The sequence below is a fragment of the Drepanopeziza brunnea genome, assembly GCF_022702325.1.
Source record: "Drepanopeziza brunnea f. sp. 'multigermtubi' strain 214-2 chromosome Unknown ctg1, whole genome shotgun sequence".
Taxonomy (NCBI): Eukaryota; Fungi; Ascomycota; class Leotiomycetes; order Helotiales; family Drepanopezizaceae; genus Drepanopeziza; species Drepanopeziza brunnea.
Window position 1 is genome coordinate 633,774 of NW_027094064.1, and position 131,916 is coordinate 765,689.

The 131,916-nt window shown below is 46.2% G+C and overlaps 28 protein-coding genes across 29 annotated transcripts; 18 read left to right on the top strand and 10 right to left on the bottom strand.

The window, feature by feature from the left end:
- Positions 1-3,386: 3,386 nt before the first annotated feature.
- Positions 3,387-5,551, top strand: L3040_000135 (uncharacterized protein; the record flags this gene model as incomplete). The annotated part of the gene is made up of 2 exons (XM_007295160.1): positions 3,387-3,816; positions 3,873-5,551. 2 exons carry the CDS (start codon positions 3,387-3,389, stop codon positions 5,549-5,551), a joined length of 2,109 nt encoding a protein of 702 aa, XP_007295222.1.
- Positions 5,552-11,429: 5,878 nt separating this feature from the next.
- On the top strand, positions 11,430-12,339 carry L3040_000136 (uncharacterized protein; the record flags this gene model as incomplete). The annotated part of the gene is made up of 2 exons (XM_066155031.1): positions 11,430-12,167; positions 12,274-12,339. The coding sequence occupies 2 exons, from the start codon at positions 11,430-11,432 to the stop codon at positions 12,337-12,339; spliced, it is 804 nt and encodes a 267-aa protein (XP_066013094.1).
- Positions 12,340-14,950: 2,611 nt separating this feature from the next.
- On the bottom strand, positions 14,951-16,734 carry L3040_000137 (uncharacterized protein; the record flags this gene model as incomplete). The annotated part of the gene is made up of 4 exons (XM_007295162.2): positions 14,951-15,492; positions 15,551-16,353; positions 16,410-16,468; positions 16,561-16,734. 4 exons carry the CDS (start codon positions 16,732-16,734, stop codon positions 14,951-14,953), a joined length of 1,578 nt encoding a protein of 525 aa, XP_007295224.2.
- Positions 16,735-19,102: 2,368 nt separating this feature from the next.
- L3040_000138 (uncharacterized protein) lies at positions 19,103-21,259 on the bottom strand (the record flags this gene model as incomplete). The annotated part of the gene is made up of 4 exons (XM_007295163.1): positions 19,103-19,466; positions 19,514-20,127; positions 20,177-20,601; positions 20,650-21,259. The coding sequence occupies 4 exons, from the start codon at positions 21,257-21,259 to the stop codon at positions 19,103-19,105; spliced, it is 2,013 nt and encodes a 670-aa protein (XP_007295225.1).
- Positions 21,260-22,132: 873 nt separating this feature from the next.
- On the bottom strand, positions 22,133-22,648 carry L3040_000139 (uncharacterized protein; the record flags this gene model as incomplete). Its single annotated transcript, XM_007295164.1, has 4 exons — positions 22,133-22,188; positions 22,251-22,367; positions 22,425-22,549; positions 22,635-22,648. The coding sequence occupies 4 exons, from the start codon at positions 22,646-22,648 to the stop codon at positions 22,133-22,135; spliced, it is 312 nt and encodes a 103-aa protein (XP_007295226.1).
- Positions 22,649-24,382: 1,734 nt separating this feature from the next.
- L3040_000140 (uncharacterized protein) lies at positions 24,383-25,057 on the bottom strand (the record flags this gene model as incomplete). Its single annotated transcript, XM_007295165.2, has 1 exon — positions 24,383-25,057. The coding sequence occupies one exon, from the start codon at positions 25,055-25,057 to the stop codon at positions 24,383-24,385; it is 675 nt and encodes a 224-aa protein (XP_007295227.2).
- Positions 25,058-25,627: 570 nt separating this feature from the next.
- On the top strand, positions 25,628-26,840 carry L3040_000141 (uncharacterized protein; the record flags this gene model as incomplete). The annotated part of the gene is made up of 3 exons (XM_007295166.1): positions 25,628-25,789; positions 25,869-26,267; positions 26,352-26,840. The coding sequence occupies 3 exons, from the start codon at positions 25,628-25,630 to the stop codon at positions 26,838-26,840; spliced, it is 1,050 nt and encodes a 349-aa protein (XP_007295228.1).
- A 1,326-nt stretch (positions 26,841-28,166) lies between these two features.
- On the top strand, positions 28,167-30,830 carry L3040_000142 (uncharacterized protein; the record flags this gene model as incomplete). Of its 2 annotated transcripts, none has more annotated exons than XM_007295167.1 (1): positions 28,167-30,830. In XM_007295167.1, the coding sequence occupies one exon, from the start codon at positions 28,167-28,169 to the stop codon at positions 30,828-30,830; it is 2,664 nt and encodes an 887-aa protein (XP_007295229.1). The 2 variants fall into 2 exon arrangements, with proteins under 2 accessions (XP_007295229.1, XP_066013095.1); XM_066155032.1 differs by having other exon boundaries at positions 29,742-30,830.
- A 1,534-nt stretch (positions 30,831-32,364) lies between these two features.
- On the bottom strand, positions 32,365-32,638 carry L3040_000143 (uncharacterized protein; the record flags this gene model as incomplete). The annotated part of the gene is made up of 2 exons (XM_066155033.1): positions 32,365-32,422; positions 32,481-32,638. 2 exons carry the CDS (start codon positions 32,636-32,638, stop codon positions 32,365-32,367), a joined length of 216 nt encoding a protein of 71 aa, XP_066013096.1.
- A 562-nt stretch (positions 32,639-33,200) lies between these two features.
- L3040_000144 (uncharacterized protein) lies at positions 33,201-33,725 on the bottom strand (the record flags this gene model as incomplete). Its single annotated transcript, XM_007295168.1, has 1 exon — positions 33,201-33,725. One exon carries the CDS (start codon positions 33,723-33,725, stop codon positions 33,201-33,203), a length of 525 nt encoding a protein of 174 aa, XP_007295230.1.
- A 425-nt stretch (positions 33,726-34,150) lies between these two features.
- Positions 34,151-36,103, top strand: L3040_000145 (uncharacterized protein; the record flags this gene model as incomplete). The annotated part of the gene is made up of 5 exons (XM_007295169.1): positions 34,151-34,382; positions 34,874-35,284; positions 35,334-35,694; positions 35,746-36,003; positions 36,055-36,103. The coding sequence occupies 5 exons, from the start codon at positions 34,151-34,153 to the stop codon at positions 36,101-36,103; spliced, it is 1,311 nt and encodes a 436-aa protein (XP_007295231.1).
- Positions 36,104-42,648: 6,545 nt separating this feature from the next.
- L3040_000146 (uncharacterized protein) lies at positions 42,649-45,229 on the top strand (the record flags this gene model as incomplete). The annotated part of the gene is made up of 6 exons (XM_066155034.1): positions 42,649-42,685; positions 42,885-43,005; positions 43,057-43,097; positions 43,157-43,589; positions 43,649-45,146; positions 45,215-45,229. The coding sequence occupies 6 exons, from the start codon at positions 42,649-42,651 to the stop codon at positions 45,227-45,229; spliced, it is 2,145 nt and encodes a 714-aa protein (XP_066013097.1).
- A 1,609-nt stretch (positions 45,230-46,838) lies between these two features.
- L3040_000147 (uncharacterized protein) lies at positions 46,839-47,822 on the top strand (the record flags this gene model as incomplete). Its single annotated transcript, XM_007295171.1, has 1 exon — positions 46,839-47,822. One exon carries the CDS (start codon positions 46,839-46,841, stop codon positions 47,820-47,822), a length of 984 nt encoding a protein of 327 aa, XP_007295233.1.
- Positions 47,823-47,958: 136 nt separating this feature from the next.
- Positions 47,959-48,399, top strand: L3040_000148 (uncharacterized protein; the record flags this gene model as incomplete). The annotated part of the gene is made up of 1 exon (XM_007295172.1): positions 47,959-48,399. The coding sequence occupies one exon, from the start codon at positions 47,959-47,961 to the stop codon at positions 48,397-48,399; it is 441 nt and encodes a 146-aa protein (XP_007295234.1).
- A 1,785-nt stretch (positions 48,400-50,184) lies between these two features.
- Positions 50,185-51,286, bottom strand: L3040_000149 (uncharacterized protein; the record flags this gene model as incomplete). The annotated part of the gene is made up of 2 exons (XM_066155035.1): positions 50,185-51,062; positions 51,214-51,286. 2 exons carry the CDS (start codon positions 51,284-51,286, stop codon positions 50,185-50,187), a joined length of 951 nt encoding a protein of 316 aa, XP_066013098.1.
- Positions 51,287-53,132: 1,846 nt separating this feature from the next.
- Positions 53,133-54,404, bottom strand: L3040_000150 (uncharacterized protein; the record flags this gene model as incomplete). Its single annotated transcript, XM_066155036.1, has 3 exons — positions 53,133-53,305; positions 53,468-53,969; positions 54,069-54,404. The coding sequence occupies 3 exons, from the start codon at positions 54,402-54,404 to the stop codon at positions 53,133-53,135; spliced, it is 1,011 nt and encodes a 336-aa protein (XP_066013099.1).
- A 9,626-nt stretch (positions 54,405-64,030) lies between these two features.
- Positions 64,031-64,741, top strand: L3040_000151 (uncharacterized protein; the record flags this gene model as incomplete). Its single annotated transcript, XM_007295176.1, has 1 exon — positions 64,031-64,741. One exon carries the CDS (start codon positions 64,031-64,033, stop codon positions 64,739-64,741), a length of 711 nt encoding a protein of 236 aa, XP_007295238.1.
- Positions 64,742-65,370: 629 nt separating this feature from the next.
- Positions 65,371-66,483, top strand: L3040_000152 (uncharacterized protein; the record flags this gene model as incomplete). The annotated part of the gene is made up of 3 exons (XM_066155037.1): positions 65,371-65,472; positions 65,553-66,377; positions 66,433-66,483. The coding sequence occupies 3 exons, from the start codon at positions 65,371-65,373 to the stop codon at positions 66,481-66,483; spliced, it is 978 nt and encodes a 325-aa protein (XP_066013100.1).
- Positions 66,484-68,235: 1,752 nt separating this feature from the next.
- On the bottom strand, positions 68,236-70,747 carry L3040_000153 (translation elongation factor EF-1 alpha; the record flags this gene model as incomplete). Its single annotated transcript, XM_007295178.2, has 11 exons — positions 68,236-68,275; positions 68,332-68,384; positions 68,439-68,459; positions 68,523-68,975; positions 69,024-69,565; positions 69,620-69,758; positions 70,036-70,094; positions 70,156-70,223; positions 70,349-70,414; positions 70,514-70,586; positions 70,669-70,747. 11 exons carry the CDS (start codon positions 70,745-70,747, stop codon positions 68,236-68,238), a joined length of 1,593 nt encoding a protein of 530 aa, XP_007295240.2.
- A 4,757-nt stretch (positions 70,748-75,504) lies between these two features.
- On the bottom strand, positions 75,505-77,047 carry L3040_000154 (uncharacterized protein; the record flags this gene model as incomplete). The annotated part of the gene is made up of 7 exons (XM_066155038.1): positions 75,505-75,967; positions 76,046-76,137; positions 76,197-76,484; positions 76,539-76,588; positions 76,735-76,755; positions 76,804-76,840; positions 76,889-77,047. 7 exons carry the CDS (start codon positions 77,045-77,047, stop codon positions 75,505-75,507), a joined length of 1,110 nt encoding a protein of 369 aa, XP_066013101.1.
- Positions 77,048-78,737: 1,690 nt separating this feature from the next.
- L3040_000155 (uncharacterized protein) lies at positions 78,738-79,338 on the top strand (the record flags this gene model as incomplete). Its single annotated transcript, XM_007295180.2, has 2 exons — positions 78,738-78,909; positions 79,001-79,338. 2 exons carry the CDS (start codon positions 78,738-78,740, stop codon positions 79,336-79,338), a joined length of 510 nt encoding a protein of 169 aa, XP_007295242.2.
- A 284-nt stretch (positions 79,339-79,622) lies between these two features.
- L3040_000156 (uncharacterized protein) lies at positions 79,623-80,406 on the top strand (the record flags this gene model as incomplete). The annotated part of the gene is made up of 2 exons (XM_066155039.1): positions 79,623-80,238; positions 80,339-80,406. 2 exons carry the CDS (start codon positions 79,623-79,625, stop codon positions 80,404-80,406), a joined length of 684 nt encoding a protein of 227 aa, XP_066013102.1.
- Positions 80,407-80,872: 466 nt separating this feature from the next.
- Positions 80,873-84,377, top strand: L3040_000157 (uncharacterized protein; the record flags this gene model as incomplete). The annotated part of the gene is made up of 3 exons (XM_066155040.1): positions 80,873-81,087; positions 81,164-84,048; positions 84,103-84,377. 3 exons carry the CDS (start codon positions 80,873-80,875, stop codon positions 84,375-84,377), a joined length of 3,375 nt encoding a protein of 1,124 aa, XP_066013103.1.
- Positions 84,378-86,629: 2,252 nt separating this feature from the next.
- L3040_000158 (uncharacterized protein) lies at positions 86,630-88,895 on the top strand (the record flags this gene model as incomplete). Its single annotated transcript, XM_066155041.1, has 2 exons — positions 86,630-87,758; positions 87,814-88,895. The coding sequence occupies 2 exons, from the start codon at positions 86,630-86,632 to the stop codon at positions 88,893-88,895; spliced, it is 2,211 nt and encodes a 736-aa protein (XP_066013104.1).
- Positions 88,896-94,821: 5,926 nt separating this feature from the next.
- Positions 94,822-95,442, top strand: L3040_000159 (uncharacterized protein; the record flags this gene model as incomplete). The annotated part of the gene is made up of 2 exons (XM_007295183.1): positions 94,822-94,990; positions 95,039-95,442. The coding sequence occupies 2 exons, from the start codon at positions 94,822-94,824 to the stop codon at positions 95,440-95,442; spliced, it is 573 nt and encodes a 190-aa protein (XP_007295245.1).
- A 4,734-nt stretch (positions 95,443-100,176) lies between these two features.
- Positions 100,177-101,177, top strand: L3040_000160 (uncharacterized protein; the record flags this gene model as incomplete). The annotated part of the gene is made up of 2 exons (XM_066155042.1): positions 100,177-100,473; positions 100,590-101,177. The coding sequence occupies 2 exons, from the start codon at positions 100,177-100,179 to the stop codon at positions 101,175-101,177; spliced, it is 885 nt and encodes a 294-aa protein (XP_066013105.1).
- A 1,002-nt stretch (positions 101,178-102,179) lies between these two features.
- Positions 102,180-103,300, top strand: L3040_000161 (uncharacterized protein; the record flags this gene model as incomplete). Its single annotated transcript, XM_007295186.1, has 3 exons — positions 102,180-102,416; positions 102,477-102,958; positions 103,030-103,300. The coding sequence occupies 3 exons, from the start codon at positions 102,180-102,182 to the stop codon at positions 103,298-103,300; spliced, it is 990 nt and encodes a 329-aa protein (XP_007295248.1).
- A 4,939-nt stretch (positions 103,301-108,239) lies between these two features.
- Positions 108,240-110,114, top strand: L3040_000162 (uncharacterized protein; the record flags this gene model as incomplete). Its single annotated transcript, XM_066155044.1, has 3 exons — positions 108,240-108,690; positions 108,751-109,784; positions 109,881-110,114. 3 exons carry the CDS (start codon positions 108,240-108,242, stop codon positions 110,112-110,114), a joined length of 1,719 nt encoding a protein of 572 aa, XP_066013106.1.
- Between the last annotated feature and the right edge of the window lie 21,802 nt (positions 110,115-131,916).

Sequence of the window (131,916 nt, forward strand, 5' to 3'; positions counted from 1 at the left end):
GACGTATGATCGATTCTTGACTCATCGAAGGATGTGCTAGCTAGCTTTCGGGGTCTCGTTGTTGGCCTTGCTTGAGCTTGCGGAGGCAGGGGGGAGAGGAGCGCCAACGAGGTGCCCGGTCCGGTCAGCTCTGGCAGGCAGGAAAGCAGGAAAGCAGGAAAGCAGGAAAGGAGGAGAGAAGAGGCATGTAGGTATCATGGCCTCGATCACCGGGACTCTAGCTGGGGACGGGGGGTAATATATATATATATATATATATATATAGATGTTTTTTTTTTTCTCTCTTTTTTTTTTTCTTCTTCTTTTTCCTTATATATATATATATATTTTTGGAGTGCCGCATCGTCTCGACATCCGTCTGCAGACTGTACCGAGTAGGGATTGCGTGCTGAATGGTATGCATCGTGATGCTGATGTTGCTGTTCACGAAACCAATCATCGTGCGTGAGCATCATCTTGGAGCGGGGGAAAAGGATCTCCAGGCCGGCCATTGGTCGTGCGTGACCAGGGAGGAGCCATACAGGCACTCGCTCAACAATCCGTCAGAATGAGATCAGAGAATGATGGAGGGCTGGCTATCTCCCTACGGTACCGGTACCGTATCTGTCCTGTTGTTGGGGAGTCGATGGTCTCTTTCTTTTGACTTTATTGCCCGCCGTTTCGCATCGTGTCGTACCGTACAGAGTGTCGCATGCAAAGTCTAGAGTAGCAAGGTATCAGGCATCAGTTATCAGTCAGTCTCGTGATTCCCCGGATGAGAAGGCTGACTCGATCCTGCAGAGGGGGCTGGGTTGAGGTCCGGAGCTGTGTGCTTGAAACTGGCGATGACACGGAAGTCTTTGGAGCCCGGCGGCGGATAGATGGTAGGTGGGCACGAAGGTTACAGTAGATAGATGATGCCGTACCGTACAGCGGTGGATCCATCCGCCACGTGACTCACTCAGGAAGGAATCATGTGGAAGTCATTATTACAGTAAAAATGAATGAGCCCATGATCAACCACGTCAAACCGCATCATCGCTTCGGGTCTTGCAACCGGCATTCTGCGGGCTGCTCTTTCGTTTAGCCGTCGGCGATGCGAGCACGTAAGATTAGTTGTTCGGCCTCGACCTCGACCTCGACCTCGACCTCGAGCGCTGCCGTCGTCGCACAGCACGGTACCCGGCCCATACCCGAGCTGCATGAAACGTATGGTACACCAGCATCACGAGAGACAAGAGATGTGGAATAGGGGGAGGGGGTAGGTCGTCGGTATTCCCGTCGCGTCGGCTTGAGGCTTGGAGGCCAGGCAGAACGATGAAATCATTTTACCATCGGATTCGGAGTGGGGAATCGGGGGGGGGGGGGGGAGAAAGAAAGAATTGTATGTAGAGAGGAGTCGATAGAGGCGAGGCAAAATGCGATGTGATGTGGGCGATGATGGTGACGGTGACGGTGACGGCGATGACTGTGGGTATATCGTCAAGTGTGTATGGTCAAGCGTGTAATGGTCAAGTGTGTAATGGTCAAGTGGGTTGATAGGTTACCATGGCGAGAGCGGTGGTGGTTGGGACGTGGCCGGGAGGCGGGGAGGCGGGAGGCGGGACAAGATGGCATCATATCATTCATTCATTCTAGGTACCGGTATTCCATTGCATTCCATTCATGGATTGATTGTCATGGGCCGATAGGGAGGTAGGTATGAAAAGGACAACTTTCCCTTTTGACTGTACCACGCCTCCGCCTCCGCCTCGTCTCGCCTCACCTCGCCTCCCAGCGCGAGATCAGAGGGGCGAACATGAGAGAGTACCGGTCCGGTACGGAGGAGCATTGTCAATACGGTAGAGTGGCGAAGACGCTCAACTTTGTTGACCACCCAGCCAGCATCAGGATTCCGGACTCGACCCAACTCGACCAGACTCGACCGGGCTAGACCGATTGAGGGGAAAGGGGGAAGGGGGGGGGGGGGGGGGGGGGCGGGGCTGTGGGAGTGCCTGGTGGGTCGCCGTCTGGAGCCAGGCCACCATGCTTTAGCCGCTGAGTACCTACTACCGTACCGTCCTAGATTGGAGCCAAGTGGAGCCGAGTGGAGCCAAGTGGAGCCAAATGGAGTGGGGCCTGTGACTCTTGTGGCTAGGCTAGCAGACATGGCCATTTTCTCTTTGCAGCTCACAAAAAGGTGAAGGTGAGCCCTCGCCCTCTCAGGCTTTCTTTTTTTGGATCTGATCTGATCTGTCTACTGTATCAATCCACTGCCATCATGTACCCATACGATTCCAAACAATAGAAGCGGCTATTTTGCCTGCAACTCGACTACCAAACCAAAACCCCAACTCCAACTCCAAATCCACTCCACTCCACTCCACTCCACTCCACTCCACTCCCAAACTTCGACCTCCCCTCTCCCCTCCTCCCCCTTTTCGATCCTCTTCTTTTTGTTGTTGTCTACTGCACGAAAGAGACAAGACAAAAGCTGCGAAGCTGAAGCTGAAGCTGAAGCTGAATCGATTAGTTAAAGTTGAGGTCGAGCTGAACTCGAAGTCGCCCCTCCGCTGCTTTGTCTGTCCCGCCCCTCCGATTCGGAATCTGCGACAGTCATATCGCCGCCACCGCCGCCGTCGCCTCCCTTCCTTCTAATAATTCACCATCAAATCCTCTTCTACCCGCCACTCTTCCTGGCTGGGAAGTTTCTTTGTTTTTTTTTTATTTCACTTCCTTTGATACCCCATGGGCGAAAGTCGGTAGGACCAGTCAGTCACAGTCACTCGCAGCTCGACATCCAGGTACTACTACCACCACCACCACTACCACCATCACCTCTCTGACTCTTCAGTCGCCTGCGTACCTGCCTGCCTGCTTGCTTGCCTGCCTGCCTGCCTGCTCTACTTTATCGGCACCTTTGTCCTCCGCAAACAACTCCCCACTCGGTCTTACCGGTGACCTTCCAATTAATACTTTGACCTCCCCCCCGACCGCCTCAAACAATCCATCCCCAAATTCTGCCAGCAAAGTACCTCCGGCGTCAACTCAGTCGACTCACCCTCACACACCTTCCTCATGGTAGCTAGTATTCCCAACTAGCCCACCGTTTACCTCCATACCCACCACTTTCACCGTCGGAGATTCACAATGCTCCTCGTGGTCCTCGGATTTTCCCCAGTCGCCAGTCTCACATCGTCTACCGGTATCCTCGTTGAAGAGAACCTCGAGCTCTCTTCTCTCTGTTAGCTTCTTCCTCCTCCTCGATCATCTCGCTCTGCAACGGCAGCACGCTGTTGTTTGGGCCTGAATCTTGTCAGAAGGTTTCACGGCTTCCAGTTACATAACGGTTTATCGGTTGGGCTTTGCACAGACGGCGGCTGGAGTCTTTTTCAATAAATCCTCCATCCCCCTCAAACTCCTCAAAAATGTATTGCAGCGAAGATGATTCTCCGCCGTACGTCAACTCATATCAAAACGGCAGATACAGCTCCTCCTCGATAGCCTCCGCCTCTGCCTCTGCCTCTGCCTCCTCCTCCTCCTCTTCTTCTTCCGCCTCGGTGTGGTGGTCCGACGCCTCCTCCCAATCTTCCGACGATTCCTCAGTCACCGGCGCGTCTTCCGACAATGAGATTTCAGAAACATACTGCTGGACGAGCCAGCTCGCACCCTCCCTGACGACCACGAGTGAACAGCCTCCCGTCGCATACTGGCCAAATAAGTTACATGTGGTTGAAGCTGCGCCAGAGCCTCGGCACCCTAGAAGGACGAGCGGTGGAGCAGGTACCCGATCAGGTTGCCCGCCTTCACTAGTCCGCCAATGCGATCGAAAGATCAATTTTGTTGACGGCCTTGTCGGTAAGATATGACGTTCCTCACAAAATAAGCTCTCCTGCTCAATACTCCCTCCCCAGATTCATCGGCCCAGATTGTCGAAGCCATCTGGCCCCTGTCCTCGGTCGTGTGCCGAGGCGAGGTGGGAAGTAAGGGCGTTCTGCCTTTACGGACATTCATTCAAGAGACCCTCCGACGATCACGGACCAGTTACTCGACCTTGCAGGTCGCCTTGTACTACCTGATCTTGATCAAGCCACACGTGCCCAAGCATGATTTTACGATGGAACAGCCCGACGATGCACACTCGGTCAGAGCACTTCAATGTGGACGGCGCATGTTCTTGTCGGCTCTCATCTTAGCTTCCAAATACCTCCAAGATCGCAACTACTCAGCCCGCGCGTGGAGCAAGATTTCCGGACTGAACACCTTGGAGATCAACCAAAACGAGATGGCCTTCCTCTTGGCTGTCAAGTGGGAGCTCCACATCACGGATTCCGTTTTTCGACGATGGACCGAGATTGTTCTTGGCAACAGCCCAACTCAGCCACCCTCCCCAGGCTCGGCACCTTCCCGCCTGGCGGAGCAGGACTGGAAATCGGTTATTCTTAGGCTCACTCCTGAATTGGATAACATCGAGGGTCTGACGCCGCGGACCTCTCCCCAGGTCTACCAAAAACGCATCGGCGTGACCTCTTCGCCACGGTCTTTCGCACCTCTGATTGCCGACCGCAGCACGTTTGGATATGGTAGCAACGAATCAACTCCTACCCAAAAATGCTATGCCCCTAGTGTCCTGGAGCCGTCGCCTTCCACCGTCTACCCAGCCAGCAAACCCGCGCCGGCTCTTGGTCTGCTCCCCACTCCAAGACTGACGCCGCAAAGCACTGGATTCAACACTCCTGCAGTGAGTGCTGCATCTTACATGCTTGGCAAGTCATCCATGGGATATGCAATGGCACAGGCTTCGAACATCGGCGTTGCTCGGGTCGCGGACAGGTGGCAACCACATGTGTCATCCTCCTCGCCTCGACCAAGCACACTTCGTCGATCATCACTAGCCAATTCAGTTTCGTCCATGTCGTCGCCAGAGTCCATGGTCTCGGATTCCTCGTCCCGATCCTCTCGTTCGTCTTCCATCTCCTCTGCCTCGTTTATGATGTGCGCGCCTACCTCGTCTAAACTGGACGTCCAGGCGCGCTGTCGCTACGCGAAGCTCTGCAGTGAGAAGCAGAACAGATCCGGTATCGCCACGGTGCCCGAGTACTGCGACAATGGTCCCACCTCGTCACCAGAGTCATACACCGGACCGGTGAGCAAGGAATTCCTGGACCTCTCTCTGGGCACACCACTGGCTCGGCAAGCTGATTTGGAGGTGTACTCGAAGGATCAAGCTGCACGTGCTCTCCAAGAGCTCCACAACCACCCACGCTCGTCTGCCTCCCCCATCCGAGCCGGTGAGAAGCGCAGTCGTCCACAATCGATCGACAACTCTCTGCAAGAGAACGTCAGAGAGATGTTGAGCGGTCGCTATCAGCCCTCGCAAAGCAACTCTTCTGACAGACATGCCCGTACTCGCTCGATCCATGTCGCAGCCGCCAGCCCGCAAGTCGCTGTCCGATCTACGTACCCTCCGTCCCTCGGACGCAAGAGAATCTGCTGCGCCACCGAAGCAGCTAACGGGCTACAACGACACCCTGGACACCCTGTCTTCGGAGGGCTCGGTGGCCCAGGGATGTGGCAACACATTCTGAATTAATTACCATGCGCCGTCTCCTGACGTATAAATACATCATTCGTTGTCACATTACATTTTCTTCTGATTCAAAATTGCGCTCTCCTCGAAACCCTCCTGTCCCACCCCGAAAACTATCAGGGGGCTCTTGCATACTGGGCACGTGCGACATGTTTTCAAAGGCGCGCAAAACCTGCTCGGCGGACTCCAATTTCCAACTCTGCGTATTCAATTGGGTATAGATGGAGGAGAGCGTCTTCGTCACGTACCTGCTTTCAGTCTTCTGCGTCGCAAAAGATTCCTCTGGTGTCTCGACACCTTGTAAGTTAGTGGGAAAGAGAGAGAAAGCTGTGGCAGCCATGGTGGTGCTTTTGCGTGAACCGCCTACCTCTGGGCATGGGCTAACGACGGGTGATTGGGATTGAATGGGTCCAGGGGAGGACAGGAATCGGGTCTGATCATGGTCATTTTTGCTCGGAGTTTACATGGTGGAATGGCGCGCCGGGGGCTGGGAAATAGTCAATGGACTGAGCTGGACGGGGGTAATATTGCGGCTCGGATGAAGGATGCCACGGCTCAGCCGGCAGATGCGCGTCACTAGTACAAAAGAAAAGCTTTGGTACTTTAATGCAAAGATATCGATAGAATGATTCTTATTATGTCGTGACTGTGATCTTGTCTTGAGGCCAATTCGGGGGGGGGGGAATATGAAAAAGGGATTGAATACTAAAATTACACGTACCTTGGGGTTGTTGTGCTTCTCGAAACAGAGATATAGATTAAACGGTGGGGGGCTTGAGGAGGTGAGGGGGTGAGGGGGTGAAGAGGCGTGCTCTCTCAAGTCGTCAAGAAGACAAACAATCTTGATGTTCAAGAATTTTGGACAGAGATTTTTTTTTTTTTTTTTTTTTTTTTTAGGAAGTTCATTAGGTTGGCGAGTAGGTAAGCATTTAATCCATTTCAGGGGGTAATTTTTTTTTTCCTTCTTTTATATTTATATATATTCTTCCCTTTTTATTTTTTCCCTTTTTTTACAATCCTTTTTCTTATATGTTTTTTTTAATTCTCTTTTTCGTCCTTTTTTATGTTTTTTATTTAAAAAAAAAAATTTTCTTTTTTTTGCATTTTTTTTTTCCAATTTTTTTTTTCTTAGTCTTTTTTTTTTTTTTTTTTTTTTTTTTTTTTTTTTTTTTCTTATATTTTTCTTATATCTTTTTTTTATATCTTTTTTTTTTTTTTTGGAGGAAGGAGGGGGATTAGGGGTGTGGGGGGGGGAATTCCTTTTCCTTTTCCCTCTTCCTTTTCCTCTTCCTGTTCGCTTTCTTCTTCCTCTTTTTTATTTCTTTTCTTTTCTTTTTCTTTTTCTTTTTCTTTCTTTCTTTCTTTTTTTTTTTTTAAAAAAAAAGGGGGGGATCAGGGATCGTCACGTGATATAGCCTTTGGAGAGGTTGGGGAGGGTTGGAGAAGATCTAATGAGAGAGAGAGATATGTGTGTGTGTGTGTGTGTGTGTGTGTGTGTGTGTGTGCGTAGATTCAAAAGGGGGGAAGGAGAAGAAAAGGGAGGAAGGAGAAAGACATTTCTTTTCACGGCAGCGGGGAGAGATTTTTTTTGGGAGGGGGGGGGGTTTGGCGAGTGTGGGTTAGTGAGGGAGGTGAGGGGAAGTGAGATGAGGTAGGGTGGGGTGAGTGTGCCATTGATCGACTTGATTCGATTTGATCGATTCTGTGAATTCTATGAATTCTATGACTTTTCCCCAGAAGAAAGAACTGGAAGGGAAGGAAAGAAGGAAGGGAGGGAGGAAGGAAGGAAGAAAGGAAGAGGAAGTGGAAGTGGAAGTGGGAGTGGGTGATTTTGTTCTGTTTGATTGGATTCCGTGTGAAAGAGGGAGGGAGGTGGGATGGCATGGGATGGCATGGGAGGATGAATGGGTTTCTTTAGGTTGTTTGGTTTCTAAAAGGGTTTTTTGGAGGTGGAGGAGGGAGAAGGAAGGAAGGAAGGAGGGAAGGAAGGAGGGAAGGAAGGAAGGTCAGATGGAGATGATTCTCTGTCCTTTGTGAAGGGAAGTAAAGGGAAGTAGATCAGATTAGATTAAAGTCAAGTAAAGTAAAGCTTGGGATTTGAATCAGCTGGATGGGTGGGGGGGCAAGTAAATATACATATATATCTATATCTATATCTATATTTTTGGGAGTGAGTGATGACTGATTTATTAGATAGGATTGGGATGGGTTAAGGCAACACAGAGGCCGCTTTGAGTATGTGGATCTTCTAAGCGAGGTTTTTTTTATATATATACCTATTTAAAAAAAGCATATATATAAAAGTGGGACTTGACGTCGCAACTTTTATAATCTTACCTACTCACTCGTCTTAGAAGCGATGAACTGATTGTGAAAGCTTGATATTCTGATATCTAACGGTAGCGCCGATTCTTGAAATCAGTTTATAACGCGTTAGTCGCATCTATGTATTGTCTTTTTCGAGATGTAGATTGATTACTAATCTAGAGATTTGAAGTGTCGGAATTCTGGCCGTTCGAACTGAAAGGAGAATAAAATATACATATATATTCTCGAGCAATAATAATAGGAGAATTCAAGATGAGCCACCAGCTAAAGACTACGCTGATTTGTATTTTATTTCAATTTTCTCATTTCTACCTTTCGATTCGTTGTTTTTTGAGTTTACTCACGAATTAATAAATAAATAAACAAACCGGAATTTTCGCGATGCCTGGCGAGTTCTTTTCAAGCTGATTTTGGTGTGTACGACGGAAGACTTATCTTTTTTTTTTTTTTTTTTTTTCGCCCACTTTAGGGAAGGGCCCCAAAAGTTGTGACGTCAAGTCTCACTATTATATGTAATTATTTTTTTTCTTTCTTTTTTGGGGGGCTTGACAAAAGAGCATGTTTATCTATATGAATCTTCTCGAAGCCAGCTAGCTAGCTAGCTAACTAGCTGCTACTCCCCGAGGCTCGAGGATGTCTTTGAGTTTGTTTGTTTGTTTGTTTGTTTGTTTGTTTGTTTGTTTGTTTGTTTGTTTGTTTGTTTGAATTGGGGGTGCGGTTGGTCGTAGGTTTGGGTAGCCATTTTTGTTGTTGTTGTTATTGTTGTTGTTGTTGACTTGACTGCTCGCTGGCGGGTCCGTACTGGTTGTAGATACGAATCCAACCTGCAGCTATATAGCCAGCTGCAGAAGGGAGGGAGGTCTTCAGCGCGATCTCCGGTGCTGTGGTGCTCGAGTTCAGGCGAGCGGGACTGGACTTTTCGTTGCTCACTCACGTCTTGGTGTCTTGGATCCGGGCGTCTATCTATCTATCCGCTTTCTGGCGAGCAGTTGGTGACTTGGCAGGGGGCCAGTCTTGAATCTAAACCGATCAACGTCCTTCCTTCATGTTTACTCCACCGGAATGGATCAAGATGGTGCTTCGATCAAGATGTAGACAACCAGTTTGTATCGTGCAGCAGTAGTTGATGTACCTAGCGGGATATTGAAAACGGCCTTCTTCTTACAGAAGCGTTCATCTCACACACTACTTGACTCTGGCAGTATTGTTTCTCATCCAGTCTGTAGAAAGAGCCACACGACCAAAGGCAAAGAGCCTGAAGCTTGCAGCCCCGCGAGAAAAGGCTGGTTAATTGGTAGGTGTATGCGGGATTTGTCTTTTTGTCTTGGCGAGTTCCATCCGACTTCTCGCTCCCAGAACCTAAGACCACCTCGTCGCTGGGGAGCACACGCAGTTCTCTCTCCTGTTTTTCTATGGCCAGTCGTGCTTGACCAGAGGAGGGAGAGGGGTTCAGAAAAGTCGACTTGCCATGAATCGTAGAGTGTTTATCTCTCTTCCACGTTAGTGGTGGAGGCCAGGACTCTTCGTCGCCTTTCCAGATATTACCGGTAGGTGGGGAATGTATGTCGACCCCCTAACTGAAGAGAAAATCTGTCTCGATCTACCAGGAGGAGAGATCGTGACTTGGGTATACGTAGCTTGAGTGCGACGCAGCTACTTGTAATCTTGTGTTCGGTAGGAGGCATGGGCGCTTGAAGTGTAGATTCTCTTGGGATCTCTGGACGGCTCGGATTGCGCTGAGAGTCGTCGCGGTCGGATCGCGGGATGATCTGGTAGGTTTGATTTGACTTTGACGGTTCTGGCGAAGTGAGGGAGTGCCTATCTATATAGTATTAGTTCTTGAGACGTAACCCTCGTCGGAGGCAGGCTCAAGGGTGTGGACTTTCTCATCGTTACCAAAAGCAAGACTGGATCTGAGTCTCCTATTTCGTTTCGAGAGAGGACTTACCGGAGATGGCAGAGGAGTTTTTTTTGACCGCGAGACGCTCGGTCTAATGTCCTCGAGCTCATGCGGCTGTGCGGATCTGGTGTATGCCGATAAAGACTATGACTTTCTGAAGATATGTGTATACACGAGCGCCTACATGTCATCCTCGAGAGTATGCACAACAGCCTGAAGCTCTATTCCAGACCGGCAGTAGCCCGGCCTCACGCGTGGTGAACGTAAACAAAGAGGGCCTCCCCGGCCCGAAAGAGTCCCGAGTCCCGGCCGGAAGGCGAACGTTCGCTAAAGATTTTACTGCCTACAATATATAAGCGGGGGACGGGACGGTCTACATCGCAAGGCGAAGAACTCAGACTTCTCTGCTCTTGGATTGGTCGGATCGTTCAGTTGGATGGGTTGACGCGCCTCGTCGCGGGCATCTGTTCGAGAGATCGGTTCTTAGCCAACTGCGGTGGGATGGGTTGACGCGTTAATCGTGGGCATCCGCAGAGTACAGCGGACGGTCACAGCAAGTTCTATTTTGTTCTTCTTTTTTTCTACTATTTGGAGATTTCTGCTTGTTTTTTTGGGGGCGTTGGTATTTTTTGGGATTTGTTTTTATTGTGTTGTTTGTTTACCAAGAGAATGTGGAAATTTAAGCGAGACAACCTGCACCCACCTACCACTTCGCCATATCTACCCAAGTATGTATAGTCGCAGGTTATGGGGAAGAAATACGCCTTTATAAGTCCAGTCCTGTATCTACTGCTATGGTGCTGAAGTATACTTCCTATCGTCAAATTGTGTACTGATTATGTGGAGGGGCGCATTGCCAATACTAGATGGACTCCTCACTCCTCCTCCCCCCACGAGCTTTTACGCAAGAATCCCCATCCAATTTTTTCAATGAATTAATTACGTCTATCTCAACTCTCTCCACAGGTAAACGCTAGCCCGAATAGAAACTGGCAATAACAAAATATCCCGAAGTTGATCTCGCGGTACAGCAAAGGCTCGTCGAGTGTTTGGGAGGAGTAAAGATCATGCCAGCGTTAAAGGAGTTGATCTTCGTTGCGGTGGCTCTCCCAACGCGTCGTAACTCTTAATTCTGTTCCAGATAGCTAGGGGGGGGGGGGATGGTTGAGAAGGGGGGTAGCTTTGGATGGGAGATCCATTCGAGGTAAAAATAAATCGCGTATCGATTTTGGCGATTTTGGATGGATAAATTAGCACTTGGTGATTACTAGGATTAATCTCAGTAAAAGTCACACGCACTCCTTGAATCGAATGCTCCTTTGCAAAGGTGAGCTCGAAGCTCCAGGATCTTCGTCTGTTGAGAAATAGAAGAGAAAGTTGGGGCTCACCTTAAGTTGTGGAAAGCGAACTCGTTCAATTCACTAAGCCTCGAAATTCACCGAAAGCCTTGGTCAGGGTTTTCCGGCCGCAGCTTCAGAAGCGCTGAATCACGCGCAGAGCTGACTAGCGCCCTTTATCCCATATAAGAAAGTTTCTCTACTGACAGACGAACAATCTTCACCTTTACACTCTTTCATGATCAACCACATCACCCGAAGCTGCGACACTCTACGAATCCACAACATCGAACCAAATACCACTACACTAGACAATATGCCTCCCTCCCTCAACCTCGCAGCCACTCCTGCGGAGGATTTCCCCATGTTCTCCCGCCTCGCGCCCGAGCTCCGAGTCAAGATCCTTCGTCAAGCCGTCCTCGAAGAGAAGCCTCGAACAATATACCTGTTTCTGATGCCTGGAACTAGCCCAAAGAAACTCTGGAGAGCATACACCTCCTCGAATATTGCTCTGATGTCAGTCAGCCGTGAAGCTCGTTCGGAAGCCATCAATCTATACCAGCAGCCCTTCGGCATTTCAACGGTCCAAGGCCAGTCGACGGCAGAGCGTGGTCCGCTTCATGTGGATTTGGCAAAGGACTTGATCTACCTCAGCGCCCCAGAGAGAATGGAAGGTGATGACCCTATTGTCATCGCTGAAGTATTCGAGAGTGTGTTCGATACCACTTTCACTATCAAGGACTTCTCGATCAACTTGGCCCTCGACTTCTTTCTCGCATTCTTTCTCCACATCGAGGTTATTACCAACTTCCACGAGGATGGGCCGCTAATCGACCTGACGCCATGCAAAATGCACCTGCTCCGAGGGCTTACCATAGTCGCGGACACCCTCTCACTCAAGTACCGGAGCCGGAAGATGGTGATAGGCAACGCTCGGTCTGCCCGAAACGGAGTTGCGGTCTTTGCTGAAAACCTTGAAAAGCTCCTACAGCTGGCCACTCCAATGCTTTCTCAACCAGTGCTCCAGTCTGTGAATTATGCTATCAGAGTGCGAGTAAGTTGTCTGGCGAGCTTTTCTTCTTGCTTTTCACGCTCGTACTTCCCTGGTGCCCCCTTGCGCCCTGTCGACTCTGCATATGCTAACTCCCTTCGTTACGCAGGGTCCGGAGCCACGTTCGCGGCACCACATGATCACGAGACAAGGAGGCAGAGTTAAGGAGCTCTGAAGCTTGAAGAGATTGGGGTCTCGATCCGACACACCGCTATAGTCCTACTCGGTGGGGAGTGGGGGGCTATCGGGAGTCAATCATGATGGAATGGGGCCCGGCCGGGCATGGATACAAAAATCGGGGGTTTGTGAAGACAGTTTTCGGACGGAGCTAGGGCGTGAATTCTTGAAGCCAATCAAGAATACACGAGGGTTTCCACATCATGTTTGTTTGTCTCGCTCAGTGCCGCGGGAGGGGGGGCTCTTTTTATGGAGTAGCAGAACATATTCACAACCAAGAGCTTTCGCATTCTAGCAATCCACAAGTGCTACTTTCTTGAATGATGACTTGCGAATCATCTGCCTGCGAGTTATCAGTGTCACTAAGAGATCTACGACGGCTTACTTCGTCTTTCAGTTTCAAAGTAGTCACTTGAGCATGCATCCTCCGCCACTAACTTGGCGGACAATGCTGTTCAACCAGTACAATTTCTTGGGGATCCTCTGGGGAAGTTGCGTTCTCACTCAGAACAGGAAGTCGCGGCTCCGGACTTTGAGACCTTCTTACGCAACCCTCGTCTTCGGCTCGAGTTACGATTGATGATCAGGTGAGCCATTCAGACAAGGCTTGGTTTCAGGGTTGAGGTGTTGTAGCTCTTCTCATGGCAGCCTCCTCGCTTGAGACTTTCGTCACATCGACCTCCCCCCTCCCCTCTAGATGGCTCATTCATATTCACGCGGTATGCAGACGAAATGCGTTTTCAGGCCGAATAACCCATCTCGAGAACCTCTTCAACGGCGTGGTATTCTGGTCGAAAGCCATAGCCTCCGACAACATCGGCCTGCTATCCAGAAACAAAGAGGCCCAAAGGGGAAGGCGTTCCAGAAGCTCTGCATCCAGCTCATTCGACTGTACCCATGACCCCGGCCAAGAGAAGCCACTCCGTTCCAAATCTTCTGTAGAAATGTCATACCTCGCCGACAGGGAGGTCGGCCTCGAGATCTTCAAGAGGGTCCTCCGCGCTACGCCATCTCCGACAAAGAGACCGTTGGAGGAGGGATCCGTAAGCATGGAGGTCTTCGGAGATGTACGATTTCCAGCTTTGTAAGCACATGGCCGACAGCCAAAATGGGAGGATCTCTCGCCCTGGAAATACGTCAAGAGATGGGTTGTGGTTTCGGACAAGCACTCGAAGGTACAAAAATACGCGAGATGGGAGATTTGGGCCCGGACCACGGTGTGCTAGTGGAGCTCCCAAACCGGACGGACGGACGGGGAGGGCTTAGAGAGATTTGGAGCGCCTAAAGGTCAGGTTTCCAGAAGTCATCGTGCCGGTCGTCGAGCAAATGCGTCGCGCGTCATGGAAAAAAAATTGGCTTGTTGCACACTGCACGCAGCAATCTTTAAATGCCGCCACGGTTGTTTTTAATATTCATTCTCGCGTCTATTTCACTTATTCCACATCGCGTTATTCTATAGCTATCACGACCGCGACTATATCTTAGAAATCAATCAAGCGCGTTATTGAAAAAAGTAATTAGAGACCTTTATTCGAAGCCTAGGAACTTTACTTTTTTTTTTACACATTTGAGATATGTCTCCCATTGACGGTCCACAACTCGCACCTAGTTCAAGCCTATATACTTACTAAGGTCGGACCTAATTTAAGTCTATATATACTTAGTTAGTTTGTATCTAATCTAAGCTTAATTAAGGTACTCATTGAAAAGACGAAGAAGTCTAGTCTACTCGCGCAAGGGCCCCAAAAGTTGCAACGTCAAGGCCCACTATTATACCTAAAGCCCCCCAAAAAAAAAAAAAAAAAAAAAAAAAAACAAAACCTCTTTGCACGTCGCAGCAATCTCCAAATGCCGTCAAGATCAACTCTAACATTCATTACTGCAAAGTTCAAGAAGCGGTCGATCTCAAAGCATAACCCAAGCGTGAATACCTATGCGCCAGAATCAGAGCATCAAGCTCCCCTCTCAGCTTCTCAGCTAATCAAAGAAGTTGAAAGCTAGGAAGGCGCCATCCATCCATCCATCCATCCATCTATCTATCTATCTATCAATCATCCGTCACTCACTCACTCACTTTATCTATCCTATATCCCGATTCCCGCCGCCTCCTGCCCTCCCTCCGTCCTCAGACTTTGCACGCGGACTTAACGTGCTTTGGGATTTACTTTTCTCTTCCATCTCTTCTAGAGCTGGAAGATCGAATCTCTCTTTCCTTCTTTCAAAGTGTTGAGCTCTCACGTGTGACTGACGGCGTGAACTTGTAGATTTTTCATTATGTATGTACATGCAAAAAATGATCCATCTCGCCTAAAAAAAAAACTAAAAAAAAAAAAAAACAAAGCAAGTCCCAGAGACCAGAGATGCAACGCTTGCTTGCTACCAACTTTTTTTTTTCTGCCAAACGCCTTTCGTTATGCCCATTTTTTCCTCTGAAACGCATTCCCCAGACCATCCCGTATAAAACCAGAAAATTTTGTCGCTTTTCATACTTCGTACTTCGTAACAATCGTCATGATCCGTCTAGATGGCGCGTATATATCATCGCTGACCAGCGCCCAAATCCCCCCCCCAACCCCAAAATAAAACATACGCATCAATATCTCACTCACTCACTCATCTCGGGTATATTTCGACTTCTGCCTCCAAACGCCGCCGTAACGCATGACCACGACCGGCAGCGGCACCATGACCACGCATACCGCAGCCAGCAACGTGAATGCGCCTCTCAGCCCCAGCATGTCCGTCAGCACGGGGATGGTCAGCGGCAACAGGGTCCCCATCGTGCAACGTGTGAGCAGAACCATAGTCATCGCAGACGCGGAATACATTCCGAAGGCGTCGACAATGTAGGAAGATGAGGGGGCAGACATTACGATCAGGACGAAGCCGAAGAGCCCGACGCTGAGGAGGAGGGCCCAGGCGGGCCAGCCGGAAGCAGGGACCCAGCCGTAGAGAAAGTTTACCAGGGGAAAGAGGGTGGCGGCAACAATCATGAGGGGGAGGCGGAACTCGGGGGTTGTGTTGGTGGTTGGTGGGGAGTCGGGATCTTTGAGATCTGCGGTATCTTTGGAGGAAGAGCGGATGGAGAGGGCAATGTAGATCCGGTCGAGGAAGAGGTTGCACACTAGTATGCCGCACATTGCTCCCACGCCTGAGAAGTGTTAACGTCAGCTCGCGACTGGGTATTGGGAAGAGGATCAAAGACTCACTAAAGAACATGAATGCAGATCCGGCCGCAGCATCCGAGAACCCGTACATGTCCCGCAGCATCCCCGGCAAAGTCGTGGCCATGATGTAGTAAAAGGTAAAAGTGAAGCCAGCGTAGAAGCTCATAATCTTCAACACGCTCGAGTCCCACATGACAAGTACCGGTCTCAACACGGCTGTCCTCAGCACCGGCCACCACAGTTCTTTCCGTCCGCTCTGGGCGTCAAAAGCGCATTTCAGACTCTGATCTTTCTGCGATATTCGCAAGGCCGCGGCGCGCCGCCGGAGGATCTTTACCTTATAAGTCTCGCGCAGCAGAGTGAAGAACGCGATCTCGCAAAGGATGGCGCACGCAGCACACATCCACAGGATATTCCTCCAGCCCAGCGTCTCGGCCATGGCACCGCCAATCGCCGGACCAAAAGTGCCCCCGATCAACGGTGCGAGCATTACAAGACTCATCCCCGAGCCTCTTTGCTCGGAAGGGTAGATGTCGCCTATGATAGCGGGATTCAGCACATTGCTGGCTACAGCGAAGCCGGTCAGGAAGCGGGAGAAGATGAAGAGCTCGGTCGATTGCGAGAGGGCGCCGAGGATGACGCTGAGGATGAAGACGATGTTGGCGATGTTGAAGACGGGGTAGCGGCCGTAGATTTCGGAGAGGGGGGCCATTAGGAGGGGCCCGGCTGCTTCGCCCAGCTCCCAGACGGTGACGAGGAGGATGGAGGACGTCTTGTCGGTACGGCCCGAGAGATCGTGAACGATCTTGTCTGCTACCGGGACGACGCCGAGGCAGGTGAAGGAGCTGTGTTTGAGATCAGCAACTCAACTCGATTCTGGAATTGGCTGATGGTAGCTTACACCACAAAGGCCATGAGACCCAGCAACGACACAATGCCAAGCTTATACTTCCTCGACCACTAGAGGCATCTCGTCAGTATGTAAAGGGAGGGTCATGTTTTCCTTGTCCTAATCGTCCTAACGAGCAAGCCAACAAAGGGGGTGAACTTACATCCATCGGGTTCTCTGCATCGCCCTGCGGATCGAACACGACCAGTTTCTGACCCGCCACCTCTCCAACCCCAACATGGCAATTCAGCTCCGTCTCACCGAGTGACTTTCTGTGAGCTTTCCTCCCACCCCTTTCCACGTTCGCAAGAAGTGGATGCCTCTCATCCATGTCCATGGTTTTGCCTGCTTGATTGCTTTCTTTTCTCCTGGTTTCTCTCTTCTCTTCACGCTGTAGAAATCTCCCCCTCTCTCCCTCGCACTCGCACTCGCACTCGCACTCGCACTCAACCGACCGAGCGACCGACTAGCAGCTCTGAGTAACAGGAACTCCGACTCGAACACGATACTGACGTATAATACGGGTGGAGAGTGGGGTGGCAACAGCAGTAGCAACAGAAGCAGAGCAGAGGTGAGCTCCCGACCAGCACACAAATGCGAGCGAGATAGAACAGATAGAAGATCTTAATCCAGAGGCAGAAATGGGCGCGGGCGTGCCAGAGCGGACGCAAATACTCGTATATATAGAAGTATACAACTCACAGCCCGTCCGGGGATGGCCCCTACCTACATATACCTACCGTAGCACTAGCCCCCCTCCGAGTCCGAGTCCGCTTAAGCGGCAAAGGTTTCCTCTGCTCTCGTCCCCCTCTCCCTCTCTTTCTCGCTTTCCCGCTCTCTCCTCTTCTTATTAACATCGCTAACCTGTCCACCTCCAGCCAAGGGAAAAGAAAAAAAGAAAAAGAAAAACGACAAGGAGATGCCTTACCCATTCCACCTCTCTTTCCCTCTCCTCTCTCCTCTTGATACAGTAGAGAGAAAAAAAAGTATAAAAAAAAGAAGTCGAGATCCACACGGCGGCTAACCAAGGCTTATACTATATATCAGTGCTTCCTATACCGCCCCCCCCCTCCCCTCCTCGGCCAGCGAATTGACGAATTAGAAGCGCAGTATGAACGAGAGCAAACGACACCCCCGATACCGATACCGAAGGTCCCGATACCGATAAAGTAGCGAATTCCGCAACATACCCATCCCCATCTGATCTTCTTTTCCATTCCATTCTATACCTTTCCATGGTTGTCTTTGTCTTCTTTTGATCTATCCCATTTTTCCATCCCCTCTCCGGCAGCCCAGCCCCAATGCAGAGCAGAGCAGAGATAACAAGTAACGGAATAGAATCGAATAGAACGGAACGAAAACCTACTGTAGCTACCTACCTACCTACCTATACTCCGTAAAGCGGAGTGGACCCTCATCGCATCGCATCGCATCGTATCCCTACTCCCTACGTACAGTAGTGTGAGTTTAACAAGTTGAGTTTATGCGTGATGATGCTACCTACCGTACTGCTGCTGCGGTTGCAGCGTTAACGTTAATGCTTTACTCTCCCCCCCCGCCATGAATACAATCTCGAAAGTATAATCTTACCTACCAGGTCTTAAACCGACGAACTTACAGTACACTATACGTACAGTAAGGATTCATCCAGCCTGGAAAAGTATCTTTTTTTCAGCCAGTATCTACGGTAGTCGGTGCAACGGAAAATCACCGCTCTGCGATATATAGAGCTAAACTGCGTCCGACATTGATTCATGGGGGGGGGGAACCGGGGGGAAGGGGGCGCAGAAAGTAGAGAAAAAAAATAAAAAAATTAACGTGCAAACAAACAAACAAACCAAAAAAAAAGAAAAATTTTCAAAGAAAAAATATATTTGAGTTCAGATTTGCGCAAGGGTCTGAGTACCGAAGTGGATGCGATCCGGGTGTTCGGATCGAGATGGATACGTACGTACCGGTAGTACGTAGAGGAGTTGGTGGTGTTGGTGGTCCGTGGATGGGTGGATCTGCATCCTGCTGCCGGTAAAAAAAAAAAAAAAAAAAAAAAAAAAAAAAAAAAAAAGGGGGACCAGCTGGAAATTGGAGATTGGAAATTGGAAATTGGCCGGCCTTTGTGTCAAGTAATATTTATGGTTGGGATGATGAGAGAAATTTTCGGACTTTTTACTTTTCACGTAGGGCGTATGTAAGGTAGGGGGGAGCCGGCTAACTGTTGTTGTTATTGTTGTTGGAGAAGGGGTGGGGTGGCTTGGGTCTCGGACATAAACAATGGAGGGGTGGGTTTTGGCGGGGCGAGAATACGTAGTATACAGTTCACATGGTGCTGAGATCTTTTACTCGCTGATCTTTGCCTGCAATTGGTACATGACAGTGCACATGAGATGAGGCAAATGCAACCGAATACACAAGAATATCTCTTGCAATACAAAGTAGATTAATTAGGCCGGCTTTCTCAACGCGTCGTCAATGGTATTCATAGCTAATAGTAAAGCTTCACAGGCATAGCATTCCCTCATCTCGAACTCCCAACACGGCATACACGCAAAATGGTTCACGCCTTCCGTAATCCGAGAATCATGATTATTCCTCAGCCAGAACTTTACCCTGCGCACGCGCTCCCCTTGCCCTCAATGCTCCTCTATCGCGCCGTCACAAGTCCCTAGTGCCGAGATAGAAGCGAAGTAGGTGTTAACACCACCCCATCCTCACAACATCGTTCCAAACGTACCATCCGTAGGAATGGCTTTTCTCGGACTGGACTTGCCACCGTCGTCGTTGGCGGGCTTGCGATGTCTGAATGTGAAACCAACGAACAAGCTCTTGCTCATGGGATCTTCTCTGTCGGCCATGTTCTCCAAAGCCTCTTGTTTCTCATGCACCTCCTTGTACTTGGCCATGTCGGCTTCGTTGCTGAAGTCGTCGAAGTAGCCGGCGTCGGTTTCGGAATCAAGTTCGGGAACGAAGGGGGCGCGTTGCGAGCGAAGAGTGGTCCAATCAACTTCGGCGAAGTAATGGTGCTCGTACACCTCCTTGATGGACGAGAAGCGCTTGGACTTGGATGCGATGCAGCTGTTCAGATTAGCGAATGGTACTCCGGTCTCCATGATACCACATACCTGGTGATGAAGTTCCAGGTGCGATTGCTGATGAAGTAGTTTGGATCCTCCCAGACTGGTCGCTTCAGTACTTCTCTCCAGTGCTTCAAGTTCTTCCAGGTCTCTTCGACCGTAGCTCCCGCGAAGGGAGGGAAACCAGTCAGAGCCTCGAAATGCATACACCCAAGACTCCAGTAGTCAACTGAGAATTCGTACTCGTCACCCTTCAGTACTTCGGGAGCCATATAATCAGGAGAGCCAACGATCGACTTTGCATAATTGACATCTCGGTCGCGCATCGATCGGTAACCTTCCCGACGCTCTGCGACAGTTCGCTGTTCCATTGGCTTACCAAAAGGAACATATGTCTCCCCAACCTTCTCAAGCTTGACTCGCATGGACTCGATCTTTCCTGGAGCAAGGAAACCAGCGGCCAGACCGAAATCGGTGAGCTTGACGTGGCCAGTGGAATCGATCAGGAAGTTCTCTGGCTTCAGATCTCGATGGATGTAACCCAGTTGGTGGAGAGCATCTACTGAACAGAACATCTCGGCAATATAAAAACGGGCATGGCGATTTGCCAGGACACCGGTGTTGTTGAGCAATGTTCGGAAATCTCCACCCGGTACATATTCCTAATTACTGGTCAGCCAACCTCGTGTGGTTCGCGAGCCCGAATCTTACCATGGCCAAATAAATACTCTTCTCGTCTTGGAAGGAGTATAGTAGTCGCACCAGCCATTCGCTCTTCGCATTTGTTAGGATATCACGCTCTGTTAGGACGTGTCTGATCTCATCCAACTTGAATAGCAGCTTCTTGCTCATAACCTTCAATGCGCATACTTCTCGTGTATCCTTCTTCTGAGCCAAGAAGACCTGACCATAACCACCTTGACCAACTTGTGTGAGAATCTGGAAATCGCCCTGGCGAAGACGAACGCGACGCTTGCGGAGGTTGGCACGCTCTCTTCCTGCATATTTCTGCCAGACTGGGTTGTACGTCTCTTCGGGGGTCTTGGGAGGTGGGGGGAATTCGGAATGGAAGTGGCTCAGGCGATTTTGGCGGGCACCAACGTAGCTGAGGAGGTCAAAGTAGTAATCTAAGAAGTCTGCGAAGTGTTAGATATCGTTCGGCCCATGTGGTGGGCTGTACTCACAAAGTTGGGTCACATTGGCAAGACGCTTGACATTTGGCTTGTGCAAGATCTCCAACTCCTCTGCCGTCAATCCTCGCTGAGTATTGTACTTTCGCGTGGTCTGGGGTTGTTGATAGAGCTCTTGTCTGGAGATTGCGGCTTGATTGGGGGAGTCGAGACCCGACTTAAATCCCGGAGGCGTGTTTTCCTTGCCTTGCTTACGCAGAGGGCTCCCAGGGGTAACGGCGGCAGATTTTGGTACTATACTATCATCGACACTTCCCGCAGCATTGCCAAAATAGGAGTCTTCCACCGCTAAATTGTTACCCTTTCCTGGTGACAACGGGATTTGTGAGCGGCTGAGACCGAACTGGGGAGGCGCAATCTTCATAGCATTCTCGAAAGCGACCGGCAGATCATTTGCTCCTGGTGGGTTTCGATTCTTGCTTGGGCTGCCTTGAGGCGTAGCGACTGGAGTGGTGAAATTGTTCCGGCCAGGAGTATTTGGGGCGTCACTGAAGGCTTCGTTCTGGCTGGAGCGAGTATGAAGAGGCGGAGCAGGGACTGGCAATATTCCCTCGTGCTTGCCGCCGTGCGGAGAGGGGAACAGGTTTGTGATGAAGTTCGACATGTTAGACTATGGCGTTGTCTCTGCGATTTCCAATGTCGGTCAGAGCCCTGGACTGCGCGACACCGAGGGAGTGTGAGCAGTAGTGGATGCGTGCAAATGGCCTATGTTAGGACGAGTGGACCAAGAGCCTGGGGTTGGTGTGCGAGAGATCCTGCAGCAAAGACTATTACCAAGTACTTGTAAGGGTGTTGATGTTGCTCTGTATGCTCGGGGATTGGGGTTGAAGTGGGGTTAGATTGTGTTTACAAGGGGAACTGGCACGGCAACCTCGACCGTGCTTTAACTACGGAGCGTGCCGCCAGAACTCTAAAACCCCTGGGCCAAGAATATCGGCAGCAAACAGCACTTCTCCTGCTCGATGTCACGTTTGCATACACTTCGTCTTCCTTTTCTATCTACGACTATATTCGCCCCAAGTTGAATCACATTAGTGTCCTGGATCACCTGGAAAGTGCCCCGGTACTAGCCCTGCCCAGAGCCAGAGCCAGAGCCACATCTGCGGCCCTTCTATTCCGTCCACAATCGCGACCCTTCGGCAGAAGACCTGGGGTGGGTAGGGAAGAGGGGTTCTGTGAGAGCAGTTTCTGAGGAACCCGAATTCTACGTATTCCCGAGTAGAGAAAACAATCAAAATCAAGTCTTCAATGGCACATCTAGTTGTTTGAAGGACGTTTGTCATTGGCCCGCAGGCGGTATCATTCCGAAAAACCCATCGCAGAAGCAGTTATTCCTATCGTATCATCATAAAGCACCCGCCCGAGCGTATCCCGGCCAATCCACTCAAATCCCCGCCGTCAAAGAGAACAGAGCAACATGTTTTCCATTAACCATCTGCGAGAACCGACGGAGAGGGGAGTCTCGTGAGGAGGAACTCTACTTCAAGTCGTTCTTCTTGGCGGCCTCATCAGTCTTGCCTGTGAGGGAGTTGACTGGTGCATGTTAGCATCGGAAGACTTGAATTGGAAGGTGACGTTGGGAAGGGGGGACGAACTGGTGTCAGTGACAGTGCCGGTGACCTTGTCGACAATGCTCCCACCCTCCTTTTGGGCGTTGTCACCCTCGCCGCGAACGGTGTCACCAGCTTTTTGGGTGGTCGACTTCTCGCCGCCTGGAGCGTGTCAGTAACCAAAGCAGAGGGGGTGGGAGAAGAGAAGGAGAAACATACTTGGCTGAACAGCAGCGGCAGCCTTATCAGCAGCACCGGTGATGTTCTCGCCGATCTTGTCGGTGGTGGTCTTGGAAGAATCCGGAGTGATCTTCTCGGAAGCTTGGGTAGAGAAGTCCTTGCGACTGCGAGGTGTTAGCAGAGGTTAGCAGAGGAGCAACGGCGAGAAGGGAGCATGTGGAAAGGGCTGCGAAGGGTGGGGTGACATACAGTCCGTCAGACATGATGATGGATGTGAGGTTGGTAGGTAGTGATTGGGAGAGTAGTTTGATTGTTGTTGAGTGAGTTTGAGTGAGGGAAATTGATGTTAGAGGTTGAAGTTGGGGGTTGTTGGATGATGAAGGAGGAAGAAGTTGAAGGGCGGGAGACGGTTCTTAAGTAGTGGTGGGGGGAGGGAGAAGAGCAGGGGTGGAGGGGTGTTCCTGCTTTGTTTGGACGACGAGACTAGCCACGACGTCATGGCTTTTCGGTCATTCACTTGACTTTGACACTTGACACTTGAATTTTGCTACCGCTACCCTGAAGCAAGTGGCCTGTCGTTTTCGGCCCACCTACCTAACCTACGCAGGCAGGCACGATACACAAGGCCAGAGCGACTCCTTTTTTCTTGTCACGTACTCTATATCACGCAATCTACTTTTCCGGCAAGGCTGCCACGAGGCACCGGGGGTAGTGGGGTAAAAGCGAAGGTGAGAAGGTGAGAAGGTGAGAAGGTGAAGGTGCCATCCACGGGCGGGAACGGGGAGAACGTCTCTCTTAGCTGCAGTCTCTCTGTCTGTCTGGCCGACGGTCTGTTTCTTTGTCAACCACAGCCTTTGGGCCTATGGCATTTCTTCCCACTTCGACCCTTTCCCATGCGAGGTGGAGGGGTAATGCCACCCCCTACCCAATGAATACTTCCGGATCCTTCTACTTGGAGTGGGTGGCGTTATTCCAAAGTGACGACAAATAAATCTGTGCAACGTAGAGATTGCCCCCGTGATCCAACCGACCCTCTATGCGCGAGACAGGCCCAGAGACAACATGGCTTCCAGAAAAGCCAGCTTATCAGAGGCAAATCATAGGCGGACGCAAGGCAAGGTGAGACGTTGAGACCCGTGATACTTAACAACTCCAGATTTGATTTGGACGCTCGTCTCCAATCTACCGATACGAAAACGAAAACCAGATGGATGCCCAATAAAGCTCCTCGGGGTTCCAGACTGGGCTTCCGGAAAGGCTGACCTCTCTATGGAGTTGCTTGTTAATGGCCCTCTGGTCTGTCTCCTACAGTCGGCTTCTACCAGGTAACATGTTCATATATCAAAGCCTGTAACTAACCGTTCACCTCTACCAACGGTGCCCGCCTACAGAATCATATTCTCCCTCTGCACTCCCTTCGTTTTCATTCCCTGCGCTTGTTCGTCGGAAGGAAGAGATCGTGAACGCTGAAGAGCCGCATGTAAGTAGCCCAAGACTACGAGCCACTTCATGCTTTGCTGCAAATATTTATGAGCGATATGTTCCTTCTTTAATGCAACAGTCGCGAGAGCGCACCCTCGACTTCATCTTCGTTGTTCAAGACCTCCATGTCTACCAAACGCTACTTCGTCCCCTTTTTCCACCTTCTGTTTTCTTCAAGGAATGCCGAATGTTCAAAATCAAGAAATGTTTGAAATCAAGAAATGTTTAAAATTTAATAAATGTTTGAAACAATAAATGATCAAAATCAATAAATGTTTAAAACCAAGAAATATTTAAACCCAAGAAATGTTTAAAACCAAGAAATTTTTAAAATCATGGAATGTTTAAAGTCAAGAGCTTGCTTGCATATCTGTCAAATGATTGATGACGAACGAGTTCATTCAATTTTCGACGAAAATTCTGCATCGATCAACGAGCTGCACTCCGTGCATTTCCACATCCATCCAAAGGCAAACCAATACCAAAGCAATCTCCTGCTGAAACCTCCAACCCCATCAGCGACGAGGCAGAACGACCGCGAACACCAGCTCCGGCTCTTTCCACCCCGCGTACAGCCCTATTCGTTCCAGATTATTCAGGGTCTTGAAAACAAGCCGCGCATCCTCCACAAGGCCCTTATCGACCTGCTCCAAGCCCTGCCCGAACCTCCCCAGCACCATCTTGTCTACATCCATCACTGGATGCGGTGCCACCAGCGTCAAAACCTCCAGCGCAGCCAGCCCGATCTGCGGGTTCAACATCATAAATCTGGCATCGCTTCTGCTTTCCAAGTGAGCTTCCCCCCTCCTGGGACCCCTCAGCTTCCACACCTCCTTGTCGACCGCCAGTTCCACGATGCCCCAATTCCCCTTGGGGCCTGGGGCGATCCAATCCTTGAAATTCCTCCTCAAGATCTCAGCGTCGTCGATGTACAGTGTCATGTCCACATCTTTCAGGGCGTATCTGGATATCGGTCTCCTGAACAGCCTACGAGCGAGGGGCAGAAAAACAGGGATGTAGTTTTCGTTGTGGATCTGTCGAGACTCGCGGCAGGTGGACCGGAGCTCATCGTTGGAGGAGCCGGCGACGCGGGGGAGGAGAGACGGAAATATGGGGATGGTGTGCACCCAAATTTTAAGGCGGAGTTCGGTGGGGAGCTTGGGGAAGAGATGGAATTCTTCAGATGCCATTGTCAACATTCGTGAAATTTTAAGAGGTTGGAAGTGGAAGGGCTGCGGTCGAGTCCGGGTTGGGGAAGAGGGGTAGATCGAGTCACGTGTATTGTAGATCGGTGCCAGACTTCAAGATGGCTCGCTAATCGTCAGGGGCTAGCTAGGCTTAGCGATATTTGAATGTCAACAATAAACAAGAAGATGTAAGTGTCAAAAGACAGCCATAACGTTCTACTTGTGTTTTTGATATTGACCGAACGATTTGATTATTTAAAGTCATGAAGCGACAAGTCAAGCCGTCTTATGCGGGCTCCGAAAAGCAACGATCGCTTTATGAATCGTGTGGGAGAGATATAAAGAGACGCATCCCGCCAAGTTCTAAAACATTTGATTCCTATTGATACTGATCCGAAGCCAGAATCTCGTCAGTTTTCTAAAAATTAGGTATCTTGTATTTGATCCACACCTGAAAGCCGATGCTGACAAACTTTGGTTCCGGAGCAGTACCCCACTCACCCCACTCCAGAGTCGCTCCGTTACTTAAAGAACGGGAGCCAAAAACACAAGATATCGTACTCGATTACAGTTATGGCTAAAAAACTATACAAGCAATGGACAATTCAGTCCCAAACCGGCGTCGACGGATTACGCCTCAGCAGTACCGAACTACCAGACCTTTTGAACGACCATGATATTCTCGTCAAGATCCATGCCGCATCACTAAACTACCGTGATCTGGTCTTGATAAGAGTAAGCAAATCAAGTATCCGAGCTGCACACTCAATTTCCACTCAGCAAGAGCCAAGGGTGTTGTTGACGTTTCCTACAGGGCGACCTATCTCTTGCCACATCGCCAAACGTTGTACCTGGTTCTGATGGTGCCGGAACAGTGATCTCTATCGGAAAATCCGTCACATCCTTCTCCATCAACGATAAGGTCGTCACGCATCTCGTTCCTCGTATCGCCTCCTCTCGTTTCCCTGGGCCCGTTCACATCATGTCCGGACTGGGACAAGTGCACCATGGGACACTGCGCGAGTACGGGGTATTCCACGAAGAGACACTGATACGCATGCCTAACAACTTGTCTTTCGAAGAGGCGGCAACGTTGACGTGTAGCGGATTGACGGCTTGGAACGCGCTAGTCGGTGATCGTGGAGTGGAGAGTCTGAGGGGAAAGACGGTGTTGACGCAGGGTACAGGGGGCGTCAGTGTTGCTGCTTTGCAGGTAATTCACTTCTCTGTATACCTATGTTTAGCATGTTTCAAAAAAGGCTTGGGAAGGGCGCTGGCGCTGAAGATAATGTGACAGTTTGCCCACGCAGCAGGCGCCACCGTGATCGCCACAACAAGCAGCGATTCCAAAGCCGCTCGTCTGATGGCCCTGGGTGCCACACATACTATCAACTACCGTGCTTCTCCCGAATGGGGCGGAATTACAAGAGAAGTCTCTGCCAAATCCGAAGGTGTTTCAACCATCGTCGATATCGGTGGTCGCTCTACGCTCTCGGAATCCTTCAAAGCCGTGATGGTTGGTGGAACAATCTCCCTTACCGGTGCTCTGGGCACCGCGGGAGAAGAGAAGCCTGATATCATGGATGTTTTGTGGAAGGCATGTAGTCTTCGAGGCATATGGCTGGGTACAAAGGATCAGTTCAATGACTTGGTAGCATTCATTGAGGAGAAGGATGTCAAGCCTGTTGTTGATCAGCGGGTGTTTAGACTGGAGGACCTAAAGGATGCATTGGTGTATTTGGAAGACCAAAGACATTTCTCGAAGGTGGTCATCAAAATTGTTTGAATGTGATTTGCCTCACACGGGATGTTGGATCAGCAACGCGGAACGAGAACAGCCACGTAAACAATGAAGTCTCGGTGAATAGACCTCCCTTGCCTCTCAATGTTCTTCAGTACCCTGCTGGTATATGACTAGGCCTACTTTGTATGATACTGCGAGAAGCTAGAGGGCTCAGAGATTTAGTCCATCAGCGAAGGACTATAGTTGGATGTGAGAGGATTTGATCAAATATTAGCTGCAGTGGCAATATGAGTTCTTTTTCAAAATCGAGATCCAAGTGCTTCGAGTCCTAGATATGTCTTGTCTGAGATATGTTGGAAGATTCAACACGTGCTAGAACATCTTCTGCACAGAATATATCCTCTTTCCAGAAATCGAGGATGATCTCCCCGGCCACGATATCCTTAGTATCTAGAAAAATTTCCCGCCCAAGAAGATCTTCAAACTCCGCGTCGTAAGCCACGAGACTCTCGGAGCTTTTGAATACGAATAGGCCATTGTGGTTGATGTCCGTCATAGTGTACATAGTAGAGCCCAGTCCGAAGCTTTCCATGAATTCATCCTCGTCTTGCAGATCAATGGAGCCGTGATCCGGAAGCCCTGCGCAATCTAGTTCACCACAAGTTCAATCACTGAAATCGCAGGTGCGGACATTTAAACCTTCATCTATAAGAAAATTATTCGGTCGTAAGTCGCAATGATAGACTGGTAGCTTATGGCAGTGCGACAGACCTGCCACGGCATTTTCACATCAGAGAAGCTTCTATCTGATGTTGGTCACATCGCCGTAGCTGTTTAGATATTGCTGCAGGCCCCGATTGCCAGCTTTTTTAGAAAGAAGATCCCTCGTAGGTTGCGGTGGGTTGAGAAGCCCTAAATACCTAGCAATACCAATTCTACGCTAGGCATACAAGAAGATGATGGAAGGCTTGTCTCGCACTACACAGTATTTCAGTGTTCTCCCAGGAATTTGGTAATCTACATTTCATTAGAGAACTTTTTTTCTCGAGCTCCCCAGAGTTACTGGATTCCTAATAATAATTACGCCATGGGAGCTTTGACGGCGACTTTTTGGCCAGGCAGGATGCCACCAAATGTTTGAGGTACTTTCACACGCTAGGAGAGTATTGACTTTCTGGGGATGTGGTGAATCTCGGAAATAAAATTCAGAGGAATATAGAGGAGCTGAGGCATTCAGTCTTTACCAGAATTTATAGGATCTTCATAGCACGTGATTGATATCGGCAATCACCGCCTTGGACAGAATTTCGCTCCAATTCCCATCCATGAGCTCAGCAGAACCAGAACATTGTCGACAGAAACAAAACGATGCCGACGAAAATTCCTGCGTCCGCTGGCCCAAATGACAAGTCTGGAAACAAAAAGCGCAAGGACCCGCCCTCTCTGTCAACAGGAAATCAGAGAACCGGACGCGATTTTAAACGCGTAAAGTTTGACGCGCGAACAATTTTGACACAATCTACAGACAAGGCTCTCCAAAATGGCGAGTTGAACTTGGCGTCTTTCATGAACGCTCGCGAATTTGAAATCAAAGCGCTGCAAAATGGCATACAAAAGTCGAAAAAGAGCGGGACAACCAGGGCATTTCAGCAAGTTCCGCGGGATATGCGAAGGCGGACGGCAAGTCACAATGTCAAGAGGGTACCGAAACGATTGCAAAAGAGAGCTGCGAAGGAGATGAAAAATGACAATACCCCGACTATTACTGCGAATAAGAGAAGGCCTAGGAGTTCCAGAGGAAGGCTCCGGGCGGAAACTGCAAAACGACTGGGCATACTGGCCGCGAAGAAAAGGGCTACCAAAGAGAAGAAGGTTGGTGAGACAGGCATTGAGACTCGAGCTCCGCGACCCAAGATCCGGAAGGATGCTCTGAACGATCCTCCGAAGCCCAAGTCGAAATTCAGGAAGAGGCAGATACACAAGACATGGCTACCGACACATCTATGGCATGCCAAGAGGGCGACGATGACTGGGCCCAAGAACCCCATGTGGAGATTTTCTTTACCGCTTACTTCGACAGCGAAGTCTTACAGACCAACACATCGAGCCAGTGGAGCAGGCGGTGCCGTAGCTTGGGACATGAGCTACATGAGCACAATCGGTCTGGAAGGCCCCGAGGCAAGCTTAGAGAAACTTTTGAAAGCAATTGGCATCACAGAACAAGGATTGTGCGAAGTAAAGGGCACCAAATGGAGGCAAGGTAAGCGAACTTGGAGTGGATGGTTGTGTAGAGAAGTCAAGGAGCAATCGATTCCCATCGGTCCTTCTACCGTGTTATGGTGCCCTGTGCAATCCCCAACAGACAGTGATGATGCTTCCAACGAGCCCAAGAAGCCAACAAAACGGAGAGTGGTCTTAAGGATACATCCTTCTACATTTCTTGAACTATGGACTGAGCTTCTCAGGCTATCAAAGCTCCAACGGCCAGTAGTGCACATTGAGGATCTCAGATTCGAGATTGGCAGCATTGATATAGTCGGACCCTCATCGACTGAAGCGTTGCTCGCAATTTTGCATCCATATGACGAATCAGAAGAGCATGCCAGCACGTTTTTGTCCCTCAAGGGCGTTACGAATCCAGGATCCTTGCCTCCCAACTCAATACTACATTTTTCTATCATGGATCCTCGACTTCGCTATCCCCCAAGACCCGTCAAGCTATCTCAAATTAACAGCGAAGAGGCCAGTTTCAAACTCCTTGAATTGCTCTCTACTTGGCCCGTTGATGGGTCTATCGGAACTTCAGCATTGTTCGAGAGAGATGCCCGATTTAAAGCAACCCGTCTACCATCTCAAAAGGCACTTAATAGGCGAAAGTCCCTTGCACCCCCAGGAGAATTTCCAGCTATAAAACAGACTGATCCGAAAATACCTCTCACGCTCATGGCTTCTAGATCAACATCGTCTAATTCTGCACAAGGTACCTGGACACTGTTAGCTCCTTGGAAGTGCATCCTACCAATCTGGTACGGGTTGATGCACTGTCCACTATCTTCTGGAGGAAACCCGCGCTTTGGTGGCCAGCAAGAACTACGCCAGATTCATTTTGAGCAGGGCGTACCTTACTTTCCCAACGATTTCCCTGGAACTAATGCTGGGTTTCAGTGGGAGGCTGATGAAAGACTACGGAGGAAAGCTGACTGGGACAAGAGGCCCAAAGGTAAAAGAATAGAATGGGACTCGCTAAGCCTCGGGGCTGGAAGGAAGGGGGAAATAGGTAGAGGTTGGGCCTGCGATTTTGAGCGGATCGTGGGAGTGGAGCCATTGCCTGCCAGCGGTGTCTCTACAGACCCATCTCAGGAGTCCCAGAGGCCTTCAGTCCATCTTCCTAAGGCTCACATCCCGACTCAGCACCTTCCTAGCAAAAGTTTCAAATCTCTCGTCTCAGCCTCGGAGTACGAGCTTCCATCGCCAAACACCGTCGCCACAGTCCGCCTCAAGCTCGTAACCCGCGGGCTCGCATCGCCCTGTGCACGCATCTACCGACTCCCTGGCGCAACCGATGCTCCTTCATCTATTACTTCAGACCCATCCATCACCACTTCTTTACCAGCAGCCAGCCGCGAAGAGTGGCTAGCTCTTCTACCCCCTCCAGCCGGCTCAAAGCTCCCCCAAAACCCAAAAGCCAGAGCTGCTCAAAGACCTGGTCGGATCCCGCTGAATACGCCTCTGCCGCAGCGGGTCTTGCTATTGGCACACTCACTGCTTCAAGGCCCAGCACTTCCGTATCCTGCGACGAGGAGAGATGGGGATGACCACCCGCTTGTGCCTGATGAGGAGGATCTTATTGGGTTTGTTACGACGGGTGAATTCAATCTTGCAGAGGGCAAGGGGGTTGCTGTTGGTAGTGTGGTTGTGCAGAGGGTTCTCGAAGGGTTGAAGAGGGATAAGAAGAGTAAGGAGGGGAGACTCTGTATTGTGAGGAATGCAGGGGAGAAAATGGGGAGGCTGGCTAGGTGGGAGCCTGTGTGAAAGGTGCCAAGAGCTTTACTAGAGATCTTGAGATGTCGCAGCAACTCTTGCCTCTCGTTTACCTCAACGACTGTATCCAGATATGTAATTCATGCTACGGCAGTAACACTCTGATTTCTTCAACAAGGTTTTCTAAGCAGGGCGTCTTCTACCTCCTAAAGTCCCCACAACGGGGCTCCTAGAAATCGAGGAAACCCTCAGTCTATTCCACTTCAAGCGCCGGGTAGCATACTCTACCACTTCCCCGTAGGCACTCCATCCCCATCACTTGCAATGATCCCTTGCCCTTTGAGCCGTGGTTAGTGGTATAGTACAGCACACTGAATCCCCCTCAATCTTGCCATTTAGGGGGACCCGTCTTACCCTGCCAAAGTTCATGTCGAGTGATCCTTGGAGAAGCATCTCGAACATAGCCGTCTCTCTCTATGCTTTGAGAGGTTCTCAAGTACATGGATCCCCGCTGAGCAACTGCTACGATCAAAGATTGGGACTGGGACTGAGAATTTGCCAAAGCTCAGTCCCGTTCACATGCCCGCGGCCGGAACCCATGGCTGCCGCCGCATTTGAGATTTCAAGTTCCATGGATCGTTTCTCTAAGGGTCGAAATTCGAAGCCCTGCCCGTTCATAGCGGCATCCACGCCATCTGGGTGAGGTCCACACCAGGACCAAAGTTTTGTCATAATCTCGGGACAAGATATAACCAATGATTTTTTTTTTCAGCGCGATGCGAGCTGGGATTGTCAGATGCTTGTGCTGGGTAAGAAAAAGGTTGCACTGGAAAAAGAGGAGCTGCACGAAAGGTAATTTGACCAATGTGCAATAAACCACCTACAATTATACCTACGCAAGAATATAAAAACACTCTCTAGCGTCAAACAAACCATCGATCTCTGTGCAATCTCTCCTTGGAAGAGGCTCGGGAAGATCAACGCGAAAGCGGTCCGAAGAATTGCAAAAAGCCCCGAAGAGCCCTAGAGTCTCTAGAGCCAACGGAACACATTCACACCTGCTCTTGAAGTTTTGAGAGGTTGACCAAACAAGTTTCAATTTCTTCCCGTCCACAGAACAATTCCCCCGCGTTCATGTCAGCATTTTGCCTGAATTTTTTTTCGCTGATTCGTCACCTGAATTCCCGAAGCACGGTCGATGCTCTCCAATTGGACCTGGAACATATTATGACCATCTTTCGTAAAAGCGACGTTACTGTCTTCCGCACTATGTGAGTGACCGAGGGTTAGACGATGCCCTGACCAGATATGCAGCAAGCAAGTCATGTCCTCCTGGGCTCAGCTTGAAAGATCTCAGCGGCTGTTCGGTCAGTGAGGGAGCGGATTAAGCGGAAAGTGATGACCCTGAAGTCGTTACGGGGCGTACAGAAGTAGCCATTCAAATTCACAAACGATAGTGGCCAGTCAGGTCTATTTCGGGAATTGTCATCCAAAGTGATGGTGATAACGCGAGATGCCGACGGAAGTTCCAACTTCTATCATCCCATGGATTTGACCGTTTCCCAATTGTCGACATTGACCGAGACTAAAGGTCTTTCCGGTAATGACGTCCTGCCTTCTTGAATAACTCGGCTACTTCGTCGCTTTTTGAATGTCAGCATTCCGGTCATATGATCAAAGATGGGAGAAGTTGATACATACAGGGATTTACTGTTCGGATGGATTTGAAGGGCAATCAATTGCGCTGCGCGGTTTTCTGGAGCTGCAGGCCAGAGACGTTCACAGATCGTAAGGCGGACCTCAGGAGGCAGATCTAGCAATGAGGAGCCTTTCAATTTTGGATTTGTGTGAGACGACATTCCGAACTGCGGTGTTCAAGGCGAGGCCCGTGATAGTGAAGATCATGAAGATCGTGAAGATAATTTCGAGGTTAAGTAATGTGGTATGCTTAAGTATCTGCAGCCAACGCGAAATTTTGCAAGGAATCCACTAAACAGCCGTACAAAGGTAATTAGCACGCAGTACAGACGATTGAAAAGGCATGGAACATAAGATACCGGCTAGAACTCTTCCGCTTTCTTCTGCCCAAAGCACAAGCATAAGAGCATCTGGAAGGACAAAGCTACGAGCAGTTGCTAACTATGATACCATGAGCCTTGAAAGCAAGGCGGCCGTGGTTCCAGGATGACTTGCTTTCAGGATAACGACAGGGAAAGAATTCTGATATTTGCGCCGTCAGGAGGTGCGTTTCTATTGCCATGCTTGGAGCCCCTTGGAATCATCCCCGAAAACGGAATGAAAGATAGAGGATACCAATTAGCTCGGATCCGATGTGCCGCCCTTTTCCTCGCAGCATAATCGTCAAATCTGCGAACGTAGAACGTGGTCATTGATCTGGGTATACCTCTCTCTGCAAGTTGCCTACGGATCTGCCTCCATGGCGATTTCCTCTGGGAAGCCCCGATCCTGTTTTCTCTTCTGCCTCTTCGCAGCCACAGGAAACCTTTTGGCCAGTCCACAAGTGCTGCATTTCCGCACAAGGACATCTGCCCAAGGCTTCTTTCCTCCCCTGCTCCTATTCTCGATTTCATTTGTGCAAGTTGACCCGTCAATCAACATTGTGTCGCAGCCCTTGCAGATTGAGTGCTTCATGGCTGGTGAGATTCGTAATAGAGCTTTGTGGGAAACGGCTCGGAACTCGGCGACAAGACGTCTGGATGCACATTGAAAAAGAGGCTTTAGGGACTCTGCTGAGCTTCCATCGGGCTCTGCATAGTCGTTTCCCTTAGTAGTCTGGGATTCGGCGGACTTGCAGTGCTCTTGTTGGGCTGCCATGTATGCTGCCGCTTGATAGAGGTATGACACTCTGCTGTAGATGGCTTTGTTAGGCACCCGACTGGACTTGGCTTTCGCCGTACTAACTTTCGCCGTACTAACTTTCGCCATACTGGCTTTCAGAAAGCTCGAATGAAGGCTCGCCGTAAAAATAGTAGTATCTATTGACTTCGAGCTGAGACTGTGGCTGTTGGAGTTTTTGAACAAGTAGAGTGGGTGGCAGCAGGCATCTGGGGATGCTAGCTTCACGCTAGCTCTTTTTAGGACTAGCGTGCTTAAGCTGCTTGCAGCTTTGAAAGTCGCGACAAGGCAACTCCAACACCTTTCCTCCGTCCCTCAACTTCCTCTTCCTCCTTGACTCTCCCAACTTTGCATCAAATCCACCCCCTCTCTCGTCTTCATATCATACACCTCGATTGCCTCGTTACGATTGACTTTCCGACAGCCTTTTCTTCCAACGCCGACTGCACTCAAGGTCGCGTCACCCTGATACACAAAATCTTCCTTCACGACTTAGACGTCGAATAACCCTCAAGATGGCAACCGAGGAAGATCTCATCGATTACTCCGACGAGGAGCTCGGAACCAACGACGCGGCGCCTGCTGCGGCTGCAAATGGAGGAGCAAAGAAGGGGACGGCTACTGGAGACACCACCGACAAGAAGGGCAGTTACGTTGGTATTCATGCGACTGGTTTCCGGGAATTCCTCTTGAAGCCCGAGCTTCTGCGTGCCATTACCGATTGCGGTTTCGAACATCCTTCGGAGGGTCAGTCATAACTTTCATCCCCAAGCTCCATCGTTGTCGTTATACCGCACGTCTGTCCATCTCGCAAGCAAAGAAAAAAAAAAAAGAAAAGAAAAAAGAGTCATGGCCATCCTGTATCCATCACAATCGATCCTGGAATGTCTCTATCGGCTGGTGCAGACCTGGCAAAGTGGTGTGAAGGGAGATTTGCGCGCAAGCGGGAATCTCGAGAAGGCGCTGAGGATTTGATCAAGAAGGAAAGAAGCACGTAGGCGGCGGTGCCAAGAGACATCCAGGATCGGCTCGATTTTGACGGCTTCAAATTTGTTGCCGAACCTGCTTCAGTCGACGATCTAGGCCTTCAAAGGCCATCGTTGCCATTTGCCTAACGTTGGGAGGAATTGTTATACGGGCTTATATGCGATCTTGGACGGACGTTGCGATCTATTGCACCTACCTCATTTATACATGGAGAACACTTTGATCTAACATCGGCTCGATTTACTCTACAGTTCAGCAAGTTTGTATCCCTCAGGCAATTCTCGGAACCGATGTCCTCTGCCAGGCCAAATCTGGTCTTGGTAAGACTGCCATCTTCGTCCTCACATCGCTCCAGCAAATCGAGCCTGTCAACGGCGAGACCTCCGTGTTAATTATGTGCCACACTCGCGAGCTTGCATACCAAATCAAGAACGAATATGCCCGGTTCAGCAAATATATGCCAGATGTGAAGACCTCGGTATTCTACGGTGGAACCCCCATTCAGAAAGACGCCGAGATTCTCAAGAACAAGGACACCCACCCCCACATCATAGTCGCCACCCCCGGTCGCCTGAATGCTCTCGTTCGTGACAAGTTCCTCCGTCTTGGAAGCTGCAAGATATTTGTCCTCGATGAGTGTGACAAGATGCTGGACCAAATCGGTATGTGTTTCTCCAAGAGTCTCGATCGACGTCGGCTAATTTGCTTCAGACATGCGCCGTGACGTCCAGGAGATCTTCCGAGCTACCCCAACCCAAAAGCAGGTCATGATGTTCAGCGCCACCCTCTCCCAAGAGGTTCGACCCATCTGCAAGAAGTTCATGCAAAACCCTCTTGAGATCTACGTCGATGACGAGAAGACCCTCACTCTCCATGGTCTCAACCAGTTCTACATCAAGCTTGATGAGAAGGAGAAGAACCGCAAGCTCAATGAACTCCTCGATGATTTGCAGTTTAATCAAGCCATCATCTTCGTGAAGAGTACGGTGAGAGCCACCGAATTGGACAAGCTTTTGACCGAATGCAACTTCCCATCCGTCGCAGTTCACTCTGGTGTCAGTCAAGAGGAGAGGTATGTCCAGTTTCGAAAAATGCATCACTACCAGAGCTAATAATCGTTTAGAATCAAACGCTACAAGGCGTTCAAGGACTTCCAAGAGCGTATCTGTGTTGCGACTGATGTCTTTGGCCGTGGCATCGACATCGAGCGTATCAACCTTGCTATCAACTACGACCTCCCCGCGGATGCCGATTCTTACCTTCATCGTGTTGGTCGTGCCGGTCGTTTCGGTACCAAGGGTCTCTCAATCTCCTTCGTAAGCAGCGAGGCTGATGAGGAGGTCTTGAAGTCCGTCGAGAAGCGTTTCGAGGCTGATGTTCCGTAAGTTAAAGCTGTCAATATCCTCGTGATCCCATGCTAACGGCTTTCCAGTGAGTTCCCGGCTGAGGGGATCGACTCTAGCATCTACATGGCGAACTAGACCATTATCGGGATCTTCTCCCCATTGCCCGCGTCCAGTTCTGGGACGGACCCCAAAAAATGTACTCTTTCCGCTCTTCCAAAATTTCTCCGCCCTGAGTGGATGGGTGGCATGCATGCTTTTCTTCTGCTTTTGAATTACTAGGTCTCTATGCTCGCGTCTTACAAAGAAAACACAAAATGAGGTGGCGCTGGGGACGAGGCGGAGAAGATAGCGCAAGCAAGCAAGCCTTTTTTTTTCGGGACGGCGATATGCGGGATGGTATGGACATGATAGGTGGTTGTAGCTGCAGACGCGCGGAACAGCTGTGCACTTAAGCAATAAAGCCAAAAGTCTTTTGAGTGCTCTATCTTCGTGACATCGACATGTTTCTTTTTGTAATTTCTGTGAGATGTAGGCCACGTTTTTTTTTTTAAAAAAAAAAAAAAAGGAAAAGGAAAAGAATTGGAAAAGCAAGCAGCTGGGTAGTGCCCGCCGAGCACATTGTTTTTGTGAGCCATGGGAATATGCAGAAAGGGAAAGACACCGAGGAATGGCCTCCTTCTGCTGATTCAAATTTGGGTTTACGGACACGCGAATTGGGGAGATGACCTAGATTCGATGACCTACCGGTACCTCACCGGGGTCTCCGTCAGTAGTGGTGGTGGTGGTGGTGGTGGTGTCCACCCAGGCTTTAAATGCTTTTTGTTATTCAAAAAAAAAAAAAAAAAAAAAAAAAAAAAAAAAAAAAAAAAAAAAAAAAAAAAAAAAAAAAGAGGTTTTCCTACGTAAGTTAGGATAGGTCACAGAGGCGTTTGTCCTTCTTCGCTTTGAATGTTAATATTTGTTTGGTTGGTGTTTGTGGATGTGTGGACGGGGGCTGGTTTTGATTTAGATGATGCTAGCGTGTGGGAGATGGAAGGAGGGAGGGAAAGACGGTATCATAGTGTAGCCTGCAGTGTTGGTGAGTGAGGAAGGAGGAGGAGGAGGAAGTGAGGATCTCGGCGTCGGTGTTTGTGTTTGTGTGTTGTGTTGTGTAATATGTGTTTGTATACCTAGGTAGGTAGGTAGGTGGGTAGGTACCGGTAGGTCAGTCGATATGAGAGAACGCAAGAAGGAACGAAAGACAGAAAGAAAGAATGGGCGAGTGAGCGCGCGAGTCTAGCTGGAAAGATATCCCCTCCGCGAAAGCGAGAGTGATTCGTAACTACTACCCGTCCTTACTCACCTACCTCCTACCTATAGCTACACAAGCGTTTCGTAAGACCTCGCCCTCGACACCTCGACACCACTTCCATACCCACCTCTGCTGGCTCTCGTTCGTTCGCGCCTCACCCCCCAGCTACGCATCTCGCAATCCGCACGCCCTACAGCAGCTACGCCAGCTGCCAGCCAGCAGGCCCGTTGGAGCAGCCACAACCCGACGCGGCAGCTAGCTAGCTACGCGAGCAAAACCAAAAAAAAAAAAAAAAAAAAAAAAAAAACAGACCAAACAAAGACAAAAACAAAAAACAAAAACAAAACCAAAGTCAAAGCAGAGTTGAAGTCAAAGCAGAGGAGTTGAAGTCAAAGTCAAAGTCAACACAAAACAAGACAAGACAAGACGAAATAGAACAAAACAAAACAGAGCAGAACAAAGCAGAACAAAGCAGGGCAAAAGTCAATTAAAGTAACGCAAAGCTCGCTTGCAAGGCCATCACGAATAGAAACGGCGGCGGACAGGGGTGGAGATCAGATTTTCTACGGAACCGAACCTACTTACTGTACCTTACTACGTAACTCTCCCTCCCCTACAAGTACTCCTGGGTAGTAGTAGTAGTAGTAGTAGTAATAGTAGTAGATAAAAAGCAACACTCACTGGGTCTCTCGTGGGTCGATGCATGGGGGGTGACAGGTAGGTACGTAGTAGTAATAGCAAGAGGTAGTACGTAGTAGTAGTAAGTAGGTAGTAGTAACAGCGGAGCATACATGGGTCTTAGACCAATCGGAACAGAGGAGACATTAATTGATTTACCTACAGTAAAAAAAGAGTCTGCTTGTACCGGTATCTACAGCTACTACTACTACTTACAACAACGACATATTACTATGAATGTATGTATGTGCTAGATAGTAGTATGTAAGTACCACTATAATGTTAGCCCTCCTCACAGAGTTACTATGTAAGTATCGATCACCTACCTACCTGAACTACCTAACCTACCTAACCTACCTACCTACCTACTCTGTACAGCTACAGCTACAGCTCGACTCGACAACAACGCCTCCACTACGGTACTGTACACCACGATTCGCATCGCCTCGCATCGCCTCGAGATTCGAAATACTACCGGTAGGTACTACGTACTTCTCCTACCGGCGCGTACGTACGTACGTACTCCATGCGTGCGTGCGTAGCTAGCTTACCTATCAGTGCCAGCGAGCGTCTAGAGCCTCCGATGTGAACCTCTCGCCCGCTCTCGCGAGAGGTCGGTTGAGCGTGATATACACACACACACAGGGGGGAGAAGATCTCATCTTTTCGAAATAAGGGTGGGTTCTCTCGAGCGTGTACGTAAATAATACATATATATACATTTTTTTTCTTTCGGTATTTGAGGAGCAAAAAGTTGTGGGAAAGCGCCTTGGGGAAAGGATTCGGTGGATTTAGTAGGTAGGTAGGTAGAGAGGGTTAGTATCTGGTGTGGCTATCAATAGAGTGAGGATACTACTGTAGGTACGTGGTAGATCGAATATAGCAGTACAAAGATTCGACGAGTGAGCACATGGAAAGATGCTAAGCATCGGTGGGACGATGGATGCTGATATGTCAGGTTCAGTGCTACGTAGGTGGTAGCCTTTATTTCAATTGGCTTTGAACCCAGCCCTTGTCTGCTCCACTCGTGCCCCTTGCGATACCCCTGCTGCACTGGCTGGAATCGGCCCACAAGAGACCCAGTGTTGCATTTATTTGGGGGGGGGCGAGAACAATATAAGGATTGGTGGGTACTTGCCACGGGAAATCATACCTAGTAGTACCTGGGTACTTATCAAAGGTTGGTTATAAATACTACCACCTTGATTGACAAGACTAAATGAAATGAAGAATGATGCGCATGTGACTGGCTGCCTTGGCTGGTAGCTAAAAGTGGATCGATCATCTCCCGTAGCAACCACGGACTTCCCCCTCTTCTTTTTCTCCGTCATCAGCAGATTCCGCTGGACACGACCAGCACGCAACCAACAACAAACAAGTTGAAGATTTTACAGTGGCGTGACATGTGACGTGTCGTGTGGAAGTAGTGCAATGATAGATAAATCAAATCTATGCAAACTTGGAAAGGAGAAAGAAAGGGGGGTGGGTGGGATGATATTTGGCGTTGAAAGAAAAAAAAAAAAAAAAAAAAAAAAAAAAAAAAAAAAAAAGGGCACTAAACCTTGTCTCTCGTTCATCTCGTGTTCTGCAGGTATGGAGCGGGTATTCTGGAAATCGGGGGTATCGTAGTAGTGGTCCTTTCGTTAAATTGTTCTAAGTATAATAGACGGGTGGGGTACCTTGCAGGGGAGGTGCTGATACGGACGGCATATCTACTACTGTACTAGTAAGTGGGTACGTATGCCCTGTGCCTCGACCCTCTTGTTGACATCTGTCGCCGTGGTGAGTCTGTATTTATTTCTTCCTTCTCTCTCTCTCTCTCTTTCTTTCTTACCAAACCACGCGAGAAGCGTGGCATCAGGCATCAGAGTTGAAGTCCACATTTGTTGCTTGCCATTCCAGCGGGCCTGAATGGGGAGGGGTGAGGAATTCTCGCTTCTGGTTTATACCCACTGTGGAATTAGATGGATGGAGTGCTCGCCCGACTTTTCACACCGACGTGATGGGGAATGCGCTTCGGGTCGTGGTACCGGTAGAAGTCCGTGAGATGGGGAGAGAGAAAGACAGAGAGAATGGGAGGCAAGGGCGGTGATGGACGCCAAGTCCCGACAGGACAGTGAGCACGGAAGATCGGCGGAAGATCTATTTGCGGCGGCGGTGAAGGGAAGGTTGAGGTGCCGAGCAGACGGCAGAAAAAGCTCGGATGTGATATGATTCGACTCTTTTCTCTCTCCGAGTTCCGGGTGCGCCGGGTCCAGGGGGGGGGGGGAGGAGGTGGAGGGAAAACAAATTACTACGTAGAAGTAAAAGGGCTCGTTTGGTGCGTCGTGACTGGCTGCCACAGGTGGCTGTTCTTTTTATGCTTATCTACCTGCGCGTGTGGAACTATAGAAGTATAAGTCAAAAAGTATAAGTCAAAAGTACAAATACGTAAAAAGTACAAATACGTAAAAAGTACAAGTACAAGTCAAAGGGACAATTACAGGTCAGACGAGGAGTTGTGCAAGTTGCGTGCACACCGCACAGCCGTGGTATTATTGTAGGGCGACCTATGACTCATGAGGCGACGCACGGGGAAAGACATAATAAAAAGAAAAAGAAAAATAGTTCTCCGGACAGTACCGGTAGTAGTATTGCTGGTGGCTGGCTGACTGACTGACGGGACGCACTGCCACTGCCACTGCCACTGCCACTGCCACTGCCAAAGTATCTTGCTCCAGACCAGTACCAGTACCGTCCTCCCATCGCTCTTGCCCCTGTCATTGCAATCTTCTGCAGCCGCTCCGGCTCCCCCCACCGACGTACAGAGTACGGAGTAGCGGTAGTAGCAGATACCGGTAGTGGTGGTATGATTCCCTAGAAAGAGGTACTGGTACGGTACTACTACTACTTGATTAATTCCTCCCGCGGTCAAACCCCACCGGCTCGGTTAATGTTGACTACGACAACAACCACCGCCACACGCTTACCTGACCTGAGAAATGAGGGTTGGCACGATTCTGCAGGTAACCCGACTACCCTACCGTACCTACTCGACCTGAGGGCGAGAAACCTGTCGATCGATGCCCAACGCCCCAACACCCCAACGCCCCAACGCCTCAACACCAAGTACAGCGAGCTACCACTGTCCTGTATGGCAAGCCCGGTGCCGGTGCGGATAGGCGTGTCCAGCTTCCCATGTTGTGTAGGTACGGTACGGTACCGGTAGCTCTATCGCGTTTCTTTATATATCCCACCGCCCAGGCCCAGCCCGTTGCCAACAAGCAAGGCTTGATTGAACAGCACTCGGCGCATGTTTCATCCGTGGCCCGAAGTCAAGTAGGTAGTAGGTAGTAGTAGGTACCGGTAGTACGTAGTACGTACTATAGGTAGTAAGCTCTTCATTTCGGCCGTTATCAGCACGGGCTCTTGGCGGGTTGGCAGCAGATTCGATTCGATTCTCACTCAGCCCAGTATGAGTGCAATCAACACTGAAGGGTAACTGACCACTGACAACACAACGAGACAAACAAACAATAGCTGGAGCCGGAGTGTAGATCGGAGGATGGGATGGGGTGGGCGGAGGCGGGTGGATCGATGGATACTACGTACCTAGATAGGCTCATCTTTACTCGGTATTCTTCAGCCGGGAAATCTCCCGCTATCGAATTTTTGATATATCCCTCAAGCTGCCCTCGCCGCATCATGAATCGGCAGACTCGCCTCGCTGCGCTGCGGGGGCATTGTAAAATTTCCAAAGGGCAGCCTGGGCTGAACTGGCCCTGCACCTGCGCCAAGAGCGACGGGAGATGGGATGAAAACAGGCTTCTCCTTGACCACTATCACCTATCCGATCCGCACTTACTCCGTACTCGCTCTTTTCCAGGGCAGCACGCAGACAATCAATCCAGCTCCAATCCAGCCAGCACCGGCGCCATCAAGCACCTCCACCGGCCTACTCGGAGCAGGCCAGCTCTCTCGATATCTTGCCTCTGTCTCTGTGCCAGGACGACAGGATAGGATAGGGTACGAGACGAGACGAGACGATACCATTCCAATTGATTCGAGACCTCCCTTCTCCCCTCCCATCGATTTCAACGAGCCCCAAAAAGCCTGCCATCCAGTTCGATCCTCTTTTGGTCCACTTGGCCCGCTCGAGCGGACAAAAATAATCAGTACGCATCACACACAGTACTTCGCCAGGGATCGCAAGCTTGATGGCCTTGCTGCAGCTGCTGTAACCTTCTCTGCTAGCCAATCCAACACGTCGAAAGCCAACCTGCTTGGTCGTCCGACGCGAGCTTTGCTCCCCTCGCCCGCACATCATTCGACTTTACTCCACACCCGCCCCCCCCCCCCCCCTCCCCCAATCTGCATCCGCCGGCGACGTCCTCTTCTTCGTACGCCCCATCCCGCAGCCAGGAGAAAGTCGTCTTCACTTCCCACGCCAGACACGCTCTGTTACGCCTCCAGTAGCAGCCCGAGATCGACCTTGACACGTTGATCTTGCGGCGTCACGCTCATTAGCCACACCTGCCTTGATTTTCATCGGACACCCGCCCTCTGGGACCGAGACAAGGGGGCAGAAAAAAAAAAGCAACCGGGGACGCTCATAACAAACACATTCTGGCGAAGACCTGGCCGCGACCCGAATCCGGCCAGTAGCAGTAAACCTCTCCGCGGCGAATAGAGCAGACGTGGCTTGCAAAGAAGCAATTTCCATCTGGTAAAGATGGCTCCAACTCCTCCACGGCTGCGAATCCTTTCAGGTTGGTCTACCCGCCGCCGCCGCCGCTGCTGCTGCTGCTGCTGCTGCTGCTGCTAATGACGATAATTTCCGCAACTCCCTTTTCGTCTACGACAAGCCCATCCGTCCCTCCCGAATCTCAACTTCACTCTCTTTTTCTCCTTCCTCTGCCGATGCGCCGGCTTTTAATATGGACTTTGAACTAATGAGAGTATGTGTAGTGGGCGGCAACGCAGTATCGGCATTTCTTTCCTGGCGACTCCAGGCAACGAACGCTTGCGACGTGACGTTGGTGTGGAAGAGTGGTTTCGACGCGGTGCATCAATATGGCATTTCATTCAAGTACGTCCGGGCATCCTCGACCCTAACTTAGCAGATGACTGATTCTGGCAGGTCAACCTCTTTTGGCAACGAACGATTCAAGCCTCGCAATGGTAAGAGATTCCAAAACCTGCACCGATTGGGGCATGTGCTGATCTGTGGGCTTCCATAGTTGTGCGCGCGCCGGAAGAAGCTGCAAATACCAAGAATGGCGCCTTCGACTACGTCCTACTCTGTGTCAAAGCTCTCCCAGATGTCTACGATCTGGCGTCCGTGATCGAATCAGTCGTTACTCCCCAACACACTTGCATCCTCGTCAACACCACACACGCGCTGGGAGTTGAGGCGCAACTCGAAGCAAGGTTTCCCAGCAATGTGGTCCTGTCACTCGTTTCGGGTGCCGAGATCATCCAACTAGGATCAAGCGAATTTGAGCACAAGGGATCAACTGAAGTTTGGGTGGGACCTGCAAACAGGAACCCTTCACTGCCGAATGGGATCCAAGCAGACATGGCAGATGCTTTGGCCATGACTCTGAGCAGTGGACAGGTCGATTGCCATGTTTCCACCAACATCCGACAGCAACAGTATGAGCGGATGATTGGGTAAGCTCTGTCCAGATATCCACAGTCCCCCGTCGAGAGCCAACTGACCACTGCTCCAGACCGATTGCTTTTCATCCTCTGAGTGTCATCTTCGATACCCCATCGCATTCCGCACTCCTCGAGAAAGTAGGCATCCGGCAACTCGTCTCGGATCTGTTTGACGAACTCCTCGCGATTGCCCAAGCCCAGGAATGCAGTTTCCCAGCAGATTTCAAGGCGAAGGCTCTGGCAGATATGGTCCGCCCCACTGAAGCAAACAGCATCATGTACCAGGATTTCATGGCCAAGAGACCAATGGAGGTCGAGACATACCTCGGGTCACCAATCAAGCTTGCTCAAGAAGCAGGTGTCCGCGTCCCCAGGATCGAGACGCTTTACGCCATTCTGCACCACTTGAATATTACAAACCAACAGAGGAAGGAAACTCCAATGCTTTCGCCTGCGTCTGTCAATCCTCCCATCAGGTTATCTGCTGCGCCTCCTCCTAGGCCTTATATGAACGGTACAATGAACGGAAATGGTGCCCCCAGAGGCAGAGGGAGAGGACCGTCAATGAATGGCCCGCCGCCTGGGATGATGCGCAGAGGACCGCCTCCAACGAACGGAGGTCCGCCCAACGGCTACGGACGCCCAATGCCAGGCAATGGATACCCGGCTAGGAACCCATCTCGGCGTGGATCTTTGGAAGGGAACGAGCTCGAAGAATTCAGTCACTTGGTGTTGTACGATGATATTCCCGAGTCCGGGGAGTCTAATCACGGCGGAGACGCCTCCAAGTTGGCCCTGCGAGAACGAGAGTTGATCTTGCGCCAACGCGAGCTGGCAATACGTGAGCAAGAGTTGCGACTGAGAAACGGCGTTGGTGGACGAGGTCTTCCCCGCAGAGGACCACCAACACCATCAGTCCGGAATGGTGGATTTGATGAAGACGACGACGAAGACGGATTTGACCCTGCAGATGTTCCCGTCACCCCTTTGATCGACCCTGACAACTTCGATATGATGAGCGTTACATCTCGACGCACTCGAAAGGCCACCCCGAGCCAGCATCAGATTCGCAAAAATCCCGAGTTGGCAGTGGGCGATGGATCACGGAGCAGAGGGGTCGGGTTCATGCGCCCACAAATTCCCAGGAACCGGTCCAGTGCTCGAATACTGAGCCAGGTGCCTGGTCTGCATGATAATTTGATGGATGATCCTCTCATGGGCTACTCGTCAAACCGATATGGAAACGTTGACCGCGCTCAGATGGGCATGGGCTCCAGAGCAAACTCCCTGACGGCTGCACGACTGGACGAGTTACAATATGGAGGTCCGCAGGGCTCCAACGGCCAAGGTGGTCCCTATCCTCGAAGAGCAAGTCAGTCCCCTGGAGCTCCTTACAGTCCGCAGATTGGGCGAGGCGGCAGACCATCGCCGCCCAACGGCCTCCGGGGCCCGGGCTCTCAAAAGAACGGTAGACCGTCTCCTCCAGGAGGCATGAGACAGCCAGTGCCGCGTCACCCGCCGGGACAGGGCAATGCAGTTGCACCGCAACAGGTTGAGCAATACGCTGGGGTGAGCGCCCTTCATCCACCTAAAGGCCCTGTACAAGTTCGAAGTCTGACGGGTTCTGCGAGCGCCAGCGCGGGGAGTGGTGATAGTGCCAACATCGATTCTGAGCCATCTGCGCACAGTAGCCAAAGCAGTCTAGGACCTCGACCACCAATCGGCGTGAGGTAGTGTTAGGAATTCGTATCGGCTGTCCCGATATTGGCCACGTTCATCAGAGAGTGGCCTCAGTTTCATCTGGAGTTGCTTGTGGACAACAGGCCTCCGATTCACACCTAATTTGTCCATAACGGCGGTCCATTCTCGATTAACTACCTCATCGACTTCAACTTGAATATAAACTTCTTTACTTTGCTTTAATGGGTGTTAATGGAGACGGAACAACTCGAAGCGCATCCTTGAGAATGGCCACCTCCCTCGGAGCATAATGACGAAAGTGGAATTCATAACTGGGCCTTTTATACACTTGATTGTCTGTGGTCTACTCAGGGCGACGGCATACATACGCATGCTGCGGCCCAACGCACACACTCTCGTTTTCTCTTTTTGGTAGGATTGCATCGGGGGCTGGCGTCTTTGATATCCATATAATTTATTCTTTCCCCATTCGAACGCAACATCGGTTGGTGGATTCTGGGTGCTCGAGAAGCTCATTTTGTTGGTTGGTCGAGTTCTTCAGCATACGAAAAATGGAGATACGGATCACCAGCTCTCGGCGCTGTGTATCATTCATACGGAGAATTGAGGGGAGGGTTCAATCGGAGCGAAGTGCATGGCGACGACGGCGACGACTTGTGGTCTCTGGTGCGTTAGATGGGATTGTATAGAGGCCGGGCTCTACTGCCATTGGGTTGAATGGCAACCCGAGGCGGGCAGTCATTTTCAGCAACAAATATGAAAGTTTTCAGGAATTTTCCTTAAATTTGTTTGTTTTGTTGCCCCTAACTGAAATTTGTGCACTGAATCATCCCTGAATTTCGATCCTTCTTCTCTTGGATTGGCATTGAATGCAGACTTGAATCTGGGCTTGTTGCGATCTGGGAAGCGATCCCTTCGCTGCCGTCACTCGACGCACCATATTATATTTGCTCTTTGTTGATGTTGTGTTCCAAGGTGAGGTCGCTTCACCGTTGCCCTGTTGCCCTGTTGCCTTTGAACCCCCATCTCCCCTGGTGATTTGGAACGGTTCAATTGTCCCACATCACTGAAGCACATCTATTGAGTATATGTACTGCTTATGTTAGTCTTCTCCGTGTAATGCCTCGATTCATCGCAAGTAGGCCTACTGAGTAGCAAACAAAGTGGACTGAGATTGGCGCTGTCGCTTTTATATATTATATATACTTGCTCGCTTAATGACAGCGACGAGGAAAACAGCTCACAATTCACCTTCAATAATTCACCTAGTATAATTTCTCTCGACCACAATTCCCCCGAATAGCCCCAAATTTCCCCAAACTTCGCCCAACGTCTCCAAACGTTTTTTGCCAAACTGCTATTCACCCGAACCTCAACTTTTCTATCAGCCGTATTTAATCGGCCTTTCTCTCCTCCTGTTCCTCTTCCTTTCCCTGTCGCACAACAAATTCGCACCCCCATCGACGACCGAGTTCAATCACAATAAGAACAACAACGACCACAACAATAACTTCTTCTTGCACTTCCCTCATTACACCATCGACTCCTCCCTCCTACAAGATGTCTTCTTCAGAGACTCCCATCACCGGCCTCGTCAGAGCTCGCAACATCATGAGAACCGGAGCTTCTATGCTTCGTCGGCGTAATTCCTCTTACGTCCTCCGTCCCCTTTCTCGAACCCTCCGCCTTCCTCTAACCCGCCGCCTTCCTCCACCGCCCGTCTCCTTCCCATCTGGAGGTGGGAGTCCCGCTCCCAGAGAATTGGCAGAGTCGGCTGTGGCAGAGAACGCTCGAGCAGTCCGTGTTTACAGAGCTGCGGAGCTTGTCGACGCTGCTACTATCTCAGCTGCCATCGAGGAGATCATCGCTCGCGCTGTTCACGCGTTCAACTACGAAGACCCAAAGAGCCTGCCTGGAGGCCCCGAGTTCATTGGCTTCGCTGGCGAGGTGAGTTGCTTCCTGTCCTACCGCCAATCAATTGCGATTGCCCCATCCCCCCTTCTACGTTGGAAGAAAGCAGATACTCATCTCGGTCTACAACAGGAGTCCCGTCTGATCCGCAAGGAGGAGCTCGTCGAATTCGCCGTGGCCGATAAGACTGTCGCCTCCCAGATCGCAACCGCGACCATTCTCGACACCCCGATCATCCCCTTCCTCTGCTTCGATCTCACCGGCAGTACCGTCCCCTTCCCCAGCTCTGCTATCAACATCGAAGGACCACGCATGGAGGATGCGGCCGCCTCCAAGATGGCCGAGTACAGGAAGATCCGCCCTTTCAAGTTCGGTGAGCTTCCGGTTGAACTTCGCCAGAGGATCTACCGCCTTTGGGGCAAGGGTGGTACCCTCGCTCTCCGCCACTGCGGCCAAGCTCCTCCCCTGGTTCTCGCTCTCGCCCGGGACGAGACCCTAGGTCCAGAGGTCACAGATTTGTACAAGAAGTTGAACTACGGGGTCACTGTGGCCAACGAGGCTGCGTTCGGCAAGAAGCCGCTCCGAGAGCTGATGGTATATGAGAATCTCCACTTGCAATACAGTGCTGAGTAAGTCTTCTTCTCCTCTCCCTCTCATCCCATCCCATCCCATCTCATCTCCCCCCTTTCCTCCCCCCCCCTCCTCAAGAACCAAACACAAGCTAACAAGAGAACCCCTCCAGAGTGCCCCAAGAAAATAGAGGCCCCACATGGAAGTCCGTCTCCCTCTGCGCGCACAAGGTCCAACTCATGAACAAGTTCCGCTCCATCAGCATGGACTTCGACCGGACCGGCCCCCGGACCCCCGCGTCTACGACGCGCGCGAGCCCACCAACTTCCTGCTCGTGCAGACCGTCGCGCGCGCCTCCAGCGGCGTCGACCGCGTCTCCATCCGCATGGCCGGCCGCGCCAACCCGCAGCGGCGCTTCGAGCTCATCTACACCGCGAACCGGTGGCTCGGCGTCCCCGGCGTGCTCGCCACCGTCGGCCCCGCCCACCAGATGGAGGAGTGGCTCTGGCAGAAGCCCTGCGGCGGCCTGCTGGATCTCGGGGCCCCGGGGAGCCGGAAGGTCGTCGAGCCCAGCGCGCCCGGGCGCGTGACGATGGCGGACCGCGTGACTGATCGTCGCTCTGCTGGGATTGAGGACTGAGTCGTTTTTTTTTTTTCTTTCTTGTTCTGTCTGTTGTTTTTCCTCTCTCTCATCCCGCGTGACGCAGACTGTCGCGCTGCGAGAATTGAGGACTGAGTCATTTTTTCTCTCATCTCGACTGGGTCTCCTTTTTTTTTTGTGTGTGTGTGTGTGTGTACTCTCAGAGTTGGACTTCTGAGCTGTAGCTAGCAGCAGTAGGAGCAGCAGCAACAGCAGCATTTCTCTTGAAAGAGGATGTCTTCTCTCTCTGAAGCGCGCGGGGGGCGCCTTCTCTCCAAAGAAGCATTTCAAAAAAAAAAAAGGAGAATACTTTTCCTTGCTGCTCTCTCTCCCTCTCTCTCCCTCTCTCGTGTGTGTGCAAGGAGAATAGGTTGACTGACCGATTGACTTAATCAGCTAATAGTAAAGAAGAAGATGAAACCCCCCCCATCCTTCTCCCCCCCCCTTCCCTCCCCGAAAAAAAGGCACAGATATGATCGGAATTAAATGATGAACCCTTGAGGGGAAAAAAAAAACCCCATCTTTCCTTTATGACTTGTGACTTATGACTTGTGACTTATGACTTGGTACTTTGTGACTTGGTACTTTGGTACTTTGTGACTTTGTGGCTTCGTGACTCTGAAGCCAGAGAAAGGTGGTCGTGTGTACCTACCTACCTATACCCGTCGTGGTGTGGTGTCTCCTCTCCTCTGCCATGCCAAGACCTCGCTCAATAAGGGCTAGGAAAGGAAAGGAAAGATGGAAAGTAAAGGAGGGAGACGGGGCGTATTTGCATATATATATATATATGTATACATCCATCTATGCCTGCACACACACCCACACACACACACATACATACCTTCTTCACCCTACCTTATTCAACCCTACCCTACCCTACCCTCCTCTCCCATTTTCCCATCTTTCCATCTTTCCATCTTTCCATCTTTCCATCTTTCCATCTTTCCATCTTTCCATCTTTCCATCTTTCCATCTTTCCATCTTTCCATCTTTCCATCTTTCCATCTTTCCATCTTTCCATCTTTCCATCTTTCCATCTTTCCATCTCCCACCCATCGTTTCCCCTTCCCTCCGCTTTCGAAACCCGACTCCATTATTCCTTTCTCTATCTTTCACCCTTTATTCACCCTTTATTTGCCCTTTTACCCATTGCCCTTTCCCCGCCGTTCTTCTTTTCGGTGCTTGATTTCCTTCTCTCCCCTTCCCCAATTCCCCACTTCCTCCTTCCCCTTCCCCTTCCCCACCTCCCTCCCGGCTTCCGGACGAAAAGTGAAGTGAAGTGAAGTGAAGTGAAGTGAAGCTAGCTGGTAGTAGAGTAAGTGAGTCGCAGAGAAAAGCTCTGAAAGCCAGCTAGCTATCCCCGCGGATGCGACTCTGGCAGCTGAGCTAGTGGGGATCTGGATCTGGGGGATGGGTAGTTTCTTGGTGATATGGATATGGATATGGATTAGCCGAGACGGAAAGAGGGGGGAGGGAGAGAGGTTTCTTGGTCTGTGTATCTTCCTTCCGTTTGGGCTGGAGCTGCTTGGTTTGCGTGCGTCGCGGTGTGGTGGTGTGGAGGTGGGCTGGCTGGTTTACGAGGTTACGGTTGGGTACTGAGTTGCGTAGCTGGCGCGGGCGAGCTAGATTTGATCTTGGGGGGGGAGAATCCCGAGTCGTGGATGATGAAAGATCACTTGGTGACATGTGGAGATGGGGGTGTAGGTTGGTATTTGATTGTGGGTATCGTGTTGATTCTCTCTCTCTCTCTCTCTCTTCTGGCAGTACAGTAAAGCTACCGTGGCTCTAACCATCCTCATCATCAACCTCCTCCATCCGTACAGCTCTCGACCCTTGCGGCGCAGCAGACCCTTCCTCTCCTCCCCTCTCCTCACCCGCGGCCTTCTTTCCCAAATAGCCTGCCCGCTCAAGCACATCCGCCTCCTCCGGCTCAACCAGGCCTCCCACACCCCTGACCTTATCGAGCTTCATCCTCACAGCCGCCGGCACAAAGCTCGTAGCCTCCTTTCTCAAATCCCTAATCACTGGCTTCGCCTCATACGTCGTCTTCGCCTCCTCGAAAACCCTCTTCGGCATTTCCTGTCCTCCACTCCCCCCTCCACCAACCCTCCGCTCATTAGCACCTAGCGGCACGTTATTCGCGCTCGTGCCCACCTTCGCCGAGCCAGCACCAGCAGCGGCAGTGGAATCCGGATACCGCTCTGCAATCCTCTCCCGCCGCTTCTGATACCAGCGATCCAGAATCTCCTTCGGAATCGGCGGCGGCGTATCGCGCGGCATCGGGATCCTCTTTACATCCTCAGGGACGTCACTCTCCTCGCTACTATCCCCATCATCTCTCCTCCTCTTTCCCAGCACGCCACCACCTCTCCCGCCCCTCGCGCCTCCCCTCCCACCCCTCTCCCCTCCATCCCTCTCCCTATCCCGATCCCCTCTATCCTGTCTCCCCCCCGGCCCGAACTTCGGCGCCGCGTCTCCCAGCGCCTCTCGGGCCTTCTTGACCGCCTTGAGATCCCGCTCGGTGGCTTCCAAGAGCGTCTTCTCGTGCGCGGTGAGCGTGCCGGCCTTCTCGAGGGATTTGAGATCCGCGAGCTCCTTTTCCAGGTGGTAGGGGTTGCGCTTGGCGAGCTTCTCGTTGCGTCGGGACTGTTGCTCTGCTTTCCCTGTACATATCACGGACACCTGATCAGCTTTCTGCGAGCCAGTCTCTAGAGTAGTGTATGTATGTATATGTGTATATATGTATATATATGTGGAGGGGTTGGGGGGTGTGGTCGTGAGCAGGGACGAAGGGGGTGAGTGTGATTGGGGTACCTTTCTTAATGGCCTTGGCTTTCTCGGCTTTGCGCTGTGCTTGCGCCGGATTGACTGATTTCTCTTTCGGCATTTTGGGGCAGTGGATGGGCGTGTGGAAGGAATTGGAGAGCTTGTTGGCTGTGGTGGGATGCGGTTGTGAAATTGTGAGAGCTGGGGAGATTTTGCTGTGCTTCACCGCTTGGTGGTTGCCGGATCGGGGAAAGGTGTTGGTGTTGCAGCTTGGCGCTCTTCTCTGGCTATTGCTATACGTAAAACGCTTTTCTCTTGTCACTATTATCCTTTTACGTCCGGATAGCGATCTCGTACTGTCCTTGAAAGTACGCAGTTAGACGCAATTGTCATTCCTCATTCCCATTCTCATTCTCTACCACTATATATCGAGTTGGGTGCCACATAGCCCGCACCGCCCGGGCCCCTCAGTACTGGCCCTCGTTCGCTGCATACGTCGTCCGACCATAAGCCGGAGTTTGACAGGAAGCTTGAGTATTTCTGATGCATTCACTCGATGAGAACTCGAATCAATAGCCTGATTCTTGAGAGCCCGAGGAGCTGCAGACTTACAAGCTCTTTGCGCTAGCTACTTGTCCGGTCATTGGTAGAGATCTCGTTAAGGTTTGGCTGCTGCCTGCCATATTGGGACGAGCTGGAGAGAAGTCCAAAGTCCAGAGTCTAGAACTGGACCCAAAAGATCCTGGATTCTCAAGGTTTGGCGGAGGAATTTGTCTTTTTGAAAATGCACTATTTTCCGAGGGGCTAGCCTTGGGAGTCCTGTTCATATATTTTGTCAACGGTTTCTATTAAAAACACTGTGTCGATTGGGACAATCTGAAGAAATCAATCCCGGGAAAATATTTATATATCCTAATATTCGATATCAGGCTTATTGTCAAGCTATGATCGTAAGGTCCGCTGCGACGGTGGGCAACGACATCCAGCAGCCCCTTTAAGTCACAATCTCGTATTAAAAGGATCCTTTAGTTACTCCTTAGCCGAAAAGGCTGTACTGACGCCGCAATAGAATGTAGGAACCTGCAGGCCGAGAAAGAAAGAAAGCTGGATTTAGCATCGACATTTCGCTAAAGCTGCCTCCCTTTTGTATACCTCCATCCGTTTCCTTGTCTAAAACAACATATCATACGACGTCCCTTTTGCAGAGCTAATCTGCGCCTAGTCATCTCGCTGGCCAACCGTAAGTCAAGGCAGCTTCACAGTCTAGCTACACAACAAGACGTCGGCTCATATCGGACCTCCCAACTTGCCATCATTCACCGTTCTCATTTTTCCACGGCTCGACGCTTAATGGCCGCCGTCTTTCGTGCTATTCTACCATTCAAATCCTACCAAACCCAATGGCAAGTGACCAGCCCTCTCTAATCAGGCACCTCGAGGACGATTCTTTGTGTCAAGAATAAAGATCTGGCTTGGTATAGAAGTTATGCAACGGCAAGTGCGCTCTTCGTCTCGCCTATGTACAATGCTTTCGGTTGTAATCTTTTCCGACCAACAAACTAACCGCTCTTACCTTCATGTACCAATCGCGAAGGACTGAAGGCGTGAGTTATTTTTGATTATCAACCCAATTCCCATATTCCCCGACCCCCCCTATCCCATATCCCAATAGGTGTGTATCATCCATCCTCCAGCCCGGATATATCGAAACTTTTCCACGCCTAATAGTATTATCTGTTTGCTAAAAAAAAAAGCCCTCACTCCCTGAAAAAAATGATACCTCCTGCGTGATCGACCACGAGGGATATGAAAAACGACGCTCTCATCTCATAATTATGAGCACGCTGATGAAGGACCCATGTGCATGCATGCATCAACACGCTCCACCCATTTCCACCATATCATATCAGATCAGTATCTATCTGCCTACCACGGACGAGCGACCGATTCGGGCTCCCAGTTTCTCATCACGCCCTCGCGAAGAGAAAGTCGTAGCGGCCTGGCTTGGGCAGGTCCAAGTCGAGCCTCTGCTCTTCCTCGATGTGATCGCAGAGGTCATCCCAGAAGCCATCCCAAGAGTCCGGGAAGAGGCACGGCACCTTCAGCGCTCCACCTGTGAGCGGTAGGCAGAATGGCTCCACTTGAATGAGAAAGAAGTTAGTCGTCGGCAAGTTCGATCGGGAAGTCAAGGTGAGGTGACAATGTGCTCTCTCTGTTGAGCAAGAATGGTGAAAGTTGTAGAGACTAGAGAGACTTTCATGCAGATGAGAGGGCAAAGGAGGAAGAAATCCAATGAACTTACAGTCTCCTTCCTGGGTGCCAAACCGAGGAATGGATTTAGGCCACACAATAATTCCCCTCTTTCCATCTGCCTCCACATCTGGGTAGAGCTCGAACAGACTGAAGTAGTGCGTAGAGTCACCCCAGAAACTCTTTGTCGCTGTTGTTGCTGTTGCTGTTGTCTTTGTTACCCCTGCAGGGTTCTTGCCAAAACGAGACCATTGGTTAAACTGGCGAATCCAATCCGGAATAATCAAGACGATAGTGTCAAGGTAAGGATGAACATAGACGTCACCTTCTCTCGCGGCCTCCTCTTTGCCGTCTCTGCCACACTTGGTTACGAAAGCAGGCTGAAAGCCCTCTAAAGCCACAGATCGTGATTCGCTGCACACATGCCGAAGGGCAGGCACGGGTGTCAACATTTTGAATTTCGGTCTGGGGCTGTCGGGGGTTGGCTTGGTGAGTGTCACCTGGACAGTCTTGGGTGCTTGTGCTTCTTCGGGTGATTCTGATGCTTCACGCCACTAACAGTACCGAGATTGTTAGCGTTTTTTTTTTTTTTTTTTTTTTTTTTTTTTTTTTTCGATCTCCAATATCTGTACTGAACACCGGTCATCACTTACAATTTTGAGGTGGAGTTCTGATGGCAGCTTTTCGAATAAGGTGAAGGTTGGCGCGGCGATCTCTGGAGTGATATCAATCTCTAAAGTGATATCGATCTCTGAAGTGATGTCGATATCTGGATAGAGCTCTGCTGTAGCGCTCTCGGAAGAAACTGCCAGTGGCATAGCTGTAATCTGATTAATATTTGGCTCCAGATTGGCCACAAGATCTGTATAAGAAGGGGTTGAAGAGGTAGTAGGCACACCAATGACCGTATGCTCGGGGGGAGAAGATAAAGGTGAGTCGCGAAATTGTTGAACGGGAGACTCGTGGAGTTGAGAGGCTCCAGGTTCCATGGTTGGAGTCGAGTCAGAGAGATTTGACCCCATGGTATGACCTGAAGTTGTCCGTATTTTGGTCTGTGGTTTTTTACCCGGAGTTGTTGTGAAAGACCTTGGAAGGGCAGTGTGGTAAGGTGAGATTGTTTTTGCAACAGAAGTTTGGAGTGAATCGAAGAATTAGGCAACCGAAGCTTGGAAAGCCATAACTTTTGGATGAGCTCCGTAGCGGACGCCTACGGTCCTCGATTCAATCCCAAATCTACAATTCTTTTTGATAACAGCAGCAGTCTTTTGATGCCGGTATGCGAGCGCTCCCGCACACGAAAGAGCTACTTGGAGATCGGACGTGGAATCCCTAGTGCTTAATTGGCTCCTTCCAAAGATCTGACATTTTCGTCAGCAGGCACAGAGTAATAATTTTCAACGAGTCAGAATGAAAAGTGGGTAGCGGGAAACGATGGTCCCTATTGAATGCAAATCTGCTCAGAGCGGCTGTACGACAGCAGTACATTTCGTCTGTCAGAAGAGTTCCAGGAATATTTGCGGTCCAGTGGACGTCATACCCTCAGCCCAACTCTCTGAATCGCAGAGCCGAACTTTTGATAGACTCCGCGACCATCCGAATGGTCTTTAGGCTGAACATAGACCGTTCTCGCAACTGAACTAGCGCCAATGCCAACGTCAGAGGGGGCAATCTCAGTGTTGTGAGCTCCAAACTCAGCGTAAGCTTTCCTAGCGAGCATTGCTATCGTCTCCTTGTGCTTTCGGTTTGTACGGAACATTCAGAAAGCAGTTACCGCACACATCAAGAGACAATGGCACCAAGAGCGACCCCAAGCCTGATCGCAAGGCCATCGTTCTGTCTGCCGATCTCTCGTCCATCGAGTGAGTGATGGAGTCGACGAACACCCCTATCGCTTGCCATTTCCACCCCGGTGACCTATGAGTCGGCGAAATAGGCAGAATAGAATCGCAGCAGATAGTAGTAGATGGGTTCCATTGACGAGCCACTCCCTTCCTATTACATTAAAAAACAAAAGTATGTTTCGAGCACTAAATATCTGGTGGAGAGAAACTACTAGCGCTCGGTAACCCAAGCTGTCCATCGATTTCCCATTTCTCCCAGTCAATAGTTTCTCTCGAATATTCCAACTGATCCTCCCGTTTTTCATAGCATATAGACCATAAATCCAAATCATCGTTATTCAACATTTCAGTGGGAATAACCATTATCAAATTCCACCCGTAATCTGACATCCAGGAAAAGCGCAGCGTCTTGTCGGGATTTAGGAAATATGACTCGACGTATTCCAGGACGTTTGCTTCGTCTCCGGAGTTCCATAATTGCTTTTCCCTATACACATCATCCCAGCCTATAAACGTTTCATATTCCGGGATATATATTTTAGACGCATCATTCATCTTGTCGCTATCTGCTTCGATAATACAATGCCAGTGATTTTCCTCTGGATTATCTTCCCAGCTTTCGGCACTTTGTGCTAATTAGATTATTAGCTCCGCGTAAAAATTGACAATCTATACTAACCCACCCCCCCCCCGCCTATAGATAAAGGCAGGACCCTAAGGATGGCACGGGTAGACTTTTGCTGTGTTTTGGCTCATGCCACCCCCCTTGAAATCCTGCCCTTATTTCAAGAGGAGGGGGGGGGGGGGAAGGGGGGGGGGGAGGGGAGGGGGGTGGTAGTAAACACGAATCAACTCACTTATATAATAGCCATTTCCTATTTGATTCCAGCTTCCTTCGGCTTCATCGTCTTCTTTATCTCTGCGTGGCTTTCTATGCTCATTAAGATACGCGGCTTCCTCCTACAATTCGCGTAATTAGTATAAGCTTATAATTTGTAAACAAATCAAGCGAAACTTACTGCGGTAACTGTTCGATAGCCGATGATTTCTCTTCCTGCAAAAAATCCTTGAGATCTACTAAAAAGAAAGCTCAAGGACAGTAACACTGCGTAGATAGATTTCGATAACGGCATCGTTTGAAGGTTTATGAGTCATTTGATGATGCGAGCTGACGAAGGGGAACAAGCTTGCAAAGGAGGAGGAAGATGGATTGAGTCTGACGTGGGTGCAGGAAGTGATATATATCTCTTTTTTTGCAGTATATCTCTTTCTTTCACCGTATGTGGTGAAATCTCGCCGTCGGCTATACGGAAAGGTTTGGTTCTTACATCGCAGATCATCCCAAATATAAATTCGGATCTACGCTTAGCTATCTATTCCTAGTAGTATTGCAATCTCCCTAAAAATATTAACGTTTAAGCATATAAGGACCAAGGCCGATTATTTCCCATGCTTCGAACAAAGTGGTATTTGTTTTCGTATGCCTCACCCCTCCCCCCCCATACCCTACTAAACTCACTCGCCGCTATATGTAATTAGATTCCCAATGATGCCGCGTACATTGTGAAAAACCTGTAGCAGTGAAGCTATTCACAGTAGCAATTCAAATGAAAGAGGTAGGAATAAGTAAATGTAATACGTTAATTGCGCGAGCGGCCTATCGTCGAAGCACACATGCTTTCTTTTAATATATCGACACCGTAGCTATTTCGGTTCTAAAATCGTAGTTGCAACGAGCGCGCCACTTGCACGTTGAACCAGCATATACGTATCTTAGACGAGTCTTTTCGTTATCAAGACACAGGCTTTCATCGCTCGTGAATAGGCAGAGTAATCAAGCACCTCGTCTTTAAAGGGCTTTTAACTGTAAAATCTGCCGCCTTGCTTAATCGACATGAATCTCTTTTAGAAGGCTTTGAGAGATAGATTTATATCTACGTCAAGATCGAATACTTATATTGATTTGTTTGGATTCCCAATATCGGCGATATAAAGCGGCGGGTAAATTTGGGTAGGTGGCCCACCTTTTGGGTCGGGTTAGGCATGCGAAGAACAAATCCACTTTGTTCGAGGCAAATAATCGGCCAATAAACCAGATTACCCCCCCCCCCCAGCGTCCGTCTATGACTCCCCACTTGTTCTGATCCACTACGGAAACTAGCTTATCGAGCAATACTTCTACAGTGAGCGGGGGGGACGGGGGTGGTGTTGGCATTGGCGTTGAGGCGAGCCAACGATTTAGTATTTGTTTATTGTGTTCTTCTCCACGCTGCCCGGATGCTGCTTCCGCGGATTACCATCGCTACCAGTATACACTGTACCTCCGTACAGCCCTTGAGTAATTCCCCCTGTTTTGACCCATATCGCTAGGAAAAGGTTGGCGAATTAGAATTTCAAGCGCTTGCTAAGAGTATACCAGACCGTTGTCGGGCTGTAATCGAGGCTGATGAGAAAGTCAGAAAATATTAGAATAATCTGTTTTTTATTTCCATCGGATTTATATTGTATTATCGCATTAATCTAATCGTCGGTTTCCTTAAATTTAATTCGAAAGAATTTGACTGACTTGCTGTAGCAAGTCGGCACCACCAAGGCGGGACAGTAAAATTTGCTCCTTTATGATGAATAGAAAATCAACCAACTATTATATCGTAACTATTTCTGTATAAATAGATGTACCGTATTGAGTTCAATATTAATTAATTAATCAAATTTTGATTACAATTTGTTATTCCTTTATTGTGTTGGGTCAAAGTAGTAAAAATAATACTTTTGATATGTACTTTTCGACTTTACTATTGCGTATATATCAGAATTGCTATATAAATACTAGAATAAGCGAAGAACACGAAAGTCGGACTTTTACTTAAACCCATCAAGAAAATACGTGCATCATTATCAACTTTGATTCAATAATTAATACCTGTAGTAATATAGTAAATTAAATCATTTATTTTCTCTCTATATAAGGTTTTTTTAATTAAAGTTATAATTGTTAAGATATTCGCAATAAGCAAGTAAATTTGAATTATTTGGGACAGTTTTTACTTATATTTTCACTACATTTCAATGTATTAGATCACCACAAATGAATGCATCTTTATAGTTTCAATTCACGTTTGTAAAGAAAAGTTTTCTGAGCATATAGAGATTTTTTTCATCTTATTTATATTGATGGCTGTTATCTAATAAGTGGTATACCGTTACTGTCTCGCCTTGGTGGTGCCGACTTGCTACAGCAAGTCGGTCAATTCTTTCGAATTAAATTTAAGGAAACCGACGATTACACGAAGCGATAGACAGTAAAGGTATTGCAGAATACGCTGGAAACTGGTCGGATCTAGTGGTAAGTGTAAGGTAGCAAGAGACGGATTAGGGAAAGAAGCTTGTACTGAGGATCTGACAGATACAACATGTTAACAAACCACAGATTGGCTGCTAGTTGTAATAACGTCTAATCTTTGTTTATCAACTGATCAGTGGGTTGACTGCGCAAGAGGCCAATTGATCTACAACTACATCTAGTTGTACGGTAGACAATTGATCTACAACTAGCTGTAGATAGACCTCGAAACTACGCTGGAGCCCATTAGAAATCAAATACAGGCAGTGCGTCGATCTTGTGGAGTCAACAGCCTCGTGCGCCACTTTGATGAGTTTATGCGGTATCCGTACGGAATGCCTCCCCAAAATACCCACTGTTACAAGTACAAGTACTGGCCCTACGAGTAGAGAGCCAAGTTAACAGCTGATGGTAAGGCAAGAATGACAAACTTGGCCTATGCGCTAGAGAGGATTTACCCTTTTTCGTCTCGTCGACGTCGAGGAAAGGAAAGATTTTCAGAGAATTGAAATTGAAGGATCACGTTTGGTTAGAAACCCCCTATCGGTTGCTGTCTCCATCCCAGTGACTTACTGCTGAGGTTCGAACAGCCTAGCGAGCGGCGAAGTCTATTTTTACATTATAGCAACCCTTAATTCTTTCTTTCTTGCGTTTTATTTTGATGGCTTTCCAGTGCTCCTAATCTTGATCCTTAAAAACTCCGTAATAGAAAGGAAGCTCTCAATTCAATTCGTGTTTCATCGAATTACAGCCCCCATCCTTCATCGACGACCTTGCAAACTGAGTTAGAATGGCAATTGTAGTATGTACTCTCATTGCAAACAAACAGACTCGATCTCTGTGGGGCTACAGGCTATCGGGCAATTATGCTCAACAGCATCCATGACCCACAACCTGGCTCTCTGTCAAGTCCTCGTAGGTCTGGAATCGCAGCAGAAAGCGGTAGACCAGTCCTAATGAGATGAGTTCTACCATACAATTGACGAACCACTCTCTTCTGATTATACTAAATTATCCCGTCGAGATCATCAACAGGATTGGTGCTCGTTTCTCCAGGCTTTCCAATAATATTCCAACTCTTCCACGGAATGATTTTCTTCGAATATTTTTCCAGCCCCTTTATTGTTCCAAAGCATCGACCTGACATATCGAAGTCATTGGCGTTTATCATATTAGTTGGAATGACCATTTGCCACTTTTTAGAAGAACTATGCAAAATATGTGCAAAGCGCAATGCTTCTTTCGGGGCTACCACCATTGACTCGATGTAGTTCAAAATAGCATCTTCATCTCCGATCCATAAATCCTTTCGCGATCTTTGACCAGTCCAACTAATCTCCTCGTAATGTTTCGGGATCCATACTTTGGTTGCAGCATTAATCCTATCCATGTCCGCTTCGATAGCACAATACCATTCATTTTTTTCAGCCGGCCAGCCATCAGGTATGTTTACTATTTCATATTATCAGCTCCGCGTAACAAGTGACGATCTATAAAGTAAAATCAAGTTACCCATAGATAATCCATTTCCTAATTGATGAAGGCGTGCCTTATCGTATGCTGGATTTCTAAAAGGCCTTTTGAATCTATTGATAAAGAGGCCTTCCTTCTATAATCCGCGTAATTAACATAAGCTTATGCTATATAGACCGAGTGAAACCTACCCTGGAAACTGTTCGATAGCCGATGACTTCTCTTCCTTGAGCACTAGCGAAAAGGAAGCTCAAGGCTAGCAAGATTAAGGAGAAAGAATGTGATAATAGCATCATGTTTATAGGCATCCGAAATAGCTCTGGAAGAAGATGGTAAAGAAGATGATTAAGCCAATCTGAAGTAGGTGCAGGAAGGGATATATACCTCTTTGTCCCAGTCTATCTCTTTCAGTAATTCTATTCGAATAGTATATCTGTCTTATTATCTGTATACATTTATAATATTGCAATCTTCTTTTCTGATTTAAATAGATCAGCGTAGAGTACTGGCCCTACGAGTAAAGAACCAAGTTAGTAGCTAGCTGGTGGTAGGGCAAGAATAACGAACCTAGCCTGTGCGCTAGAGATCCATCCTATCAAAGTTCATTTCTCTCAGATTTGCACTGCTTCGTCTATAAGTTAGGAAGGATGGAAATTCCTATTCTAAGCCGCGATATGATATAACGGCCAGTGCGCTCGCTGCCTTGTAACCTACCTTACGTAATTAGAGTATTACACTCTTGAGGGTGCCTCAAAAGTTTAGTTTCCACTTTAAAGTCCCTGGTTACCCTAGCCTCTAGGGTGTAAGGATTACGCCTGGGACGTAGTACGGTACTTACGCTCTCTCCCACACGATACCCGACATTTTAATTCTATTGCCGCCATCAAAGCAGACCATCAGATATTAATAAATCTGGAGACCCGATTACTATATCAAGATTAATCAGGCTCCGCTGCTGATTCTTACTCCTCAAAGATTCCCCGCTCCGTAATCGTCGGCTCGCTTAGGTGGGCCTCCTTACATCCTTTCAATCTTAATCGGCGTAAGCGATGGCGGATCGGAAGCGAACACGGATTTTTCTATTCTACTATTAGTTTTTGTATACAAAATACAATTTACAACACCACCTTTTGATGTACAAATTCAATTTTATTTTATAATTAATCATGGGCCGAAAACGCATTCATCCGAAGAAGCCTTTAAGGAATTTTCAATACAAAAGCCACGCTTAACCAGGTAGTCCTAATGCACTTGAAGATCTTGCGACGCGTCTCCGACAACGAGTCGTCGATAAGCTTTAAAGAAAGGAAAGAGATGCCAAGTATCGCGAAGGAGTCGATTCACGCAAAGCTAAGCGCGAGCGTAAAAGGATTATGCGAGAACGCCTTGTTATAAGCTTAATTATTAAAGACGACGATGTACTACGTCGCAGGCGTAAGTATTACCCCTCGAGGGTAGGGAAAACAGGGGGTTTAAAGTGGAAACTAAACTTTTAAGGCACCCTCGAGGGGTAATACTTAGGCCTGTACCGTGGTAATACTTACTACTATTTCGATTGTGACGACACGCCAGGTCTCCTGGACGTATCCCCACATGCGCCAAGTTACTTCCTTCTTTTTTCCTTCTCATGTTCCCTCACTTCTCTCGTTCCCCTCTTTTGACTCATGAACCATGGTTTACGAGTCCTTGGCGCTTCCTACCTTCGTGTAGGTATATAAACCTCAGCTTTCTTCAACCTCTACACTCGGTAGTTGTTGATTCTACTACGTCGCAGGCGTAAGAACCTATTACAGTACCCCTCGAGGGTAGGGAAACCAGGGGGTTTAAAGTGGAAACTAAACTTTTGAGGCACCCTCGAGGGGTAATACTTAGGCCTGTACCGTGGTAAGTTATTACTTTGAGGTCTTCTTGAAAGCTCCCATGTTGATCCCCCGCGTTCCCGTGAGCCTTCAGGTAATCGCTTAAGGTCGTCACATCAATTTTCGATTCGGAAGATATTTGGTAGTTGCAATAGCCTCTTGAGCATCAAATTTTGCTGCCTCGTAAGGAAAGTATTCCTCGACCAACTCTCTTTCAACCTGAACCTTTTCTCGGTGATGATAATTTAATAATTATAAACGATACTATTAAAGACCTTTCTTTAAAGCAAGATAATTTTCTTTTTCTTACTATTAATATCGATAGCGATAGCTTTCATTCTAATAGTAATAGATATTCAAACGATTCATTGCGTAAAGCAAAAGACGAATCAGATTTTAATAAAAATAGTAATCGTCGGTTACCTTGAATTTAATTTGTAAAAAATCCCGACCTGGCAAGGCGGGACAGTAACGGTATACCACTTTTTAAACAAAAATATTATTATAAAAAAAAACATTTATATGCTTAAGAAATTTTGCTTTACAAACTTGAATTAAAATTATAAAAATCCATTTATTTATAGTAATCTAATACATTGAAATGTAATAAAAAAATAGTCAAAAACTGTTTTAAATAATTCAAATTTACTTGTTTAACGCATATATCTTAATAACCACAACTTTAATTCAAAAAAACGTCACATAAATCGAAAATAAATGATTTAATATATTATATTACTAAACGTATTAATTATTAAATCAAAGTTGGTAGTGATGCACGTATTCTTTTTGATAGATTTGAATAAAAGTCCGATTTTCGTGTTTCTCGCTTATTCTAATATATACGCGGCAATTCTAATATATACGCATTACCAAAATCGAAAAGGATATATTAAAAGTACTATTTTTATTACTTTAACTCAACACAATAAAGGAATAACAACTTATAATTAAAATTCAATTAATTGATTAATATCAAACTTAATATTGAGCATCTTTTGATACAAAAATAATTAATCTATAATAGTTGGTTGATTTTTTATTTATTAAAAAGGAGCAAATTTTACTGTCCCACCTTGGTGGTGCCGACTTGCTATAGCAAGTCGGTCAATTCTTTCGAATTAAAATTTAAGGAAACCGACGATTAATCGATAATCAGATGTTTCATCGGATAATACGACTTTAAATGTTTCGGAAAAAAGTATAATCGTAGATTGATTGTTTATATAAATATTTCATAGCTATAATAGTAATTGCTATAGTATAAAAGAATTTCCAACATATACGAAAAATCCGCATTCGCTTTCGATCCGCAATCGCTTACGCCGACTAAACCTGAAAGGATGTAAGGAGGCCCACCTAAGCGAGCCGACGATTACATATTCCCGCCCGTTAAAATCCCATGTCCACATCGTCTACAATGTCCAGCATCTACTGCATGAAAATCATGAGCCTTCCTGCCTACCACAAGAGGGATCGCAATATCCAATTCCTAATAATCCATACCACCCGCAGCCAGCTATGAAAAATTGGATGCGTCCTAACAGCTCAGCGTGTTGCAAATGCATAGGGATAATGGAGGCAGAGACAAACATTCTCGCGCCTGTCAAATATGCACTCACCCGAGGCGTCGAGGTTTGATAACGATTCCTACCCAGACAATGCGTAGCAGTTAATGGATCCAGCTGTTATCAATTGCAGCTTCCCAGTGATGGCCATGTCAGTGCTTGTATAGAGAGATGGTTTTCTACTCCATTCTGTGATTGCGCTACAGAAACACAGAGTATCTGTTTTTCAACTTCCAAATATATTTCATCGATAAGTATAAATATGCATACAATCCAGAGGTCATCTATTTCACGTTCTAAATCCATCTCAATGCTCTTTGTCCTGTTGGTTCACCGGCACAATCCCCTTGCCGCCAAAGAATGCTTTGTCGATGAAATTCCAGCCTCACTGCTTGTCTGGGACTTTCGCTTTCTTACACCCCAAATTCGATGTATATAACCTTTGGCCGATCGATAGCTTCCCCCTGAAACGGTTTCTTCCCTGAAAGGCCATCTAGCAAACGAGAAGAAGAATCCATATCGGAATCAAAGATGGACTCTCCAGAACACACCTCTCTACCCAGCCTCGGAAGCATCTTTGGCAACTACCAGTTCGGTGCCCCTTCCCAGGTAAACGCAAACGACGGCGTTCCAGAGTCTCCGTTCACAGTCCTTCCAGCCACCCAACAGACCTTCGGTCCTCCAGCCTCACCTCCAGTAATCGAACTTGCGGCCTTCTCCCTCGAGTGCCCAGCAGCTCAGAAGAGCCCCCCGTGCGGACAATGCCGAGGCGCGCGCTTCGACTTCACAAAGTACTTCCACAACGAGAAGTTCTTCCGCGCTCCGCCCCACGAGCTCCTGAAGATGATCGAGCAGTCCTACCTCCTCAAGAACCGCCTCGGCAGCATCCTGGTCACCTACATCGTGCACAACCTCCACGACGACCACCGGATGGCGGACATCCTGACGGCCATCACGGACTGGGTCGACATGGTGGCGAGCCTGATCGAGGCGGTTAGCGAATCCATGATCAATGCCGCAGGTGTCGCGGACGCGTTGGCAGCAGTGGAGGCGTGGACGAGTGGCTTTGCGGGGCAGCTGAGGGAGCATCTGGGCCAGTTGACCGGGCAGAAGATGGAGGTTCCCGCGGGATGGAAGAAACAGATGCTCTCGGAATTTCGCAAGCGTTGGGAGAGTGTCTGGATCCGCTGTGCGAACGCCTGTGCATATCACCAGGATGTCGTTTCCATGGACCAGGATTGAAGTCTGGGTTTGGGGAGAGAGAGTGTGTGTGTGTCGTGGGAGGTCACCTGCAAGCTTGACGTCGTGACTTTGGACCGAATTGGGGATTGGAAGGTAGATGCTGGATAGTTTGAATGGGAGAGAATAATTCTACATGTTAGCAAGGAGTCTGGGGGACAACGAAACGGAGGTCTGTTTGAAGAGAAGGAAGGCCACCTGTTTCTTGCCCGTGTTGACGAAAGAAGGGTTGGGAGCTGGGGAGCCGTCGAGAGAGCCAGAATATACAACTTTCCTATCCCGAAGCGGCATTTTCGTGAGGTCTACGAAGTGATGGTGAGCTGGTAACGCTCTCCTTAAAAACCAGGCAAAAAGTAAATAGAGTCGGTAATTTCGACCTGTGGAGCTACGGAGTAGAATGCGAGGCCAAGCCAAGCCGGCATCTACTGGACCTCGGTCGGCTCAAGCAACATGATCGACACTCTTTGCTTAGGTCAATAAGAGGCATGAGACGCTTCGACTTTTGCTTCCCCATCATCCCCCTCTTCAATAAATAAACCTGAGTTTAGAAAGTTTTACCATCGTGCCTCTCACGTTCGACCGTTGTCTAAGATTCCAAAGGATTATCTTTAAACTTATTTCGTTACTTAGCCATGGCCAAGCATCCGACCCTCGTCCCCCCACCTCCCCTTAACCCGAGCAAATCTGCAATTGAGAATGTGCTGGAGTTGACGGAACTGGGGGCGATTGCACCTGTAAATTCCACTCTGCTGCAACTGTCTCTCCACGCATTCAGAGTTAAGGCATCTGCTAACAACAGTTCTCCTCCTCCCAGGATGTCTTCTCCAACACTCGCGCTCTATGGCATCCCCCCGGAGCCAGAGGAATTTACGGCGGAGCCGTCATCGCACAATGCCTCGCCGCCGCCCAGAGAACCGTCCCGGAGAACTTCCTCGTCCACAGCATGCACTGCTACTTTGTCCTCGCCGGCGACTCTGAGATCCCAGTCATGTACTTTGTCGAACGCGTCCGGGAGGGCAGGTCCTTCGCCACCCGCACCGTCCAAGCGCGGCAGAGGGGGAAAGCCATCTTCACCACCACGCTGTCATTTACGCGCGAGAACAGCGGGGGGAGGAAGACTCTCACGCACGCGGTGCCTCGGCCGGAGGGGCTCCAGAAGCCAGAGGACGACGGCGCGGAGATGGGGAGCGGGACGAGCCCGTTTGTGAGTCGCCAGGTTGAGATTTTAAATAAGGACAGCGCGCATCCGCACGAGAAGAAGACGCGGCAGTGGATCAAGGCGAGGGGGAGCATAAGTGACGAGGGGGGCCACCAGGCGCACTTGAGTGCCTTGGCGTACATGTCGGATTCGTACTTTATTGGGACAGTAAGCCGGATACACCCTCTATACCGGAGGGACGACACAGATAATTCGCTGGATAAGCCCCAGTCGGGCAGAGAGAATCCGCAGGGCCTCCCTGAGATTGGGATGATGGTGAGTCTGGACCACAGCATTTACTTCCACGAGCCGCGAGGCTTCAGGGCGGACGAGTGGATGTTCTCCGAGATGACGAGTCCCTGGTCTGGAGATGGGAGAGGTGTTGTGCAACAGCACATGTTCTCCGCGGACGGGACTCTGGTTGCGACCTGTTTCCAAGAGGTATTGTTCCCTCTGATCTTGTCATGACCCAGGCCGGCACTAATAGGGAACACAGGGTGTCGTGAGACTGAAAGAACCTGAAGCGCCTGTCGGAGCGAAATTATGATCGTGAGATTCTAGCGAGATGTATAAATAATGTATTACACTTTGGAGAGCCATAAGCCATTTCCGCGTGTGCCGGTACATGCATATATCTATTTCCCAAACTCACTTCTTCACGCGATCACTGGTCATTTTTTTTATGTCCTAGCAAGTGACTCGGTAACAAAAAGGCCCTTCCTCCTCCTTCCTGCAAGCGCTCATCGGTATGCCTGCTTCCTTCAACTGCCATTCCGAGTCTGAGTACGACTGACTGATCGGAAATCTACATGTGAGATGAAGAGACTTCATCAATGACCGTCACCGTCGACTCACCTTCTATTATTCGACTCATGTTATTTTGGACGCCAATATAAACGAAAGTACTGATCCTTCGTCCGTAGATCATCAGTCAGGGCGAAAGCTCTCTCTGGTGATTTACTCGGGCAAACGCCTTCTTTCCCGCTAATCGGATTAAAATCCATCATCACCTCCGGGTTGACGGGTTTTCAAAAGGGCCTGCAAAATCGAACTTCCACCTTGACGCCGGTGCAGGCCTACAAACGTCTATCAATCTTGGTAAATTGTACAGAATAGCAAACGGAAGCTCTCGTACGACCGACCTCTTCGCTTCCGAACATACAAACCGAAGATCTTTTGACAATGTACGAACTGCGCTTTCTTTTCTTTTTCTCGACACCTTTAACTTTTCTATTCGATTAGCGTATAGAAGTCTGCTTTATACGTTATATCCGCGCGCTTTTCTTGCTAGCTAAGTCTGTTAAACGAATATCATAAAGATGTATATACTCGAATCGGTACGATATTATTAAGAAAGATAAAATACGTAGCTAATACGCTTTACAAAGGCCTTAGATCCGCGAGCGTAATAAAGAAAGTGACGTTTTGTTTGCGATCTCGACGACGATAAAGCAAAAGATAAGGAATGGGAATAAAGAAAGCTCGTCGAAAGAGTAATTTAAGGATTTTCGGATTTGTATATGCGCTAAGGCTTAACCGAGCAAATCTTTGTTCGATTTAGTCGAATGTAAAGCTCGATACCCTTTATCGGACTTATCGAAAGAAAGCTCCGCCGAGCCTTTTTAGAATCGAGAAAAAGATATCAAGGTTTAAACTCTGATTAAGGTTTATTTTCTTTTTCGTATTATCTATCCCGCTCGTAAAGGAAAAAAGTACTTGCTCGTTTCGATACTTTTTTAAATTGCATTCTAAAGTATTGTAAAATAATATTAGATCGATTTAAGAAAAGATTATAGCTGCGCAAAGGTTTAGCGCTGAAAAGATCGATTTAATAGATTGTCTATAAACCCTTAGCTTTGCACGTCTCCGTACCCCTTAAGAGGTCTTAGGACGAAGAGCGCATGCTATGCTTATAGTCCATCAGACGTTAATAAACACAACAACAATAACAACAGTTTTCAAAGGCGTAGTTCGCAGCTCGAAACAGCTGCAGGGTCGGCAGAATATTTTTTTGGTGAGGTTTCATGTAACGTTTGTGTGGCTTGGTATCTGCAAAAGCCTGAAACGAAAATGGGCCGACAGAATATTCAATGAGTAAGTATCAAGTGCATTTAGCCCAAGAATCACAGGTTAGGGAAAATTCAAGATACGAGTTGTTCAGAGATTCATTGCTATTCTTCGCAAGTCGTAGCTATCTAGACTATCGCAGCACCCATCCCACCTTGCACCAGCTCCAATCCAATCCTCGCACATCGTAACATCCGAGAAACTAGAGATCGAATCAGGAGGTCGTGAGTATCTATTTTCCCTTGGTGGCCTTGACAGCTGCCTTGGTAACCCTGTGGAACAATCAGCATTAGTGATATCAGTAAGGGCGTCGGCCTCATTGACTTACTTTCCAGCCTTGTCGCTCTTGACAACACTCTTGATGACACCAACAGCAACAGTCTGGAGACAAGGTCAGTAAAATGAAACAAGTTCAACAGTGTGGGAGAAATTTACCTGTCTCATATCTCTGACGGCCTAGAACGGTGAGGATTCAAGTCAGCAAACCGCCCACGAAACACTCGGGGCGTGGGAACTTACGAAACGTCCAAGAGGAGGGTAGTCGGTGAAGGCCTCAACACACATGGGCTTGGATGGAATCATCTTGACGATGGCAGCATCACCCGACTTGATGAACTTGGGGGCGTCTTCAATGGATTTACCGGTACGACGATCAATCTTCTCCAAGAGCTCACCGAACTTGCAAGCAATGTGGGCAGTGTGGCAATCAAGGACTGGGGCGTAACCGGCACCAACTTGACCAGGGTGGTTGAGAACGATGACCTGGGCGTTGAAGGACTCAGAAGCCTTGGGGGGGTCGTTCTTGGAGTCACCGGCAACGTTTCCTCTGCGGATTTCCTTGACGGAGACGTTCTTGACGTTGAAGCCAACGTTGTCTCCTGGGAGACCCTCGGCAAGCTGCTCGTGGTGCATCTCGACGGACTTGACTTCAGTGGTGACACCAGCTGGGGCGAAGGTGACGACCATACCGGCCTGTGGATATTAGCAACACCCTAGAGACACGTAGGTGAGGGGAGTTACCTTGATGATACCGGTCTCAACACGTCCGACTGGCACCGTGCCAATACCACCAATCTTGTAGACATCCTGGAGGGGCAGACGAAGGGGCTTTTCGGTAGGGCGGGAAGGTGGGTCGATGCAATCGATAGCCTCGAGAAGGGTCTTGCCGGTGGACTTGCCAGCCTTGGTCTCCTTCTCCCAACCCTTGTACCATGGGCAGTTGGTGGAGACATCGATCATGTTGTCACCGTTGAATCCGGAGATGGGAACGAAGGCAACAGTCTTTGGGTTGTATCCGACCTTCTTGATGAAGTTGGAGGTCTCCTTGATGATTTCTTGGAAACGGGCCTCGGACCACTTGGTGGTGTCCATCTTGTTGATGGCGACGATGAGTTGCTTGACACCGAGAGTGTAGGCGAGGAGAGCGTGCTCACGAGTCTGGCCATCCTTGGAGATACCAGCCTCGAACTCACCGGTACCAGCGGCAATGATGAGAACAGCGCAATCGGCCTGGGAGGTACCAGTAATCATGTTCTTGATGAAATCACGGTGACCAGGGGCGTCTGCGGTGGGTCAGTAAATGCAGCAGTGGGAGCGCAGAGGGGCAGTCGACATACCAATGACGGTGACGTAGTACTTGGGGGTCTCGAACTTCCAGAGAGCGATATCAATGGTGATACCACGCTCACGCTCGGCCTTGAGCTTGTCAAGAACCCATGCGTACTTGAAGGATCCCTTGCCCAACTCGGCGGCTTCCTGTGAGGGGTCAGCAACTGCAACATGGTGTGTGTATGTGTGTATGTGTATGTGTATGTATATGTGTGTGTTTGTGTGTATGATAGAATGTGTGTGGAGTCGTGATGGGTGTTGTATTAATTAATGTTGACGTTGGGCATCAATCGAGGGGTTGTGCGGTGAGACGATGCGCCCGGGCGCAAAAATTGCAGGAAGCGAAATCTGCCCCACCGAGGGGCAAAATCTGCGATAAGGCGGCGGGACACAAAGAGGGGAAAAACAGCGAAATGCTTCTCACCTTCTCGAACTTCTCGATGGTACGCTTGTCAATTCCACCGCACTTGTAGATCAAGTGACCTGTTACATACGTGAGCCCATTGTCTGCAGAGGTGAGGTCGAGGTTGGAGAGTGTGCTTACCAGTGGTGGTGGACTTTCCGGAATCGACGTGGCCGATAACGACCACGTTGATGTGCATCTTCTCCTTACTGCAGAGCGAAGAGTGGTTAGCAAGCTGCTCATCGCCATCGAGGCCACCATCGTCAAGATGCTGGGCGATGGGGGGGAAAGGGGGAAAGGTATAGGTAGAGGCCAGCAGATCAGGTTGACTCACCCCATGATTGCGGTATTGAAGTGTAGATTTGTGTGGGGTGTTGTTTTCCTTTCGGAGAGGTTGAATCTATTATTGTTGTCGTGGTCAGCAAGGAGAGAAGAGGATGTATGGGAGTATGGATGGGAGGAGGTGAGTTGAGTTGAGTTGCGAAGAGATGAGACTCACTGCACAGAGTGATTGCTTGAATCGGGGTATGTGCGACGAGGAAAGAAAATTTGAGAAATGGAAGAGGTGGGAGCTTTAAGTAGGAAAGTAGGAGTGCGGCCGGCTCAAGCGAGAAAAATTACCCCTCTATTCCCGATTGGGGCTAGCCTGCTCACGCGAAACGGTCCACCACCCCTCGAATAATCCGAAGCAGCTAATTCGATGACGTTGAGTCAGACTCAGCGGCGTTAACATGGCAAAGAGGTGAATCTTGATGACCTGAACGGCCTGGGCTCACGTGAGCGAGTAGTTGATATATATACCGGTACTGCAGTGAATCATGAATCAATCCATGGCGGACAGCAAATTGGAAAACATCAGTCAGCTCTAGTTCGTCTGGAGTCGTCACTTCCATCCCTTGACGCGCTCATTATACTTACATTTACATCAGAGTGGAGGAACGAAGCAGGACTAATACATAAACTGTCTCTAGTCTGCTGCTGGCTCTGCTCTTTGTCGTGGGCATTTGTGAGTCGCTCACCGAGAGGAAGCTATTCAACGCTACACACTGGACTATGCGACACTATCCACTTGACTACCTATTCATCCTATGGTAGTCCGTCGGCTCTAAGGAGAGAACCAGCACTCGGCTCAGTGGCTAGTGCGCACAAAAGAAAGGTGATTATATTATGATTGGGAGCACTTGAAAACGTCTCTGAAGGGGGGAGGGGGGCAGTCCACTGTACGAAGCAGAACTATGCGGATCATTGCCGCTGCAAAGAAAAGGACCACGAGAATCTTCGCACGTCTCTGTATCTTGCCGCTGCCATGGTTGCTTTGTCAACCCTCCAGATCTGCGTGGCTAGATTCAAAATCAAGTCAAGGCATACCAAAGCTGGCAGAAGGAGCCAAATCGTACTGAGTGCCGAGGCCAGCGGCAGGTGTCGCTGAGCGCTGTGTACAAGCAGGTGAGGCGGTAACGTGGGACCTTGTTATCTTTGACTGTTTCCCATCTCAAAACTGGTGCAATCCGTTGCCTGGCTTGAGGCTACAGCGGGAAGTGTACTCAGCCGCAAAAGCACCTAAACCTATGTGCCTAAAACTATGTGCAGAGTGTGCAGAGCGATTCTTGAAGCTCAACTAACGATGAACCTGAGCTTGACTCCATGCACCACCTACAACCGGGCAACCTAGCAGCTCATGGTGTAAAGGTGCAGCTGCAAGTTGCTTCAGGAGATAGGCCTTGGTCCTCTCACTCTCACTCTCAGCCCTGCCAGATCAGTTGGATCGCATATTGTATGGATTTGGTATATTCCCAATTGAGAGCAGAGCAGCGCAGACTCTCTAGATTCACTTGCCGAAGCGGTACTTCTGTCGTCAATCTTGCTTTCGCTGTCGGAATACAGGATATCGAGCTCGAGCCAGAGATTACCTACTGGGCACGACCAGCATGAGCATTCTCGGCCGCGCATCACCTCTACATCTTCCGCACGCCAGGTAAAGGCTTCGAAACATCGTGCTCATTCTATGACATCAGCCGTCCGGTTTATCATTTGAGGTTGCAGAAGTTGATATCTTGATTCTTTGGTTCTTATATGCATACAGTGCCTATGCCCTCAAGAGAGCGATTACCCGTTCCAGCGCCTGAGTTTCTACGCAGAATAATCGCAACATCTCCCCATAGCACTGGTGAATATGCAATTTGGAGGAAAGATGGAGGCAGAGAGCAGTATAAAAAGCCTTCCCATCGAACCTTGCTTCGGCCATAGATCGAAAAGGTACAGAAGATATCGAACGATGGGGGTCGGTGAATATCCAAACTATCCCACGAGCAACGAGACAAAGGCATTCTCTCTAACTAATTCATCGCCTGCTCGTGTGTGCCTGTATGTACATGTGTTTTCCTCTCCCCAAATATTTGAAAAACTAGTAGTATATACTGCTCTTATCTATCTCGCTGCCATTTCCACCGCAGTTGTCATTGCCACCTCCTCTCGACATGAATTTAGCACTTGGCTGCCAGCACCCTGTTCATCCTCTCTGCGTCAGTCCATCCTTCGTTTCGAGATCTCCACTAAAGGAAAAAATTTCCCGGTTTCGGCATCAGAATTAGGCCAGGTTCGTTCATGCAAGCCCATACTCTGTTCAAGGACTTCTTCACAACCCTCTTCTTCGCCAGACGAACTGATCTGGTGGAACTCTCCTTGGCCTTGAGGATTATGATCCGAATATTCCGTTTGCACGAGTGGTTTGTTGCGGTCTTTTATCCTTGATTGTAGCACTGACTGGCACTACCTATCCGGACTTTCTGATTCCGTTATGAGAATATATTGGTTACAATCACAAATCAGCCGACACTCTGAGGTAGTGCGTGGATTCCTATTCCGAACATTTGCTTCACCATTCTGGCCAGTCTCTCTGCAACTCCTGCTCTCGGCGCAGCTCTGCCGTTTCTACTTCAAATTTGAATCCTCACTCGAAAGAATCGGGGGAGTCAACGATTCACTCCTGCAGTTTCATTTCTAGTGTAATAACTTTTACATCTCCAAGTCTCCCCAGACTCGGAGACTTAGTCTATTCTCCTCATGCATAAATAAACAGATCTCCTTAACAACCTCAAAACCGATCCATCCGCCCATCCGCTGAACTCGAGTATCTGACAGCGTTGCATTGGTTAACCTTGACATGTCCACATTGCGATGATTTCTCTACCATTTCGTTGACCCCTTTAGCGTTCTTGTATTTCTTCCGCTGCTCTACAACTACTGCCATTCTGGCTTCACGCTGTCATTTTTCCATTACTCAGCACGCACACTCTCAAACGTAGCATCAAGCCTAAGGATCAGATGCCCCCTCTCCCCCCCCTCTCTCTGTCCTTGTCTCTATCTCTGTCTCTCTGTACGAGCCTTCCTTCCAGACCACCATAATTCCATAAATTACACAACCGGTAAGAAAACGTCTTCTCAGCGTAGCTCCTTTCTCATTTCAGCATCATCCGCAAGACCAGGTCTTTTAATAGACCTCTCTCTACCCGTAACGAAGTTGCACACTTGACGATCTGACCCCCTTCACTTCTGTCCGATAAGAAAACCTCCGACATGCAATACTTTGCCTAGAAGCTCTCGAGTTCCCAAGTCTTTACGTATAAATCCACCCCCAGCTCGGCATCTTGAATCTGCACGACAGTTATTGCCCTCGGTGTCAATGACTCGACAGAGAAGGGCTCTGCTGTAGTATCTCCATATCTTAGTTAGCCGTACAGTACATGTGGTGTCTGTACCACGTAGAGCCTCTCGCCCAGTATCCAACTTCCATTAGTAAATAGTAAATATCCTTCCGAGTTTCTCCTTCCTTTTCCCCAGCAAGTGATGGCATGACTGCCTATTCTCAATCTGTTACGCATTGTCATTCCAACCCAGCTTTCTAATCGTTCACCTCATCTTTTAAGCTCAAGCAGTATTCTATTCCTATCTGCTGCCTCGATGTATGCCGAGAAAGAGTGATGGTCAGTAATGGCTTACTCGATCGAGTCCGATCGAGCTAAGAAAAGTAACGTCGCACATAGCTCAATACTAAGGACAAGCTAATGGGCGTCAATATCATAACGAAGCTCGAGGAGAACAAGATCTATGGTATCAAGAAATATATATATATATATATTACGAGGCGGTAAGAGTGGATACGACGGAGATGGCGCCTAGGTAAGCAAGACACACCCAGCGACGACGCTCCCATTACGTCTGACCATCGTGACGAGTTTGAATAGCAGACGAAGGGGTATTAAAAGGCAAGTCGCAAGCTGCGAATCCGAATTTATCACTGCGATGACTACCCGCCAGGCGTGTACGAGTGCGAAGAGAGTTGCCAACGTCACCAGCTAGCGCTTCGAAAGATAAAAAGGGCAACAAAACACCGGTCTCCTCCCTTTCTTTTACCAACACCACTAGCTTCACGGCGGTAAAAACATCTATCACAATTCAACTGACAGCAAAAACCCAACGACAACAAATTAATAATCTCGAGTATTCTCCTTCTCTATATCCCATATCATTCTCTACCAAGTCCTTGACATAGGACCTAAAAGCTTCGACTTATCAAAACTCAAGAACAAACAAGTACCAATCCCACTTCAAGCAGATAGATCCATATAACTTTCTCATCTTCCATCAAATTGACTATCGACTGCTACCTGTGTAACCTTCCTGCATTTTTCTTGAACACAGACAAGCAGGCTACAGCAGAAATCACCTCCAACCATGCTATTATTTATCCCTGATACAAACAGTCCAGAATATAGCCTACCGTGGACTTTCATTCCAAAATGGAATATTATATGAGTGACCTGGCCCATCGACTTTAGTTCACTCCTTTCTGGTTTTTGATGCTGCTGTTGCACTCTTCAAACTTGCCCCCCTCTGCCTACCCTCTATTCCAATTCATTACTGTCGATGTAAAGCGCAAACCTGTACTATGTTAGCTAGTTCGACCTACTTATCATCTGAGTAAATACGATTCACGCGCTCGAGATAAGAAATCCTTTCGTTAGTTACGTGATTCATTTCTATTTTCATTCCGAGTTTCTGATTGGTAATTCGCAGCTGCTTTCCGTTTGACGGTCCGGTCAGGAGTCTGTTTACTTTTTTTTTTGGGGACTCACTTCTGTTAACTGATGTGTTTTGTACAAGTTTCTACTGTGTATATATATATATACACACATATATATGTATATGTGCGAAGATCCAAATATTCTATTCAAATTCCCGACGCATATAGACTATAAAATAATGACATAAGCGCGGTCTGCGAAAGAGGAAGGCACGGGACGGCTGAGCCATACGGACGCCCGACATTTACTGCTCAGCGTTTCAATCCGGTAGATTGGATCCTGATATAAAGCCTTCTCGCACGTGGCCAATCTACACTCTCAAATTCCAACAATACAACCCTCAACTTCAACGTCGAATGAAACGAGAACATACACCGCTGAGTGTGCAATTCCGTTCAACAAACCCCTACGTGGATTCGACATGCACACTCTTCTCTACCATAATTCGATCACCCTTCGTAAGATGACTCTCACTTTCATTCTCCTCCACCTTCCACCCCCTGCTCCCCTGAACCTGACTCTCCGTCCCAACATTTCCCATCTTGACACCCATCTCTGAGTCGACATAGCCGAGCCGATCATCGCCAATGCGCTCGGACGGGCTCGGCCGCCCGCTTCCGCCTATCAGCCCGACGTTGCTGCCGCCAATTGTCGGGGTCTGTATCCGCGTCGTTTGGTCGGCGGTGGACCCGAGCATCTTGGGGGCGACGGCGACTACGTAGGTACGCACCATGGGCATGTTGGCGTTGATGATGCAGAGGCAGGGCTCCAGGGTTGTCCAGAGGAGGCCCATGGGGAGGGTGTAGGTCGGGTCCGCGAAGGAGATGACTTGAAGGGACTTTATGCGGATTACAGAGATGATTGTGATGCTGATTGTGGTTAGTTGACACTCTCAAGTACACAGGGGTGGATGTGAGGGAGAGGGTAGGGAGGGTGGATGTGCGTACAAGATTCCGAGGGAGAACATGAGGATTAACTCGGCTTTACGGCGCCAGTGTAGTTGTAGAGTTAGGATGTGAGGGACTGGGAGGGCCATGACCTAGATCCTGTTAATGGCTGCTCAGTGCTGGGACAGGTAAGGGTGAAAGGGCGGCCTACCATGAAGTCCGTAACGACATTCACCGCTCCTGCAGTAACATAGACGGCGTTTCGATCACCGCAAACCCCATTCGCAAGCGTCTGGTCCCAGTTGAAAGAGAGTGGTCTGCAGAGAAGAAAGGTTTCAAGGATGACGCTTAGCGCCCACGCGATGAGGATCCCAACGGCCACGAGCGCTGAGATGCGAAAAGACTTGCTTGCGCCGAATATTCGGCTATAAAAGGATATGATGGAGCATTTTATGAGACATAGCGTGACACCGTATAAAGCTCCGAAGGGAAGTATGAGCTTTTGAGGAGTTAGTGGTGCGATTCGGGGAGGAGAGGGGGGAGCGTAGCTTGCCTTCAAAGTCTTTACAACGTCTAAATGGTCGACCTCTGCTATGTGTCGACCTGGAAGAAGTTAGCATCCACTGCACTGAGAGTGTATTATTTTGGGACCCGAGTCGATTGTCAAGCAGCGCTCCTGCCTTGTCATGTGTTGCTTTTAGGCCCAACTTGTTGAAAGTATATTGGCTCAGAGGAAGAGGTGAACATACCAACACCGCCAGCGATAACACCTAGAGACCATTAGCCACGTCTTTATAAACTGAGGAAGTAACACCTACAAGCAATTTGAATGCCGATGCTAATAAATAGGCAGAACTATCTCGTCAGTCGGCTTCCAGAAGCGAAGGATAAAGCTCATCATACCAATGCTCCCAGCATCAAATAATCATCCAGCCCCAAAGACACACTCCTCATCTTCCTCGATTGTAGCCTGACGAGACATGTTACGATCGCAATAACGATGAACACCGCAATCGTAATCAACGGATCTCTTGCCTTCGCAACGCTCAAGTCGTACGCCATGGTGGACTTAGAGTCCCAGCTCTACCAAGAAGCAACGATTACAAAATATCTCGACCTCAGAATTTCGCGTTCGGCTCCATCTAGTATTCTTGAGAGAAAACAAAGAAGGGTTTCTATTATCGCCTTCCAGAAGGGATACTTTGGGAAATTGTTCTCGATTAACACCGCCGTCGATCTCCATCGTCTTCATGCACCTCCGAATCTCGAGGAGACACAGCCGTATATACTATCTCTTTATTCTTTGACCCTTGCCTCGGCATGCTCTGCAATAGAGTAGACCAGTCTGTGCCTGGCCCCGGTGGGTGTCTCGCAAGACACAGGAAATTCACGTAGGTGAAAAAGGTGCCTAAGAATGGCGCGAGTCAGAAATCTCGCTTTGTAGCATTCTCGCTTGGTAGCATTCTCGCTTGATGGAATTCTCGCTTGATAAAATTCTCCTATTCGAGAGACCTTTTGTTCGCAGATGACGTCAACATCAGTAGAGATTGAAGATGTCAGAACAACTCTTTGATGATCGATGAAAGCGAAGCAGGAACTTTTGTTTATCGGACAGCTTCGGGCATCGAATACTGCCTTAGCTAACTGCATACTGAAGTTAATCTGGAAGTTGTTCGGCGGGAATGTAAACAGTACCCTGCCTCTCCGCTTTGGACGAAAAACCGCCGTTCTGTGGTTCTGAAAGTTTCGAGAAATATGAGGACGATCTTAGTCCTCGAGCCTCGTCCGTTACCGAGCATTAAAAGCGTAAAGAATGCATAGTGCGCTGCCTGTTTACTTGCGGGCTCTCGGTTACCATTACACCAAAATCAATTGTGTTAATCGAGTAGAAGTCCGTCCGGGTCTTTGTGCCAATTTGATGTGATCCCATCTGGTAATTATTTCTACAGATACAGAATCCCAGAGTAAACGTCCAACACTTGTGGGAAATGTTTAGAGGGTCCTGCCATGCAACTAAGTGGAGAAAGGAATGCTCCCGGGAGAGACAGCGGAACGGCATCCACAGTCGAGCGGTAATTTTCGTGCTCACGATTGACTATTCCGCGGGCCATAGTCGGGTAGCTTGACGTTGATGGCTGCATCGTAATAGATTATAAGGCAGACTTTTAACTAGAACAAGAGGGACCTGCATTAAAGTGCTTCAGTCCTCATCGAACCTACGGCAAAGCGAGTGAAGAGATTTATAGTATACTTACTCGTCCCCAGCGATCAAAATCTGTTTCTTTCTCTTATCTGCAACCCTTTCTCTGCATTTCTGCCAGACATCTCCCACCCGAGAGTCGCACCCCTCTTTCTCCACCATGTCATCCTCTATCGTGTCCCCTGAGGATATTGCATTTCTGGAGACGGAGAAATTCGATTTCGTAATCGTAGGCGGAGGTACGCCGGGGCTTGTCGTAGCAACACGGTTGACAGAAGATCCGGATGTGCGGGTGTTGGTGCTGGAGTCTGGCTCGAATAAACTTACCGATCCTCGGATTATGATACCCAGGCTGGCAGCGACTTTGTATGACGATCTATAGTTTGACTGGTGCTTTATGAGCACGCCACAGGTACGTAGTTTCTGATGTCTAGGCCGCCGTGACTGAGGACTTACGGCCAAGTAGAAACATTTGAATGGACGTGAGATTGCGCAACCTAAGGGAAAGACATTGGGGGGGGGGGGGGGGGGTCAACCGCGATTAACCTGGGCATGATAATCTATCCATCAAACTCTGGATTCGACGCGTGGGAGAAGCTGGGCAATGAGGGTTGGAAGTGGGAGACCGTGGAACTTTACTTGAGGAAATTCTATACCTTGACTTTGCCATCTCAAAAGATGCAGGAGAATTTGCGCCTTGGGTACATTCAGAAAGAACCTCAAGGTAAGATGTCTTCGAGCCTTTCTTCGAAAAATAGATTCTGGGCTAACGAGAGGCTGCATGAACTTGACGCGCTAGTACTGACAATGAACAGGCACAACCGGCCCAATTCAAATCTCATTTGGAGAAAGCGACGCATTCACTCTTTTCAACACAGCTTGGACAAAAACTTTCTCAACCTTGAAGCAGGAGTTGACTGGTGGTCCCATATCCGGGGTAGCCAACGACGCTTTCACAAACCCTGCAATTGTCAACCCAGTAACGAAGGCTCGAAGTCACGTTAGGGCGGATTACCTGAGCCAGAAAGTGTCAAATCGACCAAATTTGGGTATTCTAACCGAAGTCCTCGTCAACAAGATCCTAGTTGAGAAGAAAGCCAATTGCTACTCTGCAAAAGGTGTTCAAATCACCACTAAGACCGGTGATCAATAGGGAATCCTGGCTGCTAGCGAAGTATTGCTTGCAGCAGGAACAATAAAATCACCACAGCTCCTTGAGCTTTCCGGGGTGGGAGATGCCAATTTGCTTAGATCGCATGGTATTGAGATGCTTATCGACAACCCAAATGTGGGTGAGAATCTCCAAGATCATGGCTACGTCCCTTTCAGTTGGGAAGTAGCAGGTGGCCAGACTTCTGGAGATGTGTTGAGAGATTCTGAGATCGCAGGAGCTGCTATGGCAGCATACGTGACTGCAAAGGCTGTCCATTGTCCGACATGCCGACTGTGTCTTCTTTCATGCCCCTCGTCGACTTTGCTGCGAAGAGTATGGACGATTTACTCGTTGAGTATCTGGATAACGTCGAATATCCGGAGTTCCCATTACAAAAGAAGCAGTTCCAGATCATTCGGGACATCTTGAAAGATCCTAAGGACGCTACGGGCCAGTTCACGATGGCACCATTTCAACTCAATCTCAAAAATGGCCCGCACTGCAAAGGCATTCATGGCATGAGTACAGAAGGAAACTACACAAGCATCGTGTCTGTCCTGAACCACCCCCCATCCAGAGGAGTCATTCATATCAACTCTCCAGATCCCAAGGCTCAACCAACTCTGGATCCTCGATATTTCTCGCATCCGCTCGACTTGAAACTCCACGCCAGACACACCCAGTGGCTAGAGACACTGGCAGCCACGGAGCCGTTCGCGTCTCTACTGGAGAAGAATGGTCGTAGAATCCACGCTGACAAGCCAGTCGTCAATCTTGAAGATGCGAACAAGGCAGTGGAGGAGAACTTTGTCTCCCACTACCACGTCACGAGCACGTGCCCCATGTTCCCGAACGGCCCCGAAAGCTGCCCGAAGGGACTCGGAGGAGTTATCAATGAGCGTGTGTTTGTGTGTTGGTGTCTCGAACTTGAGAGTCGTAGATGCCAGTGTCTTCCCCATGATCCCTCGGGGGAACATCCAAGCATCTGTGTATGCTGTAGCAGAGAAGGCTGCTGATATCATCAAGGAGGATCTCCTTGCCAGGAATAGAGCACGCACGAGAGTTTGAAGGGACAAGGCTGGCTAATCGAGATGTGCCTGGTACTACATTCAGAATCACATGAGCTGTACGTGACGCCCAGAATTCGGAGCTGGCCACGTGATTGAAAGCAAATCAACAAACAGATCTCGCGCCACTATACTTTGCTACCAAACATAGAAAGACACTTGGCGTTCGACGTTCGTGCCATCATCGTGCTTCATGCCGAGCTAGTCCCCGTCAACTTTACTTACCTAATTCCATAAAGAATGCGTGGCCGTCTCATCCGACCGAATTTGATGAACTTCTCTCGAAAACTTCAAGTTTCTATTCGATCCTGATCCATCCAGACGATGCACACCACGCCAAGTCACCCAAAATACCCACGATTCCCAATTCGCAATATCAACCTACGCCCGACTCGAAATTCTATACCCTGTCCTCGAGGCTGAAAACCTCAACCACGAATCTCGCGGTTTCTACACGACCGTAACAAATGCACGCAATCAGGCAGAAATGCCGTCCGAAGCATCAGGTCCTTATCCTCAAATGCTATCCGCGGACCACCAAAGGCGCTGTCGATGTGAAGCCGAACTCCAGCGAGCTGAGCTATCTGCTATACTATGCGACAACGCGACGGAGCAAGGTGCAGAAGGTGGGCGCATTTCTGGAGAAGAAGACTGCCAGTGATGTGTGGCGGGCACGAATAGGGTATGTGGAAACTGCACAAATCCGTCGGAAACGGATGCCCTCGAGGCTCTGAGCATCTGCTGACACCAGCCCTTAGAGGCGTGCAGGTTACCCTTCAGATTCTGGCTGCTTTGATCGAGAAGTCTCCTAGAGACCTTCCTCTATATGCCCCCTATGTTCTCAAGATTCTTAATATCGTCCTCCGGTCGCACGATATCACCATGGTCGAGTCCTCCATCCCGACATTCGAAGCCTTCTGCGAACATCACGACGGCGCGTCCCTTTCGGCAGACCAGGAATATTTGCACCAGTACGAAGATGTAGTTGGTATCTATGCTTCGTTTGCGTCATCAAGACCCCCACCAACAAAAGTATCGGTCAGCGCTCCAGTAGCAATGAGGTGGAGAAGCGCTGGATTACAAGCTATCAGAAGCATTGTATCTTCTGAAGCATTGTCCTCGCTCGCTGGACGGCAGTTGAATGTGGTTATACCATTATTACTGGAAAATTTATGGACGGATAATGAGGATTTCATCGACTTGATAGAGCACAAAGCGGGATGGGAGGAGATGGCAGATACAGAAAAACTCCGCAGGCAGCCGAGCGTCGCAACTGTACAGACATTAGACACGGCGGATCCGAACGCCCTGACGCTTTCGGTAACTACGGCGGATGCAGACAAAGTGGCCGAGGAAAATATTGGGGTGATAGCCATTCAGTGCTTGAAGCAGATATTTGTGGCCAATAACAGGTCACAGATACACTCGGCGACTCAGGCGACTTTGAAGTTCATTGAGGATCGAGTAGCTCAAAATGAGAGTGTTATCGAGTCCACTGCGCAAGGAGGAGAAAATCGAGGCTGGGCTACCAGGATTTTTGGAATGATTGCCAGATGGACGCCCGTCCAGGATCGTTATATTATCTTGGTGACTGCAATGGACTCGCTGGTTCGCAGTCAAGTTACAGACGCCAACCTACAGCAGCAACTGGTCCTGTCTACGATGATCGACTCGCTTCTCAAATCGGAGGTCAACTTGATAGGCCTCAGTGTTATGGATGTTCTACTAGGCTTGGTGCAGCACGTCTTGAGATTGCTTCAATTGGACGGAGCAACCCCTCATTTGCAGCAGGATAGCGGTATAGGCGTCCCTCAACATTCTTCCGACAACTCGTCTCACATTGCCAGTGGTGATGTTGCTGCATCAGTACCGACAAATTTGAGAAAGGAGCTTTTACTTCGACTTCAGTATTGCATAGGAGATCTGGCCACCCATGTTTATTACACGGACCAAATCTCAGATATGGTGTCCGCTATGTTGCTAAGGTTGAAGCCATCGCCTCTGTCCGGGGTTGCAAATGCGGTTTCTGCCACTGAAAATCCCGCAGCTGCCGCTGCAGCAATCACCTCTGTGGGTGACTTATCCGAGAACTCGGCTACGGACGGCTTCTTTTCATTCGACACGGCGAAAATAAGGGCCCTTGAGGCGATCAAGTTGATCCTGATAGTAGCCAACAAGAAGGACAAGATGGGTGGAGTAGGAAATCTTGAGAGGAATCGGGTGCCTGTCCGCGTCTGGGAAGGTACGCAGTGGCTTCTACGGGATGCCGACGGTAGAGTTCGCAAGGCTTATGTAGATGCGATCCTCACGTGGCTGGACCGAGAAGTGACGACGGCCGACCTTCGAGCTTTCGAGGAGAAGCCCAAAGGTCTCACTAAAACGAACCGGGATGAGTCAGCCACTAATTTGTCCAGAAGAGCTGTGTCAAATGCCTCTCACAGAGAGAAGACTGTCAAGCCTCTACGTATGACCTTTCTCCAATTGCTGCATCTGGCAGCGTACGAGAACGCCATCCAGTTTGTTGATAGCGAGTCTGACTTTGTCTTGCTACATCTGTTGCTCACAAACCTTGTCGAGAACCTGGGTGTCAATGCCGTCACGCATGGACTACCTATGATCTTCCGCCTGCAGGAAGAGATACTGGAAGCCGAGACTCCAATGGCCAAAATACGACTAGGTAGCTTGTGCCATGGCTACTTCAGGACACTCAGTGAGAAGTTTGATTTTGACACTTCGCCGATTGGGAAGATCATCCACAGTGAGATTTCACGACGCCAAAGTAAGATGTTTTGGATCGAAAGGATTCGCCTTCCTCCGATTGGTCTTGACCAGATTGGAATTCCTGGCGAAACAACATCACAAGCACTTCCCATGGAAGAAGTGGAGACCGGGTCTTTACGGCCTTTTGACGACCGCTATCAGATGGTTATGCTCATCTCACTGTCTTACGCTGCATCTGCAGCTTCTCCACCGACAAGCCCACCTACTTCACCTGGCCGGAGTCTGGTTCACCCTATTTCGAGCGCTTCGGGGCCCACTGGGGAAAGCGGTCCCTCTATGCCAGACAAGATAAAGGATCAGATGATGTCTGAATGGAGCAAAGAAACGGTAATCGCCATGGTTCTGGAAGGCAGTAAGACCGTCTCTCTGAACGGTTCTAAGTCGGGTACAAACATCACTGGGCACCGCAACTTTCTGGCTGTCAACGGAAAAGTCAACTCTGGAGGGTCAAACAGCCGGTCTCCGTCTCCCTATCGTCACAACCACCCCACTCATCGAAGTAGACGAAACTCGACCTATGGTCTCGTTGGCGGACTCGGGGCCTTGACGAAAATAAGGCACGGCAGTGGACAATCACCCGCACCCGCAAGCGAGTCAAGCCGAAACTCAATCACGCGAGTAGACCAATTGAAGAGAGTTCTTTCTGGCCAGCAAAACAATAGACTCGATACGCACGGCGTAGCTGCTAGCGATGCAAGCAGTGAAAGCATGGTCAGCTATGACTTGACAGCTTCGGAGGTGTCATTCAACCCGGGTCAGCAAATTACGGGATCCGCAGAGCGCTCCGAGTCGCTACCGGAATCCAACGGAAGGTCTAGATCCAAGTCTGAAGATCGAGTCACTGCCAATGGGGAACATGAACGTCAGTCGCCATCTCGTACTATCCTCTCCAGACTGAGTTCTAACATCCCTCAAGAATCGGACGAAGATGCCGTTCCTCCCGTACCACCTCTCCCATCTACACTAGCCGGCGAAGGCACAGCTGTACAAGCTGTACAAGACCATGCGTTTGTCGACTCGGTACGCAAAGGTAGAAGTATAGGGCGCTCTACGAAAAGCAGAGGCGGTCAGAGCTACCAGACCTCTCCGTGGGGCGATGATACCACTTCTATCTTGGATCTGGAAAGCTTGTTGAACGGGATTGAGGTTGGGGGAGGCCAGAAGGGGATTGTTGCGAAGCCACCTTACTGAAGTGCAAACAATGGTTTCATTGGGTGTACATATATCGGCGCTTTTGGTAGTTCTTCGATAATTTATGTGTATTAGTATCTTTTAGAAAGAGGAAGCGTGGCGTTGAAGAATGGGATCCTGGCGAGATTTGATTGCACATCAAAGATGAGATTTTTCTCCACAAAGCCGCTCTTCTCTCCATCTGACTCTCATATGGCAGTGGCATCTGTCTCGTATTCCGTGTCGAGCTGGTTGGATGTTCGGATGCGCCAGTGTTGAGGCGAAGGCAGAATCCAGATCCTTCCTTCATTAGACCCACATTCTCACGAGCAACTTCGTTCGCCACCAACCATCTACAACACAAATCACGAATTCCAGTTCCCATCTATCAATTGGACGTCACTTGTCCCAGCCATCCCCAGCCAGCCAGTCCTGCATCCTCCTCCCGCAAAGCCCTGCAAAGTCCTGCATCCTCCCGCTCCAGCTTTACACGAGTCGACAGCTGCGCAGTTCGCTTCCGCAACCCGAAAATAATAGCCAAAAGATAGATCCGCCCCCAGTCACCGTGTCGCTTTGGGACTACCTTTGTCCTAGCACTTATATCGAGGAGGACGCAAATAGACACCAGGTCGTAGCGGAGGGTCTGCTCTAATTATAGCATAGCTGGGCTCTTATTATAGCTGGGATGTTACCTCCCATGAGTGGAAAGCTGTATTTATAGGGGATGCCCGTCTCCTCTGATGGATGGGTCGAAGTTTGAATACTCGTTTGAATCGAGACGTCGATGCAGTGTCCGCGTCACGAGATGATTTCGGCTCTGGATGGAAGTCACGGTCACGATTCGCAAGTCCTGTCTGGATACCTTGGACCATTTCATTCACGTTATCGATCAGGATTCTTGGCTACAGTCTAACTTGGGGGTATATGGAGTAAGTAGTAAATGGAGTTGTCGACCGGCAAAAAGGACCTCGAGAGGGACTGGGAGTCCTTCGACGCAGGACTCGACGGTGCCGGTCACAATACTTATGCTTCGTGCTGTACATGTCGCATCCCATCCACCAATTGGAATGCCATCGGAACATCGGCGAATCATCACAACTATTGCGTCCCGGGTCCCAGGTCCCAAGTGCTGCCTCTCGGGCCCCAATCAACTTTTTCAGCTCAGCAGTGAGCCCAGCAGTCAGCCCAGCAGTAAGCCCTACGCTGGCAGCTGAGGCATGCGCAAGGCAACCAACAATCCCGCACGCTCTCGCTGAGAAAATTTTCGGTGAGAATGAGATGCCTTGGTTGCGGACCCCACGCAAGTTCACGTGGCTGAAGCAGGAAGTCCTGAAGTCCTGAAGTCCTGCCTGCGTGTCGTGTCAAATGGCCTTAAGAGAAGGGAAAATGGACTTATATTGCCGATTTGTCAATGCTTTGTGGATTTCGTGTCTGATTATTATCCATTCATTGTGAGCTTATTTGCGTCAAATTACCGTATCTATTTTCTTGCTACTTGGTCGTTGAAGTTGGAGGACTTGACGATGTCTAAATTCCTGCGCAAGAGTGCGAGTCAATCCTCTTTCGCCAATGGAGATGATCAGATAACTGTGAGGCGAATTGATCAGATAGATGACAATCGTAATTCGAGGGCCGAAACGATTCAGTCGACGACATTATTTTGCCCAAGTGGAGAGCCGTCAGATTTTGCAGTTCATGATTCTTGCGTGTAAGACTCTCTTCTCCACGCCTTTTAGCAAGCATGATATACTCATCACCATAGCATACGGAATTTTCCAAGGCACAAGTCCTCGCAACTCCGATTCCTCGCTTGGGTTGCATACACGCGAAAGTATACCGATGAGTATATCACCGAGGATGAGCGAAGGACATGCCCATTACTGTGGTGCAGAAGTATATTTGAGAGCCAAGAGGCCATGTTGCAGCACGTGTATGAATGTCCACACTTGTCTAAAGGACTATATTGGTGCTTCCATTGTCAAAAACCGGAGCGGGTGGGCAAGTTTAGCTGCAAACGGTGCCAAGAAGCTCCATCTAAGACCGACCGTTTGGCTTCTGTTGCGAAAAAGATATTCTCCAAGCTCGGAGTGAAAGCTCATCGATACGAAAATACCATCTTCTCGAGTCGAGTGGAGATTCCGAAAAGTCATGAAACCCTTGAAGATATAGATACCGCCCCGCCATATTTCCAGGATCCCTTTCAGCAGGACGCGGGGATGGACTGGAGCCAGAGTGAGGCTCAAGAACTACCCAACACTTCCATCGTTCCCGAGATGGCCGGTGACTGGACACCTGCCTCACATGAACTGGCCGATACCTACATCTCCGAAATGGTCGGCACGGAATGTCCCATTGAGCTCGGCGACGGCATGCCAAATTGGGAAGACAACTTCTACGCCGAGAACTTCGACGAATGGCACCTCCCCGAGCTCCCTGTGGTGAGCAAAGGAGAATCGTCTCCTAAACTCTTTCTCGATACATCTGTCGCCCAGGCTACACCTTCGTTGAACTGGACCAACACACCTCTCTCAGCAGCAATCATATCGCCTATGAGTGCTGTCTTGCAATGCGATTCGACGAGAAGTGCAGTTGAGATTTCGCCCACGGACAGCGAAGCGAGTGGCAACTCGTTCTTTACCGATTCAGGATATTCGAGCGCGACAACACTTTCGGCTTCCTATTCACCTAGTAGCTTTCAAAGGTTTCCAAGCTTGGTTAGTGTTACTGATAGGAAGGAGAAGAAGCGGGAGACGGGCTTTGAAGTGGTTTCGGAGGAGTGGATCAACGATACTGTTTGCTCGGTTGCCCTACCGGTTCCAGATGTGGCTGCTCTGCCCCCACCGCATCTGGAACCAATATTTGAGGATCCTCCTAAGATTATGCATCCTGCTGGCAGATGTACGGAATATCCGAACACAAAATTCGCATCACCACACTGGCACGACCCTACAAGCCTGGTACAATCCTTTTTAGATGTCTTAGATTCGCACATCAAGCACACCGAACACGCCCTGCAGGGCCTTCCTCTGACAACCACGACCGAGGAGCTGATGTCCATGTCGCGAACATCAATGGCCTCAGTCGGGCTTGAAGTCTTGGCCGGTATACTGGCAGGTAGGCATCCGACAGCCACTGTTCAGGTTTTCGCATTCACGCATGTGGCATGTGCACTAGCGATTGCAATTGACGATAGCGAGGCAAAAATCCATACTCAGCGGTGGTTCCAAGATTCGTTGAATTGGGCCAGTGGACTGCAAGGAGAGAAACAGAAGAGAGGGTACGAGGTGATTGCAAAAGCTATCTGGGAGCCTCTCGAGCTTCTCGGCCCAAACAGCTCTTTGGATTTAGTTTCAGACAGTGGAGAGAATTGTCTTCTTGCTAGCTGCAAGCACTTTCTGGATCGTAAGTCATCTATCAACCACCCTTAGAATAATCGACAACTAATTAACGCTTTCAGTATTCGAGTCCCTCGACTCGCCCAAATCACCGATCTATGTTCCCAGCTCTTCTCCGACCTTTGACTTCGCGCAATCATCTTTCAAGCAGAGAGCCAAGACGCACATCATCGAAGAACTGATCCGCAAACCCAGGATCGAAGCGTTCATCGAAGACGTCGTTAGAGTCGAAGCCCGCCTGTCACAAGGGCTGATATCTAATATCCGACAACTAGAACTAGAGCTCATCTGCGCGGGAAAACTCGCGTCGCAGTCTGATCGTGCGTATGCAAGATTCTTGGAGCATGTGACGGCACTCTGTGATGTGCTCTATAGGGAGGAGCCAAGTGGGGTGGCGAGGACGAAGTGCCAGTTATGGAGTGCCAGGAGGATTATGGTGCTGATGCTTCAAGAGGTGTGTGGCGTCGCGTCCGAACACGGATGGAAGGGAAGCTCGGGATTCCACGAGTTGTCGGATGATGATGAGGATCTGCTGCCGCCATTTTTGGATATGGATTTCCGATCTTACCGGGGACGGAAAACTGATCTGGAATTCGACACGCCGAATAGGATGGCGGCGTTGAATGCCAATGCGGACGATTTGCTACTTCTGAGAAACGATCATTACGCCGCGATTCAACACCACCAGTCTCATCCTCATCCTCACCCTCACCCTCATCCTCACACCTCCCGGCGCACCACCTCTCCTCGGCCTGAAAACAACCAAGACCCCCACCCAACACCCCCGGATATCACTCTCACACAGCCAACACCAACACCCACACCCATTCCAGCTCCGTCCCGGCCCGCCACCATACCACCTCTCCCCACACCCCCTTCTTCCCCCACACACCGGTGTCAGTACTGCAGCTACGCGCCCGCCGGCGAACACAAGTGGAAAGCCTCCAACCTCCGGCGCCACCAGCGCATCCAGCACCCTAACACCGTCGGCGAGAGCAAGGTGTACGTGTGCCGCTGGCGGGGCTGCCAGAGCCGCTTCACGCGCAGCGATAATCTCAGATGCCATGTGAGGGACAAGGGGCACTTTGAAGGAGTCGGGGAAGCGAGCGGGGGGAAGAGGATGAGACGGGCGAAAGCGGGGTGAAGAGGGTTCGATATCCAAGGGGCAGTGAGTGAGTGAGTGGTCAGGCCTTGCGTTTCTGAAGAAGAAGCAGGATATGGCCGGCCGTATCTGCATTGCGGGGGTTTGGGTTGCTGTTTTCGGCGGTATGCATATCTGAGAAAAACGATACCCGGCATCAAGAGACCGTAGGCATGTATATAGACGTCGATACGGTATGATATATCGTGGTTGATAAGGGGTTGAGAACGACGGGATACGTGCGAGGACGTCACGAGTATGTACATGACAATAACAACATATATTTACATTCATGTAAGGTATATATAACAGCGCTACTTCAGGTCCACAGTATCTACCTACTCCTCGATAAAGATCTGTGAATGTAACCACAAATAAAGACCCAATGGCAGTAGGTAACGCCCTCTTCTTCCCACTCGAAGTCAAGTTCAATCTCTCGCCTCGCGTAAATATATTCAATACTTTCGCAATCAATCTCTTCGTATACAAAGTAGCCCTACACAACCTACTCCTGCGCTGCTGTCAGACCACAACCACGCGGGTGCGTAGCCTAAGCACCCACGACTCGCCATCCTACCGGTCCACGCCAGTGCAATCAATGCATACCGGTACATCCCCGACGGTACAATGCAGCAAGACGTCCGTCCCTACCTTACCTAACCTTACCTACCCTACCTACCTTACCTTACCTTACCTTACCTTACCCTACCTTACCTACCGTACCTACCGTACCTACGTTATCAGCCGCGCCAAGTCTCCGCCGAAAGAAAGAAAAGAACCCGCCTAGGCGAGACCGTACCACCACCATGATCATCAACGTCTCAAAAACACCCTCAATCCCGGGCCCAACCCCGTCGACACTCGACAGGGTGAGAGTGTTCCTGCCAGCGAGGTTGGGTGGCGGATATGCGTGATGTGCGATATACTGGTCTCTCGGCGTGAGGTGCTGAGGGGGAGATGATGGCATGCTGCAGTAGCAGCAGCAGCAGCAGGTTGAGATGAGATGCGATGCGATGCGATGGGATGCGATGGGATGGGCCCGTGGGTCTGCGAGGAGGAGCTCCTACCCGGGATTGTTGTGGGAGGGAGTGACGACAGGATACGATCCTGAGTATTGGTTTTAGAGACCCGGTGGGTGTAGCTTGGCTTTGGGTCGCTGGGTGGCGGCAGGATGTATGGCTTGAAGAGGGGGCGGGGTCTGGCGAGAGGTTTCGTGTAGGTGAGGATGAGCTTTTGGCTTCGTGTACGTACGTACGTACGTACTATTCTGTAGAAAAGGGCGCGGCATGCTTCTATTAATGATATTATATTCTGATCGGATACCTATCATTGTTGCACTCGGGAGTCGTGGTATTCGTTATTGGATCGCGGATCGGAAGGAGGTAGACGTCCTTTGAGTATAGGAAGGAAGGAAGTAAATCCGCACATGTCGTAGTTCTAGTCGTTTTCTTTCATGTAAATGCTCAATTCCCCCCCTTTTTTTTTGGCTAATCATGTGAGAATAGTCGAGTCAATCTTTGGATTCGGTGTGAATAGATACTTGTTGGGAGGTGGATTGAGTCGTATGTTATGGGTACAATGCCCCGCAACTGCTGTTAGCCGAAAATCATAAAACCGCGATTTTTCGCGACACGCGTTTTTTTATCTTATACAACTATTGCAAAAATGCTATCTTAACGTACTCTTTTTACTGCGACGTTTAATAATCGGCTTATTCGGCATTATCTTTCTTTTTATTAACGAAGATTAATTATAAACGGCTTTGCTTTTAATGCAAATCCGACCGTTATTGCAAAAGCTTTCGAAATACTTCGTAGCACGATTAATTATACTCGAAAGCAAGCTTTATTACGCAACGAAAGTACATTTATATCGGAAGCTGCTCGGCGGAAATTATATTCGGCATCCGACGAACGAATTCTATTACGATACGTTTATTTAAACTTTAAGGATTTATATAAAGAAGTCATTCGAGCGTATAATCTCGATTGTAAAAAGATTATCGTTAAGAAGATTTTAAAAAATCATAAAATCTATAATTAAAAGTATAAAAAGCGCTTCGAACTTACGGAAAAACACGCGGCTACTTTATTATAATAATGTTTAAACTATCGAGAGTAAACGATCGAAGATTAAAAAAAAATCGTTTGATCGGATAAGTGTTTTATCGAGCGAGATTGAAGAAAAAAAAATCGAATAAGTTTTTCGCACGCTTAAAAAGAAATAAAATCGTCAGATAGTTTAAATATACGATGTAAAAAATATAAAAATAATAGTCTAAAAAGCCTTTTAAGACCGCGGAAAATCGAATCTTTATATTATAAATCGAGATTTCGAATCGAAAAAACACAAGTATTCAGCATAATTCTATCTCGAAGTCCTCGAAGCTAAAGTCAAGCTTATCTTTCGAAAATTGCTTCGCAAATATTAGTTTTAGCAAAATAATGCATCAATTTATATTGCAAAGAAAGTTCAGTTTTAATTCGGCAAAAATAAGATTACTTTATCAATCAATTAGCTACTTTTTTCTTTCGACCTTAATTCGATAGAGCACGTTTAATAGCATTTTAAAAAGAAGCTTTATTAAATGTTTCTCGACGTTGCGATCGATAAATCGAATTTAAAACACGCAAAGCAAAAGATAAAAAGTTGTTTGCAAGCTGTATAAGATATATTAAATCAATCGTTATTCGATAATTTGTATTAAAGTATACCGGATAGAATTAAAGCTTGTATCGCGGCTAAAAGCTAATATATTAAATATTAAAGTTCGTGCGCTTTCGAAAAATTAGCTTAAAAAAAAAAAAAAAAAGTCTAAAGAATAAAATGATATTTTTTTTATTTAATTTATATTTGTAATTATTGCGTAATTAAAGTATAATAAATAGATGTTTATTATTGATTTGGAGTTCTCGCTTAAATGGCCAACAGCAGTTGCCTAGTATTATATGTATCAATCAAGTGTCTTTTCTGCGGGCGATATCGGCAAGCGCTACCGACTTGTCCACACGACTTGTATTCTTCGATATTCTCACGGGTCCGGGGGTCGACGACAATTCGAGAGGAGGAGACTGCCATGCTGGACTTGTCTCGCTGGACCCCCTGACACGCGGTGAGGTGCCACAGGGCCTGCAGATTTTGAGTGGCACAGCATCCTATGATAGGAACCCCCCGGCCCCCCTAAAAAAACCCCCCGAAGAGAAACTATGTGGGTTTCTGTGGACATCCTGCAATTGCAGAGTTTGCTAAAGAAAGAAAAAAATTGGAGAGAGAGGGAGGGGGGAGGGCGGTGTTAGAGAGCCTGCAGTGTAACTTGGGGGCTGCTGGATGGGTCTTCAAATGCAGAATCAGGTGCCCGGAAGTCGACAGCGACGACTCCAACGAGTCAAACCTATCAACAACTCGGACAGGATTGTGTTACAAATCGAGGTTGAATCGAAACAAAGCTTCCAGGGTGTCATCTACAGAGGATATGATAGATTATATCGACTACTTACTCGACGTAGCTTCCACAACCTAGCCGCGGAAGGCTTCTGGCGTGGATTCTTCAGCGCGACTCCATGGTAACCTGGTTCAGTATAGTCTCAGACACATCGACCGCATTGTGATCCCGTTGTTAATCGAGGAGGAATGAGAGGAGCCTTGAAGGTCGATGTCGAGCCTGTCGACCGAGTCGGCCTTATCATCAGTCTCGTGTGGATATCTGAAATGCCGAGCTGGAGTCTCAGGACTCCGGTCTGTCGTTCCTGGCCTATCAACCCTCCAGGACTTAGCTGTGAGTTTAGGACTCTTGATTTCGGGTACTGCCAAGCTCCACTGTAACACCGCTCGAGAAAGGCTTGCTGCCTGCACCACTTGGGGCTCATGTGCTCCACGTCGCCTGAAATTGCAAATAACAGATAGCAAACTGTGTTTCTTATGCTTGGGTGAATTTTGGAATTTTGTACCTAAGGATCGCTAGGACAAATTGTGCTGCTATTGGTGACAGAACGATGCCGTACCTCAAGCTCCTGTCTGCCGTCTTATGCATGATGCAGTCTTTCTGTTCTGCAACTTGCCGGCTGTGAAAAAAAAAACCCCTGTTTTAGAGTGACAGTCTCTCATCAACCAGCACTCGTCATGCGGAAACAGATTTGGTTGGCAGTTTTGGCCATTCTTGAAGTGCCCAGGCGAGGCCTTCGATGCTGATTCGTGCCAAGTCTTTCGGCTGTGCGAGGTGTTGGAAAGAGTGGTCGGACTGGGCAGGTACTGTACGTACCCTCTTTCCTCACGAACAGTCATCTTTTCCTGAGGCCTTATTGAAGCACGATAAACTGCGAGCGGAGCCACTGTTGTTTGCTGCGACCACCCGTTGATCGCGAATGCAGGTCCTGGGGATTTCGTCTTTCAGCCGGTTCTTGATATCAGTAAGGGAATTCCATCTCGCCATCAATCAATCACATTCCATACTTCCGCATACTGCGTAGACGTTAATGGCGCTGGCAGTGTAACTCCCAGCCAGAGGCTTGGGTGCGGTCAAGTGCAGGAACCATCGTACCAGCTTGTCGAGTAACACCAAATTTATTCGTCTGTGTATCCATTCAAATGTGGCATACCTGGGTTTTTCCTTGTTATTAACTGGCTAGGGAATTCCTCACAGTAGCTTTGACCGATAATAGCCCATAGGAAGGCTCTTCCGACTTAGGACTTAAAGTGCAATCCTGGCACGGGCTGACATGTGTGGGCGACTGTGTTGGACTGAGCAAAATATAGAAATATGGCTGCTCGCACATAGAAACGATCGTTGATTTCGAAATTTACCTCACCAGCATTGACGAGCTTCGAGTTCTCTTTCTCCTGAAGTCCAAGTATTGTACTTCTGCCTCTCGAATCGGCGCTTGTTTCCGCCATCGAATAGCCACGCTGTATCCTCGCTTCACCAACTCTTGCACTCCCGAATCAGTGCTTGCCTTCTCACCAGTAAGCAGGCTTCTCCCTTGCTCTGTAAATTAGCTCATAGTTGAAGAAAGTCATATGTGTTCCTCTCGCAGAATGAAAATGGCACCGCAGAAAGCCCTCCTCACACTCGAAAATCTCAATCGTCTTCCAGTCGCTCCTTCGAATCTGGAGACATATCTCGGCAACGGCCATGAGTTCGAAATAGCTGGGCTTGGCAACTCAATGCATAGATCGAAGATGAGGCAAGCGTTGAAGGCTTGGGATAAGCGCTGGAAGGCTGCTGCAAGAGCATAGGCCACGAGATTTGGGATTTTGGGCAGGCCGAGAGCGCTGTGACGCGAAGAAGAGTGGAGAATTGATTCGGTGTTGTGGGACGTAAAAGGTTTTTGGGGTTTGTATTTTTTGGAAAAAGCGTTGATTTACTGAAAGGGCGCGGTTCCCGGTCCGAAATCTGGGCAGCTGCGTGCGCAATTCGTGCTGTTGGATTGATTCCATTGTCGATGCGATGAAATCCAGAGGATTATGAAATTCTAGAAGTTTTTCAGAACATTTTTGTATTTAGAAATAGATAATTTTGCTTCTTGACGTGTTGCTTGTCGCTTATAGAGAAGAACCGCACCTTATCCAAGGATTGATGCGACAAGGCACAAGCGGGAACCGGTGCAGAGATGCAGGAAATGGTCAGGGACGGGTTGCGAGCATAAAAGGCAGGAAAAGGCATCAAAAATCAGATCATATACTGAAAAATACTAACAACGAGGTAAAAAGGACGTAGGACGTTGTTCTAATCACTAACCACCGATTGATAACTGTGCAGTGAGCCTGCAGTATTCAAATAAGAGGTTCATAAAGCTTAAGTCGTGGCTGGGCGTCTATGGCGTCTATAAACTTATTAGCCGCCAACAACGTCATAGACCTATACAAAAGTAATGCTAGAAGAGCCGTCAAGGCATAAACAGAGGCTTGAGTAGCTTTCAGGAATCCGTCCAAAATGACTTCCCTTCGCCATTTCCACGCCATGGATGTTTTGAAATTCAACTCTACCAACCTAGATCCTCTGACCGAGACATACGATCTCAATTTCTACTTTTCCTACCTCGCCCGCTGGCCGCATCTATTCAATGTGGCAGAGGGACAAGACGGAACTATAGATGGCTACAGTATGTTCCACTACCTCTAGAAGTGTACCAAACTTACCCGTGGCACAGTGATGGGAAAACTCGAGTCCTCGCCATCATATCTGCAATACAGCGAACATTACCTACCCTTCCACGCACATATCACGGCTTTGACCGTCGCTCCCCATGCCCGGCGCCTTGGTCTCGCCCGCATATTATCGCAGTCCCTCGAACAAGGCGGCGACGAATACGATGCCTGGTTCGTTGATCTGTTCGTGAGAGAGAGCAACAAGATCGCCCAAAACTTATATAAGGGTTTGGGGTACTCCGTATACCGGCGGGTATTGGACTACTATTATGATAATCCTCTTGATCCCGCCAAAGAAGGAGAGGACGGCTTTGATATGCGCAAACCCCTGAAAAGGGATAAGGACCTAGTACATATCAGGGACAATGGTGAAGACTTTGCTGTTACCCGGGAGGATGTGTTCTGAGGCTGTCACATTTGACGCAACGATCCGGGCCGGGCTACGAATACATGTCATCGGCTCAATCAGGCTCTTGTCTGTGATCTGTGTTTCCATGTCTCCTTAAAATTCTCTCTTCCCGGGTTAGACAATCTTCCTTGGCTAAGAACGCAAAGCTACGACCAGATCCTCCGATGGCTTCCCCCAATACGTCAGTCACTCTTCCTGTCGCTCTCCGCGCAAGAGACAAAAACCACCTGGCTCTCTATGGACCTGCTTCATCTGTAAGCCCTTGGCCTGGAAACAATTCATACTCCATGGTACCGACGCCCGGACACATCGTACGGCAAGGCAGCCTAACCTGTAGGCCCCCTTAGGGAACGAGCATTACCTCTGCATGCAGCACATTTGCGAATAAGACTCGTCGGAAAGCCTCGATACCGCCTTACTGGCACAGACCTGGGAAATCCCACAGTCGCGATTTTAAATGGAGTTGCATGAAATGGGTATAATAATCGGTTGAACCACTTGCGATCGCCATACTTTCATAGGAATTTGATCCTTTGGCTGACAACTCAGCCGTCTGCCTTCCGCTAACAGGTGTCGTCTTGGAAAATTCCAGTGTGAGAAGGCTTGCAGCGATCTCAAACATTGATGGAGTATGACTTCAGTGGGATCGGTGCAATATGTTAATGTAGGCTAAGGACTTATGCTGCGGCCGCATCGCGTCTCAAAATGAAATTGGGAATGCATGGAATATTTTGTGAACGGAATATGCTACCAAAAATAGGCAGCACACAGCGACCTGAAGAACTATTATGAACAGGAATGATTCCCGATGCGAGTAACAATAATATTATTCGATCATATCATTTCCTAGATTGCTTTACCATGGCCCAATTACTATTGTGAAACTGCTCTTAAAAGTTACTTTTATCATTTATTGTTGAGCACGTGAATATGGAGGAATCAACAATCCATACGATGAAGCCTGCCAAATTTCCAGTCTGCAAAAAAAACAACGTCCGATTTCCGTCTCAAATGGTTTCGTTCGGTAGGTAAGAATCGAAGTGGCGGGCCTGCAAGAAGCCAGATCCGAACCTCGGCCCGAAACAAATTTGCCACCTTGATATAGCCCGACTAGTCCCCGCTCTTCGCCGCAAGGCATTTGGTCGTAAGTGTCTCCTCCCGCCTGGTCTAGTGGTAAACCCAACACTAACACTCATCTAGAATTTGAAACGATACAGAGAAGATTAGCATGGCCCCTGCACTAAGGATGACACGCTCAATCAAAGAGAAGCTACCAATTTTTTTCTGTCTTTTTTTTTGGGGGTCTTTTTTTTTTCCGTCTTCTTTTTCTTCTTTTTTTTTGTCGTCGGGTGCTTGGTGCTGGTGGTGGTGGGGGTGATGGTGGTGGTGGCCAGTCCGATCGATCTACGACATTTCACCCGGTATCATCAATCAGCAGCAGCAGCTGTAATCTATCTCCCTTGCTGACTGACAACCATTGAATTGCTCGTGCCTTCAGGGATAGGCATCGTGTTGAGTACATCATGGTACGCATTCTATCTACTGCGTTGGCTAATAATTTCGGAAGTTTTTTGCAGGTTCAATTTATTCACTGAGCGCGTCGGGTCGAGATTTAATTGGCCCGGATTTTAGAATCACGTTGACAAAAATTCTAGACTGATATCTATTTCGCAACAAGTCCTTGTTGGAAAAAGCGCGGGCGAGACACTTGAGTCTTCAATTTTAAGCCTGAGATATATTCCGAGCATCAGAATCCCCAGTGTTTGGAGTCACGTGAGATATGAGGTCCAACGACGAGGTGTCGGCCCCCGGGTAGTGAGTAAGTAAGGAGTCTTCTGGAAACCACAGCGATTCCACTCTCGAGGTATTCCGAAGCTGGAGAAAGGGCTACAGCGCTGCCTAAAAGACACCCCCTGGATCAGACCGATTTGCAGGAATTAACGTTTTGCTACAGAGCAGTTCTGGGTTGTAGTTGCTGTTGGTGAGCAGCGCAGCGCCTTCACGATAGCAACGGATTAGCGAGAAAGGATATATGTACTCTGTTGCTCCACAGCATTTGACGAACTTGGGACAGCCTTTTCTGTTGATAGAAAAGCGGCAACGAAATCACTGTTGTAGAGGATCGGAAGACGATGTTTATTCTGCTGTCGTCTTCGCGTTCACACTCCTGCTCTGGATTGGTTTTTTTTCCTATCGCAGTGAGTAGGAGCGAGGTAACTGGGATCGCTCATTCTCTCAACCAGATTTGCGGACATTTGGAACTGCTTGCGAGACTCAAATCTCCCCCCCCAAAAAAAAAAGCGAATGCAAATCTGGAGATTCTGAATAGTTGATACTGGTCATACTTGGTTGTGAATTTCACATATATTAGTGACCCAGCTTCGGCACTGTTTACTGAGACAAAACACTCGAACCAGGCAATCGTTGTTCCTAGGGCTAGCTAAATGAGATTCCTTCATATGCTCTGGACAGTAAAGGTCAGTGATTCGCGGATGATTTCTGGCCAGGGCGTGATCCTTGCGGACATCAGCAAGTTGTGAAGAGTCTAATGTCCAGATAGGATAATGTCCAGATAGGAATCCATGATGAGCGTTGAACAGCCACCAAGCAGTATCCATGTGGCTAACGCAGGAGAGAGGCCAGGGAATATAAACTGTTGAGAAAGAGGAGAGGCTCGCAACCTTGAAACCCTGCTCGGCTTTCGTACGGACTCGAAAGTCGTTCCAGAGCGCAGCAGACTGCGAGCCCTCGTCGTTTTCTCGTTTTGCAACGTGGACAGTTCCCAGTTGGGCAAAGACCACATCGCAGCTTCCAAACCCAATGTTGGAAAAGAGTTGGAGAGAGAGATCCGACGATGGGTCTTGATTTGTCTGGGCGGGGGAGGATGAGGTCGAAACAACAGATTGGACAGAAAGTATCTTCTTGAGGATGGTTTGAAGGGTGTCGTTTTCTCTGGTCTGGCATTTTGCGGATTTGGCTTGCCATGGTGCGAAAGGAGGGGTTGTGAAGCGTGTATTGATAGATTGGAATGGCTCCTCCTGAGTATCGGTGACCTTGAGTGGTACCTTCCTCCGTGCTATGCTGACCGATGTTGTACAGCGTCTGTATAACGTTCGCCAGATCCCGCTCCATAACTTGCCATATTGGAAGGTTGTAATTGAGATTGGTAGTAGTGCGAGCGAGCGCTGTGGGAAATCTGTTTTTCAGAAGAAGTATTTTGATTATCTAAGGTTTTACGAAGGGTCTACGGAGTCTATGTATGTAGTCCTGAAAGCCCGAACTAAGACGTTGTACTGGTCCGATAGCGCATAGTCCGAATACCAACAGTACTTGGTCCGCGTACTAATAGCGCCTGATCTGCTCTACTAACAGAATCCACGGCTATGATGATGCCACTAAACGCTATAGGGCGAACGCTCTAGTTCTATGGCGCTGAGATTATCTATCTAGCGTCCAGTATAGCCTATTCATAGAGCCCCACTTCACCTGTTGCAAATAGCTTAACATCATTTCACTGGATGATATAACGCATTCTCAATCATCCAAGCTCAACGCACGAAAATAATATGTCTCTTAGCACCGACTTACCTCAATCACAGCCAGCCAAACCCATAGCCAAACCCCTAAGCCAAAGAGAGAGAGAGCTCTTTGAGATCCTTCCGAATCAGCATCTCTTTCAGTACTTAGAGCTTGCGACGCTCCCAGGAGAGATCGCACATGTTCTTATATGCGCAGAGAGCCATACCAGCAGAATAATGGTCTCGCTATCCTGCACATTCCTCTAGACGACATCGATAACATCAAACCTCATAGAACAAAAATCTTCTACTTCATCGACACGGCACGCCACCCAGAGGGGACCGTTTTGGTGCATTGCGCCCTTGGTCTTAACCGCTCCGCAGCTGCGGTTCTGAGTTACCTCTGTCGTGCCCAAGGATCAAACTCGTCTGAGGAGTTACAGTTCCTTGAATAGAGAAAGCCAGATGCAATGCCGTCTGCTCTGTTTCGGAAACAGATCGATTCATATTTCAGTCGGGATGAAGAGAATGAAGATGATCCTTTGGGGGAGTTTCACAGGCGTCTACAGCAAAGAAAAGCTGGCGCATAAATAATGGTATCGTATGAAAGTTAGGCATGGTTCAGCTGGCATTGTTAGCTGGTGAGAAGCCACACCAACGTCAATACATTGGCTGTAGGAAGACCCTACGCATCCCTTGTGCCAATGCTTCGTGCTCCTCGATGTGACCCTGTTAGCAAAAATGAAAGAGCTGCAACCTGACGCCACGTGTGGAAGGAGGAATACTCAGGCATGGAGGGGGTCTTGTTCATCAGCTGGGATCATGGCGCCTGTATAGCAAGCGAAGCCTACTTCTGCTCGTATACAAGATTCAACAACCCCACTTACCACTTACGCCTCTATACGTTCGTGGCCCTCAACCATCCACAGATACACCACCAGCCCAACAGCTGTGAAACCCCCATTCTTCCGGTCACGAGAAAACAAGACCCAAGGAGGATTGAAACATGCCACCTTTCTGGCTGCTGAAGTTTTGTGCCCATGAAAAAAAGCTGTCTCGGTCTGCAAGAAGCCGTGACGAGGAAAAGGTTCTGTCTGGTCTACTGCTCTTCACTCGCACTATGTGATTCAGCAGAAACATTGCCGTATGAACGCCCCTGAAACGCATTCCCAGAGAGCCTTTATTCCCACTTCATATATCGATACATATCAAGATGGCGCTTCAAGTCGCCGGCAAGACAGCACTCGTCACTGGTGGAGGCTCGGGAATCTGCCTCGAGTTCACCAAGCTCCTCCTCGCCTCCAGCTGCAACGTTGTAATCGCGGATCTGGCTCTTGTCCCTGAAGCCGAAGCCTTGATCAAACAAAACTCAACTCCAAACGATTCTGTACAGGGCAGCAGCAATTTCAAAGAAGCAAGAGTTGTGTTCCAGAAAACGGACGTGACGGATTGGAAGCAGCTAGACGATGCCTTTTCGCGTGCCCTGGGCGAGTTTGGTGGCCTGGACATCGTGTGTCCAGGTGCAGGAATTTTTGAGCCGGTTTTTTGACCCCCCCCTGACTGCTCTCTGCTTCCAAGTGAAGTAAGTGATCTGACTCCTGAGGAGGACTAACGACGGAGCACCAGGACTGGTCTTCTTTCTGGCACCCCGCGATCAACACATCCACAACCTCCCCATCCACCTATGCAACACTCGAAACAAACGTCACCCATCCGATCAGATGCACGCAACTCGCTCTCGAAATCTTCAAACGCCAAGGTCATGGCGTCGTGCTGCTGATTACGTCCATCGCCGCACAGATGGCTCTCCTCCCCATCCCGCTGTACTCGGCTTCCAAGGCTGCAATCTCTAGCTTCACGCGGAGTCTGGGCCCGCTGGAACAGCATAGTAACGTGCGAGTCGTGGCGGTGGCGCCGGCGATTGTGAAGACGCCGATATGGACCGCGACCCGGGCAGCCTGGGTCGATGAGGAGAAGGGAGATGCGTGGATTATGCCTCAGCGTGTCGCAGAGGTGATGTTGGCCGTTGTGCAAGAGGCAGAGTTTGGAGGCGGCACAGTGCTGGAGATCGGACTGGAGACGACGAGGAGGGTGGAAGGTAGAAATGACCCGGGCCCGGGTGCGAATGGGGGGTCCAGAGGGTATGGACTCAGTGGGATCATGGAGGGTTTTGCTAGGACATTTGCCTTGGTCGATAGGAACTTTGGGATGTGAAAGCGGGAAGCAGGCCAGAGACGATGGCGGTAGTACTGGGAAGCTTGAGGGGCTCAGTATATCAGAAAGAGAGATTCGGGTGCAGCTGCAACCTTTCATATCGTGATTTTCGTGGTCGCATACGGAATACCTTGAGAATTTGTCAAGTGGTATGTATCCCCAGGTATACTGTCCAGAATCATATATTTCATATCGGTCTCTCGTAGTTCCCAGGCCACGTTACTCTAACTACAGACATAGCTTCCGAAGATGAGGAAGATTTTCTGGTGTTATTCCGCTCCGCTGCAGATAGAGGCGAAGATCCTCGGGAGCTGCAGACATGAGCTTGGTGCGAGAAGGGAGGATTCATGGACGTTGTGGTCTTCTACCGTATACTCGACACTATTCAAGGTCTAAAAGGCATGGGTGATACGGGATGATCAGCTAGCAAAACTAATATAAGGTTTTCGATATTTGGGAGTGGGGTAGGGCGAAGGTTGAGGACGATTTCGGATTGATCTCCACATGGAAGGGGGGTCGGCCTCGCTTAAGAATGTAAACACGAGCCAAGGATATCCCCGATTTTACGGTACCAAATCTCTAACCTCTCTCATGCAAACTCAGTCTCCTCTCGAGATTTCCCCGAAACACAATTGTGATTGTACTACCGTACGTACGTACACAGAGACTCAGCGGCGGTCCTCTTGCTTGCATCCACGTGACTTGGAAGTTATCTTATCTCTCTTGCGGGGGTCTACCCCACTCCGCAAGCCGGTATTCCATCGTCTGCTCGACCCGCGAACGAGTAATCGCCCAATTATTTCCAATCACTTACAAAGATCCATTATACTACGAAACTCAATGTTCCTTTTTATATCGGGCGAAGCCCTCCATGCTTCCCCCAGCAACCCGGGTCGCATACCGTACATCAACACCGTATCTCAAGCTCTAGGCTAGCGATTACCCCGCCATTCGACTTCGTCCCAGGTCGCAGACCCCGATATCAGTAAGAAGAAAGTCAATATGACGTCCGAGAAGATCAATGTTCCTCCGATGAAGGACCTGAACATCGACAATATCACAGAGAACACTATCAGAATCAATTCGCAGTCTTCCGACCAACGCCTCACGTATGTAATGGAAAGACTGGTTACCCATCTCCATGATTTCGCTCGCGAGACGAGATTGAGTACGAATGAGTGGATGGCTGCCTTGAACTTCCTGGTCAAAGTTGGGCAGATTAGCTCGGATGTGCGGCATGTAAGCTCCGGTTCCTGGCTCCGCTGTGGTTGAAGGAATGTTTGTTGATCTAAGCTCCAGGAGTTCATCCTCCTCTCCGATATTCTTGGCCTCTCCCTCCTCGTCGATGCAATCGACCATCCCAAACCTCCCGCGAGCACCGAAGGTTCGGTTCTCGGGCCCTTCCACACCCACGAAGCAGAGGTCATGGTCAATGGCTCCTCGATGTCCCAGGATCAGGCCGGCGAGCCTTTACTGGTGATCTGCACTGTCAAGGATATCTCGGGTAATCCTATAGAAGGTGTGAAAGTCGATATCTGGGAGACGGACAGTACCGGCCATTACGACGTGCAACATGCGGATCACGACGGGCCTGATGGGAGATGTGTAATGATGAGCGACAAGGACGGGGCGTTTCATTTCAAGGCTATCGTGCCGGTGCCTTATCCCATACCACACGATGGGCCGGTGGGGCAGCTTTTGAAGCTTTTGAAGAGACATCCGTGGAGGCCAGCGCACATGCATTTTATGTTTGAGAAGGAGGGGTGGGATCACCTGATCACGTATGTCTCTCCTATCCTTACCTATCTCCTTTTTGAATGTTTACAGGCAATTACTTACATGGGAGATGTAGTGCTCTGTATATGCGAGGGGATCCCTACGAAACCTCGGACGCGGTGTTCGGTGTCAAGAATTCCTTGGTCGTCGATTTTACCGCCGCTGATGCGGAAACGGCAAGGAAGTATGGTGTGCCAGAAGGCAGCAAGACTTTGAAGCACGATTTCGTGCTAGTGGATGCAAAAGAGACGGAGGAATTGAGGGATGAGAATGCTTTGAAAGCGTTGAAGGCTCTTGGGCGGAAAGTCAAGCTGTTGAATCACTTGCCGGTTCCCGATCTGGATTGAGGTCCATGAGGTCCCCCTCACGGGGAATCTTCGCTTTCTGGACTCTGAATCGTACTCCGGGAAAGGAATTGATTGCCCGTCTCGAGCTTTTATGAGAAACGAGATTTCATTTGAAGGTGTGAAATATGCGCCGCACTTCCTAACCACTTCGCTGCAAGAATACTACAGCTCTATGTGTTTCTCATTTGTCAATTTAGTGTGGGTCGGTGACACTGAAACCGACGAGTACTCCGACCCCGTTCCAAGTGCCCTATTTCAAAGTCACATTTCTTAATGACTTTTGCCGAGAATTCTTGTGAGTACTCTCAGTAGTACGAATTGCCCTCTCGATGGCGAGGATATGATAAGGGGGCGGGACCGACCTAGCGCCGCCGTCTTCGCGAATGGGTTGGCATTATTCCCTTCTAGAGCTCAGCCCATTGAGTTCTCTCCGTCGCTTCCTTCGTCTGCCTCTGTTACTTACCCGCATGTCCGACCTGATACTATTTAATATAATATCATGCTCCGCGACGACAAGGACGCTGGCCTGGATCCAAGAGCGGGGCGGCGGCACCCGTGCCCAGATCTTCCTCTTTATAGTTACCTATCTACTGTATGTACGGTATCTTACCACTCTGAGTTTCAAGCCCTTGCCCTCTCTCACGTTAAGCGATGACCCCGCCCTCGTAATACTACGTACGGTACGTAGGTACGTAGTAAGTAGCGATTGAAGAAGCAGTGCGGAAGGGAAGACGTGGGAAGGAGGAGTCTCCCCGGAGCGGTCTCTAGGTTTTCCTCTCCTTGCAGCGACTGGCGTGTTTGTTTATTAGTAGTTAGGCATAGGCATAGGCATAGGCATAGGCATAGGTATAGGGTAGCATTAGCTCGCTCACACGGTACTTCTCCATGCAAAAGCAACAACAGTAAACGAACCTCCTCCTCCTCCTCCTCCTCCTCATCCCCCTCCCCACCAAGAAAGAATTGCCGAGTCACATCATCATCATCATCATCATCATCATCATCGGCTTCTGAAGGGCCCCCCCCCCCCCCCCCCCCCCCCCCCCCCGCAAAAAAAAAAAAAAAAAAAAACCGGCCGGCTGAGAAATCAATTGAGTTACACTACGTACGTAGTCCGTCCGACTACCTACGGTACTGTACCTACCTTACACAGCAGCGGCCTTCCTCCGTATCCTAAATCCTAAATCCTAAATCCGGATGCTGCATGCCTGCCTGCATGCCTGCATGCCTGCATTGCATTTGCATTGCATGGAACACTCCATTCGCCTTCTCATTCCTCTTGTTTTTTTTTTTCTCTCTCTTCTCTCTCTCTCTCTACTGTACCGTACGTAGTATCTTCTCTTCTGTTTCGCCCCGCGGCTGCGGCTGCCGTTCGGGGGGGCACACACTGGATAGGAGGGGCCGAACACGGGGAGACGGGCAATAAAAAAACCCTTTTTGTTTTTTTAATTTAATTTAATTTATTTTCTTTTTCCTTTTTCCTTTTCCTTCCTATTTACTACTGTACTACTTTATTTTTTTTTTGGTTCACTCCCGTCTCTTTCCGCGTTTTTTTTTTTTTTTTTTTTTTTTTTGGCCTTGCATACACGCGATGTCATGCGGTGCGATGCGGTGCGGTGCGATGCGATGCGATGCGATGCAGTCTGCTGGTAAGAAAGTACTTATCCCCGTACGGTACGGATACGTCTTCCACAAATAAACATGCATATACTGCATATACTACGTCGCAGGCGTAAGTATTACCCCTCGAGGGTAAGGAAAACAGGGGGTTTAAAGTGGAAACTAAACTTTTAAGGCACCCTCGAGGGGTAATACTTAGGCCTGTACCGTGGTACACTATATATATACATACGTAGTATATATATAAAAAATAAAAAAATAGAAAAATAAAAATAAAAATAAAAACCCGGGCCTTGTCCCTGTGCCTCGGCGCTCCTAGCGTCGCTCTGCTTAGCCACCCCACCCACCAAACCCTCAGAACACCGAAACTTTTTTTCTCCTTCTTCTTTTTTTTCTTTTTTTCCTCGGCGACGGGCTCGTTTCGTCGATCAATTCAATCCTTCTCCGCGGACCGCGACTCGGGTCTCCTGATCCAATGATCGGCCGATCCGATCGCACCGCAGCACCCTCTCGCACCCAACACGGACTCTGCGGAGGATGCTCCGTCTGCGAGGCAAAGCAAGAAGCAAGCGCTGGACCCTGATCATCCCGGCGAGGGCAAGGTCAAAAATTCATCATGGGAAAAGGCAAATGGGTTGTTTGCTTTGCTTGTTTATTTGTAGCTTTGCGCTTGCTGGCTGCTCTCGCAGCATCGGTTGTCCTTGGCTCATATTTTTTTTTTACACTTCTCCTCTTCTTATTTTGGATTCGCGCTCACGGTCATTATGGTACCTACTGTACTCTTATTGCTCCGCAAGGTCAGACCCTGCGGCTGAAGCTCCTGTTTACGTTGCCAAGTTTCCCTGGGTACGGCACTGCACTCGCGACTCAGCGTTTAAGGATTGTCGCCATAGTCATGAGTCATCTAGATTTTGCTTAACATGGTCGCGTTCGGATTGGAGGGTTTTGTACCGGTACGGGTGCGTGTGAGTCGGAGATGGTCGATACGTCGATACGTCGATACGTCGACACCTCGACACCTCGACACCTCACCTTTTCCACATGGAACTGCGGATACGACGTTCGCGTGAAGTGAACCGTCGTATGATCCCGGGTCTTTGTTGGTTCTCGTGTTGCCTTTTCACATGCGTTGCTGAGTTCCGGGTACATTGTGCTCTGCTTAGACGGAGCGTTCTGGCTTTGTGGAAACTGTATGTGGTACGATGCTAGGAGATATCTCACAGAGTCAGAGTTGAGTCGGAGATAAAGGCTTTTCCTTCGACTCGAATTCTTGAGCCCGGGCCAACACGCGATATTTCCGTCCGTATGGTACCGGAGTGACCCAGCTAAACATAATAGCGTGTGTCAGCGTCCCTCTCACCTGTGCAGATCGGGCATCCGGAGATCTAGACTGGGACGGACTGCGGCGGAGATCAGCTTCGCCAGCCCGTCGTACCCGACAATCTGGGTCGAGGTCGAGGTCGAGGTCGAGGTCGAGGTCGAGGTCGAGATCGAGGTCGAGGCCCAGCAGTAGCAGCAGTAGCAGCAGCAGCAGCAGCAGCAGCAGCAGCAGCAGCAAGCTGGCTGAGGCCCACCAGCCACACTCAAAGCCACAGCCACCACAGCCACAGCAGCACAGGGATAGCAGCACCAGCCGAAAGAAGGTTATCGATATCGATAAACGAGATGCCCGGCCGGTCAGATCCGAAGCACGAAAGGCGTGAGAAGATGTGGAAGGTGGAGCGAGCCAATAACAGATTGCGCAGTACTCTCTCTATACGCTCGCTGGAAGTACCGGTACAGGAGTGAGAGAGTGGCTGAGCCCGTCACTACTGTACTGTACCGTAACGGGCCAACGGGTTCCCCAGCGGCAACTGGCGGGGCTGACAAAGAAAGCGACAGGCCGGGGGGAAGGGGGGGCTCAGCTCTTCTACCGTTCCGCAGCGAGTACATACTACTACCTACTACCCACTACCTACTACTACTTCGTCCAGTACTGTACCGGTACTGGTCAGAGAGAGTGCAGGGAGAGTACATAGAGGGTGCAGGTACCGGTACCGTACAGTCTCGTCGTCGCTGCGTCATGGCATCATGCTTATTTATCATGGCGTCATTGCGTCATGCCCCTCCTCTGTCAATGCCCCCGATTCCCGATCTCCGATCTCCGATCCCCGAACTCCCAGAATCCCACATCCCACATCCCACCCACATCCCACATCCCATACCCAGCCAGATGCTGCCTGTCAGATACCGGTAGCTACTCTATGTGTGACGAGGAATGCCACGGCCATTGCTTGCTGCTTGCTGCTTGCATCGCATCGGCTATGTAATGGCAAGATGGAAATAATCCAATATATCAACCCGCTCTGCAATGTCCGAGACTATTTCCCCTCTCTCTCTTGCTTTCTCTCTCTCTCCCTCTTGCTCTCTCTCTCTCCCTCTTATCCGTCGACTATTTCCATTCCATTCCGTTCCGTTCCATTCCATTCCATCCGACTTTCGAGCCTCCACAACCTCAAGAGCTCAAGACCTCAAGATCTTAACACAAGACCTGAACAGCATCCAGATCCACATCTACACCCACACCCATATCCACTTCCACATCCACATCCAGATCCAGATCCACATCCACTTCCACATCCACATTCCGCATCCGCATCTACTTCGGCGAGACTCGACTCGGCTTGCTGATACCATCTATCTATCTCCGTATCTCATATCAAATTGTGTCAACGACATCAACACATCAACACATCAACACTATCGCTTCACATCTAGACTGGGTGCACATGATCGTTGTCTGATTATCAATATCCCGAATACGAATCGAATCGCTTGCGGGACCACTGTCTCATTCCGACAGACTTTCCCTTCCCCCCCCGGACCCGAACCCCGGAACCTCGGATCTTGTCTCAAGAACCTTTTTCTTAATAAGGAAACCCCCGTCTTGCTCGGATCGCCACCCCGCTCCTGCCCTTACTCATACGAGATGTTAGCGCTAACAGCTCAATCACCTCATCGACGTCAGCTTTCTTCGCTACATGTACATGTACAACTACAACTACAGCTACTACAACATCAAAAACAAAATATACAACACCAACAATCTCAGTCTTGGTCGCCCGCTTCCCCATCCACATCAGCATCGGTCACCTCCCCCTGTTCCCAAGTGTCGCGTATCTCGACTCCACGACCACGACCACGACCACGACCACAGCCACAACCACAGTCACAATACAACGAGTTGTCGACGTCGAGTATCTTCTTCCCTTTCAACGACCAGAACGACGAGCCCTTGTTTGACTTTCAAACACCACATCAACACTTCTCCTCGAGTCAACCGATGCTATCTGAGCAGCAACACACTACCAGCTGGCTCGAGAACGGCCAACTGACTCCTCAATCGACGACGCGGGCACACCACCGCGAGTCCTCCCTGTCGTCTCTGGGTTCGGCCGGTCCCTCGTCGCCCTACACCGCAAACGCTGCCAACCCGCTCATCGTTGGCGACTATCATGAATATCAGGACTACCAACCCAACAACCCTTCGAAGCCTCTGACACCCGCCCACACTCCATCGCAGGGGCAATTCCTCACGCTACAGTACTCGAGCTACTACCAGAACCCGAACCTCTCGTATACTACGTGCTACGACGGTCTTCCCAAGGTATCGAGAAGCACCGAGTTGATGGCCGCCCCGGAATCTCACCACTCGGGGAGGCCACCCACCTCTTCGGAGGCAAATGAGTCACCATCCACGCCACCGTCATGCGACGATGAGAGGCAAAATATTGGTGAGACCTTTCGCTTCGATTCATGGCTGTCCGAGTACTTACAACGTTGTGACTTTGAAGCATATAGGAGCACAGCTCCTAAACTCGAACGTACCATAACAGACATGTACACGGACGAGCTATACAACCCGAACGTCCAATTTACTACAGCGCCTTCCTCATCGAAGTCTGTGACAACCTCTCCTCAGAACGATCTATTCTGTGAAAGACTGCAAGCCGCGAACTCCCAGCACTTGAGCGCCAATGTCCAGACGCCTCTCTCGATTCCGTCGAGAGAACGGTCGCCGTTCAGACACGGCTCCCCCCTTGCGCCGACGGGAACTACTTTTGGGACGCAGACGCCGGTCGTGCGCTTCAACTCGGCGCAGCATCTGAGGCAACAACAGAAGATGGAGAGCGATGCAATGGCGCTACAGCAGCAGATGGAGCGAGTGTCTACTGAGCATTCAGCACCGAAGACCATCTCACCAAAGGAAGTCGATTTGGTATATCACGAAAACGATGATGATGCCAACGCCCCACTCTTCCCACCTCAACAGAATCTCCAGAACCAACCCCAGCCCTCGACTTTCCGCCAACAGCCTGCCCTCCCGCAAGATCCGTCCGAGGACGGCAACGCATCTCCGACGAGTTATGGGAGCATGGCCACCACGGGACTGGAGAGCTCACCTGCATATTCCAACTCGTCGCAAGCGACACAGCACCAAGGCAACTTCAACTTCGTAACCCCGGCTGTTGCAGGCAGCATCCAGCAAATTCCCCAGCAATACCCCTTCGTACCAGCGTCGCGGCGGCAGCCTAGCAACCTCACTAACTTTGGCGAGGACGTCGGTTTTCCCTCGACGCTGACCTCGATGGAGTCCAGCAGCAGCGAGTACGCGGGCGAGTCGGACACGAAGAAGCCGGCTGGCACTTCTGCAGACACGGGTACGTACACCTGCACGTACCACGGATGCACGTTGCGTTTCGATACACCAGCGAGGCTACAGAGACACAAACGCGAAGGCCATCGCAACTCGGCGGTGATCGGCAGCGGGGATGAAGGTGGAATGACCTCCACGGCGCAACGTAACTCGCAAGCGGGGCCTCACAAAGTACGTCTATTTCATACTCACTTGTCTTGCAAGATATTACGGTCATCTTGGTCACAATTGTCATTTGATTTGGAAATGCTGACAGGCTGAATCTAGTGCGAACGCATTAACCCGTCAACCGGAAAGCCCTGCAACACCATCTTTTCCCGCCCTTACGACCTCACCCGCCATGAGGATACTATTCACAACGCGCGCAAGCTCAAGGTGCACTGTCCGTTGTGCACAGAGGAGAAGACCTTCAGCCGGAACGATGCGCTGACTCGTCACATGAGGGTGGTGCATCCCGAGCACACTGAATTGAACAACAGCCGGCGCCGAACGCACGATTGAATCATGCATGATTGACATTCCATCATCATGTACAATATTACACAACATCACACAACATCCTAACGTCACAGCCGACAGGGATTCATAACAACATCACCCCACCCCACCCCCTCCAGGATGTGCAGCAGTGCCAGGAATGCATCTCGCCCCAATCCATGCAGGGACTGCCGGTGCACCGCGAACAACTTGCGAATCGCACAGGGTGGCCGGGGGGGGGGGCCTCTGCCCGGAAAGCAGAGTGTCCTCCCTTGTCCGATTCGCCAATGCGGCACTCATGACATCATTGTTATTATACAACATGACTCGAACCATTCCTGTCGTCATTCATGCTCTATGTCTCTTGAATTGCGCTCTTGGCCTCCTTGTTTCAGAGCGAGAAGCGCTTGTTTTCCATTTCGTGCTTTTGGGAATTCTGGTATGGGGTGTTCTAGCGTCATTGTTACAGGAGGTCAGATTTACGGCCTCCTTATCTATTTCCTTCCGACCGGTTTAATATGGACGAGTTGTCTGTATATGATTTATGTCGTGTTACGCATCCTCTTCATGAAAAAACTTGTACAGCAGAAAATGGGCCGGCCGGCCGGACGGACGGACCTAAAAGAGAGACTGGAGACAACTGGTCGGGCCATCAAAAATGGGTTTAGAACTAGACTGTACAACGTCATGTTTTCCTAGTCCTCTATTTCATTATTTGATGAATATACGATGGGGGTGATAAATGGTCATCTGGACGTCTGGGCTCAGGTCACGGTGTGTACTAGGCTGAGTGTTGTACTGCATTTGTACTTTAACGATTTTCATATGTGATGATGATGGGACGGAGTCTGGATAGATGAGATGATCAGCACGCGAGGTTCAAACAGTTTATATTAAAATTCGAGCAGAGACGCCTGGCAGGGCTGGAGGGGGGGGGGGGGGGGGGTTATATTGTTTGTGTATGATTTATTGTGTGGTACTACCATTGATACAGATTGAGAAGAATTTAAAAAGAAAGAAGGAAAGAAATGGCCTCCTTTTACCGCTATGCATGTATATGCCGTGAAATGTATCCTTATTTCTTTCTTTTTTTCCCCTCCTCCATCTTTTCTCTTTTCCCCTTTGATCTCCAACCTGAAATACGGAGGATAGAGCCAACACCTACCTACTTATAAGGCTGAGTAGTTAGCTCTTATGTAGCCAGCTAGCCAGCTATTGATGTATCGATTTATGTATTTAGATGGTCTCTCGATGTCTCTCGATGTCGATGTCTCCATCTCTCAACCTCACCCTCATCTACTCGCACCGAACTCACCGAACTCTGTCAATCTCTCAATCTCTCAAATCTCTCACTCTCGCCCTCATCTACTCGCACCGCACTCAATACACGCAGCCCATATAGAGATGGATGGATATATACGTCGAGACACATATCTTATATATGTATATATATATGTATATGTATATATTATACATGCGTACCTCCAGCCAGCATGCAAGCCAGCAAGCAGTCAAACAAGCAGTCAAACACTCAAGCAAGAAAATCGTGACCGAGACTGACTGAGATTCAATATTCAATATGCATTCGACCTGGGACCTTGGACCTCGATCGAAATCGAAATGGAAATCGAAATCGAAATGGAAATGGAAATCGAGATCGAGAATTAAGTTTTTCGAAAAACTGAACTTTGAAAAAAATGCAGGCTTATCAATAACAGAGAGGAGGAGGAAGGAAAGGAGAAAGAAAAAAGGGGGGGGGGAAAGAGGGGGGAAAGGGGGGGGGATAGGGGAGAGGGGAGAGGGATAGGGGAGGGGGATAGGGGATAAGGGAGGGGGATAGGGGGATAGGTTCAGTGCCTAGGTACTGGAGCGGGAGGTGGGTTGGTGGGTAGGTGGGTGTCTTTATTGCTGTGTGTGGGGGTGGATGGGTGGGTAAGGTAGGGAGGTGTCTGTGGGTGGATGGATGGGGGAGGAGCGGAATGGGGGGATGGGAGGAGGGTAGGTAATGCGATGGGATGATTTTCATTGATTGATTGATTGATTGATTGATATATGTATGTATATGTGTATGTATGTATATGTGTATGTATATGTATATATCATCTCCTCCGTCTGACTATTCATTCACTTCATTCTCCTTCTCCTTCTTTCCTTCTCTCCTTCTCGTTCTTACAGGTACTTACTTACTTACTTACTGTACCCACCTCACCCACCTCACCCACCTACCTCACCTAACCTAACCTAAACTACCCACCTACCTAACCTACCTCACCTACCCACCTACCTAACCTAACCCACCTCCCATCGAACCAACCATCAACCATCAACCATCAACTACTACCTACCTACGTAGTAATTCCTCCCAAACCCCATCCATCCATCCATCCATCCATCAATCTCGCGAAGCCTAGTCAAACCAACGAGCCCTGCTTCGCTTTGCTTTGCTTTGCTTTGCTCTGCTTTACTTCGCTTATGTTTACCGAATAGACACACAGACAGACAGACACACAGACACACAGACACACAGACAGACAGACAGACAGACAGATAGATAGACAGACCTAGCTACCTAGCTAGCTAGCTAGCTAGACAGCTAGACAGATAGATAGATACGAAATACCAACCCCAAGAATACACATGTAAATAATAATTTCTAACCTTTCAATACTTATGATTGAACATAGAAAAGCTAGTCGAAGAAGCCGTCGAATTGTAGAGCTTCAGTTCTGGTGCGAGATGAGAAAAAAAAGTTTATATATGCGTTAGCAGCTAGGAGGTGATTGACTTGACTGACTGACTGTTGTAGAAGCACCCAAAAAGATGTACTGTACAGAAGCCTGGCTTTAAAGCTAGACCTCATGGTCTTACAAAAGAAGTGTCAAAAAAGGTAAGTAGAAAGCTCGTTGATTGTTCTAGCTAAGAGATGTGTGCCCTCTTATAAAAGATAGGTCCGTCTAATATAGCTTTAATAGCTATAGCAAGTACCTTATTAAGCAAAGTGTTTACATCCGTCTTTTTATAGAATAAATAAGCGCTTCCGCTTACTATCAAGCAAAAAAGAAAAAAAAAGAGGTGTAAAAGAAAGAAAAATCTAATATATAAAAAAAGAAGAGTATCTTGTCTTTAAACTCTAAATATCTAAACATCTAAATTACGCTTTAACAGCTTTTTTATAATCTTTTTCCGTACTTACGTTTTTAACTTTTTCGTTCTTTTTAAGCTGAAAAGGTCTTTTCCTTTTAGCAAAGCTAGTATTAAACGATAACGTGCTAGCAGCAGTATCTTTAAGAGTAAAAAAGCGCGTATCGTTCTTGCGCTTGTTAATAGCATCGTTAATAAATATAAACTTAGCCGACGGAAGATTAGCGAAGCTAAAATAAAATCCGGAGCTATTAGTTAAGTCGTCTTCGTCTTCGAGCAAGTTATCTAAAGCTTTTATAACTTTATCGAATGCGCGGTTTAAAGATTCCGATTGAAAAAAAGATCTTTTAAAGTTGCCGATTTAACTCGTGAACTATAGTTTACGAATAGATTTCGCACTTTTTAAAGTGATCTTTATACTTGAATCGGAGTCGTTAAAAGACAACTCAATCGATCGCAAGCTTTTTTTAAAATCTTTCAACTTGTCGGCGTTTACAAGATCGTTAGCTCGGCGGCTCTTGCTTTTAAAAAAGGACTTGACTTCGTAAGTCTTAGCTTTAGCATTTAAAACGATAGCAAATCCTTTTTTAAATGCTGAAAACAACTTTTTCTTATGCTTAATAAAGTGTTCTTAAAACTAAGTCCGAAATATAATAAAGATAGCGGTCAATTCCTTTACTACTCGAAGTTCGTTTTAATCTATTCTTCCGATTAAAGCTTTTAATACGAAACTAACGTAGTTCAATTAGATTATAACGGCGAAAGGCTAGCTTGATTCATTAATAATTCTTTATCGAAAGGTGTTATGCGGAACAAGCATGGTTCTACCCAAGCTACATATGACATGTCATGTGACCTCGCCTAGTAGCGCCCTTGGCACACTGGAGCTCCCAGGTACATGTACATAGATCCTGACGAGCTTCCTAGATAGAATATACCAAGCTTCATTCAATCCACAGAATCTCCTCCTGATCTTAGTGCTGATAAGCACTATAAAAGGTTAGCGGCATGCGTCTTAAAACGATAGTATAAGCGTGCTTTATAAAGCTGACTCTATTTTCTAAAGTGTTATCGTTTAGCAAAGCGGTATAATTATTAAAAAAGATAGCTTATCCGCAAAAGGAATCTTAAAAAGCGTTTATATTTAAGAAAACACTTTATTTCGTAATAACGGATATAAAAGTAGCGAAATCATTAATTATAACGAAAGGTTAGCGAAGCGCAATGTTCTTAAAAGCATTTAAGGTTTTCGACTTAAGTTTAAAAGCTTTTTATCTAGCGGTCTTTTTAAAAGTAATATCGTAAGTATAATTCTTAAGTTAAATAGCTAAGCTTCCGATCTGATTCTTTACGCCGTAAAGCATTAAGTAATAATTTAAAACTTTATTTTTTACTCGTAAACTACGGTTTACGAGTCGTTTAGTATTAGCGTCGTATTTAATCGCAATTACTCGAGCATTATTATTGCATTTAAAAAGCTAAAAAGGTTCCGGGTAAGCGATAAGCTTATAATTCTCGTTTTAGCGATTAAGCAAAGCAGCAAAGTATAGCTTATAATAGCTTCGGAAAACTTGCTAAATCAAAAAGTATATTATATTAAAAAGTATATTAATTAAAGCTCTTCTTGAATTATTAATTCGAAAATAATACAAGTACATCTAAATCTTTTTATTTATAATAGTAAAGAAAGTTTAGTTGCCGTACTTATCGTTTAAAAAAAAAGCTTTTAATATAAGCTAAACTTTCGTATAACTATTCGTATTTATAATATTAAAAAAGCTGTTCTTTTAAGCAATACTTATCAAGCTAATGCTTTAATTCAGCTTGTTAAAAGACATCGGCTTAACTTTAAACTTAAAAGAGCTTAAGTTAAATATTCTTTTAATTAAAGTACTACTTTTAATTTTAATAGCGAATATTAATTAATTGCTCGAATAAAATATAAAGTTGTTAAAAGCGTTAGTTTAAAAAGCTTCGATGAATCGATACAAGTTAAAACGGATTATTATTATTATAAAGCTTTTCGTAACTAGCTTAAAGTATTTAACGTATTCGAAAGTATAAACTTCGTAAAAGACTTTATTTAATAAGTCGATAGCGGACGGTAAGACTTTGCGGTTAAAGCGGAGCTTCGTTTAAACGTTTAAATTAAAGAGTTCTTTAAATCTATCTTTAAATTCTAATACGTTTTTCACTTTTTAAAAGACTTTTATACAATCGCAATCGTCGTTATTAAAGCTTAAATTAAAGATCTTAAATAATAAAAAGTAGTTTATTACTTTGCTTTTTTCTTTATTTACTTTTATTTAGCTACGACGATCGAAAAGTCGTAAGATCGCGTTATTAAAAAATTCGTTTTTTAAAAGCTTACGGATTTAGCTGATAGCTTTTTTAATTGATTCCGTAGCAACTTAAAAAACATTATCGATATTCTCGTTTAAGTTTAAGCGGTCGAAAGCTAATTAATAAAAGTCTTAGCAAAAGTTAATAAAAGCTACGTTTATACTTATAAAGTTTTTAATCTCGACGAATCTTAAGCAGCGGTTCGATACAACTTTAGTTAGTTCGTACTCGAAGCTATCTTTTTCTTTAACGAGTAATGCTAATAGCAGCTGGTTTTCGAGAAAGTCGCGTTGCACTTTAAGTTTAAAAGCTAAAAGAAAGCTCGCGTCGATAGACTTGCGTAAAATAAACATAATCGAAGCAATTAATTTAACGTTCGAAAGCTTATTAATAAAAGATGACGTCGATCTTTAAGATAAAGTTAATAATAGCGAAAAGCGCGCAATAGATAATTTAAGCAAAAAGGTCTTAAGCGTAAAAAGTTGACTTAATCTCGCTTTAATTGCTAAATCATCTTTTATTCGTAAATTATAATTTACAAATAAAATTTCGGATTCGAGTTTTTTTTATAAAACGAAATTCTAAGTCTAATTCTCGTTAACAAACTCTATACGTTTTTTAAGCTCGTCGTATTTGCTTTTAATATTATCGAAAGCTAAAATCAATAAGCTATATAATAAAACTTTTAATCTTAGCTTTTTTAAAAGTCTTTCGTTAAAAATAACGATCTTATCTTTTTACTTAATATTGTTTTTGTTTTTTACGGCTTAATAAGTAAAGTTAATTATCGTAGTATTAAGCTTAATAAACTTGCGTCCTCGAGCTATATTAGTTATAGTCTTTTAAAAAGCGACGTAAGTAATAATATAATAATTGATAACTTAAATAGCGTAAGCGTTAAAAGTGCAATTCTTTAAAATAACGCTTAATTAGCGAGCGCTGCGGACTAAAGTGCATACAACTTTAAAGTAATCGTTATATAGCAATTGCTTTCGAGCGCCGTCGAAAGCTCTTTTAATTCGTTTATATCTTTCGGCGTTTTTATTGCGTAAAGAATAAATAACGGTGATTTTAATAATAAACTAATCGTAAGCCGAAAAAAAGTCTTCGGCGTTTATATTCTTTCTTACGCATTCGGCTCGTAAGAATTAGTCGTATTATAAGATCAAGTCGTCTTTTTTACTTAATCTATTATTAAGATCGGAAGTTGCTACTTTAAGCATAATTAATTGATTAAAGTTGCTTATTTAACGGTAAGTTTAAAAGAACTTATCGAAAGTCTTAATAACTCGTTTTTTAAACTTTAACTCGAAACTCGATTATCGAGTTAAAGCGGCTTATTCTTCGCTTATTAATAAGCTAAAAAGTATATTACGGATAAAAGCTTTTTTTTTAGCAGCGGTTAATTTAAAAAGCATATTTGACTCGTGAATTACGGTTTACGAGCTAAACATGAAATAACGGAATAAAAGCTAATAATAATAGTGATTAACTAAATGATAATTAAAGTCGTTGATATTAGTATATTATTATGTAATTATAAAAAAGAAGTGGTAATGTTATTATAATTGTTATTATATAAAAAAAGAAAATGTTAAAAAGAAAAAAGAGAAAGCTTTCTTATATAAGTATATTTGTAAAGAAGACTTACTCTTTTTAATAGCAGTTTACTTTCGAATATACGTAATTAAGCACGCTTAAAACAAAAGAACAATCTTAAATAAGAAATAAGAAATAACCGTATAAGCTTAAACAAGTAAAAAAACAATTAAATAATAAAAATAATTTGTATAAGACAAGTGAATAGTTAGTAAAGTAAAAAAAACAAAAAAAGAACCGAGAATATAATAAAAAGCAAGTTTAAAAGTGAAAGAACAAACGTAAAAAATACCCTTTCTTATTAAAATAAAAAAAGTGATTATTAAAAGCACGTTTTTTTATAAAATAAATAGAAAACAAAAAGAAGATACGAAAGTAAGAAAAACAAAATAAAAGAAAACAAATTAAAAAACAATTTTATAAGCTAGTTTTTATTCTTTCGAAAGTGTTAAAAGAATGATTTAAAAGTTAATAAACTTAAGTTTAAAAGTCACTTTTAAGTTAAGTGATTTACTTTTGCCGTCGTCGAAAAGCTCGTATTCGTTAAAGTCTAAGTTATTTAAAAAATCCGAATCCTTTTTTTCTTTTTCTTCGTCGTCTTTATTAAAAAGAAAGAAAGTTTAATCGCGGCGATAAAATCGTTTAAAGCAGTTAATTATAAAAGTGCTTTTAAGCTTAGTCTTATCGGTTTCTTAAAGTTTATAATATCTTTTATCGTAAGCTTTAAAAACGATATAAAGTCTTAACTATTTGTAATCTAATTTAATATCCGCGGATATATCGATGCTGCGTTTAACGTCGTAAAGTAATATTAAGTCTTTCTTTTTAATAAGTTCCGACTTTAAGACTTTAATTCGTTCTTAAGTAGCTTTAACGGCAAGTCGATAGCGTTTTTTTTTTAAAATAATCTCGTCGATATCTTTATCTTAAAGTTTTAATTGTTTAAACTTTATAGCAAGCAAGTTAACGCGAGATCGAACTTCTTGTTATAATAATAACTTTTAAACTAGCTATCGTAATTCTAAAAGTAGCTTAGCTTCTCGTTCGTAATTTAAGAAGAAAAAAGTAATTTTAATAAGTGTGTGTATCGATGTCCGGATCGTAAAAAGCATTTTATTAAATTTACGAACTTAATCTTTAAATCTTTTATTTATAACTTTCGATAAGCTATTTAAAATATCTTTGTATCTTCTTTCGATTATTCTATTTGCTTTTAAATTATAGCTCGAAATCTAGACCCTTTTGATCTCGTACTTAATAGCGAAAGCTTTAACAACTGCTTTATTTTCGAGTCTTTTATCGATAATCAGTTTTTCGAACAGTCCGTAACGGTAAACGATATCTTTTTAAAAAAACTTAATAATAGATTCGGCGTTAGCCGATCGAAGTAGTCGTCTTTCTAATTATTTAAATAGATCTTTTTTAACTAATACGAAGCAAGTCATCTTTTTATCGATAATAAGTACTTATAACACGTTTAAGCTAACTTTTGATTATATTTAAGTAAGCTAAGTCGAATACAAAAAGTTTTCTGTTCGTTTAGCTTTGCGTTTTTAATAAAGCTTATAGCTTTAAACGAAAGCTTTGTAATCTTCGTAGTATCTATTTTAAAAAAAGAGTTTTAACGTACGGTAATAAGTTGATTCAGCTCTTTTATATTTAGATTCTTAATAAAAGTCGGAAATAGTAATATAACGTTTTTAAGTTCCGTCGACAATTAGCTTAATCGAATAAGAATTATCTGCTCGCTTATAAAAGTAATTATTTTTAATTAAGTAATTGAGTACTTTATTCTTAAACTTTTAAAAGTCGTAAGTTTTAATCGAAAGAAAGCGTTTAAAAGTAATAAAGAATTAAGCAATAAGCTTAAAGTCGAGCGAATAATCGTACTTTAAAACTCTCTTTTTAGCTCGTGAACTATAATTCACGAGTCGTTTAACCGAGAATACTAAAACAATACTTAGCTCGTTAATAACTTAATCGTTAATATCTTTTTCTTTTTTCTTTTTAATATTTAAAAGATGCTTTCTTCTTCTTTTAAAAAGACCGTCCGCTGCCGTGTTTTTAATCTTAAAGATATACTTGATTTTAAAATCTATTAATTTTATTTACGCAATCTAGTTTGTAACGAAAGCTTTAAGCAAATCGCTTGCTAATCCGTTAAATTGATTAACTAGTACTTTAGCGTCGGTTTTTAAGATAAAGTGAACTTCGTATAATTCGCTCTTTATCTTTTTTATAGCTTTTAAAACACCGCGGCATTCTCGCTTAATCGCGTCGTATTTGCTTTCCGCAAAGTTTTAAAGACTACTTTCGAACTTAACAAGATATCGCTTCTTGTCGGAATCCTTTTGCTGCAATACTGCTCTTTATCCTTTAAGACTAGCGTCTACTGTAAAAGCACCTAAAAAGATATACTGTACAGAAGCCTGGCTTTGAGGCTAGACCTTATAGTCTTATAAAAGAAGTGTTAAAAAAGGTAAGTGGAAAGCTCGTTGATTGTTCTAGCTAAAAGATATATGCCTTTTTATAAAAGATAAGTCCGTTCAATATAGCTTTAATAGTTATAGCAAGTACTTTATTAAGCAAAGTGTTTACATCCGTCCTTTTATAAAATAAGTAAGCGCTTCCGCTTATTATCAAGCAAAGAAGAAAAAAAAAGAAATATAAAAGAAAGAAAAATTTAATATATAAAAAAAAGAAAAGTATTTTGTTTTTAAACTTTAAACATTTAAACATTTAAACTACGCTTTAACAGCTTTTTTATAGTCTTTTTTTATATTTACGTCTTTAATTTCTTCGTTCTTTTTAAGCTAAGAAAGTCTTTTCTTTTTAACAAAGCTAGCATTAAACGATAACGTGCTAATAGCAGTATCTTTAAGAGTAAAAGAGCGCGTATCGTTTTTACGCTTATTAATAGTATCGTTAATAAGTGTGAACTTAGCCGACGGAAGGTTAGCGAAGCTAAAATAAAGTCTAAAGCTATTAATTAAGTCGTTTTCGTCTTCGAGCAAGTCATTTAAAGCTTTTATAACTTTATCGAATGCGCGGTTTAAAGATTCCGGTTAAGAAAAAGATCTTTTAAAGTTGCCGATTTAACTCGTGAACCGTAATTTACGAATAGATTTCGCACTTTTTAAAGTGATTTTTACACTTAAATCGAAATCGTTAAAAGACAACTTAATCGATCGCAAGCTCTTTTTAAAATCTTTCAACTTGTTAGCGTTTACAAAGTCGTTAGCTTAACGGCTCTTGCTTTTAAAAAAAGACTTAGCTCCGTAAGTTTTAGCTTTAATATCTAAAACGATAACAAATCTTTTTTTAAATGCCGAAAACAACTTTTTTTTATGCTTAATAAAGTATTCTTAAAACTAAGTCCAAGATATAATAAAAATAGCAATCAATTCTTTTACTACTCGAAGTTCGTTTTAGTTTATTTTTTCGATCAAGGCTTTTAATACGAAACTAACGTAATCTAATTAAATTATAACAGCGAAAAGCTAGCTTGATTTATTAATAACTTTCTATCGAAAGGTTAGCGGTATGCGTCTTAAGACGATAATGCAAGCGTGCTTTATAAAGCTGACTTTATTTTCTAAAATGCTATCGTTTAGTGTAGTGCTTACCAGCACTAAGATCAGGAGGAGATTCTGTGGATTGAATGAAGCTTGGTATATTCTATCTAAGAAGCTCGTCAGGATCTATGTACATGTACCTGGGAGCTCCAGTGTGCCAAGGGCGCTACTAGGCGAGGTCACATGACATGTCACATGTAGCTTGGGTGGAACCATGCCTGTTCCGCACAACATTTAGCAAAGCGGTATAATTATTAAAGAAGATAACTTATCCGTAAAAAGAATCTTAAAAAGCGTTTATGTTTAAGAAAACACTTTGTTTTATAATAACGGATATAAAAATAACGAAATCATTAATTATAACGAAAAGTTAACGAAGCGCAATGTTTTTAAAAGCATTTAAAGTCTTCGACTTAAGTTTAAAAGCTTTTTATTTAACGGTCTTTTTAAAAGTAATATCGTAAGTATAGCTCTTAAGCTAAATAGCTAAGCTTCCGATCTGATTCTTTACGCCGTAAAGCATTAAGTAATAATTTAAAACTTTATCTTTTACTCGTAAACTACGGTTTACGAGTCGTTTAATATTAGCGTCGTGTTTAATCGCAATTATTCGAGCATTATTATTGCATTTAAAAAGCTAAAAAGGTTCCGAATAAGCGATAAGCTTATAGTTTTCGTCTTAACGATTAAGCAAAGCAGCAAAGTATAACTTATGATAGCTTCGAAAGACTTGCTAAGTTAAAGAATGCATTATATTAAAGAATACATTAGTCGAAGCTCTTTTTAAATCATTAATTCGAAAGTAGTACAAGTATATTTAAATCTCTTTATTTATAATAATAAAGAAGGTTTAGTTGCCGTGCTTATCGTTTAAGAAAAAAGCTTTTAATATAAGCTAAACTTTTATATAGCTATTCGCATTTATAATATTAAAAGAGCTATTCTTTTAAGCAATGCTTATTAAGCTAATGCTTTAGTTTAGCTTATTAAAAGACATCGGCTTAACTTTAAACTTAAAAGAGCTTAAGCTAAATATTCTTTTAATTAAAGTACTGCTTTTAATCTTAATAGCGAACATCGATTAATTGCTCGAGTAAAGCATAAAGTTGTTAAAAGCGTTAGTTTAAAAAGCTTCGATAAATCGATATAAGTTAAAACGGATCATTACTATTATAAAGCCTTTCGTAATTAGCTTAAAGTATTTAACGTATTCGAAAGTATAGACTTCGCAAAAGACTTTATTTAATAAGTCGATAGCGGACGATAAGATTTTGCGATTAAAACGAAGCTTCGTTTAAACGTTTAAATTAAAAAGTTCTTTAAATCTATTTTTAAATTTTAATACGTTTTTTATTTTTTAAAAGACTTTTATACAATCGCAATCGTCGTTATTAAAGCTTAAATTAAAGATCTCGAATAGCAAGAAGTAGTTTATTACTTTGCTTCTTTCTTTACTTACTTTTATTTAATTACGACGGTCGAAAAGTCGTAAGATCGCGTTATTAAAAAATTCGTTTTTTAAAAGCTTGCGGATTTAACTAATAGCTTTCTTAATTGATTTTACGGCAACTTAAAAAGCATTATCAATATTCTCGTTTAAGTTTAAGCGATCGAAAGCTAATTAATAAAAGTCTTAATAAAAGTTAATAAAAGTTACGTTTATATTTATAAAGTTTTTAATTTCGACGAGTCTTAAATAGCGGTTCGATACAGCTTTAGCTAATTCGTATTCGAAGCTGTCTCTTTTTTTAACGAGTAGTGCTAATAGCAGCTGATTTTCGAGAAAGTCGCGTTGCACTTCAAGTCTAAAAGCTAAAAAAGAGCTCGCGTCGATAAACTTGCGTAAAATAAATATAATCGAAACAATTAGTTTAGCGTTCGAAAGCTTATTAGCAAAAGATAACGTCGATTTTTAAGATAAAGCTAGTAATAACGAAAAGCGCGCAATAAATAATCTAAGTAAAAGAGTCTTAAGCGCAAAAAGTTGACTTGATTTCGCTTCGATTGTTAAATTATCTTCTACTCGTAAACTATAATTTACGAATAGAATTTCAAATTCGAGTTCTTTTTGTAAAACGAAATTTTAAGTTTAATTTTCGTCGGCAAACTTTATACGTTTTTTAAGCTCGTCGTATTCGCTTTTAATATTATCGAAAGTTAAAATCAATAAGCTATATAATAAGACTTCTAATCTTAGCTTTTTTAAAAGTCTTTCGTTAAAAATAGCGATCTTATCTTTTTATTTAATATTATTTTTGTTTTTTACAGCTTAGCAAATAAAATTGATTATCGTAATATTAAGCTTAATAAACTTGCGTCTTCGAGTTATATTAGCTATAGTTTTTTAAAAAGCGACGTAAGCAATAATATAATAGTTAATAACTTAAATAGCGTAAGCGTTAAAAGTACAATTCTTTAAAATAACGTTTAATTAACGAACGTTACGGATTAAAGTGCATATAGCTTTAAAGTAGTCGTTATATAGCAATTGCTTTCGAGCGCCGTCGAAAGCTCTTTTAATTCGTTTATATCTTTCGGCGTTTTTATTACGTAAAAAGTAGATAGCAATGATTTTAATAATAAACTAGTCGTAAGCTGAAAAAAAGTCTTCGGCGTTTATGTTTTTTTTTACGCATTTAACTCGTAAGAACTAATCGTACTGCAAAATCAAGTCGTCTTTTTTACTTAATTTATTATTAAAATCGAAAGTTATTACTTTAAGTATAATTAATTGATTAAAGTTGCTCATTTAATAATAAGTTTAAAAGAACTTATCGAAGGTCTTAATAACTCGTTTTTCGAACTTTAATTCGAAACTCGATTATCGAGCTAAAGCGGCTTGCTCTTCGCTTATTGTAGTGCTTACTAGCATTAAGATCAAAAAGAGATTCTGTAGATTGAATGAAGCTTGGTATATTCTATTTAAGAAGCTCGTCAAGATCTATATATATATACCTGAGAGCTTTAGTATGCTAAAAGCGCTATTAAACGAGGTCATATGACATGTCATATATAACTTAAGTAGAACTATGCTTATTCCGTACAATACACCTTTTAAATCAGCAGCGTAACTGCTAAGCTGCAAGCAAATAAAAAAGAAAAAAAATAAGTGATTAAGCTTTTTAAACTCGATGTAAATAAAAGAGATTATTATCGCAATTTAAACAAACAAATAGCGGTTATCATTATTGATTAAGTATTAATTAAAAATGCAATTCTTTTTTAAGTCGGTCTTATCACGTAACGGAAATCTTTAGCGCCGTTTTTATCGCGTTGCTATATAAATAAAAGCGCGTTCTTTTTTATTATAATAAACACTTAACTTTTATTTATCTATACAATACTTTTTAAGCAAATAACTTAATCTAATAAAATCGTTAAGCGCGGCCGAAGCCGTCTAAAAGTAAGTGCTTTTAATAGATTAATATATCTATACTAACTATTAAAAGAATCTTCTTTTTGCTTTAGCTATTACTGCTACTACAACTGCGGCGGCTGCGGCGGCTATACTACGCATTCTTACCTTCGAAACTTCGCCCTTTCTTTTAAACCTTTTTATTAAGCGCTTGCTTATGCTAACGACTGTTAAAGCTTTAAAGTGCATTAAGTGCATTAATAATAAAATCACATCGAAGTCTAATAAAGACTATTACAATTGCGATACGAGCGTTATTCGCTATCTCCGGTATGCTAAAAGTAGCTATAACAATTGCACCGCTGCTTTTGCCGCTATTAACACCGCTTTCGATAACTTCGTAAGCGCTAAAGATAATAGTGCTATATAAAGAGTTCGTTAAAGTCTTCGAAATGCTATGCGATAACAGCTCGCTTTAAATACTGCCTTTTTAAGAGGTGCTATTAATAATCCGAGCGGTCTAGCGAGTAGAAGTAGAAGTTTTAAAAGTAGTCTCGATAGCCTTGCAAGTTTTACTCTTGCTCTTAAGACCTTTAATTTAAATATAACCCTTGTTAAATTGAATAGTCTTATAGCATCGAACCGTAATTCGATAACGCGGAGCGCTTCGAGCATATCACTTCTTCGTAAGTCAAGCTTTTTAATTTACGAAATGATTTAATTCAAGCAACTCTTTTTAATTGAAACTTCTTCTCGGACTTTATGCAAAAGCTTTAATCTACTGCTATAGCAGCCTTTGCGCTTGCGCTAGTTGCTCTTATTGCTTTCGTCGCTTTCGCTGCTCTCGTCGCTTCCGTAGTTACCGTCGCTTTCGTCGCACTTATTATCGTCGCTCTTTTTGCGCTAGTCGTTGCGCTTACCGCTTTCGCGGCGGCGCTCGCCGTTGTTATAACTCTTACGAAGCGCCGAGCTAAAGTAAAAAGATTGCTAAGAGCTTTAATCGATCTTTTATTATAAAAAGCGAAAAGTAAAAGCGTATAAAATAAAATAGAATAACGATTAAGATTGCTAAATAGATGTTTTCTTTTAAATCACGTGCAAATAAAAAAAAATAAAATGTAATAAGTAAATAGCATATGCGTGCTATTAAAGCTTTTCGACTAACGCGCGAGCGTCTTGTAAATTTAAAAGCTTAATAAAGCTTTCAAACTTCTGTCGAGTCAAGTTCTTTATAAGACCGTTAGCGTGCATCTCTTTAATAAAAAGATATTAAACTTGAAAGCTCTTTTTAAAGTGCTTTTAGCGCAGCTACATATTATAAATATCGACGTAGCGAAGCTTAATAAAAATACGCTTTTTTTTATTAGCTATAAGCTTGATTATTTATTAATTATTATAATAGACTACTTAAAGCGTTGCAAAACGAAAGTACAGCTTTTTAAAAAACCGTTAAAGCGCTATAGTTTCTTTCACTATAAAGGCCATGCTAAGAAGCTCCGCTTTAATAGATGATATAATAATTATATCTTGCTTTAAAGCTTTTTAAAAGATCGCATCCTCGAACAAAAACACAATATACTTTTAAAAAGATCGCTTTATCTTTTCGTTATTAGCGTAAAAAGCGTTAAAAGCTATTATTAGCTTTGATTTACTAAACTAGCTGTATTAAATACTTTTAAAGCGCGAGCTAAATAAATATCGCAGATATTAGTTTATAGCTCGGAAATGCTCCGCGCTTAAATTAATGCTAAAGTAAAAGAGTTAAAAGGCTGCAAAAGCTATATTTAAGCGTAGTATAATCGCTATATATAGCACGGATCCAACTTTCTTTTAATACTCTTTCACTTGCTTCCGCGAAGCTATCTTTTTATTCTTAATTAAGTTATAGAACGATAATAAAGTTGCTAAGCAGCGTCCGTCCGTAAGTTCGAATTTCTTAGCTATTTTTTCAATATAAGCGTCGTATATAAGCGTTAACGTTTTTCGCTAACGGTCTCGAATAACTTTTATATTAAGAAACTATTTAATATCTTTTATCGCTTCGATCTTATACGCTTTATTAAGACCGTTAATAATCTCTTACGCTTTAAAAAGATTAAAGTAATAATATATAAGTTAAATATCGTTTACGTAAAACGTTATAAAGACCGTCTTGTTTAAATTCGTAAAAATACACGGTTCTTTATCGAGTAGTATAAGCTTTAATTTGTCGAGTATACTTATAAAGTCGAAATACTATAAAGCTAGCGAGTCTTTAAGTTTATATAAAGCTCTATCGACTTTTACGAGCATACTTTTTTACTTAAAACCGTTAAAAAGATAATACGTAATTAAAACGCTATCCGTATATCTTATAGCGTTAATAAAAGCGTTAACGACATCGAACTATTTTATTTTTAAGTTAAATTCGGCTGCTATAACTATTATGATTTTAAAAGATCTAGCTGCTAGCGTAGCCGCGTAAGTTAAATAGATAATAGATTCGTTTTAAAAGTCACTTCTAATAATAATCTTCGATCTAAACTTTACGATCTTTTCGGACGAGCTAGTTTTATATATAAACACTTACTTAAAAAGTATAAGTTTTAACTTAGCTTCGCTTTCGAGAATCACTTTTTAATAATTCCTCTTTTCTAGATTATTCAGCTTTATAAAAGCTCCGTCCTTAAACTCTTTACTATATAAGTATCGTTATAGCTCTTTTTAATAAGTAAAAGGTTTTAAATGTTTTCGTTCTTGCGAGTTAAGCTGTTTTAATAATAGCTTAAACGAAGTAGCAGCTGTTATAATAGCGTGCAATGTCTCGTAATCTTTATTATCTTCGCGCACGAGTTCGTTATTAACTTAAAAAGTCGATACAAAATTTAAAACGCGCGAATAGCGGTTCGAATCGGCGCGAGAATTATTTAAAAGAAGCTTATTAACACTTGCGTATATCTTCGCGCGTTTTTTAATACGACTATTAATAAATGAATGCTCTTTATTAAAATCGGAATTTTATTTAAAGTGTTTATAATCTAATTTCTTATTATTAATACTCGCTTTAAAAAAGTTTAAAAGCTTTTCTTTAATTGTTCGATTTAAATCTCCGCCGGTTATTAACGTAAAAGCTTTCGTTAATCGGCTTATAGCTTAGCTTTCCGAGCTCCGGCTTTAAATAACAACTTAAAAGTATAATATACGCGCTCTTTTATTAAAGCCAGGTTTTTGCCCGTTTACGATGCTCTTCTTTGCTTTTAACAATCTTAAAGCACTTTCGCTTTTGCTCTTCGCTAAAGAGCTAGCGAAACGTTCAGCGGTATAGTTCGAATCGTTAAGATCTATTAAATCGTTTCGTAAAGCAATTGCTTTTAATATAAACGTATTTATAAAGTCTTTAATTAAAGTTAAAGCTTTTAACGTTTATACATCGCTCGGATTAAATAAAGTCGCATTTTTTAAGCTTTGACTAAATCCTTTTAAGTTAACTTTTATAAAGTTTAACGGCTAATCACTTTTTATATCAATTGTATTCGTCTTTTTTAAGCGATCTTTTATAACGTTTTTTATATTAAATAAAGCGTCTTTTGTTTAATTAAAGTCTTTAATATCTTTTAATTTAATAACGATGCTTTTAATCTCGCTAATCGATTAACCGATCGATTTTTTCTCGTCTTTAAGATAGAATTAAGTCTTATCGAACGTTACGTTGCGTATAACAATCACTTTATAAAGTATAAAAACATAGACTTTATATATATTAAAAGCTATATATCTAATTAAGTAGCTTATATGTCTTTTTAATTTAACTTTAAAAGCTCTTTTATTACGAAGAGCTTTTCGGTCCTTGATTATTAAGTACGCACGAGCGCTATACGCAATTAAACCGCTATAATCTAATCTTAAGTCGGTGTCGATCCGTGTAAAGATCGCCGGATCGTATTATTTAAAATATTACTTAAACTAAAGCTATAGCATTTTATTCGGACTCTTTATAAAGCTCTTCGCTTTCGGTATTATATTATAAAAGTAAATAGCGGTTAATATAGTTTCAAGCCAAAGCTTCTTTAAAAGCCTTGCTCTTACTTTTATTTTAATAGACCGTTTTATCACCTTTTTCTTAGCCTTTTCGGCTCCTCTATTAAGTTCGTAATTAAAAGATAATAAAAGCTTTAACTCGATCTTAACCTTTTTCGCTTATCTTTAATATTCGATAAAACCGATAACGTTGATTGCGATTATCGAAGAATCGTTATTATAACGCATAACAGCTATTAAAAAACCGTATTTACGTCTCGTTTATGCTTTAAATTCTTTTAACACCTTTATAACCGTTAATTGCAACTTGTCTTTTAATATAAAGCCGAATAGCTTTTTATTATATTTATTTTTAATTATTAATAATTATTTGTTTTCGTTAAAACCGTTAAAAAAATCGAATAGATTTTAAGCGATCTTGTAAAATAACTTAGCTGCTTTATTATTTAACGTACAACGAAATATAACTTATTAAGCGTGCGTAATAGCATATGCTTTACATTCAACTCTAATAATTCCTTTAAGTCTTACCTTTTTAATATTATAAGCTAGCGCTTCGAGCGCTTCTTTGCTTAAATGACTTGTCCGTAAATGCTAAAGTACCGATAAATCTTTTTTTAAAGCTCGAAAAACATTGTTCTTTTAAAATTTATAACGTATTTATAAGCGCTTTTAAGTTATAAAGAACATTATTAAACAAAAGAAGCTACGAATCAATTAAAGCAAAGAATAATTAAATAGCTTGTATTTAAAAAACGTAAAGTTGAATTTCCTTTTTAACTTTCTTAACACGACGCTTTTTTTAACCTTTCCGTAGCGAAGAATTGCGTTATATCTCGAGTATTATACGCTAGCCTTATTTAAAAAAGCTTCCGAAATAATATTAATATTAAACCTTTTAACGATAACGACGTTTTCTAACTTTAAATCTTCCGTCTTAGCTTTATTTAATCCGTTTAAAGCTCTTTTAAAGACTTTAATACTTCGCTCGACGATTAAAAGACTACTCGTTTTAGCTTCGATAAAATCGGTTAAGCGAAAGCGTTAAATTAACTTTAACTTTAAAAGATTCTCATCGTTAATAAAGTGAATAGCGCCGCAATTATCGAAAAGAATGCTATTAAATAGCTAATGCTTATTATCAGCCGTATTATAAAAACCGTTAAAAGCAAGATTATCGAGCGTATTAAAAAGCTCGAGATCGATAATAATTATTAATACTTTTCTAAAGTATTTTGACTTATCGCTATCATTCGATTGCTTCTCTTTGCTTTTTAAAACGATTTTATCGACTTAAATCTATACTCAACCTTCTTTTATAATTTCTTTTTAAAGCGCTTTAAACTTAAGCTCTTAAAGCTTCTTTTTTATAACGACGATATTATCTCGGTTCAGCTTTACGAATCTACTTTCGTTAAGACCGTTAAAGCAATAACGAAAGATCTTGCACTTGATTACGTCTTAATAATAATTTCTCTTTTTAAAGCACGAGTACTTAAAACTTTTAGCAAATCTTTTAAAGCTATCGGAGCGTTTACCGGACTGCTTAAGAATAATATCGTTAGCTTTATTACTTTCGAAGGTACTGCGAGTAGTTTGATTTTCGAAAGTAGCGAATACGCTAAAAAAGTTAAAGTTCGGATTGCTAGTCTTCTTTTCGACTTAGCTTTCGTACTAATTAAAATAATCGTAAAAGGTGCGCTTTTAAAGCAATAACAGCTCGTCGTTTCGAATGACTTTTGCAAGCTTTAGCGACGCTTAAGTTAATAACTATTTTTCGCTAATAGCTTTTAAAAATGCTTTTATCGCGAGTATACCCGTCGTCTCGTAAAAGTTATTTATTTTCGCTAACTTATAAATAGCTCGGTGTTCTTTAATCTATACCGCTAAAAAGACGCTCTTTTGCTTAGCTGCTTACAAGGATTTGTTATAATCTCGTATTATCGATAGCTTAAAGCTCGAATCGAATAAACGGCATATTTCTTAAAGCTTTTCTATTAAGAATTAAATAAAAGTATTGTCTTCTTTTAAAGCCGCTAAGATCGCTTCCTCGAGAATAAAGCTTTTAACCGTCTTTTTAATCTAGTTTATAATTTAATTACTTTTGTTACTTAAAACCTTTTAATTGTTTATAACGAAGTTGTATTTTTTTATATTATCGTTATACGCTTTTCGAACGTCTTCGAACTTAACGTCTTTTAGCTTTAAAAGTCTATTAAGATTGTTTACAAGAGCTCTTAAGTGCAGTTCTTCTTAAGCCTTTCGTTAACGGTCTTATTTTTAAAACCATTCGTTATTAAGCTCCGTTATTATTTTTATAATAGACTTCGTTTTTAATTTAATCTACTCGATAAAAAAAGCAGGTTCTTTTACGCTAATACGAAGAGATGCGTATTATTTTATATTAAAGCGCTTAATAAAGTATTTATAATTCGTAATCTATCTTAAGAAGTCGCTACGATTTATAAAGTTCGTTTTGTTAATCAAAAAGATCTCTTTTAATTTGTCGTCTATTGTTATAACAATTGACTTTATAACTAAAGCTTTTAAAAATTAATTAAAGTTCTTAAAAGTAATAAGTATTAGTTATAAAGAATGAATATAATTAAAAAAAAAACAGATTATAAAATGAAAGTTGTAATAAGATAACGTTAAAGTGACTTGTAAAATCCGCTCCCGATTAATTCGAAGGTTATTAAAAACTAATTAAATAGCTCGTAAGTGCGAATATAGCTCTTAACTATAATGCTTACTAGCACTAAGATCAAAAAGAGATTCTGTAGATTAAATAAAGCTTGATATATTCTATTTAAAAAGCTCGTCAAGATCTATATATATATACTTAAGAGCTCCAGTGTGCTAAAAGCGCTATTAAGCGAGGTCATATAACATGTTACATATAGCTTGGGTAGAACCATGCCTGTTCCGCACAACACTTATTAATAAGCTAAAAAGTACATTACGGATAAAAGCTTTTCTTTTAACGGCGGCTAACTTAAAAAGCATATTTGACTCGTGAATTACGGTTTACGAGCTAAACATAAAATAGCGAAATAAAAGCTGATAATAATAATGATTAATTAAGTGATAATTAAGGTCGTTAGTATTAGTATAATATTATGTAGTTGTGAAGAAAAGATAGTAGTAATATTATTATAGTTGTTGTTATATAAAGAAAGAAAATGTTAAGAAGAAAGAAAAAAAAGCTTTTTTATATAAGTATATTTATAAAAAAGATCTACTCTTTTTAATAGCAGTTTACTTTCGAATACACGTGGTTAAGCACGCTTAAAACAAAAGAATAGTTTTAAATAAGAAATAAGAAATAGCCGTATAAGCTTAAACAAATAAAAAAACAATCAAATAATAAAAATAATCTATATAAGACAAGTAAATAGCTAATAAAGTAAAAAGAATAAAGAAAGAATCGAGAATACAATAAAAAGCAAGTTTAAAAGTAAGAGAACAAACGTAAGAAATACCCTTTTTTATTAAAATAAAGAAAGTGATTATTAAAAGCACGTCTTTTTATAAAATAAATAAAAAATAAAAAAAAGATACGAAAGTAAAAAAAATAAAATAAAAGAAAATAAATTAAGAAATAATTTTGTAAGCTAGTTTTTATTCTTTCGAAAGTATTAAAAGAATAATTTAAAAGTTAATAGACTTAAGTCTAAAAGTCACTTTTAAGTTAAGTAATTCACTTTTGCCGTCGTCGAAAAGCTCGTATTCGTTAAAGTTTAAGTTGTCTAAAGAATTCGAATCTTTTTTTTTTTTTTTTCGTCGTTTTTATTAA